The sequence below is a fragment of the Amblyomma maculatum genome, chromosome 11 (assembly GCF_055883805.1).
Source record: "Amblyomma maculatum isolate TAMU_Amacu chromosome 11, ASM5588380v1, whole genome shotgun sequence".
NCBI lineage: Eukaryota > Metazoa > Arthropoda > Arachnida > Ixodida > Ixodidae > Amblyomma > Amblyomma maculatum.
In genome coordinates this window covers 27,403,838-27,548,016 of record NC_139354.1, presented here as the reverse complement: position 1 = coordinate 27,548,016, position 144,179 = coordinate 27,403,838, and the positions used below count along the sequence as shown (strand labels likewise).

At 46.5% G+C, this 144,179-nt stretch overlaps 4 protein-coding genes and 1 pseudogene across 5 annotated transcripts; 4 read left to right on the top strand and 1 right to left on the bottom strand.

Moving 5' to 3' along the window:
• The first annotated feature begins 2,705 nt into the window (after positions 1-2,705).
• Positions 2,706-12,362, top strand: LOC146173233 (uncharacterized). The gene is made up of 3 exons (XM_084583466.1): positions 2,706-2,858; positions 10,364-11,150; positions 11,650-12,362. Exons 2-3 carry the CDS (start codon positions 10,366-10,368, stop codon positions 12,122-12,124), a joined length of 1,260 nt encoding a protein of 419 aa, XP_084439592.1. The 5' UTR covers positions 2,706-2,858; positions 10,364-10,365; the 3' UTR covers positions 12,125-12,362.
• A 14,798-nt stretch (positions 12,363-27,160) lies between these two features.
• Positions 27,161-31,039, top strand: LOC146173232 (uncharacterized). The gene is made up of 3 exons (XM_084585157.1): positions 27,161-27,522; positions 27,558-27,998; positions 30,478-31,039. The coding sequence occupies exons 1-3, from the start codon at positions 27,182-27,184 to the stop codon at positions 31,037-31,039; spliced, it is 1,344 nt and encodes a 447-aa protein (XP_084441283.1). The 5' UTR covers positions 27,161-27,181.
• A 3,323-nt stretch (positions 31,040-34,362) lies between these two features.
• Positions 34,363-36,343, top strand: LOC146173231 (uncharacterized; annotated as a pseudogene).
• A 4,291-nt stretch (positions 36,344-40,634) lies between these two features.
• LOC146173230 (uncharacterized) lies at positions 40,635-54,746 on the top strand. Of its 2 annotated transcripts, none has more exons than XM_084583135.1 (4): positions 40,635-40,737; positions 47,427-47,607; positions 49,080-49,893; positions 54,274-54,746. In XM_084583135.1, the coding sequence occupies exons 3-4, from the start codon at positions 49,082-49,084 to the stop codon at positions 54,692-54,694; spliced, it is 1,233 nt and encodes a 410-aa protein (XP_084439261.1). In that variant the 5' UTR covers positions 40,635-40,737; positions 47,427-47,607; positions 49,080-49,081; the 3' UTR covers positions 54,695-54,746. The 2 variants fall into 2 exon arrangements, with proteins under 2 accessions (XP_084439261.1, XP_084439260.1); XM_084583134.1 differs by lacking the exon at positions 40,635-40,737 and adding an exon at positions 40,936-41,042.
• Positions 54,747-73,001: 18,255 nt separating this feature from the next.
• On the bottom strand, positions 73,002-133,164 carry LOC146173229 (uncharacterized). The gene is made up of 7 exons (XM_084584688.1): positions 132,896-133,164; positions 132,413-132,852; positions 85,493-85,574; positions 82,722-82,845; positions 75,102-75,288; positions 73,891-74,181; positions 73,002-73,236 (listed from the first exon to the last, which is right to left on the bottom strand). Exons 1-7 carry the CDS (start codon positions 133,162-133,164, stop codon positions 73,097-73,099), a joined length of 1,533 nt encoding a protein of 510 aa, XP_084440814.1. The 3' UTR covers positions 73,002-73,096.
• Positions 133,165-144,179: the final 11,015 nt, after the last annotated feature.

The following is a 144,179-nucleotide window of genomic DNA, read 5'->3' as shown; positions in this document are numbered from 1 at the left end:
GTGTCCGCTGAGGTGAAAACAGGACGCGCGTCGGCTGGTTTTGGCAGTCCGAACTGTTTTTTCTCCCTTATAGGTGTGTTTTGTTTGTCTCACTTGTTTTAGTAGGGCGGAATCATTAAGAAGTTTTAACAGTTAAGAAAATATTGAGTTAGTGAAATGTGTGTAGAGAACTGTGATTGAGTATATATTAGTCATCATCAATATTTCATACGTGTACAGGATTCTAAAATTCAGGAAAGCATTGTCCCCTGTTCACTAACCGTCCGTCCTGCGGTGGAGTGTATGGCGTTTTATTGGTGGAATAAGCCGTATTGTAGCTTAAACGAAGCGCTAAATAAACTTTACCGCACTGTTTGTGCTTTGTCCATGTGTGACAAACTCCCGCCTTTACGGTGAACAGAGGCGCGGGATCCCCTTTACGGTTATCCGTCGTCCCTCTATGAGGTTTGAGAACACAGTTAAAAGTTAGGCCGGTCAACCCGTGAAGTTCGCGTGACGGTGTGAGATTGAGAAATAAGTTCAAGAAAGTCACTTTCTTTTACAACGAATTGAATATTAGTAAATAGTAGTCCAAGTTACACCGCATAAAAAATAAAATGCCACTACACGACAGTGATAAAAAAAAAACTCGGTAAATGACAGGAGGAAAACCCGACAATGAACAAAACACTGCTATAAAAGAAGACTATATATAAAAATAAGTATTCTAGATATAAGAAGGGCAAGAAGATAACACAGCGTAAAATACTAAGCCAGATCAAGGTTAAACAAAGACGAAAACAATGTTCTATTAATCGACAGACTGTGGCAAAAAATGCTCACAGCTTTTTTATTAGATGAGGCGTCGAAGTCGCAGATTTGATCGGTAGCGGCGGCCGTACAAGAGGAGAAACGATGAGTTGATCGCGGGCTCGGTGAAACATAAGACTCTTTCCCAGAGCGGCCGCGAGACAGGCCCGGAAGAAATCTTCCCAGAGCGCATGTCGCGGGCGTGCTGCGGTATGTCTTTTTATGCTCTCGGCTGGCTGCGCTGTGGCCATGCTGTGGCTACGTGAAGGACGTACGCGCGGTCGCTGCCCCGAACGTCATGTCGAAGCATGCGCGGAGGAGCGGGAAGATGCTTAAGTTCCGCTGTAAATGTGAGGAAGGAGATCCGTAACTCGCCCCGCCGCGGTGATGCAGTGGTAAGAAGCCCGACTACTCTGTTGGAGTACCTGGGTTCGATCCAGACCGCGGCGGCTGCATTTCGATGGAGGCGTAACGAAGAGGCGTCCGTGTGCTGTGCGATGTCAGCGCACGTTAAAGATCCCCAAGTGGTTTAGAGTGTTTACAAGGCACATGGTTCACATATGCTTCAAATTTTGTAGTAAAAAAAAAATATTAGAACAGGAACTTCTCATGTGACTGTATTATTTTATTTCCCTGCAATTTGGATCCGCGCAATGTCAGGTAAGAAAAACGGAAGCAAAGCCAAAAAAGAATTAAAAGTTTTAAGCTACAGCTCCGAAAACGAGGGTCCTTTTTTCACTGAAATTTGAAGCACCGACAATGTCCGCATTAGTGAGGCGCAATGAGCTCATGTTTCCTTTATATATATATATATATATATATATATATATATATATATATATATATATATATATATATATATATATATATATATATATAGGTCGGAATTCCGCCATGCTCGTGCAGGGCCTGGGATTGTATCAGAGAAACCAGGCCGAACTCAGGCGGGTATTGAAAAAGGCAGCCGGGCCTGGGCTGAGCACAGGACAATAATTACTCTCCGCGCTGCGCACGTTCAAAGGCATGGATGGTTGGATGGAATATAGGAGCGTCCCCTTTGAAGCGGAGTGGTAGCAGTAGCTATCATGCTCATTTTTCTCTATATATCTTAATTATTGTTTTATATGGGTTAACTATACCATCGTTCTATTTATAGAATTTTTGTTTCTACATTACTAACATTATGCCACTTTTTTGCTTTTACGCCACCAATCTTCCAGTAATTTTTTGATGGTTTCCACCGCAGGTTCATTCACCCGGCCACTGGTATCTCTAAACCCCAGAGCTTCAGGAAGAGTGACTGCGCCTGCATCGACTTCCCGATGGATACCATTACATTAGAGTATATTATGGTTTCACTGGAGTTACCACATACAGCACATGCATCATCTTCATTGTTAAATTTCCTTTTGTAGCTGCGTGCTTTAAGGCACCCTGATCTAGCTTCAAAACGTAGGACACTGCATCTTGAGTTATCAAAGAAAGCTTCCTTCCCGATCTGCCGTTTCCACTTTCGGTATAATTCCACACTCTGTTTCTTTTCCATCGAATTTATCCCATTTTTACCTTCCGTGTTTTTCACCTGTTGCTTAACGCTCTCTGTTTCTTCGTCCTTGTGACCAGCATACTTACTGGTTAGTTTCCTAGTTCTTTTCCTCCATTGTGAGTCAGCTCTTTTTAGGTATAGGTATTTAAATACTTTAACTGTCCATCTGTTACTGTCCAATTTCTGGCGCTGCAGTGCCCATCTGGAACTGCAGCGTCAAAAGCGCCATCTACCTTATCGAAACAAAACGTCGGCGGCATCAATGTTACTAGGCGGAATGGCCTCCAAGCGCGCGCGAGGTAATCTCGGATTCTATGTCGGCGGTCCAATGCTATTGTGAGGTTCATTCGGCCGTCGCTGTGGCGCTTTGGCAGCTTCGGCTGGTTTCGGCTTAGTTTCGGCATCCTTCGTCCACGTCCAGCCTCTTCAGTTGGCTTTTGTGTGTTGCCTCACTTTGGCGCGCTCGCAGAACTTCGCACAAAGCTTGACCACCTCTTTGCGTTTGGGAGTCTGCATCCACCTGGTAAGTGCCCGCTTACCTACCGCATAGCTGTGCTCTCGAATACACGCTCTGACAGCCTCATTGCTTTGCCTTCGAAACAGGGGATGCCGAAGTAACGAGTGCCCAACGGCATTGCGATGCTATAGTTTCAGAGTGTCATTAATTTTCTTTTTTTTTCCTCCTCGCGACAGGATGTCCTTGGCATGAGTTGCGATTACTCATTAATATAGAATAAACGCTGGATTCTCAAAAGAATTCGAGCAAGGTTCAGTTGTGGAGCCCTAATTATAGATCCGATCTTTACGTTCAGCGGTAGCCCATTACTAGAAGATGCCGAAATTCCTCGACGCCTACGCGGCCATTAAATGAGGAATGAACCTTCAGCAGTCATCGAAAGGCCGATCTGCATCAGAGCAGGCGTTTGTGTCGTGTTGAATGCTGAGGTGCACGTCCAGAGCAGGGCTACGATGTCACTGATGTTACTTTCAGTGCTTTCTAAGGGAAAGAATGCGTTCATAGCCGTAACAGCGATTCTCGCGGCCATTAAAGGTGGATTCACACGGCGGACCAAATCGCGAATCGCTCTCACGATTCGCTGTGACGTGGCCCTACGTCAGTGATTTCCGCTGCTTCGCTTCAGTCCGCGAGCAGCAATTCGCGACAAGGTCGAGAGTCCTTTTCACAATTCGGATCCTTCACGGACAAGACATTTTTTTATTTATTTATTTCTCTCGCGGAACGCTTTTCAGCTATGCTCCCGGTGCCCAAGCATAGACAACATAACATACATTGCACTAAAACGCTGTAGGAAAGCGAGAAGCGGCTTCTGACGACTGACGGCAGTCGTTTCTATTTTGGAGTCGAACTAGCCTGTTTTTGCCTTCATTCGCAGTACATGGTTTTCACAGAATTTACAGTGACAGGCTCTTGCACTGCGCGATACCGAATGCGTGAGTTTTGTGACTGCACAGAGCAGTCGCTTGAATGTATTCATCGCTTTCCTCAAGCGTTTTGGCATTTGGCACGTACCGGGAGCATAGGGGCAGTCCGAATGGTCGTCTTCCAAGGGTTGAAAGCAGTATTTTCATGCAGCTCTCATAGAGTAAGCGCGATCGTTTGCACTGCAGAGAACTGCCTGCGTAGTATACCACATCGAGCGAAACAGTCACCACAATACTTTGGCAAAACGGCGCAGCAGCAGTAGCTGTAGGCCGCCGCAACCCGCGCATTCACCCACCGTCCATGCATCGTCCATGGCAGGCTACCCTCGATAACAGCGCGCCAGAACAAGGCTCTCCTCTCGCGCAGTGCCTGGGAGAAAGAGTAAGTCCGCTCTGTCGTCTGCTATTCTCTCCCACCGTGTGAATGCTCGCCGCGGACGGACGGACCTCGGATCAGAGGTCACGTGACCGATCGCTTCGCTATTCGGTCCGTCGTGTGAATCCACCTTAAACGAAGAATGAACCTTCAGCAGTCATCGAAAGGCCGATCTGCATCAGAGCAGGCGTTTGTGTCGTGTTGAATGCTGAGGCGCACGTCCAGAGCAGGGCAACGATGTCACTGATGTTAGTTTCCATTCTTTCTAAGGGAAAGAATGCGTTAATGGCCGTAACAACGATTCTTTGTAAACGTTTTACCAATCCAATAGGCGAAATCATGAACATTTTCTCCTAACGCCGGTTGCAAAGTACGTGTTCGGTAACGTTAGCCTTCGGGGGTGCACATATTTACAACATAATATTTGTTTATTTATTTTTCAGGGCATGGGCGTTTACTAGATGCAAGTGCGTACGGGGTTTTTCATTGAATGCTCATTAAAGGCTGAGTGTTATTGTGAGGAATGTCTCAAAGAAGGGCGGTCCCGTCGGCGAGCTTGGAACACACCTCCGCACTTCTCCTATGCCCAGACAGAGACAACTAGGTGCGGTTATAAACAGTTGCATGCTTTGCAGCCGCTCTGCCACCCGAGTCCACGCCGGTACCGATGCGCGGGCATATCGGATATCGCATTCGCGCGCCGCTTCGCTTTTTCGTGGGAGCGCTCGACCTGCGCTCAAGGACAGGAGGGTTGCGGAGCGGCTAAGCTCAGCTCGAGTTTGCTCTCCGGCGGGTGTAGCTGATGGATAGAGCGCTCGGCTACGCTGTCCGAGGAGGCGGACTCAATCCCGGCCGCTCACTTTTGGACTCAACTAGCTACCAAGAAGCTTAGTTTAGCTACGAGTAGCTGTTTTAGCTCCTTGCTTCAAATCTAGCTACAAATCTAGCTATTTTGGTGAAATCTAGCTTAAATCTGGCTAAATTTCGGAAAATTATTATTCTGACGTGAAAAATCTTCCCATAGACGCTAGACATGATGAAACTGACGTCAGGCACACAGCGCCACCTGGTAGTTTTTAAACAAGACGCAGACCAGACAAATATATCTTGAGAGAAAGAAGGAAACACTTGAAAAGAGAGAGGAGGGTGCAATACAAGGCGCCAAGGGTGTTGACTGTTGAGACTCGCCGCCTCTGCCTCCATGGAGCCCAGTGCTGCCATGGAGCTTCCTCCATGTCTGCCTCAGCGGGGAAAACAAAAAGCTCAAAAGTAAAGAGGCTAGGCGATGCGGCTGATGCGCCGGCGCAGCTTCTGACTGGTGTCGCCTATCGCGCAGCGCGGGGGCTCCGACGAGCATCGAAGTCGCATGTGTGTACGCATTCCTATTAAACTCTTAACGTTCCCTGCGTGGCGAACATACGGCGCCTGGAATCGACTGTCTGATTCGACTCTCTTTGCGGATCATGCGCGGTCGGCGCCGAGCGGATGAAAGAGGCCCACCGGTCCGAGTTACGCCGAGTCGCGGACTGAATATATCGCCTGGACAGTCATTAAACCTTTCATAACTCTCCGTTCATAAGCCTCTGTGTACGCGCAAAAAGTAGATAAAAGTCCAGTCTTTGCGTGTTTACAGAGGAGTGATGCATTCGCAGCTCGTCTTTTCTAAGCGCGCAAGCCTTAACGCTTTGTGAAAACTAGGTCTGCCTAAATTATCAGAATCGAAACCTGAGCACATTTATCATTCGTTATTCGTTAGTTAACACTTGTCGTGCGTAGCCGCCTGCAGGAAACCATGTCTTGAAAGCTGTGTTTAATTTTTACAATAATAGGGCTACCAATAAATGTGTTATATATCCAAAATATAAAATAAAAATTCTTGGGAAAAAATCTAGCTACTTTTAGCTCCTTGCTAGATTTTTTAGCTACTTTTAGCTACTTTCACGTTGCCATCTAGCTACTTTTGCTCACCGACATTTGGCAACACTGGCTGCGGCCGCCAGTAGATGGTATCTACACGCCAGAGATGCCCGTGTGCTGTGTGATGTCCGTTCTCGGGGTCGAAATCTGACTGCCTCTTCTTCACTACTGCAATTTTAAGAGCGTTAGCTCTTATTACTTAAATTGGCCGGTTTCTAGCCTATTTCTCTATCGCTCTCAAAATCAGGATGGCGGCCAAGTCACGCGATCATAGCTACAGCATGAAACAATGCCACCCCGTAACCATCGCCCATACAATGCAGTCCACCACGTGGTTCACCGTGTGTGACGTCATGGTCATGATTTTCCAAAACCGCTTGTGCCTGCGGCGGTCGAGCTCTTTTTGTTTTCTTTCTCTCCATTTCACCTTGCCCGCAGAGCGACTGGGACGTCCATCGACGAATGAGAATGCGACTGCGCCGTTTTGTTTGCTTAAAAGAAGGTTTTCATTTTCTCATCGCCTGCATTTGACTGAAAGGGGGCATCGCTAAGTCACGCACAACTCAGAAGCATTAAACAGGCACTGCGCTCACCTCCTTGTTCCTTTTTTTTTTTTATTTGAAACCCGTTCCAATGTGATATGTAATGTGAGCTTCTATAGCTGATTTTGTGAGACAATGAGTGAAGTGATTGGATCTATACTACCAGGGTCCATCAGTGTTTTTACTCTGGCTGTTCTCCCAACGGGGGCACAGAATGACGGCGAGGTTACGGGAGGAGAGAACAACAGTGACCGCGAGTGGTATTGGTGGAATTGCAATCACGAGTGTTGTGAGCATTATGTCTAGCACTGGCCCGGCGGGAGAGACGGACGGAGGCACCGTCCCATGATGGGTTCAGACAACGGAACCAGATCACAGATATCGTCCGCGCGCATCATCGCGTTTCACGTTACTCAAACTTCACCACTTTTAGTGACCTTGAATGGACGTCGCGACTCCCCCCCCCCCCCCCCCCTCCGACTAGATGGAAAAAGATGGCGCCTTGCGCTTGGCTGCGAACCGGGCTTCTTTTAGCATTGCGCGCTGCCGCTGTTCCAGTCTGAGCTTGGCTCAGTCAGCATGGGCTCGCGCTCATACGGCTAACTATCCGGGATGAAGTCGTCTTTTATCCATGTGGGAGACTGTCATTTTGGCGTGGTTTGCGCCGCGTTCTCATTTGGAACGTAGGTTTGTGTATCGTCCCTTTCGCTTGTTCTGCACAAAACTTGCTCCGTTCTTGCTCCGCTACGTCGTTGCGGGTGTTGCGTGCTTACGCTCTCTTGAGTGCCTGCTCGGTTTCTTTTCTTTTTGTTTGTTATGGGTGAATTGAAAAAGAAAAGCGCACGGTGACCAGGTGACTGAGTTTTTAGCTCTCGTTCTTAGCGCACATTCAGAGTCGCCAACCGGTACATACTATGCATTCAGCACGCTGACCACTTCAACGTGGCGCTGATCGGTTGTACCGCGGGAATCGAGCAACGGCAACGCCGTTCTTTTCTTTTTTTTTTTCTTTTTATGTGAAAACATAGAGTGAACGTTGAAGCGCCTTGGTGGCATGTCGCTATCGCACTCGGTTAGTACTTGGGTGTGTTGCGTGTTTGCGGTAGTCTTTTTATGTGAAAACATAGAGTGAACGTTGAAGCGCCTTGGTGGCATGTCGCTATCGCACTCGGTTAGTACTTGGGTGTGTTGCGTGTTTGCGGTAGCATTAGTTACGCGGGGTTGCACAAAGCTGGCGTTAATTCGGAGCTAACTTGGCCGAACATTGCAGATTGGGATCGGAATTTTCTTCATAGTTGCAATGCAGCGCAGCTGAACTGGGCCGAAGAAAACGCGCTGATTGTCCGCTACGTTCGTCTGAAGTATTCGCCTCCGGTCCAGTTCTTGGATGTGTGGCCATGTGGGACGAAGATTGCACTGACGCGCGCGGATAATACGCGAACAGGTCCGCCCGTCTGAACCTAACTTGACTGGGCGGTGGAAGATGACACCATGATTGCTATTGTTTTCTTTATAGTTACTTAACCAATTTGTCGGCAATTTCAAGTAGTCTTGTGTACCGCATGCATTCATGGGCATTAGATTCGACCAAATTTTAATCCTTACCTGTTACCTTTACGCCATTTTCTATTTGTAAGTGCAGTCTTCCAATCGTATCCTGCTGCTAACGTCGACAGCTGATTCATTCACCTTTCTTTTTTTTTTTTTTTTTTTTTTGCTGTATTAGCCTGAGAATCTAGGAAGAGCACGCAGCCTGCATTGACATGTGGACTTGTGCTGGCGCATTGTAGTGAAGGATTTTAATTTTTTTCGGCAGAATTTCCTCACCGTGCACGCATGTCATATTCTTGCATAAATTTGTTTTCGTGGCTTCGAATTCTAAGACACACTGATCTCGCATGAAATACTGCAGGCACTGTATCTTGTAAGCTGTACGGAGCACAATTCTACTAGAAAAAATAAGCCTGTCCTGTACCTCTATAGGTGGAATTGGGGCAAAGAAGCGCGGGTTTATTCTCATCTGTGCAGCAAAAGGGGGCATTTAAAACAGCAAGACTGTCTAAGAATGTAAAGACTTCGGTGAGTGTCGACCGACGGACCGGCGCACGCGTTTATATTCTTGCGATTAACACTTTTAAAGATTGCGAAGAGTAATTGCTGGCCGGATAGGAAAGGTGCTGGCTTCTTCACGGAGATACTTTTTCAAAGCAATGAAGGTTCGACCGAAAGCCCGGAGGTGTGAAATTTTTTTTTAGTGAAGGCATCGATACCCGGCAACGCAGGTTTCAATGAGTAGCCTGGGATATCTTCAGCAACACTAAATTATTAATTAAAATATCCAAGCAAGCAAATAAACTTGAGCAAGGTCATTACAGGCCGTGACCTGCAGAAGTAAGGGTCAGCAAAACTATCCTGCAGCGGGGAAAAGCATCCTCCTGATGCTCGATGGGGAGTTATAGCAGTCAACGCGCACGAATTCGCAGCGCGTAACTGGTGTCTGCAGGTTTGCAGTAGATTTCCTCGCGTCTTCCCCACTGTCCAAGTTGACTACATATACAAGGAAGCAGGGGAACAGTCCCACTTCTGCCGGCATTGTACGAAGGCGTTCTGTATCTGTCAGGCACTTAAGGAATCAGCTCCTCTCAAAGAAAGATCTTATTACAGAGATTCGATGATCGCTTACCTTTTACTGGTTGCGTGGTAGCCTCAGTAATTTCCATAACAGTAAGAACAAAGCTGGATGTTTTGCATCGCCGTCAATTGGGTCAAAATTTTCCTGGCTACGCTTCGACAGATCGCTGACTCGGTGAAATGCTTTCTTGCCGGATCAGTGGGCCTATATCCTCAGACTATACTTGCAAGGAGTGCAAACAATAGAGAGATTTAGCTTACCGTGATCCGCGATCCGCCACCGTGGCTCTCTACCGCGCGTGGGCGGGGCGGTCAAGCCGATTGGTCTCGACGCGGCAGGTCTATGTGCCGACATCCAGTATGTGGCGCCATCTATCAGCGTCAAGGGGGGTCTGGGCATGCGCAGTGAAACGCTCGGTGGCGGATCACGGTAGCGGATCGCGGATCACGGTAAGCTAAAACTCTAATAGTCTGATAACGTAAAGAGATAAAGGGGACACTTAAGCTCCGCCTCGAAGGGTATGACGCGATAGCGTTTGAGACCACCAGACATATATATCCCCGCATTAATCAAGCCGCGTGAACGTTCTTGTGCGTCCTATAGGAGTATCGAGTCTAACACGGCATTCCAAGAACACTGAAAGGTTGATTGCTATCCCACTCTCCCACTCAAATGAACAACCGGAGTTGGCAGCTCGTCCCACCTTTCCTAGCGAGCAATACCCCTGCACCCGACGAGGTTCGGCACAAATAGTCCACCTGCCTCATCATTCTCCGTCGCTAAATACGGAGTTGCATTATTCATATTCAGTAGAAATGGCGATGAGGAAAATATTTTATGAAAGGCAGGTACAAGAGGTCGTACACTTGTTAAATGATTCCGTGGTTCGATCGTGTGGCGATTATAACTTTCGCCGGTTGTTTTCCTTGCCCAATTGCACGAGTCTACTGCACGGTATTTTAAGCCACTAAACAGTTCGAGAGGAGAGTGCTGGAGGCCCACTTACTCTACCCGGGCTTCCTGAATATTTTATATACAGAACTTCTAGATTCTGCTATCTGAGTGGACACACTCCTTATTGTCAAGGGTAACATCACATTTTGTCGACTGTTTTGCAGGTATGGCAACATTCTTTCTCGACTGCACCGTGGAAGAGTTTGCCCGGCTCAGGCTTTCTGCTCCACCGGGCACTCATTGTTTTATACACTATCGCAACGACTGGAGCGACATCGTGGCCATGAAGGGCGCCCGGGAAGTCTTGAAGGGCGTCAACTACCCGGACAACGCCACTCGCCGCTCTTTGTACGCTTCGTGGCTCCGGGTGTTAGACTCCAACCAATGGCACGACTCATTTGATCATCTAATGCTGGATTGCATCGCGGCCACTCCGTCTCCGACGACGCCGGAACAGCCTCTGTTCGCCAACATCTACAATGCAAGAGACACTGTCATTGACAGACCTTATCCCGGCGTCTTGACACCAGTACTGAACCTGAACACGATTCCTGCTTTCTTTGCACGCCAACGGGAGCCGGTAGAGCCTCTGCCCTCATCTCCAGGCATCGTCGACTACTTGGCAGATCTGATCCGAAAGAGTCACTCAAGCCGAGCGGCCCTGGACGAAGCTGGCTTGATCATTGGGTTCTGCAGCCTGGCGATGGCCGTGGTCGCAGCCAAACCGGTCGGGGACGTGCTGGATTTCTTGCGGACCCGAATGAAGAGAGCACTGGCGGCTGCCGTGCCTACGACTTATGATGGGGACGACATGTTCTGCCCCAGCGGGAGGTTCTTGACCCAACTCGCCCGCAAAACGCACTCGGAGTCCGGCGTCGTTAAGCCTTTCCTCGTTATTCTGGTCCTCGGACAGTACGCTTACTACGCCAACGCCAAGGAAGCTGCTTGCAGGTAACATAGGATGACGCGACTGAATTTAGTTCGTGAGACATTTAGCGATACAACAACAAAAAAAGAAATGTAAAAATTACTGAGACACTTGTCATCCAGAGTATAGCCCTCCGTCGGAACACACCGCACTTAATTGTTTAATGAGTGTGTTGAAAGGCGCTGAAAAGTTTTCTTCTTCACGCCGTGGCGCTGGAGTTATTGGAGTTGCAGGAAAAGGAACGTCCGGCTAGTGCGGTCGCCATTTTGTCGCGCGCCATTAGTGTTAATATAGGCGCATAGCGTAGTTGACGTCATGCGAATAAGCACTATACACTTGGAAAGCCCTATCATGAGGCCATGGTACCACTCGCTGATTACAGTTTGTTCGAGTTCAGTGTGCGAAATGCAGCATTTGAACATTTGATAGCTTCTCCTGTTTTGCGTCCGTTTAGTAAGGTAGCGCCTCCCATAGGAATTATTACAGTTTGTATCATTCACGTGCGCTGTTATTGCTTTGCAGTGCTGACATCAAGTTCTTGGAGGAAAGCTTCTTGAAGCAAGCGAAGTTCGGCCAACTGGAGGTTGTCGAACTCCTGTACAGTGTCGAAGAAAAGACGGGCCTCACTGTTGCCGCGGTCAACCAGATTCTTCGGGACTGTAGTGCTGAGTCTATGAAGAACTCGAGTTGCTACGTCTCCGAGTTCCTGGAAGGTGCTGCAAAGCCGAAGCAGGAGACACGACCGTGGTGCCGCACGGCCAACAAGGACTTCTTTATGACCCTGGGCCTGAGCGAAAACCTAGACTACGCCATGAGGCTCACTGCTCTGCTGGCACCTGACCCCAACGACCAGCTGTGGCAGAGGCCAGAGTTCAGCAATATCCCCGCGCCGCGTTTGAAAGAGGCTAGACTCTGGGCGAGAGACTTCAAGCGTGATCTTCGCAGCGGAAAGTACGGCGAAACTGCCAAGTCTAAGGCCTGTGAGTCGATGGGCTGAATGCTTTGGACGTCCCCAAGCAATGCATAACTATGGGTTTGTCACCCAGCGGCACTTCTATGAAAGGCCGATGTAGGGACCATGCTGCGTGTACTCTTCATTTAACCGCGCCTTTTTTGTCGCAAGTACGACATCCAGCGGATGCTGCCTTTTTATCTACTAACAGTTGTTTGCAATTCAGATGTAACCAAGCAACCTTAATACGATCGTTTTCGAATAATAAACACTGTTCAGAACCTCTGCTATCGGTCTTTCATTTCCACTAAACATGGCGATAAGCACAATTTAATGTGGCATTAAATAAAAGCCAGATAAGTGCCTCCCAACCGAAAAAAAACCTATGAGTCATAATAACCTCATACAGATTTCTCATATTAAACTCATACAAATCTCATACAATCTCGTATATTTTTCATGCGCTGAATGATATTTATATGAGATTTATAAGAGTTTAGTATGAGAAATATGTATGAGGTTATTGTGACCCAGGGATTTTTCGCTATCTCATACAATCTCGTATATTTTTCATACGCTGAATGATATTTGTATGAGATTATATGAGATTTATTCGAGTTTAATATTAGTTTAGTATGAGAAATCTGTATGAGGTTATTGAGACTCAGGGTTTTTTCGCTAGGGTTGCCGAAACGCTTTCCAGTCGATGGCGTTTTTTTTTTTCTTTGTAGTTTAAGCTTCAACAATCCATGTTAGGCCTTGGAACTTTGGTGTAGAAACAATATACTTCCAAAAAAAAAATAAATGGTTGCAGTGGACGCAAATATAAATAAAGCGGTAGCGTCACTGACAATCAATTGCTGCGACATCTTTGCCTTTGTGAGCAAATGTTAACTATGAAGATGAGTAGACACCTAAATGCACTTCGCCAGAGACGCGGGCGCCCTGCGGCGGCGGCGCCTCGGACTTAGTCCAGTCAGAAGGTCCAAACATCTATCGGCTGTGCGCAACATATGCGCATCAATTTCTAGCGTCGCGTAGCGGAGCCATTTCTCCGTGAGCTGGAACGTGAGAAACAGCGACCGAGAACAGTCAAGAAGGAAGAAAGAAAAAACAACGCTACCGCTTGCCATGACGGCCAAGTTATCATGATGCTCTCCATTATAGTTTTACGCTTCAACAATACTTCGCAGCGCTCCGTCAAATTTGTTCCCTTCCTAACAAAGTTTTCACCTCCGCCACCACCCCTTCTAAAGTGTATCCTGCACGCTCTCTCTATTTTTCTCTCTCTTTCGCTCTCTCTCTCTCTCTCAGTGTAGTTTCGTTTTCGCGCGCTTAGTTTCTTACGTTCCGGTCCCTTCCGCAATGAGGTTCCATCAGCTCCTCGAATTTTCCTAAGATAAAGATCCATAACAACCAAAGCTAGAGGCTGAGATCGCTCAAACGTTAATTTGTTTAGAGGAAAGTATACTGCAACCAAATTTATTCCCTCTTTATCGTTCAAACGAGGCAACGTTTGAATGTCAATCGTGGGACTGAGCATCGGAGAACCGACATACAAGGGCGCGCCATTTCTTGCCGTGAAGGTGGCATTTTGGAAGAATTCCTCTTATAGCGCGTCTCTATACAGGCATTATAACTTGGTCTGCTACTTTTCATACATTTGTAAGCTCTTTCCTTGCATTTCGCCAGCAATGCATGACTTCGTTTCCCTTCAGAAACGAAAGAAAAACACCACCTGGGAGCTTTATAATTTCAACGATTCTTACATTTTGCGCAGATGTCTTCTTTCACGGGTGTCGTGCTTTATTACCGTTAATTTAAATTCATTTTTCAGCTTATTCTATTTACTTACGTAAGTGTTTAAAAAACTGTATAATGATAAAATTTGGACTAAGGGCTTATGATGTTTTTTGCTACTGTGCTTCCTGTGAAAATTAAATTTAAATAGCGAAAAGCGAAATTTTTGTACTACTCCCTTTTCACATGCTGCCAGAGGAAAAGTTTTTCTGGGTACCGCAATCTATCAAACACGGATCCTCTGCTGGAAACAATCATTTTTCCTGCTACAAAACCTGAAATTTCTGCTACAAAGTAATTTCTTCCGCTGCTCTCTTGTCAGTTCCACCACTGCTGATGTGAGCAGTGTACGAGGAGAAAGAGATAATTAAATGGAATAGTTTTAAAGTAGCTTGACCAACTTGACTTGCAGAGCCCAACCGAATGAAGCAACATTGCCTCAAGGTTTATCCTTTTTTTTACCATGTTTGTTTTCCTATTATGATGTTTAACCTATGATGGGTGCGGTAATGGAGAGCTCCAAGCACTTTCGACCACGTAGGGTTATTAAACGTGTACTGTCCACTGGCGTTCCGCCTTAGGATGTCTGGGATCTATTTGACACCTCCCGGCGCAGTAGTCGAACGCCCTAACCACCACTGGGGCAACGCAAAAGCACAGCTACTGTAACCCGCCTCGGAATGTGGCATCAATGTGAAGTGGAACGTCGTGCACCTCGGTAAATTTAGGGCGACAAAGATCAACAGGCCATGCACCCCTAAATAATTCTCTGCCGGCGGCGTTCGCCACAAAATTATTTGCAGGAATCAAATTGGTATATTTTTTATCATTGCTCTTGTTCATTACAGCTGTTTCCTGTTCTCGTTTGTTTATTTGTACTGCCATTGTGTTTGTCCTTTTAGCGCATTTGTCATTCTCCCCCGCATCGGTGGTGCAGTGGTTAAGACTTGATGAATTCTGGTGCTGCATATATTCACTCACTCACTCACTCACTCACTCACTCACTCACTCACTCACTCACTCACTCACTCACTCACTCTCTCTCTCTCTCTTTCACACATACACACACACACACGCACGAGAGATGCAGCAAGACGTTCACCGAACCAACTAGCCCGCACGCAACTCCTACTGAGTGGTTATGGCACTTGTCTACTGTGCCCAAGGATGCGGGTTTGAATCCCGGCCCCGACGGCCGCTTTTCGATGGAGGCGAGAAGCAAGGCACCCGTGTGCTGTGCGATGTCAGTGCATGTTAAAGAACCCTAAATTTCCGGAGCCCTCCCCTAAGCCTGAGTTCCTTTGGGACGTTAAACCCAATAAACAATAACCATAACCTCAAACCATATTTGTCATTCTTCTTGGGTGTAAATTTTCATGCATGCTTGGCCTTGATATAGCTGCTCTGCTAACTTGCGAAGAGTCTTGGCATGGTCAGGCCGCTTCAGCTTTTAGTCGGACGTGCCTCCTTTTGCAAATAAAGGCCGAACTTCCTCGACACCGAGACACTTAGAACAAAATGGAACAAATCCGATATCGGAAGCAGAATAGTTTTTGTTATATTTTTTGGTCGTTTAGTTTTTCTTCGTTTGCTTTTTTCTTTTTTACTGTTTCCACTTTTTATTCTCTTGTTTTTTTTTTTCTCTCTCTCTCTCTCTTCTTAATGATTTTACTCCTTTTTCTCCTTTACTACTTTTTTTCCTCTTTTGCTCTTGACTGTTTTCGATATTGTAACGCAATGACGAGGGTGACAATCTAGCTTAAAACGTTTTCGTACGTTTTTTGCACGATGTTGAAATATTTTGCCTAATTTCGACGTCCGTTGCTGTTTTGACGGCTGCACACTACATCGACGTCTATGGCCATTTCGACGTTTAAGGCAGTTTAGGGAGTTTTTGTATTAGCTGTATGGTTTAGGGTGCGTCCCAATTCTTAGACGTCGAGCAAGACGGCTTCGTAGACGTCTACACGTTCGTGTAATGGAACGAGTCGACCTCTCTACGTCTGGCGTCACCTCGCGGCATAAAGGTTGAACAAAAACGTTTGAATAACTATTATAACATTGCTTTCTCTGAAAATTTACGTCAATTACAGATGAAAATAACGTTTTTAAAGGTTCACCGATTTTTTTTTTTCTTAGCAATAATATTGCGTGTTTAATCGCCACAACGCAGATGGACTTGGCGACTTCAACTGCTTCTTGGTCGTCCATTAGCCTTCGAGCCACTTCTTAGGCTCCACCCACTACGTGATTCATCGACATCCTCCCACACCATTGGTGTAGAGTGCACACCTGTCCATGAGTTGCACGTTCGACCCGGTCAATGCTCACGAAGAGGATATTATGGCTTCTAACAGTCACGGGCCGCAATTCAGACTTTGCTCCGACTGGGCGTATCGGATTCAGTCCCAGGCCTCGACCGTGAGAACGCGAGTCCGCCAGAACACCACCTTGGTGTACGACACACACGAGTGGAATTCCTCGATCGGACGTCGAGTCGGCGTTCTCACCGCACAAACATATACAGCTCAACCTTCGATGAGCCGATCACGCCATACGTGTTCATCGTCAGCCTCCGGCCTTGATCCAAGCCGCGCGAACCAAGGCACCGACTGGCAGTCGCGTAGAAGTGGTTGTCTGGCGCGCGGCGTAATACCGAAGTATTGTCTTACACCGCCGCGTTTTACCGACAATGGAGCGACCCGTGCACGGAGCCGCCGCTGCCGCCGCTTCGTCGCCTCTCGAGTGATCCGGCCGCGGGAAAGGGAGCTGAGCTGGTTGAGCCTTCGATCTCAACACGACTTCTCACGCAATGGGTCCGCTCATGGCTGGACGGAAGAGAATGTTAGTCCGTTCTTACATTTTTATTACTGATGCTCGGATGTCTCATACACACAGCTGTAAGCATGGAAACATGTCAAAAGACTGTCAAATTGAGAGGATTACGGACGAAAGCTGATAACGGCTACAGCAAACGAAAAACGTTGTGCTGTTAAACGTACCTGTCGTCAGCAGTCACTAGGTGAGGAAACCAAAGACAGCAACTCGTTTTATTAATATACAGGCACAATAAAATCAGTGTGCAACAAGCCGGCATCGTCAGGCAAGTTCGTTCTTCCGAGATTAACTGAAAATACACGGAAGAGTTTGCCACGCGTTTACAGCGAGAGAAACACATGAGAGCCGTACAACAGCCGCCCTGACTCCCGGCGAAGGGCCCAGAAAGCGACATGTTCATCGATAACATCAAGACTCAAGAAACTCGCCGTCGAGTTAAAAAAGAAAGAAGACCAACAGCATCCAACTCAAGCAAAAATCTCAACTACACGTTTTCTCTTAGAGCACGATTCAAGAATCTGCAGTGCTATGAATCTCACGACCATCAAGGCAGCTAAATTAGTCTCTATAGCTAGAGCACACATTGACGTAACCACGCACGTTTGAAAGATCGTTCATATGCATACTCCGGCGTCCGCAAAGAGAACGACCGCAAGCACGACTCGCTCAGCGCGAACCACGCAGTGTCCGCCATGTTGTTCAGATAGCAAAGCAGCCTGCATCGGTGTTCACTTCGGCGAAGCAATCTTCGAGAGACTGCTTCGCGAGAATTGGAACGCGTCCCAAAATGGCGGCTGCTCGGCTAGCCGTCTAGTAGACGTTTACTAGGGGGTATTGGAACGTACCCTCAATTGACTTTTTGGATCTAGTTACCTAATATTCCGCATCAACGGAATTTTGTACGTAGAGACGTTTTCCTCCCTCTACCTCCTATAACCGTTCTTTCACTCATAAATCATGCCATTCTTCGGCAGGGACGATGTGACACCCTCTGCAGACGGACACTTTCTGACCACACCCATGAGCCTAAAAAGCTTTCGTCTTAAAATTTACAACAGGCACTGAGCTCCGAACATGGTATGTGTTAACGGTACAGGATGAAGTGACGACGCTTCGGGCCAAGGCCGAAAAAATGGAAGTAGTATAGCAGTATAGTATATGACATTTATTTGGTAAAATGGGTTATGGGTAAGGGCGGGGTTGGTCGGGCCTTAGTCCTGCACTGCGTTGGCTGATGCTGCTGCCCGAACTCTCACAAGCAAGGTGCAGTATAAAACCACACCTGTGCAGAACCATTCACCAGTTGAAGAAAAAAATGATGTCACTTTTCAAGCAGGACCCGCCACCCTGTCAAAGGAAAGAAAATGCGAGCAAAATAAAGAACCGGATGCATGAGCAGGCCCGTGGATAAAATTGGGAACAAAAAGGAACAAAACAAAAGTAGCCCACCAGCACCCCCTTTCAATCAAAGACCTAAACAAAAGCCCATCAACCAGTCAGTACAGCAAGCCAACTGCAGTCCTCCCCAAAAACGCCGCCTAACAGAAGTTTTCGGTAATTCAAATGCTCGCCCATTAAAACGCACTTATATGAAAAAGTCAACAAACGGATGCTCCGCTTAACCATTAAGCCAGAAGCAACTCTGCAAGAAACACGGCTTCGAGCTGAAGGAGTAATCTCGAGAGCAGGCTCCACAAACATACAGCTATAGCAATCCATGTAGGTACCGCCAATGCAAGCATGCACAGAAGCTGAGGGGTTAGCGGAGCACCTCAAAGAGAAACCGGCATCCTGGAGCATAAATGCACCTCAACACTGATATGTGATCAGTTCCACATGGCATCAAGTAGAATAAGCCTGCTGTAAACTCGACTCCATATGTGCTTCGCTTGGCCCCAGTGTGGATTTCCTCGCTACAGCGGTGGACCTTCCCAAGGACAGCTTCAATGACATCCAGTACACAGCAATAGCTGGACAGCAGGTGGCTCCCAACTAGAGAAAAAAAAGCATCTTCAGGACAGGAAAACCTCCAGCACACAACCACGACACAAAACCGGAGACACCCTATGGGTACAGATCAGCGGCAGGGAAGGCACTGCTGAAAGCCATGTCGAGTGCACCCTGTTAGGCCAAACAAGGCGCCACTAGTAAAATGTACGCAAGAAAATGCCTAACCATGGCCCCCAAAGAACCCACAAATCCTTGAAAAAAATGAAAAAAAAAAAAATCCGAAGAAGCCTCATGATATTCCTGCATAAAACGAGCGAGCGATCAAAACGAACTAAACCCAACAAGTAAATCTCTCTCTAAACGTAACTAGCCGAAACGTCCACCATTAACCTCATTGGTGGAGAAATGAAAGGAGAAAACAGAACCGAATCAAAGAGCACCTAAATACGATGACAGAATTTGTGTCCAAGCATGGGCAAGTCTGCAAACCATACATAAGAGGAGCAAATTACCCACTTAACACACACAATCTGAAATGCCTAAAGAGTTCCGAACTTCTCCAACCCCATAAAGAAACGCAAAAAAAAAAAAAAAAAAAAACAGGGAACAAACAGAAAACCTACTCATCTGCCTATATTGAACATGCAAGATGGCAGCAAACTGGCATATCCTGAAGTTCCTGACAGCTGGATGCCGCTTTTTTCTTGACCAAATAACGCAGAATATTTATATATATATATATATTCTCAATTCTACCTTGAAGGACGGTCCACCGTCCGAAACTGTTGGAATAAAATAGATAATCGGGAAAGTTGTGTGACATCCTGTTTGAATTTAACTCTGGCCCATTAGTAACAAGCAATCCATGTCAATATCTATATCTATATATATATATATATATATATATATATATATATATATATATATATATATATATATATATATATGTTGTGCTGGGTTTAATGGCGCATAGGCGACTGAGGCCATCATGCACCAAACGCAAGGTATGACCTATATATATATATATATATATATATATATATATATATATATATATATATATATATATATGAGCAAAAGTACACTGGGCATCCAATTCTGCTTCTGGACGACTTTGCTTTATATTGGAGCTAGAAGGCAAAGCAAAAAGATGCAACGGGCTTCTGCTGGTTAGCTGAAGAATACCAGCTCTCAATAACAAATATTTATTCCAAGGAACCTACATGTGGACACGCTGCACTTAAAATTCATTCATCGACTACGTCCTTTGCCGCGAAGAACTCACCAACCAGCACATCCAAATAATTTCCTGTCACACTGACGAAAACGGAGTTTGGTAGCGACCATATTAGAATTAAAATACTTTTAAACACGCAAAAACAAGGATAAAATAAGAGCACGACCAAACACTAGAAGGCGAGAGAGAGAGAGAGAGAGAGAGAATAAACTTTATTGATACAAAGTGATTACGCGGGTGGTTCGCCCAGGTCCGGGAAACCATTGGCGAATACGGCCCTCCAGGCCGGACCGATCAGCTGGCGCTGAAAGGGGAGTTCTGTGTGAGCCAGCTTCACCTCCCACTGCTGATGGCTAACTTTCTGTAAACCGTGTGATTTAAGTTGTTCGAGAGACTAGTACAAACTTGAAGCATTTGCATCACAACTTGAAGAAAAAATAGAAAGCACAAAACATTTGAAAAATTCACAGAAAAATGCCTACAGGTGGCAGACAGAACCCTTGGTAAGACAAATGGGATGACTGAACATGACTAGCATCATGGTTCGAGAAAAAAGATCATGGAAAAGATATCCAAATGCAGAAACCTAAACAGAAAATTGATTTCGCATTTTTTGTGCAGCCGCCACCTTTGGGTAATTTTGCCTTACAGATAACCAGGAGCTTATTGGGGGGCTTTAACGCATCATGGAGCAAGGTTCTCTGCTGCTTGAAGAAATCTCCTAACATTTAAACGCAATGTGATTTAATAAAAGTGCTATGATGGATGCATTATTTTGCTCGAACCAAGATCCTCTTGCATAAAGACTTTAGCCAAGATTACACGTCATCTGAGCGAAGCTTCCTTTTCATTGTTAGATTTTAAGCCCTTAATAATTCCACTTTCTCCTCTCTTCCACTGTGAGATCTTGAGTCGAACACTTACGTCTAGGACGTGGGAAAAAAAGGTATTTTTGTGAGTGGCTCAAGGAGAAAGATTGCAGAATCCTTAGGTCGGTCAATAATATGCGACTGTTTCTTCATCTGTGATTAAAGGTTCCATGTACTCCAAAGTGGGCAAGCACCACTTGGAAATGCTTTGCGGGGGAAAATAGCTCAAAGTGCCTACGAACCGGGAAATCTCCGTACCTGGTCTGGAAAACTCGAAAAATGTATGGTTATATGATGAAATTATATTAGCTGTAGCTTTGTTTGAAATGAGCGAAAGTCGTGTTTGTGCTGGCTCGAGTAACCAAGCGGCAGAACGCGCTGCCGAAAAGCCAGTCAGAAGAGTGCACTTCGTGGTCAACAGTGATGGAAGACAGGAATGTTCCGACGCGTATAATTTCCGATGGAAGTTCCAAATGAACCCTTATTATTCAACTATCGAACGTCGCTCGTTTGAAGCCATGTCACTCTCGGGGTACAACATATAAACTCTCCAGTCACGCTTCGGCTACGCATGGGAAAATGTCAGGGACGAGCGAAGACGACGTGGTAGGAAGACAGAGGTTTTGTTTAGAGACTGTGAAGTTGGACCCGCTCACCGCAATCTGAAGCTGACTTTGCACGCCTGGCACGAATCGGTCTTCAATTGAAAGGCGTTTCGCCAATAAAAATATCGTAAAATATTGAAAGCAATATATATAGATATTAAGAAGAGATACCTATGTAGTGTACTTCTCGCTGGCAGTTAAGTGGAATTTAATGACAGGTCCTATCATTCAGCTGATATAGGCTTAAAATCAGTGCAAAATGATTATATATGAATAATCGCATATAATCCCCATTTGGAGTCCCCATCAAGGATACTTAACGACGAACTTGAAGCCATCCAAAATCGCGCAGCCCGTTTCATTCACTCGCAGTATTCATTCGAAGTCAGTGTATCATCCTTGAAATCGCAGTCTAAATTACGAAGTTTTTCTTGCTGTCGCCGCACCACCACCCTATCTCTTTTACATAAATTCTATTACAGCTCACTCCGCCAAGAACCATACATCTGCTCACCTCTGCCACGCATATCCCATCGCACCGGCCACCCACTAAGTCGCTCGTCCACGCGGCCTTGCCGTAACCTTTTCCTCTTCTTTCTTTCCACGAGCTGCGTCAGACTGGAACGACCTATCGCACTCCGTCGCTGCCATCACCTGCCCATCACCCTTCAACGCGAACAAAGCGTATATCAGGTGAAAATCAGTGAAAGAAGTGTAACATTTAATGATTATCTACCCCACTCCTTATGTAGTACCCCGAAAGGGGCCTAAGGTTAATAAATGAAATGAAATGAATCGCGTTCTCACGTAACCGTTAATTAGAAGCATGAGTTACGGAAAACATACCACTCCAGATTTATTATTAAATAACCAAGTGCACAAAAACGGTTGTACAAATAAAAAATTCGTTTGTCTTTTTTTTCTTCTTTTTTTAAATCAGTCACTAAGATTCCCATTGAATGGTGTAGTCTTGAACAAAGTCGCATGTGGTGCTTGATCCTGGCATGGTGATGCTTACGGCCACGGTGTAAGAAATGTCTTACGGCAGTCGCCCGCCACAACCCTGTTTATTTCCTGGCGGGACTGCAGCGTAGACGAGCATGCAACGTGCCGATACAAAAGCCGACGCGTTTGGCGCTCGAGACTGAGTGTTCGTTGTGCGCTGAGAAGCGCGGGGCCTCTGGCACACGGTATCGTCTTTCGGGGGATGTTGGCATCGCCAAGCGCAGGTGCCCCGCATCGGTCCGGCGTGCGGCTCTCATTTCCACTATCCGAATTCCATTCGTGTCTCTTTCCTTCTCTGCGTCGGCATTCAGTCGGTTCGGACGAGAATGTGTATTCAGCATGGCATGGCCGATCTTGGCCTTTCGTTAGGACCAGATGTCTCCGTTAAGAAAGGGGAACATGTTGTGTCTTGATTGATACAATATACCTGTGGGCCATGTACCTCATTTGAGCCTGCTGCACAAGCCTTGCTATGCTTCCAAGGGACTCCATACATTAATCTGTAGTTTTGAGGCAGCTGTGAGTCTCTGATATTATTTCCTCTCTTCAGGGTTAGATCACATTGCGGCATGCTTTCTGCAGGCAAGAAAAAGCATATTGATATGCTTGGCTACTGAAATCGGTAATCAGACATGTATTCTTCCAGTGCCTTTTGCATTTTCTAGTGTCGGCCCATGTGGTAATGTAAAGCAATTTTTGCGTGCGTTATTATCACTGAATGGCGTATTACCATGCCAGTACGATGACAATTCGCTATAGCCGAATGTATTAAGTTCGCACGAGTGTCATGTCGCAATACAGTTGGGCCACGAGATGTGTGCTGTTAATCCGTGATTCCGCAGAACTATGAGGCGCTGCCGTTTCTGTTTTAATTCATACATTTATTCATAAAAAAAATCGCTTCCAGATTAATATAAATGTCGTACTGCGAGATTCCGTCCATTTGAGACAAATTTGAGGATATAGGCTTGTTGCTGAAAAATGTCAACACCCCAACATTAGAAATTTCGAACAGAATTAGAAATATACGCGCCGAATTTCCGAGGAGACCGATTCGAGTGACCTCCATGGAGCGACCCAAGCACGGGCCGCCGCCAATGGCTGCCGTACGTTCCACAGTGTAGCCGCAGCGGGCGAGGAGAAGTTGGCTGAAAAATTGAGGGGAACGTAATCCGAGTTGTCAGGACTGGTCATGTGACGTGGAAAGAGTTGGAGGTTGACCCGCGGAGGCAGCTTCATGACAGCAGGAGCCTAAGTAATGCTCTATCCAGAGATGCTTTTTGAAGCCATCACTGAGGTCGTTGCGTCATCTATTAGGACATGACCGAAGTGAAACGAGTAAGCGGACCAATAGCATCACGAGATTCTTCTCTCCACTAGTCGCTGGCGCTGCCCCGTCTTCAAAGCTATTCAAAGCCCCTCGAGCTGCTTGTGACTAACGGCGCACGTGTGTTTGGCGAGCGTTAGAGCAGTCCGTCGATTTGAATATTGCTGCCCTCCTAGGTCATTTCTGCTGTATCTGGTAAGTGCCTCGTATGCAGCTACCACATAATTGTGTTCATCTACGTGAGCGCTCACAAACGTCTTGCTTTTCTATTTCGAACCGTGCGATTGGTGTTGTTAGTGAAAGAAAGAGACGCATTGATGCTATAGTTTCAGAATCTGTCACTTGTATGCCATTGTATCTCTTGTTCTACGAGGAGCAGTACCTAGTCGCAAGTACAGCGTTCGAAAAATGCAGACCGAACTTTGCTTTGTTCAAGGAGCAGAAATTTTAGCAAAATGCTCGCCAGAGCAATTACCGAAATGTTCACAAGCGTATTTAATGCAATAAATGAAATGACCGCACGCTATGCAAGGATCTTTACACGCTCTTCACAATACGCCTATTATGTGTTGCTACTCGAGTTCCGGCTTCGAAATAAAATCATCTAACGTATCATTTAATTGCTGTTAACCGCGATGATGGTGGGGAAGAAACAAATTCTGAACTGTTTATGATAATGACCCGAATCAGCGCTATGAGTAGTCGAATATTAAATTATCCATTCCTCGTGAGATTATTCGTAACATCCGACTTCGCGTTCCAAAATGGATGTTTCATTCCAATCATAGTTCCTGTAGTCGGCGCGCCGTGGACGACCTTGACTCCAGAACGGAGACGAGAATAAATGAACTTTCGTTATAGCGAAGCTGTAGGGCTGCGGCCGGAGAAGTGCATGCGTTCACAAAATGGGCCTGTTGTGGTGAATTCTGCGCGGGCGCATCTACTGTGGGACACAAAAATCGTTCATTTTTTTATTCCGAATTTTTCGATTCTCTTCCACGCTTTTGGGACTTCAAATACCAGGATTAGTTGTATTATAACGGTAATTCTTCCTATCGGGCATCACGTATCATATTTGCCTGCCCGCTGGGTCAGGTTTTCACTTAAAGTTGCTCACAAATACGCAACTTCGAAATTGTCACGAAAAAGAGCAGTTTATCCACGCCTACGGCTTGCATTTCCAGACCGAGAAGTTGCCTCCGGTGTGCGTGTGAAATGACTTCATAAGACTTAGCTAGTAAGTTCGTGCATTCAATTTTCGAGTGCCCGGGTCGCCCTTCGTTTTATGCGCAACGTCCATAAAATGCCTGACTGCTGCTTTGAGCTCGTTGTGGCGGTGCTGCCGGCGATCGTCTTCAGAAGCGTCGCTAGGCGAAACGGCAGCAGGTGGGGTGGCTTGTGAAGTCATCCCCATCATATCCTTGTTGCTACGCCGCTACCCTTACCAGCAGCACTGCTCTTTGAGCGGTCTTCTGAAGAGGCAGGCGCGTAATAGACGAAATGATGCGGTATTATGTATGTACGTTGAGCGACTTGCGCTGCCGGTGTCGATGTGCCACGTGACCGCGATGAAAACAGTCCAGGTGCATCCTTCTGCGTACGCTGCGATCACTTTCGATTTCAAGTGACGAGGCCGCTTCGACACCTGATCCCTCTCGTTGTTCGGGCGCCTGGATGGGAACTACACGTGTTGGTCAATGCTTTGTTAACCTCGGTGCGTCGTAGATCCTACGAATAGTGCACCAGGACCACTTTGGGCTCATTTTTAGTTCTTCATCGGAAGGAAAGGTTGCAAAGCCGCATGAAACTGAGCAAAAAGAAAAAAAAAAAAAAGGTTTTGACAATCAAGCTGGCGGGTGTATTTCTCTGGCCGCGGAATCAAATTTGAAAGTATAATGAAAACTGAAGGAGACTCTGTGAAGGCCGGTAACAGGTATAAGTAGTATAAACACTCATTGTGGAGCTATTTACATAGTCGTCAACACATATAATAATTAAGAAAATATCACTCTTCAGTACTCGCTGAAAAATACCTCTAGAAATTAAAAAAAAAAAAGGGGGCCTGAATGTCCAACTAAAGCTCCGCAGAAAACCTATTTCGGAATATAGAAGAGTGCTAAATTGTCTCCTTTATTAATTGTACAAACTTGGGCGCCTACTCTTTTTAGTGATTTTTCGTTTAGAGGTCACAGCTCTCAGAGGTCACAGTTATGGAAGCCTCACGCTTACATTGTCCCAAATGTACTAACAGTTAACGCAGTGAAGCTGACCCACCAAGGAGCAAAACGTTATGTAGTGAAGAGCATTCTGAAGGTGTGTCATATCCACGAAAACATTACAAATACATAATGGCATTCTTTTTTATTTCGGTCTTTTTCTGCTCGTTGCATAGCTTCGAGTTTTTGGGGTTTTAAAACTTTTCTTGGTCTGTGGTTCGTACATTTTTCAGACGGCGGTAAAGTGTAATTTATTTTGCCATCAAAACTAAAAATCTACTCTAGGTGCTGTTCTCTGAGAGCTAGGAGCTCAAACCCCCTACGACGCTGCAGAAAGAGCTTCGAGCTGTCCTTTCTGAATTTCCTTCTTGCTGAAATCCTAGCATAGGTTGGTGACAAACTAGCGAAATGAAGTAAAGCAGCTGGTACGTGCTATATTTTAACGTACGCTTTAATTGGGCCCGTCGTTAAAGTTACAGTAGGGTATTTGCCTGATTTATGATCCGAGCTGAACATGGGCTTCAGAAAGTCGTCTTCTGACACTGATTCTGCTGTCAAAAACATCCACGGCAGAAACAGCGGAATCACATAAAGCCTGCCAAATTCGTAGCATCTACTTGCGCTAACTCACATAATATCAGTTAACATCTGAGGCCACTCCGCTCCAAATAGTTATTTCTGCGTCGCAAGACCACATGTCGAAAAAAAAAATGGGGAAAGCGAAACTATACAGCTTTCATAATTTCTGCTTGGATGCAGCTACGTATTTTATCAAAGGCAAATTTGCCTTTTGCAACGCTTGAAAATCCATCCGTCATATATGACCCATATGCAATGAGGCGCTCCCGAAATAGTTAATTACGTTAACTTATTGACGGTGTAAGAGATGCTTTTATCAACAGTGTAAATTGAAGTGTCAGTTGAATTGTACGAGTACGTCTAAGCTACTGGCAAACTTTACCAGCAGATTTTCTGTGGAGCATCATAGCAAACTGTCGTTCCCTAGATCTTCTTTACCAGATACTTTTTCCTCATTCATCTCTTATTAAAGTTTGTTAATTGGTTTGAAATTTTCTCCAATGCGAGCTTGGACCACCTGCAGCTGCGCTTCCGAATTGGTCAGTTTGACATTGCAGACAGAATTCTACATGCATAGTGCATAGCTAGATGTAGGGTGTTGCTGCTTGAGTTGACTCGTTCCACATTACTAACTCACTTTTGACCCTTTGCAGCTGCAGAGCTTCCCGAATCGGCAATGGCTGAAAGTTCTGTCTCGGACGTCCAGGACTGGATACAAAAAATGGTGAAGGCACTTGAGGGCATTGAGGGAACTCCAATTTGCGACGAGGTATGTGCGCTTTTTGAGCACCGCACCAAGTGGAGCGACATCTTCGCCATCAAAGGCGCTCTAAAAATCCTTGGGGATGTCGAGTATCCGGATGAGGCCACCCGCCGCTCGCTGTACGCTTCCTGGCTCAGGGTATTCGCTGCAAGTGAGTGGGACGACACTTTCGACGGCCTCATGCTGGACTGTGTTGCGGCCACGCCGTCACCGACGACCTCGGAGCAGCCTCTGTTCTTCAGCATATATAGGGAGTTGGACCCGGCGGGCTTCATCTGAACGCTCAAAGTCCGTACGATCTAAGTAGTCTACTGAGCGTGGACAAGCTGCCTTATTTCTTCGTAAGCAAGAACAAGCCAATAGAGCCCCTGCCATCACCTCCCGGCATTGTCAACTACCTGGCGGATCTGATCCGAAAGAGTCGCGCCAGCCGAGAGGCCCTGGACGAAGCCGGCCTCATCATCGGGTTCTGCAGCCTAGCTCTAGCTGTGGTTGCAGCCAAGCCGGTCGGGGAGGTGCAGGAGTTCTTCCAGACACGAATGAAAATGGCGCTGACTGAAGTGGTGCCCACGTCTTTTGAAGGGGGCAACGTGTTCTGCCCCAGTGAGGCCTTCCTGACTGCACTCGCCAGCAAAACTCTATCGACCGCCGGTGTGGTGAAGCCTTTTCTCGTGCTTCTGGTCCTCGGTCAATACGCCTATCACGTCAGCAGTGAGGAGGCCGGCACCAGGTATGACCGTAAGATGTTACCTGTTTGCGATGGGGAATGTATATGTATTGTATATTTATTATTCACACTATGGTATGAAATGCCATCATAGTGCAGAAACACCGGCGTTTTGAGCGAAAATTCGTGGGCGTGGCTCCTCCGCTTCTTTGAGTTGACGAGACCACGTACTGTCACGATCAAAGGGTCGGAACAACTGCCTACTCAGTTTACGCGTTTGAGGTGTGTGTGTGTGTGTGTGTGTGTGTGTGTGTGTGTGTGTGTGTGTGTGTGTGTGTGTGTGTGTGTGTGTGTGTGTGTGTGTGTGTGTGTGTGTGTGTGTGTGTGTGTGAGAGAGAGAGAGAGAGAGAGAGAGAGAGAGAGAGAGAGAGAGAGAGAGAGAGAAAGAGTCGGTGGGGTTAGGAACCAACCTTACTTGATTGCCACGATGGCAAGTTCGTACTGGCTGTCTGGGGATTTTATACTGACATCAGGTGGTCTTTCATGACCAGTAGGCGTATTTGCCTACCCTGGCCAATACAAGCAAGCCTCGTACCCTGGTATTCAAGAGTTGTCATATAACTTCCGGTACGGGCTCATCTAAATTCAAATGCTAACTCAATACAATGCTTAAACGTTGAATACAATTATCAATTGCACACATTATCTAAACGGCGGAAAGCTTCAAGCATATTTTCATGTTGTCTATGACGATACTCGCGCGCATGAATGGTACAGAAACCAACATGGCGGCGTCCATACAGTAGAAGATGGCAGCTGTGCCTACAGGGGGTTTACAAGTTTCATTCGCGCTAATTACCTATAATACTGACTACAGTACGAGTGCGGAAAGCTGAGCACTTGAAGAAACTGACAGTATGCTAATTGGACTTACAGCAGCAAACGAAATCCCAGTAGCGGACCGTACGCTGCCACAAGTCTCTAGACAACTTGCAGTGCATGAAATATATTCTGTATCTCCACTTTCACCTTGCTGAGCGCACACATTTATGTCCGTCCCTCCGTCTTGGCAGAATCACTACTCACCCGGATATCAATTAACAGCGCAAATGTACTTCGTATGCTGGAGTGCCCTTACGTTCGAAACGGGTGGATCCGCTCTCGTCTGCATTGTGTTTACCCTCATATCTCAAAGGATAAACCGAGCCGAACAGCCACGGCGACAAATGCCACTAACGCGAGCACTGGAGAACGCTGTTCGACCACCCAAGCGTGTGGGCCGAAGTCGTTGCATGCCTATATGGTTAATCAACGCCGACAGAAAAAAAAAAAGGAAAAATATTGGACAGCAAGCGCGCATTGCTCACTACAGGCTGCTGCGGACGTAGCATTATTTAGTCTGATAGTTTGTGCATCTCTATCGCTATTTCCTAAATTGGCCTTCCCTTAATTACCAAGTCCGCCAAAATATCTAACTTGCTGTACAATAAGAATACAAAAGTAAAGATCTTCAACTTGAAATTGCAAATTACTGCGCATTTGTATGTTAGGCCACCTATGATGAGGTCCATCAGAAGAGCTCGACATTATTCAGTTTTCCACTTGTTGACATTTATACATAGCTCTTGCATGGTGCTCTTAAGCCACATACATTTGAGAAACATTATTTCTATCAGCCTTCACATGTTGCATCGCCATTATGATAAAAGCGCCCCACTGACTTCTCAGTTCAGTATGCATTGCACTTACCTGCTCTAGGTTTAATAATAGTCGGGGAAACATCATCATCAGCCATATCATGCCCACTGCACGGTGAAGGCCTCTCCCATATTATTCCAACTACCCGAGTCCTGTGCTAGTTTTAACTGTCTAGGTCATCTGTCATTCTTTGCGATTCATCCTGTGAGTTACTCAGCAAGGCAAGGTCATCCGCAAAGCGTAGATTACTGAGGTATTCTCTGTCAACCCTTTTCTCTAACTGCTCCCTTTCCAAGTCTCTGAACACTTCCTGTAAGCAAGCTGTGAACTGTACTGGGGAGATTGTGTCTCCTTGCCTATCGCCTTTCCTTATAGGGATTTTATTACTTTCTTTATGCAGAACTATAGCTGCTGTAGATATCTTCCAGTACTTTCACATATGGCTCAGCTACACCCTGGTTTTGTAACACCTCCATAACTATAGTGGCTGGTTATACCCTCTTTTTTTTTTTTCGAAAAGTTTGCCACAAGGCATAAGTTGAGAAAGGGGGAATGGGATGCAGGAGACAGAAAGTTAAAAGAAGGAGTGAAGTCCATTCGAACCCAAAGCCGCCTGAATGCGAGAGGCATGATCCCGGTACCGCCAGAACGTGACATGCGCAGCATGCTGCTGAAATATTCGTCTAAATTGTGAAACGTAGTCATCACTCATCACGATGATAGCTCCGTCTAGCTATACACCTGCTGCCATAAGCTGCAGTAAAACGAAGCGACCGAAACGCTATCGCTTTCGCCTATAATCACTCTTTTCGAATCATTGACACACGCTATCTTTGCTTTGCAGCGCGGGCACCAGGTTCCTTGAAGAAGGATATCTGAAGCCAGCAAAGTACGGTCAACTGGAGGTAATCGATCTCCTCTGCCGTGTGCAAGAGATGACGGGATTAAGTGCGAATACTATCAACAACATTCTTCGAAAGGAACGCAGCGCAGAGTCCATGGAAGAGTCTTGCTCCAATGTCCAGGAGTACCTTGCAGAGGCCGAAAAGCCGATCCATAAGACAAGACCGTGGTGCCGCACGGCCAGCGAGAGCTTCCTTTGGGGTTTACGCCTCTGTACAAACCTGGAGTATGCCGCCAGGCTGACCGCTTTTCTTGCTCCTGACCCCAACGACCAACTCTGGCAGAGGCCGGAATTCAGCGAGCTTCCCGCTGAGCGTGTCGCAGCAGCTCAGTCTTGGGCGGCGCGCTTTAAGCAGGATCTATGCCGTGGAAAATATTTCTACGCGCTTGAACGAAGGCCCGCTAAAAAAACTGAACGCATAACAACGCGGTTTCGGTTTTCAGGCAGCAGGCTTTCATGTAGCATACCGCTGTTGGGCCTTCATTCTTCAAGTTATCTTTGAGCGTGGTGTTAATGTGGCTGGCGCTACCTATGTATCAGAGGGGCATACTGTTGTACCGGCACTGTTCTTTAGTTAACTTTAAACGAACTTCGAACGAGCTCTTAACCAGAGCGTTTGTTTTCACGTTTGTCTGTATACTTTCGTAACGAGCTTACTGTTGTTCTGGCTTCTTCAGTTACCTTTGATCGAGGTTGTAACTAACGCGGTTTTTATGATGCAGTCGCTACTTATGTACAGTCTTTGTCAAAAATATGCAGCCCAAGGGGCTCGCTTCTAAGCCCTGTAACGAGGCTCCTGGAAGCAGTACTGGAATTTATTTGTAAACTAGAGAAGAGCGAAGATGAAATTTGTCATCTACGTGGTTTCGAGTGCTGCAGAGACTCAACGAGCTCTGTTACGGTGCTTAGAAGCAAAACCCTTGGGCTGTATATTTTTGACAAAGGCTGTACATAAAAATCAGACTGTAGTTCCGGCATTTTTATTTGATAAACTTTGTAACGGGGTTGTAATCAACGCGGTTCTATAGCAGGCGTTATGTATATGCAGGCGGAGCATGCTGCTGTTCCTGCACCTTTCTTTTATTTGGGGATTTCCAGTATCAAGTGCAGCATCGAGTAGATGTGGCCTTTCGTAAAGCTATTGTGATTCACTCCTGTATAATGTAAACAATAGTGTGCTTTTTTTTTTATATGTTCAAGGCTTTGTCTGGTAATAAACGATTTGCAGAGTTTGCTCAATCGCTTTCTCAATTCCTGCTGAACTCAAGGACGCCGGATCTAATCCGGGCCATTGCGGCCGCATTTCGATAGAGACTAAAAGCAAGGCACACGTGTACTCTGCGATGTTATCCACATAACGTACACCGCGACTGATAATTTATCAAAACGTCACAAAATGATAATAACTCCATATTTCTTTCATAAGCAACAAACCGGAAAGAAAAGGAGTGTCGTAGTCCCCCCCCCCCCCCCCCCCCCCCCCCCACTCCTTTTTTTTTTCTTTTCAAAAGAAAGGTGCACTTTTGCAGAAAGGGCGAGTGGTTGTGGACGAATGAATTTCCACAACGCGACGAGGAGGAGACACATTTTTTTAATATTAAGCGTCTAGAATGTTCGGCCAGAGGTGCACCAAAGCCAAGTGGTCTTTCCAGCTGGTCAAAGGTTAACAAAGTGAGGTGATTGAATTGCAACAGGGCAGGAAAACATGCAGTATTCTACGTTAGCATCGTGTTCAGGACAATTCGAGCATGCGGGAGGATGTCTGATCCGGTAGAGAAAAGGTCTGGCAGGAGTAAGGAGTGTATTTAGGCGTATGCGTAGAAAAATGCGCATTTGCGTGGTAGCGAGGGATTTAACCGGAAGATGAAGTGTACGGAAAGTAATGTTGTCATAGTGAAGTTTGATTTTTTTTTTTTTTTTGTAGTGATGAGTAGCGTCCCACGTGGGTGGTATCGTGTATCACGGGTAGCGTGGTGTCGAAGTGGGACCAGCAATGAAGCGGACGATACGAGACGTAGTTGGGAAGAGCAAAGAAAAAATAATTTTTCTGTACGGGTTTCGGTAAATCCGCTAAGGACCTATGATAAGCACTGTTTATCTAGATATAGCGGCTAAAATTAAAAAAAAAAAAGCATTAACACGCAAGCATCACAAAGAACTCGGAGAGCAGAACGGCAGCCTGCTTCCGTTGAGAGCCAATCTCTGTCGCTCCACAGCACATTCGAGTCCGAAAACTCTCTCGCGTCTTCCTCTCGTCCGGCCCCGCCCACGCAGTCACAAATCATCAGGCAGCAGGCGGTCGAATAGCAGCTGCTGGTCCCAAGTTCGCAGGAACGGGGCCACAGGTCCCGGGACCCATCTCGGAGCCGATGGCAACAAGCGTCCGATGGTCGGTAGCGCATCCCGGCCTGCGAATACTGGAACAGCACGCTGGTTCCTTCTCTCCCACTTGCCGAGGTCGTGTTCCTCCTGAAACCACAAACGCAGGGGGAGCAGAGCGACGTCCATTTGGCGACACGGCGGCGCCACACAACCGGGTGTCGCGGTGAAGCTTGGCCGGCCTTTGAGTCACTGGCCTTTGGGAGCCTACATGTTGGTATTGCTACAATGTAGGTGCTGCTGGAAAATTACAATTTATTGCACCCATCCATATCGTTCACCCACAGCTTTTCTAAATCCTTAATTAACTTCTTGGACGTTACAATACAGAGAAAAGGCAACGTGCTTAAGACTACCCTATACCGGAAATCTACCGACCGCCAGCAGTACCTACATTTCAAAAGCAGCCACCCACACCACAACACACCCACGCGAATTGGCAATAGTGTATGTGTCGACGCCAGCCCCGACCTCGTATTCAGCCGCTGTTTAACAAAGGTGACATGGGACAGAACTCAACATACATTAGGCAGCGACCACTACACCATTCTCGCCTCCATCCCCTTTCAACAAAAGCGCAAAGCCTACACCACACACAAAGTCATCAACTGGGACCATTTCAGGGCTACCCGGCAATCACGTGAGTCAGAGCCCATCACTGACATAGAGGCCTGGATGAACTCGCTCACACAGGATCTCCAGACCCACATCCGACACATTGAGACAAAACGGGAGATTCCTACCCTTGACAGCCGCCTCGCTCACCTCTGGGAAGCTCACCATAGCCTCTTAGAGCGATGAAAAAGCCAAAAACTGAACAGGACGCTAAAGAAGCGTCTCTCAACACTTCAAGCACAAATCCAACAGCACTCGGAAGACCTCTGCCGCTCCAATTGGAACCAGATCTGTGACAGCATGTCTGGCAAACTATCCTCTAAAAAAGCCTGGCAACTCCTTCGCCACCTCATAGATCCAACACAAACAAAATCTGCCACGCAACACCATGTTACTCGCCTCATTCATAAAAACATAGATGACACAGATACCCTAATCGACACCCTCAAAATCACATACACGTCTTCGGGCACTTCTACCGCTCTCCCATGTTACAGCGGATGCCCGAACCCAACATTAGACGAAGAAATCACGGTGGCAGAAGTCCGAGCGGCACTTCTTGCGCTACGAAGAAATTCTGCTCCAGGCGCAGATCAAATCACAAATTCCCTTCTCAGTAACTTGGACGATAATTCTATCGTGCAGATTACGGATTACTTCAGCAAATGCTGGAATGAAGGCACTCTGCCCCAATCATGGCGGCATGCCAAAATCATCTTCATTCCCAAGCTAAACAAACCACTTACGCTACAGAACCTTCGCCCCATTTCCCTGACATCATGCCTCGGAAAGCTCTTGGAGCATGCTATTCAAAACAGACTTGCCCGCCTTATGGCTGACAACGACTTGTATCCGCACAGCATGGTCGGCTTTCGTCCGCACCTGTCGGCTCAGGACGCCATGCTGCAGTTAACGAACGACATTTACAACCCCCTCACACCAAGACACACCAAAGCAGTTCTCGCTTTAGATCTCTCCAAAGCCTTCGATCGCATCCACCACTTAGCGATCGTTAGTGCACACTCCTCCTTCAATGTTGGCGAACGCACGTACTCATACATTAAGGCCTTCTTATCAGATCGAACAGCTGAAATCCATTTTGGCCCCCTAACCTCAGAGAAATTCACCCTCAAAAGTGTAGGCACCCCGCAGGGGTCTGTACTATCGCCTCTCCTCTTCAATATCACGCTCATACCCCTTGCTAGCAAATTGAACACCATCCCACACCTACGCCACACACTATATGCTGACGACATAACCATATGGACCACACATGGCAACGACGGAGAAATAGAGGAAGCCCTACAAGCAGCAGCTACCACCACCCAAACTCACGCAAGCAGTATAGGGTTATCATGCTCTGCGGAGAAGTCAGAGCTCCTCATCATCCATCCACGAAACTCTCCGTGTGCCCCGATTTCAGTCGCCATTGAAGACCGGCCCGTCCCTGAGGTTCCCAACCTCAGGATACTAGGACTCCACATCCAATCCAATGGGAAAAACACCATCACACTCAAGAAACTCCAGCAGATTACTGGTACCATATCGCACCTCATTAGGAGAGTAACAGTACGTAAGGCATAGGGGAATGAAAGAACGCGACATATGTCGTCTCGTTCAAGCCTTGGTCCTTAGTCGGGTGCTCTACACAACTCGCTACCTCTTACTTGCAAAACACGACATCAACGCTCTAAATATACTCATTCGCAAAGCCTATAAGACCGCACTCAAACTACCCTGCAACACGCCTAACGAACGCCTAGCAGCCCTAGGCATACACAATAGCATTGAGGAGCTCATTGAAGCCCACAGGCATGCCCAATACATACGACTCACACGCACATCAACGGGTCGCCACATACTCTCTCATCTTGGAGTCAGAATACCCGCAAATGACCCAGACCTCTTTCCTATCCCCTAGCATATCCACAAGGAGCTTATTATTAAGCCCCTTCCCCGAAATATGCATCCCCATCTCCACGAACAGCGCCGTATAGCCCGTGCAAAGGCACTCCACCGACGGTACGGCTCCGACTCCGAAACCGCATGGGTGGATGCAGCATGCACAGGCATAAGCGCCGTGGCTGCCGCAGTAAACTCCTCTCTCACCCCACTTTTTAAGCTGCCACTTCTACCAAACCTCACCTCCGAAGAAGCCGAGGAAGCTGCAATAGCTGCCGCCATAACGTATACGAAAGCAAATTACATTCTCAGCGACTCCAAAACTGCCATTCAAAATTTTGCGCGAGGCAGAGTCCATAGCCCAGCCTTTGACATTCTAAGCTCGTCTGCTGCGCAAAATCCGTCCCGCCAAGTGGAGCTGATTTGGGTGCCGGCGCACTCCAGGAACCCTAGCAACGAGGCTGCCAACTTTGTAGCCCGAGGTACCATACACCGGGCACAGGAAGCCTCCGACCTGGGATTCACGAGGGAGCGCATGCACACTTTCAGCGAGCTGACCGAGGCCTACAGAGCCACTCGGCAGCTATGCTCTCCGCCTCACTCATCTCTAGACAATAGACGTGCCACTCTTTGGAGACGTCTCCAAACGCGCACCTTCCCATCCCCTAAATCTCTTTCTTACTATCATCCCCTCTATCCTACACCCGCATGCAACCTCTGTCCCGAATCACGCGCTAACGCCCTTCACATCTTAACGCTCTGCCCGGCGGACCCTCCCTCGCGGGGCCTGGAGCACCTTATCACCTGGGAGGACTGGGAGGCCCTACTGCGCTCTACGGACCCGGCTGACCAGGAAACTGTCACAAGCCGGGCTACCAGCGTAATGGACCTTCGGGGCATGAACGCTTGAGTACAGTGGGGCCGTACGGGGGCCCAGGGATCTGCGAGTCCCAAACTCCTTTGCTTAATAAAGTTTTATCCATCCATCCACCACTGTAAAACCAGCATACCCTACTCATAGGTCCATAGATTCTGGCGGATTTGCTCTGAGCTAGAGGACTTTGACCGCCATGCGGAGCAACTGAAAACAAATCTTCTGCAAAAGCAATACCCCCCTTCATTGTTGATGATGCTATTGGGAAAGCTCGAGGCTTAGATAGAAATGAAATATTCAATTTTGAAAGATCACAACAGAACGACAGGCCAACAAACCTCGTTCTTACACATTCCTCAAACATGCCCAGGGTTAATAATATCCTATCGAAACATTTCAATATAATCCAGCAAAGCAGTCACTTATCTTCCATTTTCAAATAGCCACCGAGAGCAGTGTATCTGCGCTCTAGAAACCTAAAGGGCCTGTTAGTTAAATCTAAAACGACCGCCAATACTAACCCTAACCCCGGATGTAAACTGTGCGGAAAACCACGCTGTAAAGTTTGCAATCATGTGCAGGCGACAAATATTGTAAAATACAACTTCTCTGATTTCTCCTTTAAGATCAAAGAATCCTTGAACTGCGATAGGGCCAATGTGGTATACATGCTAAGCTGCGGTGTGTGCGGCATGGAATACGTCGGCCAGACCGAAACATCATTCAGGTTTCGTTTCAATAACCTCAAGGCCCACGTCCGCACACTGCCAAATCTCCCTTTTTCTAAGCACCTGTGCCTTCCAAACCATACTTTAAAAAACATTCGGGTCATTCTCCTTCAATATGGCTTCCAAACAAGTCGACAAAGACAACAAAGAGAATCGTACTTCATACACAAATTTCAGACTCTAACCCATGGAATTAATGAAACTTTGGGCAACTTTGCCTTTCTCAAGAGCCTACATAACTAATAGACGAGATATTTATCTCCATTTGCCCACTCCTAAGAATTTTCTCCTTTTCACGCAAACTATACTGTTCGTTATTTAGCTCCTTGGCCTCCCCCCTCTGGCCGATTTTCAATCCCGCAACAAACGCCTTCACTTAGGACACGCTCACGGGAACGACTTGACGCGAATGCCCGGCTGCGGCATCGGGTTTCGGGAGAGCGCGTCTGGCCGACGATCGTCGCTGCGGCGGCGCGCTGCTCTTGCGCCGATCGCTGCCGCGTCGCGGGGTGGAACAACTTTGTCTAGAACACATAACTCTTATTGCAACGGTTTTTTGAACACCTGCACCCCAGCCGTCCTGGTATGCATGCTCACGTTTTGAGTCTTTTTTTTCATGTTATTCTGAACCTTTGCTCAATTTCTGGCTTTCTTCGAGGGAGACTTGCCTTGCTTTTAGTGTCGTCTTCGTGGAAGCACGGCGCGTATGCTGTCCACTTTCTCTTTTCGCCCCCTCTGCCCTTTTTCTTTTTTTTTTTACTTTCTCTTTCTCTCTCCGTCTTTGTTGCATTACCAGCCATTAATCAACGGGAGCTTTCGCCCTTTCTATCTATTCATTAATGTTTGTTTCTCCAAAGACAGAGAGCGAGAATTCCTTCTCCTTCTCTTAACAGTGGCGTAATGTGCGGACTTATTCTCCATTCTACTTTGAAGAAGGACGGTCCACCGTCCGAAACTGTTGGAATAAAATAGATAATCGGGAAAGTTGTGTGACATCCTGTTTGAATTTAACTCTGGCCCATTAGTAACAAGCAAACCATGTCTATATATATATATATATATATATATATATATATATATATATATATATATTCTTTCTTCTTCCTTTTCTTCTTCTTCCACGGACACGGCTCGCTCGCTCACTCACTCTGACTGAGTGAGTGAGCCGCGCTGTAAGGGAAGGGAGGAAGGTGGGAGTGAAAGAGGAAAGAGTTTTTCTTCCCTTTTCATCACCCGCCCCATTCTCCTCCTCTCGCGCCGATATATATATATATACATATAGACATGGTTTGCTTGTTACTAATGGGCCAGAGTTAAATTCAAACAAGATGTCACACAACTTTCCCGATTATCTATTTTATTCCAACATTTTCGGACGGTGGACCGTCCTTCTTCAAAGTAGAATTGAGAATGGAGAATAAGTCCGCACATTCCGCCACTGTTAAGAGAGCGAGAATTTCTTCTCGCTCTCTGTCTTTGGAGAAACAAACATATATATATATATATATATATATATATATATATATATATATATATATATATATATATATATATATATAGCATGCCCAGCAAGCGGTGCCGTCGATGCTGTCGCAGCGAGGCGATGCGTCGTGGCGCCAGCGGCCTGCACCGGTGGCCGCGGAGGCCACACCATTCGTCGGTGTTGCGTGCTCCTTCAACACAACCACAGCGCCATCCGAGACGGATATCCAAGGCCGGGCGATGCGTGCCGCCGCAGTGGAAGAGGTATTCCCCCCTTTCATTCGTCTGGGCCCGGCGCCGTCACCTGATCGAGCTGTTGTGTACCTCCGGACGGCAGTCCTGCTGGAGAATTCAAGATTGCTGAGCACTCTGGTCTGGGTTCGTGTGTGAAAGATAAACCCAACAAAAATCCCCCCCCCCCCCCCCCCCCCCCAGCAACGAGGTTGGACCTATCCGCCTCTTCGATTCTTCTCACAACGCCAGCGCCGAAGGGAAGGCTACGCTCATTGGTCGAAGAGGGTAGGATGTTAATGACCGGACTCTATTTATTAGAACACCCGGCCATATTGTTACTGTCATTCATCTACATTGCTTTGACGATGTGACGTCTTTCTGTACTCCTTTTATGTGTTAAGAATGAGAACACATTTCTCTTAATGCTTCTTCGTGCCTGAGCCCACGTCTAATCGTTGCTGCTGATGGCAAGCCCCTCTGCAAACCCGAGCCACAGCTGCTATAATGTCACGCGAAGCCTTTCACTGGTCACAAATAGTGGTTGACTGACACAGACAGGGGAAATGCTTTTATTCGCATTCTCTGAATTTTTGAATTTTGACAACTGAATTTTTGACAACTCTACTCCGCTAACATGGTTTAGGTGTTATCTTGTATCCAGACCGAGACATTGTCAACGCGTGCTCCCGTCCTGTGTCCCGCGCTGTTATCCTCAAGAAGCGTGCTGATGTCATAACAGAATATATGTTAAGCCGTCAGGCGGACATTTGGAGCTGGGTGACTGAAGGCGTCCTCAGGCTTCATTTCATGGTTAACTCAGCTGTGTTTCTGATTTTAACTAAACTTGTTGAGAGGGAGAGACCCACAAAAGCAGTGCGTAAATCATCTCGCATATGTTTGCGCGTAACTACACATCCTAAAGAAACTATAGGCTTTTTGTTAAATGTCACTACCTACTCATTTCTCTTTGTGTTCTACGTTTTCTTATAATTGGTGCGAAATGATCACAGAAAGAGAGAGAGAAAGAGTGACCAGAGAACGACGGGCATCAAGCGCATTTTCATCTTATCACAGAGCTGTCATTTCTCCGCGGACCTCTCCTTACTCATGCTGTCTTCCACGCGACGCATCAAACTCGCTCCAGGTCAACTCGCAAAACTAACCCGGGAATATCCACTGCGATCTCGCGTAATGAGGGTTGTATCAAGTGAACGCATGGAGTGGCTGTGCGTCCGTCAGTGTGCGATCATGCCTCGATTAGCGTACACAACAACAGAGGTTTATTTAGAAACTCTACAGGCGCAGATTGCCTCTTCGAGGTCGATAAGAGCACTCGCTTCCACGTGGTGTTCGTGCCCGGTGTAGTTAGAATTTTTCGCCGGACAAAAACGGCGTCCGAACGGCATCGACTTGCCGCAAGCGCACATGCCAAAAAGCTGACGGAGAGTGTGAAATAAACCGCCTTGAGCGAGGCATTCGATGCGCGCACACCTAAGGGCAGATGGCCGCTTACCAGGCGGGAGGGGAGCTTGCACCGAGATGAAATGACAATCACTAACAGATTTAAATTGCTCGCCGTTCGCGCCGACACCGACACGACGATGATGATGATGATGCTCAGGGCCATGCTCTTTGAAACGGGGCGGCAACTGGTGCGCAGATGGAGTGCGCAGGCCAAAAGTGAAAGGAGGAAAGAAGAAAAAGAACAAACAAACAAAAGACAGGGAGTAGCAAAGCACAAAAAGAATGATGCCATCTTCGTGGCTGTTGCGCCATCTATCCTACGTTACGCGAAATAAAAGCGTAAGCGGACCAATCACATCACGAGATTGTTCTCTCCGCTTCTGACTGCCGTCTGCCGTCCCGTGTACAGCGTGGTTACGCTAGTAGTTCTGCTTCGGATTCACAGCTAGCCTGCGTGGGAAGATTTAAGCAAACATTCGATTCGACTATTGCTACCCTCCTGGGTCATATTTGTGCAAACTGGTGAGTCCCCGTTTAACTATCACATTGATCTGTTGGTCTGCATGAGTGCACAAAAACTACTTGCATTTTCTTCAAGTCACGCAAATGCTGTTGTGGCTGAAACAAAACTATGCAGCGCGATTTGAGACATCTCACTTCCTTGCTAACGTATTTCTTGTTGTACGAGAAGCAGTACCTAATCGCTGCTACGGTTCTCTAGGTAAATCTTGAAATAAGCAAGAGGACCGCGGGGAATATTCGGATCGAAACTGCGTTCTGGAGCGCGCTGCCGCCGGTTACGAAGTCTACTTGTTCGAAACATACAGGCTCGTGTGTGAGCAGTCGACATTCCTGCGGTTAGAAGGTTTATTTATGCAAACCCTCGCCGCAGCGATTAATGAAATGGTGCGAACTCATGTGCGACTTCAATGCACGCTTTGCAAAGTGATTAGGAGTATAGTGTTACATTCTCCATTCCCAGTCGGATGTTCCCTACGTCTGGCGTAGATATTACGGTGTCCCTAGGTGAGTAGGCGCGATGACCGGCCGGCAAGGCACAAAGCTTAGTTGTACACGGTTTCTTGGTGCGGAACGAGTTCGCGTTAATCGTGATCATAAGTCACTATGAGCCACATTGGCTAATTGACTTCAATGCAGACTTCACTGCAGAGTGTGCTGTGGAGAAATGCAAAGTTTGAGCGTTGCTGCTGCGCACGGTACATCGTCCGCCCCTTGATGTGGTGCGTTCCATTGAACGCATAAGTTTATGGGCCTTCTATAATTTCTTTACAGGAAAGGAAAGGGACTGTATTTATCACTCGCAGAATCCCGCTACTTTCATCCTGACTGGAGAATTATGACTTGCATTTCAAGATCTCGGGCGTGCCCCGCCGGGGTGGTGCAGTAGTAAGACGCCCGACTACTGTGTCGGAGCACCCGGGTTCGAACCCGACCTCGGCGGCTGCGTTTCGATGGAGGCGAAACGAGAGGCGTCCGTGTGCTGTGCGATGTCAGCGCACGTTAAAGATCCCCAGGTGGTCGAAATTACTCCGGAGCCATCCACTACGGCTCCTCTTTCTCTCTTTCAACTTTCACTCCCACCTTCCTCCCTTCCCTCACGGCGCGGTTGAGGTGTCCACAGAAAACAAGTGAAAGTTACCGCGCCTTTCCCTTCCTATAAATCAATCAAGATCCCGGGCGTGGCGTAATTAAAGCGCTTGACGATCCCAGGAATAAAGGTTTCTTGGTCGAGACAGGATTTTTGTTTTCTGATGATGTCATCAGGATCATGAACAAGTTAATTCCGCGGAATCTTGCGAAAAAGTGGGACACTTCTCGTGGACGCACGGACACGCTGACCAGTCATGAGCCATAGAAGGCTTTCGCCTTAAAATGTAAAATTGTTTTACAAGAAAGGAAATATGCGGTATCTGTCACACCTGTCCGCGGACACCGTACGCCTCCGCCCCATGACAACAAAACTGGCGCAGCTGTGCTGTGTCCGGCACTCCTCAGAGGATCGTGTCCAGACATGCATTAATTGAATTATATTAATGAAGTTACTGTAATTTGTAATGTAATGAATTACTTTTTGACACTAATTTCGCAGCAAAAGTAAATCATTCCTTTCAAAGTTACTTTTACTAACTCGGACAACAATGACGTGAGCCACTGAGCAATGACGTGAGCAATGACGTGAGTCCATGACGTGACCCACTGTGGCATGAACATTACTGAGGGCAAGGTGTCGACGTCGATTCTTGGGACTGCGGAAGCAATAAATAATCTCGCTTCTTCGGGCCCTTCAAATGGCGAAGGCAGCTACGGACCAGCAAGACGCTATACTGGGGGCAACTTTCTGTGGCAACGGAGCCAAAGCTACGGGGGCGGGGCTTTCCTAATTGTGTTACACCGCCATGTAGTTCCGAGTACCTGGCCACGGTGATCAACAGCGTGCACGACGTACGCTGTCAAAAACAGACGTGCGTTACGAACGCGCGTCTGTCAAAAATAGACGCAAGTTTCGAACGCGCGGCGGGGAGAAGTGGTAGACGCATCCCACCCGGCCCCGCGTACGCTGCTTGTGCTTTGCGAGATTGTCGACAGGTCGCGCAGCAATCGCCATTAACGCTGAGTATTAAACTCCCGCTGTATTGCCTAGTACTGTAGTGTAAGCCTGATACAATAATAAGGTTGATATTTTCGCAATGTTATACCATTCGAGAGCATCATCTGCGAAATTTCTGGCGGCACTATATTCTTGCGCGGAGCGAGCTGGTGCGTTTCGGCTCCGTAGCCTCCACCACATTGCCACAGAAAGTTGTCCCCGAGTATAGGTTCGCCGTTCATTTCACGACCGTTCAACCGTGCTCCTGCTTTTGTTGTTGTTTTGTTCTTTTTTTTTTTTTTGTCGTCTTATTTTTTGTAATGGCAAGCGCTATAGGAAAGAGGAAGGAATAGCTTTCCGAGACGAAATTTCGCGGGAAGATGAATGTGTGTGCTTCGCGTCTGGAGAACAGGTTGGTTTTAGTTCACTAGCTTTACTCAGTTTTTGCATGGATGGAAACTAGAAAGTAATTTAAAAGTAATTAAATTACTCAGCATAAGTACTTGTAATGTAAATTTATTAATTTTTGGGAACACTAATGAGTGATTTAATTTAATTACTTTTCAGCGATTTTCAGCAAAGTAATTAGTAATGTAATTTAATTCCTTTTCAAAAGTAATTTTGTCATGTATGATCGTGTCGCAGTTGCGTCGCGGATTTCGTCAAGTTTAATTTTATTTACAAACATTTTGCATTCGAGACGTTATCACTGCAATTGTAGTTAAAACTCTCATTTCTGCGCTTAGGAATTGAAACAATGGACAGATTTCACAACAGTTACCTTTCCATAGTGGTTTCACCGCGCTTACACATGGAACGAAAATAAGGACAACACCACAGAGCGCGACGTGGTGTTGTCCTTATTTTCGTTCTATGTGTTAGAGCGGTGAAACCACTATGAATAACCAACTAGGCCCAATTCTCACCATTTTAGCAGTTACCTTTCCGTCTGTAGAAGTTCACATGCAAGCGCCGTAGCGAAGCAGGGGCTGCTCTTTGTGTGTTTGTGTGAGAAGTGATCGGAATGGACACAAAAATAAAAGGTGCGACCTGTTTTTGGTACATATCCAACTACAAGTCAACCAGAAAGGGAACGAAAGTTTTCTGCTGTTTTATACGCCGCCGGACACCGAAATATTCAAAAGGTGGTAAATTGCTCTTCATCGTGCCGATCAGATGCAGTAGCCATACTATTTTGTACAGGCATTTCGACGAGCAGTCTACCGCTTGGTACCAATAAAAAAAAATCGAGGACACTTTAGTGGCTAAAAAGATGAAAGGTGAAAGCCTGAGTGCTGCATTCTGCTACGCGACTATTGCGCATGTAGCAATGAATGCTGCTACGAGTAAAGCGAGCGACTACTTTTTCACATTCTGCGAGTGCATTTATTCAGTGAATTCTGCTTGGCAGCGACGAGATCGCGCTCCTTGTATCTTCGCACTTGTGCTACGTTTACTGTTGTGCTTGATTTTACCGGGTGCGCGGTATTAATTAGTAGTTGATTAATTATTTACACAGTTGTCAGCAAAGAGTAATTATTGTGTATTTATCGATTATACATTAATTGCAAACTATTAATTAGTGGTTACCTAATTACTAATCAGTGATTATTTATTTATGAGTCATTGATTAGTAATTTATCATTGATTGGCATGCGGCCATATAAAGCACGCATTCGCGCATTCTGTGGTGGTGCTCTGTGATTGGTCGAGACCTCCATGACGTCACCCCGTCTCGACCAATCAGAGCCGCCGCAAAAGCGTGACACTTTTGCTGACGACAACGATGAGGCAATAAAGGCTTTCGCCTTAATTGCCCATCAAGTGCGGACATAATTTGATCAATGCCTGCCGTAAACAAGAGACTGCTAGCCCCCTCTTGATCAACTTCATATGACCAGAGTCGTAAGCAAGAAGACCTTTTGCCCCTCTTCTCCTATAAAATCAACACGTATGGTCGTCGTAAAGCACAAGTCTGATATCCAAGTACTGGATCTGTGCATTATCTGGAAGCTCAAACGTGAACTCAAGCCCCGGATGTGCATTAGGGAAGTGTGTAACTATGCAGCGCCAGAGGTCTTCAGTCACATTCGGATCATTATCTGAGTCGTGAGTGAGTCTGGACTAACTCTCAGATCGGGATCTGAGTCGTGAGTCCAGACTCACATGTAGATCGTGATTTGAGTCGTGAGTGAGTCCGGACTCGCATTCAGATTATGATCTTAGTCGTGCTGAGTCCGACCTAGAAAGTTCCTATGAAATCAGATAAATTCTTGCTCAGAGGTTGAAGATGGTTTGGTTTGGTTTGTGGGGTTTAACGTCCCAAAGCGACTCAGGCTATGAGAGTCGCCGTAGTAGAGGACTCCGGAAATTTCGACCACCTGGGGTTCTTTAACGTGCACTGACATCGCACAGCACACGGGCGCCCTGCTTTTCGCCTCCATCGAAAAGTGGCCGCCGAGGCCGGGATTCGATCCCGCGCCCTTGGTAACAGTAGTCGAGCGCCGTAACCACTGCGCCACCCCGGCGAGTAGAGGTTGAAGAATAATGATATGAAGTGATCGAGTGAGTAATGGGCACAAGTCGCTAATTAGATCCCAGCGGACTCGAATTGCCTGTGTAATTCAAATAATGAATAAGCTTTTTGGTGAGCTGATGATGTAGAGCAATTTCATTGTTTTTTGTTACGCAATTATTTTGACTATGGCGAATAATGCAGGTTAATCGAACGTTTGTTCTCGTTGGCGTGTTGTATTGCGGTGGATATATAGTTCTCTATTTTCTATTTGTTTATTTAGAAATATCTCGCAAATGATTTCACGGGTTAGCTGCTCGTTGCTGCACAGCGATGCGAAGCCAGGCTAGCCATGCATAGCTCAGTTCAGTTCAGTTCAGTCGTTCAGTCGTGTCCGACTCTTCGTGACCCTATTGACCATGTCACGCCACGCTTTCCACTTGTCGTGGCGGAGGGGCTTGCGAAACTCGATGAAGTCGTGAGCTCTGCTGTGTAGGGCCACCCAAGATAGACAGGTCACGGCAGAGAGTTCTGACAAAATGTGATTCACTGGAGAAGGTAATGGCAACCCACTCCAGTATTTCCTGCCAAGAAAACCCTATGGCCAGTCATGCATAGCTAATATCAGGCTAATGAACTTCGAAGAGAGCATTGTGTAACCGCATTTTTTAGCGTTCTAATTCTTATTGCGAAATAATTCATAGGCTCACCACCACAGACCAAGAATCTTGTCCGATATTTCTTTTTTGTGGGCCATTGCTCTAATTGGTTAGGCTGTTTGAGGAGGTCACAAATACATGGCTACGTACGTGGGTAATTTAAACGCATTCTGGTATAGCTGAAATTTTGCTTCGGTCGATTTGGTCCAAAAACTGTTCAACATAATTTGCCTACGGCGACCACGATGGTGACCTCCAGGGACGCCTTAAATTTGCCCACCCACCGCCGAAATTTGACTTCGTCTGACTTGGGCAAAAATCTGTCCAATTTAATGTGACTATGGCTAACAAGATGGTGACCTCCACATTTGACCGGGCCCACCCTCAAATTTGGTCCCTTCACCCCAGTAGATTGACCTGAGCCGATTTCGGAACAAAATGAACGGAGAACATATTCGATTACGGCAAACACGATGGTGACCTCCAAATTTTGTTTCAGGTCACACACGGTTTACCAACGCTCGAAATTTGATTTTGGTCAATTTGCATCAAAAAGCGATCAGTTCCTAATTGTATTGACCATCCTCGACACTATGGTTACCATCCTCGACACTATGGTATTTGAGTCGTGAGTCGAAGTTAGTGAGTCAGGAGACCACTCATACGCTGAAATTACACAGCCCGACTAGCTTGGCTCGAAAGGCTACGACCACCGGTGAATTTTCATGAAAAGAGGGGACTTCTATAGCGAGCGAAGTCAGCCAACCATGTTGAGCCGCGATGAAAACAGCAATTAACGCGTAATGCTGTATGAGTCGCGAGTCAAAAATGAGTGAGTCGAGATGAGTGAGTTCGAATGAGTCGCGAGTTGAAATGAGTGAGTTCAAATGAGTCGTGAGTTGAAAGGAGTGAGTGAGTCCAGATTAGTTTTGAATCTGAGTGAGCCCTAGTGAGTCGTCATCATGCGTGAGTTTGAGTTCATGAGTCTGAGTGAGCCCGAGTGAGTCGCCAGCTTGCGTGAATTCGATTTAATGAGTGTGAGTGAGTCCGGGCCTTGTGAGTCTGAGTGAGAGTGAGCCCGCAGATGGACCAAAATTATATGAGTGAGCACACGTGATTTTGCCGACCTATGCTGTAGAATCATTCCCATCCTTGCTCTGGACCAGCGCCCTTATAAGCACTGCGCCTTGTGCGGTCTTGAAACCCCTGCTGACGTCACTGACCGTACTGTAATCGGCAACACCTGTCACATCCCTGTCGCCATAAAGAATGCGTCGCTGTTAGTAGACGTGTTAGTATACGTCATATGAATCGACTGTGAGGGGTGATATGTCAGAGGAAAGTATGTAGGCGGCAGGAGGCTGCTGGTGTGGTACGTACACAATAAAATTGGGGGATGTAACTTCGTGTTTCTTTTTCTCGCATATAGAGCACGCGGACTTTATCCCACTGCGGAAGGAAGAGGGGCCAAAAGAAGCATTGGCAATTCGGAGCAATCGACGCCACGCCGCAGGAGCAACGTTAAGAATCGTCAAGAAGAACGCGAAAGCTGGTTTGCTGACTTGCCGTCGCGCCCGACTTGTCAACGTGGACATCGCTGTCAAGGATAGGTGAGTTTTCTTTATTGGATTCGGACAAGGGTGCGGAAAAGATGAATATCAAGCATGTTACTCCGCTCTGAAGATGGGGACATGTAAGAAAAGAGGGAAACAGACGAACGGAAAGACAGAGAGGTTAACTAGATCATGTCCAGTAGGCCACCCTACACGTGAAGGGAGGAAGAAAGAGAGAAAAGGGTTATGAGAGCGGCAATAATGATAATTGGTTCACAGGAAAGGAATTCATGCGCACGTATGCTCTGTGGACACCTGAGTCGCGCCGTAAGGGAAGGGAGGAGTGTGGGAGTGAGAGCGGAAAGAGAGCAAGGGGTGACATAGTAGAGGGCTTCGGAGTAAGTTCGACCACCTTGGGATTTTTAACATGCACTGACATTGCAATAGCACACGGACGCTTCGTTTCGCCTCCATCGAAGCGCAGCAGTCGGCGGTCGGGATCGAACCGTGTACTCCGGCACAGTGGTCGGGCATCTTAACAACTGCAACACCGCAGCGGCGATTTATGATATCGGCAACGAAATGAATTTTTCACGCATCCATAAGCTACTAATTAATAAGGCGACAGAGTACTAACCGATCTAGCGTCATATTTCGAAATCTTTGTTTAGTTATACAGAAACAACTCCCAGAGAAATAAACCATAGACCAACCAAACTTTGATTTTAGCTCGTTTTATCCGCGGGCAATTTTTGGTTGACTTTCTTGATAATTACGGTGCTTATTACGGCTATAGTGTCATGGCCTCTGAAGATATGCTCACCACGAAATTTCAACCTTTGCGCGATTGTGCCGACGTTGAGCACGAAAAGGTACTTCGTAGCTACGCCATATTGGACCAATTGAGGCGGCCTCTTGACGCCATGTTCCCAGTTTTCATCGTAGCGCTTTTAAACTGCAGCTTGGGGAAATTCGGATTTGTGCATGAGTCATTTCGGTCCGCGCTGCTGAGGCCAGCAGTACGGACGGCACCCTGAAAACTTCCAACGTGGTGCCCTCAAATCTCATATGTTGTAAGAAAGCTCGAACTCAATTAGAACCGGGCTGCCAGGTTTGTTTCGGCAATTTTGGCTTCCGCAGAGTGTGACATTTTAGAGAGGTTTAGCACACCGTGATCCGCCACCGCGCGTTCCACTGCGCATGCCCAGATCAATTTGGTGCCGATAGATGGCGCCACATACTGGATGTCGGCACATATACCTGCCGCATTGGAACCAATCAGCTTGTACGCCCCGCCCACGAGCGGTAGAGGGTCACGGTGGCGGATGGCGGATCACGTGTGGACATCGTTTGTTTCGACAAAGAAGAGGCGGTCCTGTGAACGCCGGCGTATTGGATCAGTTTGAACACCATTTTCATATCGCAGAAATCGCCTGTAGCAGGCGGTTTACCTAGACTCTTTCTACCCGTCTTCAGTGTATAGATAGCTGACTGAGTCGTTTTACTAACCCTTTGTAAACACTTTGCAGCTATGGAGGCTCCGGAATCCGAGGAAATGTCTGTCTCGTACATGTACGACTACATACGCTCCGTGACGTATTTGGCCGAGCGGCAACGACCTGTGCTTTCTGAGGGTCATATAGAGCACCGCGTCGACTGGAGCGACACCCTCGCCATGAAAGGTGCCCGGGCAGTTCTCAGTGGTATCAAGTACCCAGATAAGGAGACCCGTCTCTCGCTGTACGCATCCTGGCTCAGGATATTCTCTTCAAGTGTCTGGGACGACTCTTTCGACGGCCTCATGCTGGACTGTGTGGCTGCGACGCCGTCGCCGACGGCCCCGGAAAAACCTCTCTTCGCCAGCATGTACAAGATCTGGAACCCCATTATCGATAGGATTCAACCAGACGTCGAAGGTCCTTTATTGGACCCGCACAATATACCACGCTGCTTCGCACGCAAGAGCGAGCCAATAGAGCCCCTGCCATCGTCTCCCGGCATCGTCAACTACCTGGCTGATCTGATCCGAAAGGGTTGCGCCAGCCAACAGGCCCTGGACGAAGCAGGCCTCATCATCGGGTTCTGCAGCATAGCTCTAGCTGTGGTTGCAGCCAAACCGGTCTGGGAGGTGCAGGATTTCTTCCAGACACGAATGAAAATGGCGCTGACTGCGACGGTGACCACGTCCTATGAAGGTGACAGCGTGTTCTGCCCCAGTGAGGCCTTCCTGACGGCACTCGCCAGCAAAGCTCGCTCGACTTCCGGTGTGGTGAAGCCTTTTCTTCTGATTCTCGTCCTCGGCCAATACGCCTACAACGTCGGCGTCGAGAAGGATGTGCCCAGGTAACACCGTAAGATATAATTAAGCGGATTGAGTCTTTGAGACTTCCTGGTCCACAGTAATAGTAAAAAAATTGGACAGTTTGACGCTGTCGAAGTTGGATATCGAGCATTTAGCTCGGGGTACTTTAGCGCTGGCACGACCATGCGTCCTCTATTCGTCTTTGTAATAACCAAGGTTTCGCGTTCGTTGCAGCCGAAATCACGTGCCATGCATGCACCTTCGTTATATCTGAGATCACGTTGTACGCATATATCTTCATTATATAGTTGCTTGTTCGGTATATCCGAAGTCATTTGGTTTGCATGATGCCTCGTTAAAACCGAGGTCACGTGTTCGCTATATCCGGGATTGCGTGGTATGCATGCATCTCCGTTCGTAGGGCTCATAAGCTCCCATTAAGGGTATGACGCGATAGCGCACGCTAGCACGCCATACAAGAAGGCCCGTGAATGCACTGAATACGCGGTGAATAACGTTGTTTTAGATAAAGTGACGGAGTCTGAATATTTAGGGGTATATTTGACGGCAGACCTACAGTGGACCAGACTCGTAAATTACATCACAAATGAATGTATGAATTACATTGCAAATGAATTACATCGAATGTATGTATGTATGTATGTATGTATGTATGTATGTATGTATGTATGTATGTATGTATGTATGTATGTATGTATGTATGTATGTATGTATGATGTATGTGTGTATGTATGTATGCATGTATGTATGTGTGTGTGTGTTTTTTTGTTTATCATATTAATTTTACTTTCAAGTGTTTTAGTGTTTACCCCCTTGCTTTAATACCACGAAGGCGATGCAGGTATTCAATAAATAAAAAATAACAAACAATAAAATAAAACAACCTCCCCCCAACCCCAAAAGCCTACTGGAAGGTTGATTCTTATTCTATCTTCCCACCGAGTTGACAGCTCCTCCCAATTTTCTGATATCATGTGGTTTTTGTTGAGCTGCATAGCCCAGTTTGCGGCCATGTAAGATGCCACATGCATGCGTGCCTGCAGATATAACGAATATGTGACCTCGGTTATAACGAAGATCCATCTTTGTCCTAACCGAGACCAACTAAAGCTAATATTCACGTTCGGAAGCATCGAATTACTTAATTTCGTATGTTGTAGTGTGTGTGCTCTTGATATCATTTTTCTTACCACTCATAGTGAAGCGGTTTACAGTGAATGTATAACTGTCTAAGCGCAGTGCTTTGATACGGTGTCATTTATGGTCCGATACATGCTTTCTGTCTGACGCGCGTATTATGCCGACAGCACTAATGCAATAAGCTCTACGGAGTTACGAAGCACACCATTAAAGCTGTCCCATCACTTGCACTCTCCAATAACTTTTGGAGGCGACAGCAAAAATAACCTTTTCAGGATAAAATCAGGCTTCGAATTTGTGGAATAAAAACAACAAGCAAGTGTTAATTGGCTGCAGACATAAACAGATGCTGATACTGATGAGATACTGATGCCACGCTATCACATGAGAGGGTCAAGTTAGCTGGAGCTGCCAATTCGGGTTTCTCCTATATGAAGGCGTTAGGAGAATTCATCCCGTAACCAGTAGATCCCGAGTTGATGCGGGGCTTAATATTAGAGCACAAGCTCTCCTATTCTGGATGCAACTTCCAATTTCGCCTCGATGGGTCTGACTCACGTTAACCTACTTGAGTGTAGGTGTTTACCGAGAAGTCGGAAAAATACTGCGCCTTCCTTTCCCCAAAAAGTTAAACCAAGTGTAAGGCGATAGCTGAATTCGGTCATTGTTGTTGCTGTCGGTGTCGCCGCCGCCACCACCACAGAGCAAAACAGCGCAAACTTCACAACGGACAGAGAAGGGCAAACGAGACACAGGCGCTGACTAACAACTGAAGGTTTATTGTTCTGACACCTCGGAATATATACAGCAAGCATCAAAAATAAGATGAACAACAAAGCCTGATAGACACTCATCTCAGCCAGACATCAAGCAGGAGCACCATGATCATCCAACACCCGATAGGAAAAGCAACTCCTTATCTAGAAGGGCTATGGAGGGAATGTTTACACAGCTGTCTTTTAGTTTTGCAATGTTTTCGGCCTCGATTATTTCTCGCGTGGTTTTGTCACCGCACCTGCGCAGCACGCTCGTGTTACGCAATTCAGGAGTGCATTTACAATCTCGGCAGTGTACACCCAGATGGCCCGAGATCTGCTCTGTCACATTGTAGTTGTGCTCCAATAATCTTTTATTAAGACATCTGCCGGTTTGGCCTATATACGCATGGCCACAAGACAAAGGGATCGAATAAACGACGCCTTCCGCACACGAGACGAATCGGTCGCGATGGTTTGTGGTGCAACCTATGTGTTTCCGACCCATCCCATTCACTCGCTTGCAAAGACTTGACAAGCGGTCCGGAGCCGAAAAAACAACATCTACTCCAACCTATCTTTCTCAAGTTGTGTGAAATCCCGTGCGCGTAGGGAATGACTGCGATCTTCTTATCCCTGTCTCTACTGACTGTTTCTTTAGTTTTTAACATAGCCTCAGCTACTGAGGATAATAGCGCCGGTGGATAACCAGCCTGCACTAGTCGGCGCGTCTGGTTTAAAAAGCTATCTTCCAGCTTGTGGTTGCACGATTTCTTGACTGAATTGTAGAAGCAAGAATTGATGATGCTGCGCTTAACCAACTTCGAGTGCGCTGAAGTAAATGGCAGAAGGGGTTTGTTGGCACGAGGCTCAAAGGCCCAGCACACATGATTGGGGTTGAAATATAGTCCTAGTTATAAAAACCGTATGAATACATTAGTTGACAGTTCGTGCGTGACAATCAAAGGGCTCAGAATGCTTGAAAAACTACGAACAACATTGGAAGCTTCGGACGGGAGGGCGTCTTGTTCGCACTCTAGGAACACAAGATAATCGTCGACAAATCGAAATATCTGCTTCACAGTGCTGCAATCAAGAAACCTGCGTAACGCCCGGTCTTGCATGGCTAAGTATAGATCACTGAGGACCGGTGCAATGGACGAGCCTATACAGATACCATTTTTTTGAATGAAAACCGAACCGTTCCATTCCGCGAAGGTCGATCTCAAAAAAAGTGGACAGTAGCTCGAGAAAGCCGTCAGTAGAAATGCTAGTCGCGTTCTGGAAGTTTACAGCTCCATGCTGGTCTATGCAGTCCTTGATGCAATTGATCAAGTCGTCATGAGGTATAGGTCTTTTATGTGAATGGAAAAACCTAATAACGCTCTTTCGGAGTTTCCTTTTAAAAACGTGACCACAGGTTCTGCATTCTTTACCAAAAAAGGGTCGTCAATAGTTAGTAGCTTAAGTTGCCTTTGTAAGAACGATGCAACAGATGTAAGAATGATGCCACCTTTGTAAGAATGATGCCACCACCATCACCACCACCACTTGAACCGCCCTGTAAGGGAAGGGAGGAGAGGCTGGAGTGAAAGCGGAAAGAGAAACGGGAGCCGTAGTGGAGGGCTCCGGAGTATAATTTAGACCATCTGAGGATCTTTAGCGTGCATTTACATCGCACAGCGCACGGACGCCACTTCGTTTCGCCTCCATCAAAACGCAGCCGCCGGCGGTCTAGATCGAACCCGGGTACTCCCGCACAGCAGTCGGGCGTCTTAACCAATGCACCACCGCGGCGGGGCGGAAGCCTTGGAAACTAAAACTGGTAACAACTCGGCGCTGCAGGCATATGAACACAGCGCCGCATGCATGCGAGGGCTTAGATCCAGGCACCGCCAGAGCGTGGTTGCGGCGTGCTGGTGCAGTGCTTTAACTCTACAAATTGCAGCCTTCATGTGGAAGCCGCCGCATGTGGTAAGATACCCGACCACTGTGCCGGAGTAGAGTACCTGGGTTCGATCCTGACCGTGGCTGCTGCGTCGAAACGAAGAGGCCTCCCTCCTCCTCCGTGTGTGATATCGGCGTATATATATATATATATATATATGGTTCACAGGAAGGGAAAGGCTCAGTATCGGTCACACTTTCTTTGTGGACACATGAACTGCGCCGTAAGTGAAGGGAGGAAGATGGGAAAGTGGAAAGAGAGAAAAGGGAGTCGTAGTGGAGGGCTACAGAGCCAGTAGCAGGCCCGTGCATTTTCTTTACAGCCAAAACAACAACAACACTTGCCGGAGAAAGTGTGATAGATACTGCGCCTTTCCTTTCCTGTAAACCAATTATATGTAGCACAGCAACAAATACCGACAAGAAGCTAACGATGGGAGGCAAATTATTGGGTAGGAAGGGTAGGCTTTTGCCATTCTCCTCTTAAGAGACACCTGAGAAACCCTCTAATTTTTTTTTTTTTAAGTAGCATTCTCTCACTCAATCTTTTCTTTGCAGCGCGGACGTCAGGTTCCTTGAAGAAGGACATCTGAAGCCAGCAAAGTACGGTCAACTCGAGGTAGTCGAGCTCCTGTACCGTGCGAGAGATATCACGGGATTCAGCGTGGACGAAATCAACGAGATTCTTAGAGAGAACGCCAGCTCAACCTGCATGGCGATGTCTTGCTCCAACATCCAAGCCTACCTTCAAATGGCAGAAATGCCCGATCAGAAGACAAGACCGTGGTGCCGTACGGTCAACAAGAGTTTCTTCTGGGCACTCCGTCTTTGCGAGAACCTGGACTATGCGATCAGGCTGACCGCCCTGCTGGCTCCCGACCCCAGTGACCAGCTCTGGCAAAGGCCAGAATTCAGGGACGTCTCCGATCAGTGTCTTTCAGAAGCTCGGTCTTGGGCGAGGCGCTTGAAGTTTTTCTGATCAGCGGAAAGAATGGCGAAGTTGCCAAAATAAAGACTTGTCTTGTAACCAACGCGGTATCATGTAGCGCGTGTTACCTATATACTTGCTGTTGTTTCGGTGCATTTCTTTACTTGGACCATTTCTGACTACTTTCAGCATGGAGTGAATGCAGGCTTTCGTAAAGAGATACAGTTTTCACTGCTGTAGAATTTAAACTAGTGTGCTTTTTTTTTTCTTCAGCGAGTTCAAGTTTCTTCCTGGTTATAAAACTATTTTCGGAGCTTACACAAGCGTGCAATTTGTACTGAAAGAAAAGAAATATGTCCTGCAAGCGTAATTAACTGTTGCGGAACTGCTACGACATTCATCAGATCCGAGTTTTGACTCAAGTTGCGCCACGCTGGCGCCAAAACATTTTTGAAAAAATGGGAGCAAAATTGAAGTCGGCCCTTTTAATGTTGGCTGCGCGCTGCTTCTACGACTGCGTCACGCCAAGTATAGGCTACAAAGATATCCGAAATTACCAAGTTAATGGACAATGTTTTGCTCGAATTGAGTAGAACTGCGTATTTTTGTCCGAAACCCGGAACTAATATCCGAAAATCACAAACCTTCATGCACCCCATAACTAGCGGTTAAAAACTGTAGCATTTCTAATCAGCCCTCCCTAGATTAACATGCTCGATTAACAGAACGTGGCAAAAGAACGCGGTGGCGGCAGGTGAGCATATCAGTTGGGTATTCGCAGCATTCATTTGCACCCCGTACATCTTTCGTCACTTAGAATGCTGATAATGTTGGTTGTTTTAAAGAAAGGGAAACGCGCTGTGTCTGTCGCAGTTGACCGCTTCGTCAGAGAAAGGAGAGAGGTGAACGTGAAAGAATAGAGAAACTGTCGTAGCGTCGAGCTACAGAATCATTTTGACGACCTGGGGATCTTTATCCTGCACTCAATGTAGACTGTGCAGATAAGTTGTCTGCACAGCATCATCTGTTCAGTGTCCTAGACATGGCAAGGGTGCTCACTTACAAAATAAAGTCATAGTTTTATGGAGACACACAAGAAAAATTGCGTAGATATTTCAGCATACAATGGGATTTTTAACGATATATTTATGCGTTTACCCCTGAAATATATTTCTACGAAGGGGTGTAAAATACAATAATCAGCAAGCACTTATTTAGGGAGATTGTTTATGTAGGCAGTCACTATATAGCCATGGAAAAATTTGAGCTGGCTAGGAAGAAAACAATAGGCAAAGCGTGTGCGACATTCCAATGAATGATTCAGGATTGCATATTTTGACTAGTGACAAGTGCGGCTGGCCTAGTCTCAATAATCTATGCGGCCTTTGCACAGACAAAAGTTTCCACTTGCCTTACAATAATTTTAAATGTAAGGCACTTTATCACCTGTCAGTGTCAGATTATAAGAGCCGCACTGCTTATGTAAATATAGTGGCTGCAGATATCCTCATGAGGAAGTTGTAAGTGTACTGTTCCACTGCTACAAAACATGAATAATCGTTTTGCAAAAAAAAAAAAAAAAAAAAAAAAAAAAAAAACAGTTCCTCCTGCGAACATATCGACGAAGTACCACTACGCAAGTAAAGTTAACCCACTCCTCTACACGTGGCTGCGTATAACACATCCATCTTTTCACAAGAATGCTGCTTCTTATACATTACACTACACTGTGTACAGGATGGCAGTGCAAAGCACACATGGGTTATATGCGCCAAGCAATACAGTATTTGTTGTACACTTGAAGCACTTACCTTATTCTTTACGACAGGGAATTTCTATGGCTGAGTGCTTTGGATGCATGGCGTGCCGCAGAAAAGGGAAATGCACTTGTGCTGGCTACAGGCAAACGTGTTGCATCTTTCTTTCCAACACTGTTTCATTATTATTAGGCGTCGTGTGAAACCTTACAAGGAGCCAACAGCAAGACCAATAGTTAGCACTGTAAATCTCGGCATCTAGAAGACGACTAGCGACAAGGTGAACAGCTATATGATGGTTTTACGAGCGAAAGAAAATGGTTTGGTTTGGTTTGTGGGGTTTAACGTCCCAAAGCGACTCAGGCTATGAGAGACGCCGTAGTGGAGGACTCCGGGGTCGTAAGAAAATGTTAACTGAATATTGCTCCAACGACAATGCAGTCAGTGGGGCATAGCTGGCAGAATGTTTTTCCTGGTCACCATTGAGAACAGAAACACCCATTGGCATTGGCCTCAGGTCGATATATTTTCTTTCGCTTCTCCTGTGAAAAACTGTATACGTTTTGTCCTGCATTTTTACAGTCGCTCGTTTTAGAAATTCTCCCGCATGATCCGCTATGTCATCTGCGGTGAAACTGCGCATTTACCTTGCATAATGAGGTAAATTTATCTCGTAGTCAGTAACACAGCGGTAAACTTGTCCGTTGCGACAGTGTTTACTGCAATCTAAATCTGCGCTCAGATCAAGTGACCAAAAGGAGGCGATACCGGGTTCGCACGTACTATGCGCGGCTGAGCCATGCTGATATATCTGACTTACTTATTCAATGGTCATTCATTCATGGAGGTAACTTCAGCGTGGTTGGAATAGGCTTCATCTATTTTGCCTTATGTTTTCAACCTTCGGCTGATATTAGCGAGCACACTTTGGTATAACTTATTTTGAAGCAGTTTATTTTTCTCGGCTCCGCTCGTCTTGAAAGAATCACTGCAGCCATGATTATTAAACGAATAAAAGTGATCTGAAGAGACTTTCGAAAACTCGCTGCAGGTATGGACCAGCTGAGAAATAAAAATTCGCTCATAGGGCCACGATCAGAAGTCAGTTGGTTTAGCCACGTCAGCGGAAGGAACGTGTTGAAACAATGGGAAAAAAAGGCACGTTGGTACTAAACCGCGTGGGCACTTAAATCGAAACTAACCATCTGGTAATAAGGAACGTAACGGCTCATTGACACCCACCCAAGCGCAGGCAAACGGCTACAGAAAAGCTATACAGCTTTCTCGGAAACTTCGTAGTTAAAAATCATCCTGCTCCTGGGAGTGAACTGCCTTTACGAGGCGGTCGCTCTACCAACAGCTAACCAGGAGGGTTAGCAGGTCAGATGGTAGGGCGAGAGCGGACAGATCACTGAGTGGAAGAGGAAACGGTGTTGGTCGAATATTTAGGGGACCAACAACGTTCCCACTTCGAGTTATTATTTCGATCTCGTCCTACAATCTGACCTGCTGGCCTAGGACGGGAATTGGGAGAGCAGGCAGACAGCAGCGGTTACGAGACGCTGTACTTACGTCTACTGTCGAACAAACGCCACTCTTACTGAGCGCCAATTAAATTCTGTCCTAAGCTAGGTAAGGTTATACTGTAGCCTACAAATACAGCCTCATCCTCAGCTATCTTCAACTCAACTAAGCTGTCACTGGCCTGGCGGCGACGACGACTTTATAGCTGTTTCAATACCTCTAGGTCAGCATTCTGGACCGCGGCAGCTGGCCTAGGCTGTGATGCGCGAAGCTGATCAATAGTTGCCGTGTTCGCGCGTGTGATGCTTAGGGGTAATTGAGTTTGGGGACGCGACGATTGTGAATACTGTTCTGGTCATAAAGCTAGCTTTTACTGGACATTAATAAACCAAGTTATTTGCTACCTTAATTCACATAAAATTCGTAGTCCTGAATTTGGGTATCCCATATAAGCGCATTGCCTCATCCTGTCCTGTTTCTGCAAAGACACTATTCTGACGAAGGCACATTTTTACAATAGCTAATGTATCGCTATCAGCGCAAGACAAGAGGTTTTATATTGTCAGCGCACGATACTCGGGACATTGGCACCACAGTGCAGTACGTCCTGAGGTGCCGGTCACGTATGTACAACGCAATTACTATACATATATAAACAACAGCGAAGACCACCCAAATAACTACTTCACTTAGGAAGCAATGAAAGTCCTTTCTTTCCATCATTCGTTGGGCGTTTGAACTGTTTGAACCACGGCGGTCAGATTCATTGAACGTGGCACGGGCTGAACAGCTGCAAAATCGCGTAGATGAATGGATGGAATATAGGAGCGTCACCTTTGAAACGGGGTGGTAGCAGTTGCTATCATGCTCATTTTTTCCCACTATATCTTAATTATTATTTTAGATTGGTTAACTCTACCATCATTCTATTTACTGAATTTTTCTTTCTACATTACTAACATTATGTCACTTTTCTGCTTTTAAGCCACCAATCTTTCAATCGTTTTTCGCTAGCTTCCACCGCAGGCTTATTCACCCGGCCACTGGTATCTCTAAACCCCAGAGCTTCAGGAAGAGTTACGAGTTACTGCGCCTGCATCGACTTCCGGATGGATACCATTACATTCGAGTATAATATGGTTAATTGTTTCTATGGATTTACCGCATACTGCACATGTGTCATCTTCCTTGTGAAATTTCTTTTTGTAGCTGCGTGTTTTAAACCACCCTGATCTAGCTTCAAAAAGTAGGGCACTGCCTCTTGAGTTATCAAAGAAAGCTTCGTTCCTGATCTGCCCTTTCCACTTTGGAATAGTTCCACACGCTTGCTTCGGGACAACGCGCGCTCTCTGTCGATCGAACGGTAAAAGAAACGAAGAATTATATTCCTCCATGTGGCCGCTAGTCGTCGCTATATGCCGCGCTCCGTTACGCTCGAGTCGTTACGCTCTGCGAGAAGCTCGAATCGACGAAGCATGCCTACACTCGGTTTCACAACGAAGGATGACGCAGTGTTAATCGAAGTGACGTCAGGACGAGTGACATCATCCGGAAGCACGTGTAAGTGGATTAAAGCGGTTTTGTAACTTCCAGCTGTCTGGTCAAGCGTAGAAATCGGGCTTACTTTTTGTGTTTCTGTGGTAGCGGGAAGCAGCTCTCGGCATGGCCGTACTGTAAGCGCAAGATCTGCTCATAAAGCATGTTGAACCTTTCGTCCTGATAACTTATTATCTTTTATTTTTAATTGGGGCTCAACCTCAGTGTTCGCACGCGTGCTAGCCTAACCCAGCGGATGGTACAGCATATCGACAAATTTCACTAAAATAATCTCAAAACAAAGGCAATGGAATGATAGACGCTTGTACGTTCAGCGGCATCCGGATATTGTATGCTATTGCTGAATCACCTGGTACGATCGAGACAATCTTCAATCCCTTGTGGGATCACAATTTCCTGATTGGCATGAACAACTAGTTTTTACTTAACAGCACTGAATACGTGACTCAAAGCAGGAGTGGCCAAACAACACATAAACCGACCCACCAATACAATGCAAACTATCAAAACTCATACACGAATGATTTTCAGTCGCGCGTGCAGTGCTTTGGTGAGGTGCCTTCACAAGGGCACTGAGGAAGTCATCCAGCCTGTCCTCTTCTAGCGTCTCACAACCTTAACGTTTGGATGTAAATATAAACTAAGGTCCTGCGATGCTGATGCCCATTCTTGCACAGGCAGACCAGAGAATGGTGAGAGATGAGGTTGCCCTCTCAATTCCCTGATTTTCAGACAGGTCAATAATAATCCTACATTCTTACCCCTAGTGACATCTGGGGGAGTTGATAATCAGAAATAGTATTTGCGAACTGTGAATGTTTAAATGCACTGGGCAAAGCCCGCTATCCATGTATGACATTCTTGTGCATGGTTAAAGCAACTGTTTGCTCCTTATGCAAGGTTGATGTAGCGAGCCTTTATCAAGCTTGTCTTGTTATACACCAGCTGTTTAAGCGAACACTTACAAATATTTTTAGAAATAATGAGTCCAAAATAGAAAAAAAAAAAGGAGTTGAAGGAACAAACTCTCAGCCGCGCGGCGGACACAATATGCTGCAAAACTCTTCTGACTATGCAGTTGATTAACGATATAAGCTAATTAATGTTTAAATTATCGCATTTGGGTGGTTAGACCCACTGGAAAGTTTGAAGCCGTGAGAAAGACGATTCCTTATCAGTTTTTGGAACGAAGAAAAACTCAATTTTAAAGCCCTGAAGCGCGAGATAATTCGACGATTTTTTTTTTTTTTTTCGTGCGAAACAGCAACTGAGCTCTCAAGAGATACGCCGGAGGTTCGGCACAGATGCGACGTCAGTTGACGTACGTAGTGACCACGGCGCTCAGTTCGGACTGTAGAGGTTACTCCAAGCCGTTGCAGTTTTTTGCTTGGCAGGCTGGTGCAAGTGAAAGGCCAGTTATTATCAACTGCTTGGTGTTTACTTTTTGGCAGCCAGAGAGCGAAAAAAACATCGAGAGCATTGCAGAGACCTGCATTGGAGAAATGCGAAATTATGTGCGTTGGCTCTTTAGTAGCTCCTAGAGTGTCATGACACAGCACTTTTGAGAGTAATACCTAGACACTAGTCATGGTCATGACATAGGTTGACTTACACAAGACAACTTACACAAGTCATAGACTCCATTGTCATGCACATTGGATCTCCGATCTGATTAAACTCACTGCCAATGATCATGAGTCAAGACTAAACTATAATGACTCACGTAACATGGCTAAACATGACATGACATTTATATGTCACTTGCAATTACACACACACATTCATGACTACCAGTCTCGTTTTAATGCGACTTCATATCACACGTTACATTTGCTGCCATATTTTGCTTCCAGTTCTATGCTTCCACGTTTTTCGGACACAAACTTTCGCAAACATAGGTTAGAATGGGTTTCCTCTTAATAAAGTGCATGACACTTGGTTGTAAAGCAAGCAGTTCGAATTGGGAGATCACCAAAGGTGTTCTTCCACCGTCATATACACGTTGAGAAAGTAGCGCAGGTAAAACCAGAGGAGGTCGTCTCCGATTTGGCTAAACGGACTCAATAACAGAATCGTGTGTCCATGCGACCACTTGTGCAGGAGCGTTCAGTTACAGAAGAAACAAAACAACCCTTCGAACAGCATGGCAACGCGTCTTCTGTGTCACAAGCACGTCAGAAAGGAAAGCAAGTGCGCAGGAAAAAACAGCGGTGGAGACTATATACTCAGGGGGTCGGTGTGACAGCTGCCAGCGTAGAACTCACTGTCCTCTGCAGCTAAGGACATAATGGGAAGCTTCAACAGAAGTATCAGACCCACGTCGCAACTAAGGGTGAAGAGCGTTGGAAATTTGCGCGTGACATTAAAGCGCTAGGAGGAAGACGACGACTAGACGGGGGCACGTGAAGGGAACATTTATAGACCGTTCTATAAATGTTGAAAGGAACTGAGCGTCATACTGGTAGCCAGGGATAAGCGCAGTTAGACGCGATTGTTCATGGTATATATACCGCATATATGCTGCTGCATGGTGCAGAGGTTACCGTTGCTGTGGTTGAGAAACCATCCAGGCAGTAAAACCTGCGAAATAGTCCGGTCTGATATTTGTGCGATTAGCTACTGCAAAAAAAGAAAAAAAAAAACACTTCTCTCATCGGTTCGCTAAGACCGCAAAACTTAGCGGTGCCGGCAATGGCGGTTCCGAGGTTACGACCACGCAGTGCGACCAAGTTGTACTTTTAAACGCGACAGGGTTGAAGAAGGCCCCCGTTCTCCAGAAAATCTGATGTTGCTGGCCTTTAAAAGTCACGAGCATGCTGCTGGCAGGTGGTTTTTGGCAGGTATGATCATGAGCATGCCCTGATTGGTCGAATATATATGACGTCACGAGGCTACATCACATTGTCGAGCTTTGATACGAGAGGGAGTGATGAGAATGCAAACTTCCAGGACCCTTGCTTCCCAAATCAGACATACTACCCGTAGGCCAGGCTGGTACGTTCGTTCGACTCGGCTAAAGCAGTACTTTATAATTGTGTCCGGTGGTCTTTCACTTGATATGGTTGTGATTGGTAGAGTAAGATAATAGAGACTCACGTAAAAGGGGTTAAAGATTAAGCGGTTAGCAAAATGAATGCACACGAACGATCAACGACCCACAAGGGATGTCGCCAGACCATCATCATCAGCCGGAGTATGCTATACTGCAAGGCGAAGGCCTCTCCCATATATTCCTTCAATTCGCCATATGAGACCTGTTGAAGCTGTAACCTTAACGACGTAGCCTTTAAGGCGGACCCTAAGTTCCCCCAAACTTAGTTCTTTCTTATCGCCAGGTTCTTCTCGGCATTTTGTTTTTTATGGAATAACTGAAAGACGAACTGGAGCTTTTGCAGGACACGAGCAGTAAGAATATTAAATATATATATATATATATATATATATATATATATATATATATATATATATATATATATATATATATATATATATATATATATATATATATATATATATATAGTTTGTCGGCGCTTTCAGCTACTGCATTTTGCGGCGCCGCTACAAGTATACCCCCTGCAATTTCTATGCGGTATTATTTGCCGTTTGTCTCAGAAGCTTGACAGGCGCTGCTAACAAATTAGGGCTTCTACTTTTACAAGGGGGATGATATGAATGCTGCATAAATTTAACGTTTTTTTTTTTTTTTTTTTTTTTCAGACCAGCGCAGGATTAAACGACACACTCGAGGATGAAACAACACAACACGACAACGAGACACAACACCCAGGAAAACACGCTCGCGAAACCACTTGCAACAAAGTTGGTAGAATAGAAGCCGAAACAAGCTGGTAAAAGTTAATCACGTTTCAAAGAAAACAATTAACGCAGACTTTGTGCAAAAAAAAAAAACAACAACAAATGCCCTTGCTATTCCTGCGCATTGTTGCGCTTACGTAGGAACTGGGACACAATCGGAGACGACACAGAACAGACGACACAGTAGGAACTGGGACGACGATTGTGTCCCAGTTCCTACGTAAGCGCAACAATGCACAGGAATAACAACCACCAACTAGCCCAATTTGAAACTCTCCAAATGCCCTTGGTTTAGCAAATAACTTTAGTGAATAATTCATAGCGGCTAATTTAGTAAATAGATCAATAAATGGACGGTTTAGGAGAGTGTTAGTCTTGTCATCCTTATTCCAGTCCTGCTAGGTATCGCGATTTTATCCCAAACCAAATAGTCCAACTTACCCGCTATCAACCTTTTTATTATAAGCACCTGGCTACGTTTTCAATTTTGATATTTAAAGGCTACTTAAATTACGTATCCTAGAGCACAGATTGCCCTTTGTTATTCTTTGCTTCTGTATTTCGTCTTTTCGCATTGCTATTTCGTCTATGGCACAAATCCGCATTTCACATGGCGTCTCCTTCTACTTTGACCTCCGACGCGACCTGTGGACGCAGAGGCGACTGAAGGTATGCCTTCACGCTGGCTACGTCTTCTTCGCTGTTCCGGTTCAGCGTTTGGCTGCAGCCTCGTCCACTCGGCGGTCACTCGGAACGAAAAAAAAAAAAAGAAAAAAAAAAGCAAATCCAGTCGCCCCTGAAGCGAATTCGGCGGTGACGCCGTCGCTTTCGCTTTCCGGAACGCCCACTCGAGACTTTATTCACACAGCTCTCAAGACTCGCCACGAACGCGCGCGAGAAGCCGGTGCACTCAAGTGCATCGCTAAGTGAAGAACAAACACGCGGCCAATAATCGAATAACCGCCGCTCACCAAGGAGTACCGCACCTTTGTTTTCCCAAGAAAGGCACTTACGGTTCGAGAAGGCAGGAGAGCGATAAGCAAGACGTTAGGCCTAGCAGACTTGATGGCGCCATCTAGCGGAGGGAGGACACTGCGCTGTGAAGCTCACACGAGCGGAGGCCGCCAGGATGAGTGGCCATCTCAGCGGCACACCTTATTTGCACGCCAATCGTTTAGACACGCGGTCCACAAGGCACGGTAAGGCACCGTAGTCCCCTGACACGGCTTCTCAGAAACTGCTCGAATGCCGGTTCCGACTGCACGATTCTATAACCAACCGGTGGTTCGCTTTCTCGTACCACTTCCCTTGCACATCCGCTTCACATTTTTTTTCTTACGGCGGTGGCAACTACCATTGGTAACGCCTCGTGGTTGCGTGCCGATGCTCTGGAGTATAAATACAAGACGTGCTGATGTGGCAACTATTCTTTTCATATCATGTGCGTAGAATCGAAACCATGATAGGTACTATTCACGCGAAATCGACTAGGATCAGGGTGTTATTAAGCACGCTGATTTTAAATGCATTGACCTGCATTCGACGAGCGTTGAATTTGAAATTCAACGCGTTTTGAAGCTACCATCGATGAACTGAAGTTGTCATGTGTCACCTGCTTACACGTTTATTAATAGAGCGATGCTTACTGAATATAGGGCATTTCTAAGAAAAACCAGGAAGGGTGTAGAAATGAAATGAGGGTATCCCCGCCACGGGTCGTTTTTAGGGAGTTGACAGTGGTGACGTCAAAGCTTTCTGTTTGTTCGAAATCGCTTCAAATTCGCGATCATAGCCTTTTTAATATCACTGCCATAACCAGTCTTAACCTAAAGACGAAAAAAAAGGCTACATTTAAATTGAATGTTCAAGGTAGGTAATGATTTTTTTATTACAATCAATATATGGTTAAAAATAAACAATAGATGTCTAACGAAACTTGGGCTGGCATCGTTCCCAGCGTCTCTGGTGACCTCTTGAATAGCTCTCCAATTGGGGTTTTCTTCTCGAAACAATTAGTTGAGTCCAGCATGGTTGCCCTATGAAAATGTATCGCCTGCTGCATCTGTCAGGGAAGTGTTAAGTACGCGTAGAGCAGGTTCCCTCTTCAATTAACAAGTTCATCATTTCAGCGCAGGTGTGACAGATGATCGAGGACATAAGTCCGAAAACTTAAATCGATGAAGGCAATGGCAGACGAAATGGAACGAACATTCATACAGGAATTGCGCCAACTGAATATTAGCTGCAAAAAGATAAGAAAGGTCTCAGTAATGAAATGGAGCAGGATGCCTGAGCTCAAGGAAGAACTATAACATACTCTCCAATACATGTTTAGCAAAATAAGCAAGTATTTCTGTCCATAGATGCGAGATGAACTCGAGCATACGAGGTAGGGCACCCCCCCCCCCCACACACGCGCGCACACACACACACACACACACACACACACACACACGCACACACACACACACACACACACACACACACACACACGCACACGCACACGCACACGCGCACACACACACACACACACACACACACACACACACACACACACACACACACACACACACACACACACACACACACACACACACACACACACACACACACACACACACACACACACACACACACACACACACACACAGACAGAGGTTGCCCTAGAGAGAGTCGATCCGAATCTGGCAATAATTGCCGCATGCGGTTACCAACGAAATTGTGGCACTCTAACGTAGCTTCTACGCACACAAGGACACGCACCAGACATTTTAATGCGGCAAGAAACGTACGTCGATCGAACCGAAAAGGACAGGATGCATCACTTTGTGTGTGCAGAGCCAATCGCTAGCATATGGGAAATTAACGGCAACAGGCCACACGCTCAGCACCGAATGCATCCAAGCGTATACTCACAGAATTCGTTCTGCAGGCAGGAACGAGCCCAGTTTCTTTGGCCTGAACATCAATAGCGCTTCCGTGGCTATAGACCTGGCAGGTTCTCTTTCGACTTACTCTTCACGCATGCGCTAAAAGGAGCAAAGGAGCGATGAATTATGTCAGGGAACGTGGAGCTACGCGACAGAGTGTCCAAAAGGTCGACGACTGGCGTACGATAGCGAACCAAGGCTTGACCACCCTCGGCAGTGACCACGTTATCATAGAAGCCTGAATAACCACGTTGTGATAAAAAATCGAAGAACGCAATGTAGGAATAAGGAGTAAAATATCGCATCACCCCGACATAAATTGGTAGCATATGACCGGACCCTATACCGCCTTAGCCAGGCATGGAACGCTACAAATGTCATTCCTGTCCTCCCGACTCTTTTACGTATGTAACAATGAGCCATCCCCCTCGGCTCTTTCCACCACAGACGATCAGGAAAAGTTGACTGGCGTGCCGGATTGTTGCAACTAATTGGGCCTGGAAACTAAAGGCCCCACCTGCGGGACTTTACTAAACCGAAGAAGAAATACAGTTTTTTCAATCAATCAATCAATCAATCAATCAATCGATCGATCAATCAATCAATAAGTTAGTCAGTCATGCAACCAATTAATCAATCAATCGATTCCATATGATCCTTAGATCATCACATAAACTTCCGCCACATCGAAGGCATCGCTCAAGCTGTTTACCAAAATTGAGGGGACATTTAAGCTCCGGTATTTACAGTATAGACCAACACCGATCTGTGACGTAAGCACGGTGCGGTGGCGCTTCTCTCGCCAGCGTGGGCCCACTGGGGGTGAAAAATAGGCTTAGCGCCCATAGGAATACATGGAAGCGAAATATTCCGAAACAGTTTTCTAATTTCACGGGTCATCCGTGATGTCAGTATTCAGTACAGAGCAACCATGGACGCCCTGGAATAGATCGTGGAAGTGTGAAATCTCATTATCGAGACGAATTATTTTTAAAACACCGCGAAACGTATAGACCTTACAGGAAATACGGCAGTCAAGCATGTTGAGGTCGCACAACGTGACTACTACGCTGCGCCACATAACAGCCGAACAGGGGCGTTATCTTTGAGACTTGACATGCGCTTACGCGGTTGACTGTCAAAAAAAAAAAAAAAAAGAAAGAAAGCTCTCGTAGTCTGTGCTGCACGCGATATTTGAACCCGCTGGATGTTTACACTGTGCAAAGTGGAAGTCAGCGATAGCGGTTTGCGCTGGTGTATATAATATTGTTCGTTGATTATTGTTTAACTGCGGTGAAGTGCCCGTAATGTCACTCTCATCTGCCTCGTGAATTTGTGTTCGAATCATTCAAAGTGGGATTTACAGTGACCTCACGATGAGGTCACTGTCATGTTGACTAGTCATGTTGTCATGTTGACTTTGTTGACCGGTGTCATGTTGACTATTCAACATGCACGGTGTTAGGTCACATAGCAATGCATATATCTTTGCGAAACTATGAAACGCTACCTTAACAGCTGTATAAGTAAGAAAAATAACAAAAAAGAATTCACGTTATCTAGGGCTCTATTTCAAGTTCATTGCGCAAGTAGCCATTAATTTGTTAAGCCAGTGAGGGGAGTCGAGGACTAATAGAGATTATACTAGCGTAAAAATTCTCAAATGAAAACTTTAATCAAATTCATTCGTACCTTTTCTTGATTTCCTTCATGTGATGCCGTCACTAATTTCAAGCCACATGATTCTGGTTATTGATACCGGCTTGTCCTCTCATGTGTAGAAAAGCGCGCTGAACAGAGTGTGAACACAACTGGCTCACGAATGTTGACAACCATTAAAACACTCCACAAATGTGCTGTTCGTGAACGATTGACATGCGCACGTTTTGTACTGCTAGATACGGCCGGCATAGTTGCTTGAACACGACAGTAGGAAACAGGCATGCCTTATTTCATCTGGAAGTTAAATTCAGAAAGATCTTCACGGCGTCAGTTGACTACAGCGCTCCTAACAACGCCTCATGCAACACTTGAAGAAGCAGCTTAAACAAATGCATGCATACAAATTTCTGCTGCCTTGTGCGGGTTGCTTATATGTAAGAAGCGGAAGCGTTAGCTTTTTTATTGCACGTTAGGTGCAGCTGGAGAACTGTGTTAGTAAAACTTGTAGCAAAGCGACTCTTGCAACGACAACAGTTTCACTTTAAATGAAGTCAATAGTATATGATTGAGCCGTAGACTGGCTATAAACATCAAATAGAAACGCACTTGCTTTCAACAAGAAGCAGCCACTTTCCTTGCATATGTCGAAGCAATAAACGTTTAAAAAAAAAACTTGTATTATTATCATTATTACTATCGCGCTGTTAAATCACCATGAACCACGTAATGGTCAGTATTGGACTGTGCGATAGACGAAAATAGCGCTGTATTTTAATTTTTGTTCTGCAGGACAAAGGCTTCTATATAGTATGTCCCCCGTCTTATACACCAGCTGCGGTAACCTTATCCACAGAAAACTTATAACCTCTTCAGATCAGACTGTGCGATAGACAAAAATAGCGCTGTATATTTATTTTTGTTATTACTTAATATTTTTGTTATAACTTAAAACTACGTATATTCTGCAGGACAAAGGTCTCTAGTATATTCCCAATCTTAGTACCAGCATGCGGTAACCTCATCCACAGAAAACTTGTAACCACGTCAGCTCAAGCGACTCTGGCTGCCGATTTGCAGAATGTTCCCCTGCACTCTATACTGAATGTATAAGGACAACAGCTAACAGTGCCCGATGCACCCAGTGTCGACAACCGAACTTTGCCCAGAGCTAGACGTAAACGAGAAATGCGTTAGTGCTTTAATAACACTCTGCTGCCCAACGGAATCCGGAAAACAGGGTTACGCGTTTAATGCGCAGCCGAGTTTCTTGGTGTGCGCGCGCAATGCGAATTTTCTTGTGACCTTGTTGCCAGTGCCGTCAGTGACGACACAGTCATGTGGCGAACAAAAGTCGCAGCTTTTCCGTGTGCAGCTCCTCGGGCTGCGCTTACCTTTTCTCTGAACACGATGACACCGCCTTACCTTTGAGACCACCGGTTTCCAGTTCTCCTCCCAAGCACACTTCTTCCCCTCAGTTTCAGCTAAAATACCAGCGATTCGTTTGTCTTACTGTACATGTTGCGATTTTTATCTCGAAAGTTTTCAATGAAAAGAAAAAAAAAAGTACGAGTTTCTCGCGCAATATTTCGTCTTCGATGCCCAGAGCAACGTGGCGTTGGCAGAGAGGTCCAAAAAAAAAAAGACACTTGCCCTTCCCTCCCGCCCTTTCTAGCCTTTTCCCCCACTCGTTTCAAGCCTAAAATAGGCCCCATTCGCAGCGGCTCTTGTGACCGCTGCACAAAATCAGTGCAGGCTGAGCCAACCGCGAAGTAAAGAGACGCAGAGACAGGGCGGATCTTGCTCGTTTTCCTTCACGACCAACCCGACCCACCCATCCACTCAGGCACACACGCACGTACACACACCCACACACAAACACGCGAGACAACAGCTAGGGAATTGGGGTCGCCGCGTGCTTCACACGTGGCGGTGGCATTGACACCGGAGTCCTGTGAGCATCGATGTAGAGTGTGGCCAGTCGGCATATCCACGCAGTCCACCCGAAGTCCTTTCCAACACAGCCGAAGTCTATGCACAGCAGTTCACCGGGACGTCGCGTCTCGGCTCACAGTCACGGTGCCCCACAGGGCCGATGGCATCGTCTTGTTTCGTGCTTGTAAATCGGAGAGCCTGTTTACGCGACGGAAATGCAACATAGGCGTCCCCAACTGTAAAACCGGTCCTTCGAGAGGCCGTCGTCAAAGTGGAACACATACAGACGAGGGACGTTGAAGAAGACGGAAGGATCGCGCCAATAGTGTGTTAAACAACGTGGGCGCCCCTGAAATCGCGACGAACGGACGTTGCAACTGTTATCATCGGCTTAATTTTCCCTTTAAACCCTCTACTGCAAAACGAAACCGACTGGGCGACTACCGCACGACCAAGGTGAAAGTGCACGCATTGATCAATGGCAGAACACACACACCTTAGGCCTAGGCGTTCGATGACAGGTTGATTCAGCGCTTGTGTTGTCTGCTATCTTTCTGCATCCGTGTACCACTCCAGTGTAACGGCACCGACAGGCTCACTGAATCAGCGTGGGCTGCACTTCTTGAGCATCGCTGGAGCACGCAATAAAACACGATGTATATTTACAGTCTTCTCCGCAGAGACGGCGTATCAGTAATGTATATTTTCTACAGGCTTGAACGCAGGCTTCAACACGGATTGAATATGCCTCATGCAGGCAGTCACGTGGTGCACCACTGCTCCGAAGTTGCAGGAGGAAGGATAGTGGCCTCAACTGGAGCTGTAGCATGATGCCTATTTCCCGAATATATATCCTTAAATAATGCTACTAAAGAGAATATAACTTATATCTAACACCTTTTTTTCCCTTTTGAGTTCTTGTTTGACCCCTCCGCTGCAAATACGCGTCATCGGACGCCTCTTCCACCAAAGAGGTGTCGAAGTTCTCCTTTCACCGTACCATGCAGTGTTTTCCTATCCTTACTATCCATATCTGTATATTAACAGAATTAGGGAATACAGACATACTCACAGGTTGGACCGTTATATTTAGAGGCCCGTTTCTGGTGACGTTGACACATGAGAACCTCTTTAAGTAAGCACGCCTGACATCTTTCACGTCAGCACACGGAGCTTCAAACTCCAAAAACAAGTCGCCCCTGCGACACTTCCGCTGTTGACCCATGGGAGTAGTGATGGTCTGGAGTGCGATGGCGACAATTCTGGCTAATATCGGCTCTTACCAGCATGTCATCATCTCTGAGACTGTCCCCTGATTCGCTAAATGCGTACCTATTACTCAGTTCAAGTCAGTTGTGTGAAAAAGCAGGTGGTTGTGCCCGCAAACACAGCGTGACGTCACGGTGCGTTGGAACATCTCGAACACTAAGAGCGAATTTTTTCGTGTTAAATTATAGTTCTGATTGATAGTATTAGTACTCGTAGCGCTCTGCAGATGTTAGGTTCCCATAAAGGGATCAATAGGCGAATAGATTGCCATACAAGTAAGCGGAAAAAAAAAAGGGGGGGGGGGGGGATAGAGATATTTTCAGCCTGAGACAAAGCTTTATAGTGTTTGTTCGATATATCGCACAACGAAATAGCTGGCACGGCAACAACGGAATGAGGCTTAGCGACGTAATACGAAGCTCTTTACACCTCTTTTACACACACCTTATTTCTCACGTTTACACCTCTGCTGCTCTTGGAAAAGTGGTAGTCAGGGTGAGCACATTTTAAAGCGGGGGGTTAAAAGAAATCCCATCAAACTCATCTGCATTTCAAATCACGTTACAGAAATTCTATGCACCTAACAGCAGAGCAACCAGCAATTAACATCAGCACTGATTTTTATTGTGACTCGTAATTGTTATCAGTTCTTAAATGAGACATTTCCCTGCATGTATCCAGAAGTTGATAATGCGTCTAAAGATACGCAATTGGGATTTTGGAAGTTAAATGGCATATTCAATGTATATGAACAAAATCGAGGCAAACTTCGCACTCTGCATCTCGGCAGACCCTGTAGCGTTCAGACTATCACCTCTGTTTAGTTTTTTTGTTTGTTTGTTTAAGTGAAAACGAATGGGAAAATGACAGGCCTGAAGTGGAAGAAGAGGACAGTGTGCGCTCCTCCACAGCGCATGTCTCCTCCCGCGATCGCGTCGGGACGCCAGCCGAGCGTGCCTGGCACGATCCATCAGAGTTCGCGTTCATCGAGTGAAAACAACGTTTCTCGCTAATTGAAAGCCCGCGCGCACAGCCGGCAGCGCCCCGCGAGGCTAATGGCGCGAGGACTGCTACTCCCTCGGGACGTCCCGCCAGACGCCGCCGTCCCGACCACCCCACGGCATGCAGGGGGGGACCCACCAGCGCACCCTCGAATCCCCGGGTACCCTCGAGTCCATTTTACGCGGCGACGTCACAATACGCTGCAGTCCTGCAGGAGCCGCGTCTATACTCTCTTGGGACGAGGAAGAAGCGGAGATCAGTGGGACTCCTGTGTGGAGACGAAGTGACGAAGCCCGTAAGCGGAGTCGGGAGGCGTGGGAACGAAAAAAAAATATCAAGTCCAACAACTCCGAAAGGAAACAATATTAAATGAAGAGAGTGTTGTTACACACAGTGAGTTCTTCATCGCCGCATACTGTCACAGCCTGCTCACACAATGCGGAGAACGAAGGCGTCCCGGCACGGTATATATACACGAATCCGGCTGTCGTGCACACACGCCACCGGCACGCCGAGCTTCTCTTTCGGCAGAAACAAAAGCGAGCCGCTTCCTCCTCCTCCGTCGCGGCCAAGTGAAGCGCGACCGTCGGATGGACTCGGTGGCCGGCCGAGATCGTCCGTCATCGTTAGGCCTAACGCGATTTGGGCGCGCCGCGGATGGACTCTCCGTCGACGCGGCGTGGCGGTGGGGTGAGTGCGGCTGGCCACACGGGCCGCTCTGCGGCGGCCCCTAATCCAATCATCGGGCGGCCAGTACGGAGAGGGGAGAGAAGGGTATCATCTGTGTCTCTCTTCCCTGGTGGAAGAGGGAGTAGGGCCGAGAAGGAGAAGAAGGGAGGGTGTGGAAGTGAACCGCGGGCGCTGGTCGTGGCACCACGGCGCATCGTCGTCGTGGTGTTCGGCGGCGGCTGCGCTAATTCAATTGGCGCCTGACTCATGGCGCCAGGTGAGCGGGCTCTTTTCTTTCCCCCGGGGAGCGACGCCGCACAGGTGCTGCTGGGTCGTCACGCGAACAGGGCGTCAATGGAGTGCTGCAGGCGCGCGCTGTGTTCCCGCGCCCGGAGGCGGAGCGCCGCGATGCTGTGCGTCCGCAGGTCCTGGCTCACTCCGGTCCCGGCGCCGGCCGCCGAAGTCGCCGCGGACCCTGCGAGAGACACAACCAGTTTTCAAAAGAATCGTTCGTGGAAACGAAACCGCGAAATGATAAAAGCTAGAATTAAGTTTCTTTTCTCTCTTTAGTTTTGCATTTTCATTATTTTTGCAGCAATCAATCTATGCTTTATATGTTTAAGGTTAATCTACATCTCACTGATGCTATTAGTTTTTAATTGTGTACACTTTGTGAAAAGTTTGAAGCCCAATAAGTAAGCTCGGCGGAGGGGGACTTCCTTCTTGACTACGTCATGAGTTTCCTTATGCATCTCTTCCAAAATCTGGCTTTAAATTCATCCCTTCCTGAATTCCGTCTGTACCAGGTGCGCTTTATGGTAGCCAGATTTAGTTGCTATTTGAGTGAAAAATCCCTATGAGTCACAATAACCTCATACAAATTCTCATACTAATCTCATACATATCTCATATAATCTCATACTAAACTCATTCATCATATGAGAAATATGTGAGAATTAATTAGATCTGTGTGAGTTTAGTATGAGAAACCCGTACGAGGTTATTGTGACTCATACGGTGTTTTTCACTAAGGTTGTGATGAACATTGTATAATATCCTTAGCTCAGCGCCGAAGCATCGAGGAATACAGGTGCACGGAACATGCGAAGCCCTCTCATTCTATACTTACCTGTTGGCGAGAGGGCAGAGGGTGCCGGAGGACTCGGCCTCGTTGTCGAAGACGCCGTGGACACGACCGCCGGGGCAGCAGGAGGCGGAGAGGAGGGCGCCGAAGAGGGCGGCGTCGACGCTTGCGGACTGGCAGCCATGTCTGGCCTACCGGGGCCCCCTCCGCGGACGCTCATCGCCTTGGACGAGGGCGTGGGCGAGGAGGGCGCCGCAGCCACGCTTCCTCCGCTGTCGCTGCAGCAGTCCTGACCCTTGAGCTTCTCGGCCGCCTCGAGAGACTTGCGGTGCATGCCTGCGGCAACGAGGCGGCAGCACGAGGCTGGGCTCCGTCAGCGCCGCTGCTACTGCTGAGACTCTGCCCCGAGCCCGCGCATGCGCGTAAGTCGCCTCCCCCCGCACACTGTCGTTGCTGAACAGTGCTGGCAGCGTGAACAGAGGAAAAAGCTGGCGAGATGCAAATTGGACTATAGCGCAATGTGCGTACAGTTGACCTTCAGAACCGCCTGCTTTAGGCGCATACAAAGAAAGTTTAATGGGGAATAAAACAACATATCGAAAGCGTTCTAGAGGTGAGTGCGTGCATCCGAGTCTCAATGAAGGAAATATGTGCACGCTACGCTTGCATGCTTGGCTCGGCGTTTTCAGGTGCGATAGACCTTCACCTTACTCCATGAGAAGCGATTAATCAGCCCTGCCGTTTGTGTATAAGTCTCGTGCATGCTTGTTCTCACACTGCCAGTACTCTTCAGTGGTAAACAAACTGCACGGCCACAATACTTTGCCACTGATATCGTCCTGCCCTCCGTGAGGGTGCATTTTCTAATGCACCGTTGCTTAACAGAAAAGCCAGCTTATGAGGAGCCAATTGCGCAGTGAGAGAGGCTTTCTTGGTAAGGCTTTCCGCTCACTGTTAAGCATATTCATGAAAGGAAGCTTAAAGCTTAGCGTACGCCGACACTTGAAATCGCGACACTAATTTTGACAGCACTTGTCCTATAGGCAAAGCAAGCTCTACGGTTTAAGGGCCCAGGATTAGATCCAAGATCTGTGCCATGTTCGACAGGCTTACGACGGACATTGTGACCCGATATTAAAAGCAAGAAGTAATAAATACCGCAAGCTGCATGCGAAAACATTTTGGTTTCAGGGTATCAGGAGGAAAAGAAAGGGAGAGCGGGATGGATGAGGAAGGTGTGTTCCGGGAGCACGTACCGAGCAGCCAAGGCGCGCAGGTGGAGGAGTCGTCTCCGCTGTCCTTGGCACTGCGCAGTATGGACTCCGGCAGCGGCAGCGAGTGGCGCACCATGGCCCCGTACAGGCCGTACTCGGCCATGATGGTCGACTTGCCCCAGCACTTCTCCGTTTTGCGCCACTTGGCGCGACGGTTCTGGAACCACACCTGCGTCGCACGATCCACGTATGCTTGCGTGAACAGAGCCAAGACACATTCGCGAAAAAAATCCGCGAGTGTTTTTATAAGATAGCGTGGCGATTGCTGTTGGCAAATGACCAACCGGGAATAACACCAGCACCCGGAAAAAGCGGGGGCATTCCCTTTGTGAGTAATAGGTTCATTTCATTGATGTCTGTCCCTCCACTGCAGGTTAATAAAAAAAGAGTATGTTTCTATCGTTCCGTCCACGGGTACAAACTGCGATAAACTATAGAGCGTGACGCTGAGATAATCCTCATAGGAGCGCGTCTTCCAGCGTGAAGACTTTGGGAGTCTAACCTCGCGAAATTCAGCGCGAAAAAAAAAAAAAGACCTCAACCCAAAGGTCACAACTGTGCAACGCGAGGTCCAGTGATTGCTGTTATATTTGATAACTTTGTTCACTATTCTATTGCATTCGCAATACTGCGCCAGATTTCAGCCCGCCGCGTCGTCCCGAGAAGGGCCACGTTTGACCTTGAGAGACCCAAGTTGGCAGCTCCTGCCAGCCCACATATAAAGCCCCTCTTTAACCAAACCGTATGAACGTCCCTTAGTGGCCTATAGGGGTAACGTGAATGTCAGGGTACTGACAGGCTGATTCTGACATAACCGTCCCATGTGAAACGAGAGACCCAAGTTGGCAGCTCCTGCCAGGGGACCACGGACACGGACTAAAATAAAAAAAAAAAACAAAACTAAAGAAGGAGGTACACTACATGCCGAACCATAAGCGCAACAATGGAGGTATTGCTAACGCAATTCAACGCAATTCAATGCGGCTTAACCAGAGTTAAACCACAGCCAATTTTTTGTCTTCTCTGCTAGACTGTGCGTGACGTCATTATTTTCAGGCTACTCAGCACAGCACGTTGCAGTGACATCCAGCGTAACGTCACTGTATGCTGACCGATCACTGCAGCATGTCGAGATGCCACGCCAAGGTCGCACAGCCGGGAAATGTGACCTTAACCTTCTTTATAAAACAGTAACGTTTTCTGCCCTGCTGGAACGCATTCTAGTTCACTAGAAGCGTGGCATACAAAGTGGGGAACTGGATGCTTCATCCCACACACTGGCGTAGTCATTCATGCTGCACAGCCAAGAGGTTTGGACACCAGTCCATGGTTGACGTCCGGCCGACACTTGAAGAAGCGCTTGATATTTGAATAGCACTGAAAGGGGAAGCTCCATCCTTCCAATCGCATTCTCCACCGTCTGCCGGCAGGTCGGGCAGTTCATTAAAACTCTATTTCACTACGAAACAGATCATTCCAAAGCGTTTTGGAAAAAAAAATTATCTCACTATGAAACCAATTAACCTTTTTAATTACTCTTTAGCTTGACCTTGACTGCACTTACGTGGATGCTAACTACTTATTAACACCCCTAAATGATATATTCTCCACACTGGGTTTTTCTGACTTACCTTGGAGTGATACCGTTCCCGATACTGGTTTGCTACAAGCTGTTGATCAATAGCGCCTCTCTCTGACATCTGCTAGCTGGAAGAGCGATTGTCCGGGATAGGCGGTAGCTTTCAGGCTCCATACCTGAACTATGATAAATTTTCCTCTAACTAGCAACGCCTTTAACGATGTATATGGCCTTCCCGTGCTATCGTATGACTGTATTCGGATGGATAGCAAGGAATAATTACTCCCTAATACGAAGCATGTCTCCTCAAAAAGGTTGAAACACGTACTGATGTGCAATATTTCAAAGCGTGCACGCAGCTAATAAGATTAGGAGATTTACCCGTATCCTCAACAAAAGTATGATCTATCGTGCACAAGACCACCAGTACGACATATGTGTTGAACAAGGCACTAATTTCGATCAATATCCACGAAACGAGTGGGCGGTGTCGATCTTCAAGCTGCGCCAGATTGCTGCACATGCAATATTCCTTGACTTGTTCGTGCAAAACTATGAAACTACGAACCATCCTGAAGCCAGCATCCCTGATGTCGTTTAGAAAATGACAGGGTGACGTCCGTTGGTGCGCAGCGGATGTAAACAATGTGAGCAGTACATGTTTCCACGCGTCCGCTTACTGTTCTGAGTAAGTGCCCGAAAAGTAGTTCATCTCAATTCCAATGCTGAGCAGACGGAGGTGTAGGACGCGGGTTTCAAACTGAGAAGCTAAAATTAAAAAAAAAAAAAAAAAATCAGCTGTGATGAAGCTCAGTTAAAGAAGGCAACTTGCTGAAGGTAACTGAAGGCTCGAGGTAATCTTAAAGAGGAAAGCAGTCAGTTCAATGCAAGAAGAGAACCGATCAGGAGAGAGCAGAATGAATTGTTCCTTAGAAGTATTACGTTTAACGCACGGCTTTGTTGTACGCCCATATACGGGCAAGCAAGAAAACGACTTGTTCGATCTCCTCCAAACCACTCTTTTGTTTTTATCCGCATTTTTTTATCTCGCATCCGTTTAATTTTGTCCTTAACTTTTCTTTCTTTGTAACGCTTTTGTCTTTTTTTTTTTTGTTTGCTTACCAAGGTGGCAGCACAGCCCGCCGCCTCACGCTAGGAAACGAAAAGCGAAATCATACTACGTCAACCCCGAAAAACATTCGCCGCTCTCCAAGTGACGACCATGCCTCGCCAGCGCCTCCGCCTCGCCTACAGACACGCGCGCACACCGCATAGTTATGTGCGGCGCGGTTCGAGAGCTCTTAAACCCAAGAACCCGCCGCGCCGGTCTCTCTGCTCTCCTTTCTTTACCCCGTTCTTTGTTTCGTTGGTGTTCTCGCTCTCTTTAGTCTCCGTAGATGGCGCTGGCTGTACCGCCGTATCCCGCGCTTGCCGCGCAGTGCGCCGAGAGCGAGAGCCCCAAACAACGCCAAGTCGCTCTTGGCCGACGACGACGGGCGGCGCGACGCCCAATTAGGCTAATGGGGCGGCTCGTTAGTGCCTCGCTCACAGGATTCGGTTACGCCCCCTCCCCCCTTCCCCTTCACTCTTGCCCTCGCTATCCAAGAAGCGCTCTCCGGGCTCCCTCTATAATGAGGATAGTGTTTCCAGGCACGACACGCGGGCACGTTCTTTTGGACCGCTACTGAGGAAAAAACGCTCCGCGCGCCGCCTGTACAACTCGCCGCACAGGTGAGCAAGAAGTCGGAACGATGCGCGCTCATTGGGAACTCGACGCGCACTCCCTCCGAGATTGGAACACGTGCGGCTGGAAGAGCACGAAAAAGTCTTTGCCTAGATCGCTGTCATCTAATCCTCCGCTGCACCGCTCAGAATTAGAAAACAAAAACGAGTAAATGTTGCTACTCGCCGAATTTGAAACGTGCCATACGACTGCGTTTTAAACGCCGTTGCCAGTTTTACAAAGAGACCGTCGAACCATATACTATAGTCCCGGGACACATATCTCTAACGCAAAACTATGTGTATTGCAGGAAAAAAAAAAAAAAAAAGAAAGAGCTTACCTCGATGAGTGTCTGCGGTGTGAGAGCACTTTTTTGTTTTTTTAAGTAGTTTGGTAGAGTGCAGTTTTTAAGTTCTTTGTATTAAGAGTATTACGTTGTTGTTTTTTTTTTTTTGGTTATGTAACCTCCTAGTTGTTACTTATCGCGTGTCGTCTTGCTACACTCGCTCTATGTGAGGAAAGGCGCTAAACCTATATTGTGACTGATTCCTAATTTTCGGGTCTCTGAAGAAATAATTTCCATTATGTCCTATGATGTACTCAAATAACAAATTGTTCCGTTGATTGAGGATGCCCTTTTTTCGTACAAAGGAAAACGTCCCACTTGTAGCGACGATTTAATGCGCAACTAAACACAGCTACAAACGCACAGCCCCGCCGGGTTGGCGCAGTGGTTACGGCGCTCGACTACTGTTCCCAAGGGCACGGGATCGAATCCCGACCTCGGCTGCTGCTTTTCGGTGGAGGCGAAAAGCAAGGCGCCCGTGTGCTGTGCGATGTCAGTGCACGTTAAAGAACCCCAGGGGTCGACATTTCCGGAGTCCTCCACTACGGCGTCTCTCATAGCCTGAGTCGCTTTGGGACGTTAAACCCCACAAACCATCAACAAACGCACAATTACCAACACTGAGAATGCTACGCTCATAGCAGAAATGTTAGCAGTGAATGGATAACAAGACCAAAATAATTACAGTCACAATCGCGATAAGTAAAAATAAACAGAGAATGCGATTAGTGAAGAATGCACAATAAGCAAAGACATATAGCGACATAACAGTAAGGTCGAGCACATGTGAAGTAAATGTGCAAATTGGGTTTCAAGACAGCCAGTGCATTCATGAGTCATTAATGAAGCCCTACAAAACAAACACTGTTATGGTAACAGGGCATAGACAGTCAGTGGATCTAACACCTGAGAGTTCAACTAGAGTAAATTCTAAGGTTGCCGCTGTTCTCGATGTGTTAATTCAGCACCGCGATTGCTCGTTTTGGTACTACGCGCATTGAGGACATAATTCTTAACTTTTGAAGACTCCCTGCGCTTTTGTCAAGGGTGTGAAATGCTGCTGCCTCGTTTCGAGCCGTGCATGTCTGGCAAATTTTTGCTGTTGCGTTGTTTACTAAATTTAGTTTTTGCGAGTATTTGCATTTAATATCTTACACAACAAGTGAGGGCGATCTAAAAGTGAACTATGAAAACTCAAAGCACTCGATGTACATACAGCAGGAAAGCGCTCCGTGAGCCTGCTTTTCTTTATCTGCTTTTTCTTTAAATTCGCGTTTCTCCTTCAACCTCAGAGATCATGGAGCCACTAGACCGAACAGTAGTTTCAATTATTTGTGCTTATACCCTCTCCACTTTACTGCTATACCATGTTGTGAAGCTGCTGTTATTAAAGTTAACAAATAGTTACTTTGTCTTGGAAAGCTCTTCCCCAAACGGACTGCGCATTAAGCATTTAAGCATAAAATTGAGCGCTCTATTTCAGGTTAATAGTGTAGGAGATATTTGTTTCTAATAAAAAAAAAACAAATAAATTCTGAGGAGCCACAAACAACAACAACTGAACAACAATAAAAATGAAATATATTGAAAGCACCTTTAGACGCATGAAGATCGCGCGCGGAATCTCGGAAGACGGGGCACCTAACAGAGACGCCAAACATGGAAAGGCAAGTGAGAGACTGTGCTTCATTCTAGACGCGCGCTGTGGTCACCACTAGAAGACTCTGTTGCCCCCACTAGCATTAGCATTAGTAGGAAGAACCTTACGACCGCCGCGAAACTATACGGTGTCATCGCAGTTCGTTACTGTTGTACGCCGCCTCTGTGCACAAGACACCTGCACGAAGATATCCAGTATGCCAGCCACCACGTTGAAGGCAGGACAGCTGTCGTTGTGCGAGCACTTAGACACCCAGAAGGCTCAACGACCGGGAAGTGTTTGTAACCTTGTTCCGTTAACATTAGTCTTTAAGGGGTGCATTTGAGAAAGGGCGCATCTGAACAGGTTTTTCACGACTTTCGAGCTAAATGCTATTGTATGACGTCCCCGAGTTAAGCGTTACGTGGAAGACACAAAATGATCGTGACCGCTCCAGTGTAGTGCATTAAAATTATGTTGCGAAAGCTTTCGGTCGCAACAACCAGCCAGCCGATTAACCGGAAAGTACTGAGACATGACCGCCGCCGACTGGTCTATCGTCAGTGTAGTATAAAGACCACCAGCAACCTTGAGATCCGCAGCTGATCATCATAACCAGTGAGCTACCATGCAGGACAAGTAGACGGGGATCTTGTCCCGCCATCCGGCGAAGCGGAGGACGCGGGTCCGCTGGCGGGCCAGTCGAAGCTCGAGCGGCCGCCGCGCGGGACGTCACGTCGTCCGCGCTCGCGTCGTCGGACACCCGCGTGAGCGTTGAGAAAGCGCGCTCGTAGCGTGGGCGGCGCAAACTTAATTTGAGCCGACGTTTTGGGGCGCTAATCGAGTGAGCGGCAATCCAATTAGCGACGCGTCGACGGGACGGCTACTGCAGCGCACTGCAGGGTGAGTCAAGGGGGCGCTGCCTTGATCAAGGCTGCTGGGTAGCGGCAGAAACGCCGCTTGCTCCGTCGGAGCGGAGGGGAGAGAGAGGGAAGAAAGAACAAGGAGGATGATGTAAGAGGGGCATTATTGAGTCGGGGATATTTGTAGCCCGCACGTCAGAGCGCGTTTAAGGGAGTACCAGCGCTGGGCTGTTGACCAGCGAGTTGGGCGTAATTAGCGCTGAACGATGGGGCCAAACTGGCTTTCAAGGTTTCTTACAGTTCTGCGTTAGAAGAGTGATGTGCTCCATATTAGGCTACACTGCACTGCACTACAATAAATTAAATGTATACTTTAGGATACGCGGTATATACGGGGTCTATTTCTGGACTCATCATCATCATAGTATGCTGTGGTATACTATATATATTACACTACACTATAGTGCACCATAATATACAATATTGTATTGTTTTCTACTGTACTATATTGGACTATACTACAATATACTATACTGTTACGAGGTTTATTTAAAGGTTTAGGCCTGGATGTTAGCACACCACAATGGACAGAGTGAGCTTCCTCTTCCTCTTCTGCCTCTCCTCTTCTTCCTCCGATACTGGACAGTGGAAAGTGCGTGACTATACTATACTATACTATACTATACTATACTATACTATACTATACTATACTATACTATACTATACTATACTATACTATACTATACTGTACTGTACCATACTGTACTGTACTATATTATACTAGGTATACTATACTATAATGTACTGTACTGTACTATGCTATACTGTACTGTACTATATACTATACTATACTATACTATACTATACTATACTATACTATACTATACTATACTATACTGTACTGTACCATACTGTACTGTACTATATTATACTAGGTATACTATACTATAATGTACTGTACTGTACTCTGCTATACTGTGCTGTACTATATACTATACTATACTATACTGTATTATATTATACTATACTATACTATACTTATATGGCGTACACACCAGGTGCGATAAAACTGGATGTTATTTCTTTTCTTTTTTTTTTTCAGAATACGTTGGTAAACTCAGAAGAAAATAAGTAAAAAAAAAAGCTGCTCATGCAGGTTCACTCTCCGAGCTCAAAGCAGTAGAAGTCTCATCAAGTGTTATCTGATCTTTGTTATCTGTCTTCCACCTGCTGGACAAATGCATGAAATCTGCTTAATTCATCGGAATCTTCGCCTATTTCGTGAATGTAGTTTTCTGTCATCGAATGCGAGATGCTTTCTATAGAAACTTGTGCACACAAAATGCACTTTCATATAATCAGGTTTTCGGTGTGCCTTGTCCTTGTCCCACCTATGACTTTCGGCGTGCAAAGCGGTGCGAAGGCGAACAAAAAATGGGCAGGGGATCTCACCTGTATGCGGTCCTCCGGCAGGTCTGTTTTGAGCGACAGCATCTCTCGGGCGTACACGTCCGGGTAGTGCGCCTCCTTGAACGCCTTCTCCAGCTCCTCCAGCTGGAAGCTCGTGAAGATGGTCCTGTGGGGAGAGGGATGGATGGATGGATGGAATATAGGAGCGTCCCCTTTGAAACGGGGTGGTAGCAGTAGCTATCATGCTCATTTTTCTCCCTACATCCTAATTATTGATTTAGATTGGTTAACTAAACCATCATTCTATTTCTTAAATTTTTTTGTTTCTACATTACTAACATTATGTCACTTCTCTGCTTTTAACCCACCAATTTTCCAGTCGTTTTTTGATAGTTTCCACCGCCGGTTTATTCACCCGGCCACTGGCATCTCTAAACCCCAGAGCTTCAGGAAGAGTTACTGCGCCTGCATCAACTTCCCGATGGATACCATTACATTCGAGTATAATATGGGTAATTGTTTCACTGGAGTTACCACATACAGCGCATGCGTCATCTCCATTGTTAAATTTCTTTTTGTAGCTGCGTGTTCTAAGGCACCCTGATCTAGCTTCAAAAAGTAGGGCACTGCCTCTTCAGCTATCAAAGAAATCTTCCTTCCTGATCTGCATTTTCCACTTTCGGTATAATTCCACACTATGTTTCTTTTCCAATTAGCTTACTGAGTGAGGCGCCCTCTATAGAAGCTATCGTACCCTGGTACGACGCTCGCGGTGTTGCTGCCCAGCAATCCTCTTTACATGGTGCTTGTGGGCGATCATTATCACGCTTAACCCTTTCGTTCATATCGGCCGCACATCACTTCTATTCGAAACAAACATTTATCTGTGAAAGTCAATATTTTATATAGTTATCCAAAGCAATACATTACCAGTGTTTATTGCGAAAGCAATACTATACGACAGCCAAAGCGACACCTCGGGTGGCCGCATATACGCCGTGAAAAGGCGTATAGGTATACGGTCTCCTCATAGAAAAATCAGCCTGCCATGACATTTGAATTCACGTTAGCCCTATGCCACGGGCAGGAGCTACCATCTCGAGTACGTCCCTCCTTTCATATGGGAGGGTCATATTTGAAACAGCCTGCCAGAACCATTTGCATTCTCGTTACCCCTACGACACGCAGGCACGTCCATGTGGCTTGGTTGGAGTGTGACTTTATATGTGGGCTGGTAGCTTACTCTCTCGCGTCATACACTTAAATGATGAGCTTAAGTGTCCCCAATAATGTAGCACTTTACACTGATATGGCGAGATAGGGGAATAATGTAGCAGGCAAAGGAAGCTACCGCCGTTGCTTTCGCAATTCAACTGAGGGTTAACCACAGCTAAATCACAGCTAATTTATTCTTCTATTCTTTTATTTTCTTTTTTTGCATAAGCGTAAGATTTCTAAATGTGTGAAAATGGTTGGAAATGGTTATATTAAAATGTAAGAATTTATGAAATATGCGCCCGATAACTAGGGAGTCAATTCCTTTTCCTAAAATGCACGCGTTGGTATAAAAATGCGAAAATATATTAGTAGTTCATGATTCCGTGAAATATACACTTACCTCATGGGCTGCTTATAAATATGCCTTCTTTTTAACAAGGAGAATGTCTAATTCAGTTGGCACGCTCTCAGAGCAGGGGCCGACAGCTGTGTGTGTACGGCACTAATTAAGCGGGTTGAAAACACTTTCGTTTGGTTTATCTGGTTTAACTTCCCAAAGAACTTCAAGCTATATGTGAGGGGCGCCGCAGTGAATGGTTCTACAAATTCTTTAACGTACACTGACATCGCACAGCACAGCCTACAAAAGCACAGCCTCCATCGAAAAGCGCTCTCCGCGGCCGGGATTCGATCCCACGCGTCCTACAACAGTGGTCGGGCGCCCTAACCCTGTGCACCACTAGGGCGGGGTTAAAAATATAATGTCTAACAAAATGTTAAAAAAAAAACGCATGACTGACTCAGTTGTCATTAAACATTTATTAAGTCAACCGCACTATGGCTGCGCTGTAACTGTGTGGTCGCCTCATTGTGTTCGCTTAATTATAAATAATACATATACGTTCTAAACGTTGCAAATCGAACAGCAGACCACTCACGCTCACTCCTACAGCTTCAGGCGCTTATATAATTGTATAAATTAAGAATTTTCCGCATTTCTTTTTCCCAGAGAAAGAATGATTTCATTTTGGGGAACTTATATACTTTGAAAACAGTGACCTTTTTATGCCAGCGAACGCAGAAAAAATATTTCTCATCTGGATTTTTTGCGCCTTGCGTGCTTACTATCGAAACTCAGAATGATACCACAATAGCTAGAGTGTCCATTTTATTAACCCGTTGATTTGATATCATTTTCAAATATTTTGACAGTTGGTAATGACTTTTGTACGTGCTTCCAAAAACTAGGTATTCTTGTTTACAAACGGGAAACGAACGAATCGACTTTCTTGCAGCTTGCATATTCTGTTCGGCAGAAAAATATTTGTTTTGTAACAAAATAACTGATGGCACTTGAAATGGTTAGACGGAGTCGCGCGCCAAACAGTTTAGTTTCGCGTGCTGACGCAGGGGCCCTTGGTTTTGAATAAAGACCGCTGGAAGAACGCTTCGCACCCGTGTTTTTCTGGCTCATCTGCGTAGCGTACTTCACCTTGCTTTTTCATTTGTTGTTCTGTCTAGTACACATGGCCTAACAGCTTGTCGCTCCCTCTATCGTCGCAGATACATATCACACGAAAGGCGTTCACACTCACCGGTGCCTGCGCTTCTTCTTCTTCTTCCTGGCCAGAGAGGAGCCCTCTTCGCAAAGGTCGGCTGCACCAGTGCCATGGTAACCTGTAGCGAGAAACAGCTAAGATTCATTTTTGAACACTCACTCACCATACACATAACATGCAACACTTTAAGCGCGCGGGCGTGCCGTGGACACAGGAATTAGGCTACGGACACAGTGCTGAGACCTGGTCATGTGACCAGTCTCGCCACTCGTCATAGATAAATAACGTCGACGGTTAAAATTACTTTCCGTACTGATCACCCCCCCCCCTTCCTCCCCCTTTTTTGGGTGTGTGTGTGTGATTAGAGATGGCGACAAGCCACCGGCTGTGTTTTCTAAGGACAGTAATTTTGCATCTCATTTCCGTTTCCTTCGTTGATGACTGGCAGAGTGTCTCAGAATCTCCCAGAGGGGAAAGAGAAAAAAATGGCACTTTGTGCAGTTGATCGTCTGCAAGCGTGGGAATGACGCAATGCGTACTTCTTGAAATTTGCCTTGTTTATTTCGGGGGTTGTCTGAAAACGCGGATTCCGCGTAGAAATACGGTTCTCGTCCACGCAAGCCCCAAATAATTGTTTTGATTGTTTACATACGAGTCTAAGACAGTACCTTCATTTATTTCCTAAAGAAGTTAAAAACGCACTAATAAAAAAAAAAACAATTGGTGCGTAGCAAACAGCACCTCGCTGCAGCTTCGATCACCCGAATACACGCCTCCTGCCCGATATATATAGTGGCCATGCCAGTCTCGAAATCACATCTTCCAGTAAGTCCTGCAGTGCATGACTCTAAGTGATCCTGGAGGAACTCCCGCTGGCACAGTCATATATGTTTTCCCTTCAGGCAATTTTGATTAACTTTGTGCATTAACAGTGCAGGGAGCGAGTGAAAGATTATCAGCTAAATATCGTATGTGACGTCACAAAAAGTACCAGCCGGACAAAAAGTGAACCTAGCAAATCGTTACAAGATGCGACCTCCGATTTCGACCCGCGAGCGACCGCACGCTGCATGTTCAAAGGCATCTGCCGCGATTCCTGCAAACCGGCGGCACCGCACAGACACACAGCATGCTCGTATACGACGAAGCAGCGAGCAATGGTTGTGAAACGCGATATCGGCTTCCCCAAACGCGCTCCATCCTGCCTCGCGCACTCGTGACCGAGCGGTGGCACGTGCCCGTGGCGGGGTTGGATTTCGCGCCGCTCTCGTCACTCAAGTGCGCGCAGCCGGGTTATCCTGCCTGCATTACACGCGCACTAGCCACACGAGCAAAGAAGGGGGTGTTCCGAGAGGGTTGAGGCGGGGTCGTCGTACGCGCGGGCGAACGACGCACGGGGTGCTCTCGATTCCGCACGGGGTGCTCTCGATTCCGCACGGGGGAGCCACTATGCGAGTTACGCGCGGGGCCGAGAATACAACGGATCGCGAAAGCGCTGGGTTCCCCCCGTGACCGCCTACCCCGTTACTTGCTTGCCGTAAAACGCGGTGAACCTCGTTATTCACGGCCACTAGATCCAAAGAGTGGATGCGGCCACGGGCTATGTAGCGTAGTTACTCTCGCGTCTGACCTCCGGTACGTTAATGCGCACTGCGCGTGCGCGTGGAAGTGGCTTCGTTAGCGAGCGTTCACGTATACACGGGTGGCCTGTCTCAACGGGAGTCACTCCAGCTGAAAATTAGCGCAGAAATTGTGTGTTGAAAGAAATTAATGCACTGCTGAAGGGAGTTCTAAGAAAGATTGAAGTTGGCCTGACCTGAAAGATGACCGCTTGCTAACGACAGAACCCAAAAGGTTGCGGGGGTTACGGGAATATGCACGTGAGGGCGAAAACATGCATTTTACGATCATGGGTTATGTTTTTCTTTCTTTCTCTTTTTTTATGGCTCTCCCCATCACAACTATATTGATTTGCACTAGATTCACATTTCTTCAACTTAGACTAACGAGCATTCGTAGCCTGAAAGGAAAACGAAGACGGTGTTCCGTGCGGTCGCTTTATGAATTTTCTCCGACGGTCCTGCGCCGAAGTGAGGCGATGGTGTCAACCATTAACATGTACCGTATAGTCATTACCCGTCTACCTGCGAGTAACCGGGTTTCAGTGCTGTGTGTCTGCATGCGAAAATTATTAATCGATAGCATAGCAGCAGCCGGCGGTCGGATTGACTCACCCGCAGTCAGCTTATACGCAGCCCCACTACTGCGGTGCCACCGAACTCAAACGTACCTTTATATGTTTAAGAAGTAATACTGTCGACAATAAGGCAGTGCCATGAGTAAATTATCTGCTAGTGTGCTGGCCAATTCTAAAGTGCCGTCCATCGTGGCTTCGATGCAAAACAAACAAGGCTTAGCGACGACCAGGGACCAGCGCACGGCCTGAGCGCCGTCGCCGTCGTTCCGAACTTGTGAACTTTCAAAAAGCAACAGTCACGTGTAAAAAAAAAAAAAAGTTTTTTATAGTTGGTTTCACCGCAGACACGCGCGTACAAGGAGAAGCACGCTTTACAGAAAGCCGCCAAGATGGGAGAGCTGCGCTCCCCGCGGATACGAAATTGCGAAGTAGAAAACAAAAATAAGAAACTCGTGGCAAGCGCAGTTGTGAAGCTTCGTGTGGCACCAAATAATTTGGGTTAAAATGTCGGCGCTGCAAAACACGTACTAGAGTGCAAAAGTTTGACCGCGCAAACATGAAACGGCAAGCCGAAGGCTCGCTTGTTACACCGTTGAATCGGTGGCGCCGTACAGAAGCAAAAATATATAATCACCAAGGATGCACTAATATTCATTAAAAGCTGAACAGACAATGCTCTGAGTTGGTCACATTTCTCCACCGTGGGAGCTGGCGACAGTCGTCGTCGTCTGGACAGCCGCAAGGAGACGCTGCGGTGGACAGTGATGCGACACGGCGGGATGAGAGGGCTGTGGCTGTGGAGACAACCAAACGACCGCTTGAGAACTGGATAAGGCATACTAGGTAAATACTGTTGGTAGCGTTGCGCCAGGGCGGGACAGACTCCGTCACAGTAGGGAATTGACTTGGCTAGGACGTGTCTGCTCCACCTGGTAACAAAGAGAAGCCTCAGAACCAATCCAATCCAATCCAATCCAATCCAGGAGCACTTGATGGCACTGCGCCGTCACCGAAAGTTCGGTCAGTGCCACTGTTGCCCCATAATTTGGCGATATTCGTCGGAAACCTTGCGCAATATAGTATCTGGAGAATAAAGTGAATGAATATGTGTAAGATCGCAGTGCTTATGTTTCACTGGTTATTTACAGCACATGCGATGAGATGTTGAAATTTGTTCGACGAGAGGGCTAGAGGTGTTGTGGTCGGTTCATCTCGATGGAAACGACGATAAAGCGCTAACAGAAACTACGAAAGAGAAGCAGAAACACATTATGCATGTCACTTCCTATCTCGTCCAGTGTTTTTAGCGCTGCTCTGTCGTTTCCGTCAATTTGAGACGTCCTTGTGGTGCGAGCGTTGAGCGACCAATGTTATAGCAGCATTCAAATGGAACTTTCTGCAGAGCTAGTTCGTGCATGCTTACATGAAAAAGTAGTACAAACGTAAACAAACGGGAGGGGGAGACAATGAAAAGCCTTGTTTTTGTCGCTTTATCCTGTTGGTCTGGGCTGACATTAGTTCTTTCAGTTTGATATCCCAGCATGCGTAGAAACAAATGTCAATCATCTGTATACCGAAGCGCCCTCTCTAAGAAAAATAAATCACCTGCACAGTTGGAAAGAAAAAAAGAAATATATATATATATATATATATATATATATATATATATATATATATATATATATATATATATATATATATATATATATATATATATATATATATATATATATATATATATATATATATATATATATATATATATATATATATATATATATATATATATATATATGGCTTCATTACAATACGGAGCTTTGAAATCAAAAGGTTGTGGCCGGCGACAGCTGGAATATTCAGGTACGCCCGACATAGATCCTCCTGGCACGTCTGCAGTTTGCAAAGTAATCCTACTGATCATTTTGACTGGCTGTCACTACATGCCAATTGAAGATAACCGATGATCGTTAAGGGTAAAGAAGTGGATTCCAACAGACCACAAGCATACCGAGGGGTGCTGCGAAGTCAGTAGAGAGTTTAAGATTAGAAGATTCGCCGATATCTGCAAGGATATGGGAAGAGGCATCTGTCCTACTGAGAGCGTTTTAGGCTGATGTCGATGCCGATAATCATATATGTTGAGGCAGCACTGAGAAAACTGACCAGTTAAATTCCTCAGCCCGTACCGTTACTGTATTACCGGCTTGATTGCCGCGAGGATCGAAATACAGTATACATCGTTTTCGCACATGCCTATTTTCATGCCTGGTCGCCCCGTACAGTGGACCCCTGAGTATCTGCTTTGACTGCCATATAACGCTCGTCGCAGCCTTCCCATCCTGCATCGAAGCCTAAAGTGGCTGTGCAGCTCTTAGAACTTTAAGTGAGCGTTGCAGCGCATTCCAATTGTGCACGCGACCGACACGAGTGACTTCGTACAGCCTGCACTCCGCAATGCAGCTTCTCTTCGGCGTCCCAAGAAGAGAGCAACCAGAGACGACGCGCGCCGCAGCTGGCCTCGTGGCGAACTGGCGTACCGGGCCCGTGACGTGTCCCGTAGTGCGTTCGGAGCGCGCGGCACGCATGGCGTGCACGGCGTTCCTGAGGCTGCCGGGGCGCTTTTGTGGCGGCCCCGGGGAGGAGGCGCCCATAACGCCGCCGGCTTATTGACCCCGACTTGGCCGAGCGTGGCGAGCCGATTAGCGGGGGCGGGCGGCGCGGATTAACCCCGAGCGAGCGGCTTTATTAAAAGGCGGCGCGCCGCCACCGCCGCAGCCGCCGCTTCGAGCGAGGATCCATTTCACTGATGGAGATTAGTGTCGCTCGGCTGCCGACGGCTTCCTCCTCCTTCTCTTTTCCTGGTGGGTAGGAAGAGAAGGGGCGACGTCTGTCGAGGTACCAGATTCTGCGCCGCCGAACTCTCCAGCGCAAGGAACGAAGGAGGACGGGGGGTGGAGGAAAGAGAAAGAGAGATGGTGGAGGAGCGGAGAGGAAGAGAAGCATGGACAGCATCGACAGTCGGGAGGTTTCTGCGCGGACTTTCCAATTTCAAGGCGGCCATCCCCCTCCCCGCTTCTTCTTCCTCCGCCGCGGCTGTCTCTACTGTTCTCTTCTTCCCCACCTCGCCTTAGGCCGCATCTCATTAAGCGCCGCAAATTGGACTCTAATCTGCGTGGTCCGCGAGCGCGCGCGCGGGCGGACAGGTCGCGTATATAGTATATCGATCGGTCACGAACACACACGCCACACGCACACGCGCGCAGCGGGTGAGGAGCGAACAAGCGCTCGCTTCGCCGCCTGGCGGCTGGTGGCTGCAGCTGCAGAAGCGGGCCGACGGACGTCGTCGCGCTGCTTCGGGACGCTTGTTTCGCACGCGGCGAGAGGAGACCTGCTTCTCCTTGCTCGTCGATGCTGCGTGCCCTGCTGCGCGTTCCTGGGATGCCACCGCGGGTGGGGAAGGCGTTATCCTCTCTCGTTCGCATAGTCTTCTTCATCCAAGGTGCGCCACCGAGCGCACGGAACGGGGGACTCCCGGACAAGGGGGATGCGAGAGGGGTCGGCAATCCAATTTCGAGGCGACGGCGACGCGTCAGGAGGGTCCGGCTCTGCGACGACGAAAGGAGGGTGAGAGATTGAGAAGTCTGGAAAACAAACAGATGGGAGGACGCTGCTGGTGCCGCCGGCGCGCGCCAAATTAAAAACGGGGCCTCCTCCATCGCTACACCCCCCGTTGTCCTCGCTTCCCTGGGATGGGGAGAACGGGAGAAGCGCTGTAGGGAAGAGGGAGAGGATGCGGGCGACTCCACGTTGCCGGCAGGCGTGAATCGATAATTGCGGGATAATCGGATAATGACCACTTTCAGCGCGTCATCTCGGGCGTTTCCCTGCGGCAGTGGCGGCGCTGCTGACCCGGAGCGCGACGCGCACCTGGAAATTAAAGATGGCCGCCGCAGCGGCTGTAGAGAGTGCCCCCCACCCCCGCGTCGTCATCTTCAGTTTGGCATCCCTGCCAGCTAGCGCGTTCGGGTTTCCCGGGCTCTCCCAACTCTTGCATGGACGGGCCGTCATGCGACCTCCATCAAGTGAGGGGGGGGCTCACTGGTGCCTGAGAGCGAAGCACGCGTGTTATGTAGTGCGTTGGGCCCGTTCGGAACCCCGGAACGAAGGAGGAATCCTGAGCCACTCGTGCTTTATAAAACAACCATGGATTCACAGGACCATAGAATGCAGTAATTATGTAAAATGTTTGAGAAAGTAACTCATTATTTGCGCAGGAGTTGGCTGTGAGTACCAGCACCCTAACTATTACATACTTCGAAAAGCCATTTGCAGCAGACCCCTCAACGAATTTGTCTTCTGGTGGCTTCTGACGACGGCCACAACTGCATGGCTGTCGCCGGTAAAATGTCTAACAAATTTCAGTACAGAATATTCGACGTCTTTTTTATTTGTAAACTATAACGTCAATAATTTATAGACCTCGTGACACTGTCTAATATCGATATGTTTAAGCTGGCACCTTGTACTTAATCTCGTTCCCTTGCTAACATTTAAGATGATGCTTGAATCATGTAATGTCATAAGGCTATGCGCAAAAAAGACGACACAAAAAACAGAGGCAACGACAGGACGAGCGCAATCCTGTCGTTGCGCTCGTCCTGTCGTTGTCTCTGTTTTTTGTGTCCTCTTTTTTGCGCATAGCCTTATGGCATTACATGATTCAAGCCAACTAGCCCGACAACAACTCTTGTTGAAGATGATGCTGTATTGCGTAAGTGATTTGCGTATACTTATTTAGTTAACTAATTAGTCAAAATAAATCCCACGAAATGTCGATTGACACAAGAGCAATGAAGGGTCTTCTTAATGGAGAGGAGCAGCGCGAGGAAACAATGACACAAGAACACACGAAAAAATAAGACTATCACATTCCGCAGAACTGCGTGGCATTTTGGATGACTGTGGAGAGCGAAGGCTGGTTCTTTGGCAAGGTGTCCCGCAAAGATGCCGAGAAGATACTAATGCTTTCTTCCAACCCCAGGGGCACAGCCTTCATCCACAACTGTGAGCAGACAAGAGGGCCACATAATACATCTTTTGCCGCGCGAGGCGGACTTATTATTGTCCGATGGCGGAACGGATCACTGTCCCATCGGCGCAGCTATTTGGGACCTATGAACCCTTTCCCAAGCATTTCACCCGAAAGAGCCGAGCACCAGACCGGGGGAAAGATTGTACTCATTGTAAACTGATAAGCTCCCGGCGGCATCATGCATGGATCGAAATTGCATATGGTACCTGCGAGGCGGATGCTCTACCACAAGGCCACCGCTTCCTGTTTTTCCGTGTGTTCTTGTGTCCTCTTTTCCTTGCGCTGCTCCTCTCCATGATGTCTCACCGACTGACCCATACGAAGGTGTTAATTGAAGGGTCTGCCTTCTTACACAGCTCAGATTGTATGCCAAGTTCTTATGATAATGACCAGTGAGTTGACTGTAAATTATTGTTACCTAAATATTAAAGGTTATCTCGTGTCGTGAAATTCTGCACAAAAGCATTTGTCACCATTAAATCGTTTAAGAAATAATGCTTCTTAATATGGTAAAACTCACCTACTGATAACCAATATACGCGGACATCTTCCTTCCAAAAGGCTCGTAGCTTTTGCTACCTTTTACTAATGTCAAAACTGTTCCCCGTTGGTCACAGTTTAAAAGAGCGATTTTTCTGTGCACCGGGATATCATACCGATCTCTTCAATATCTCCATAACATCATCTTGAAGTAGCCTACATTTGTCTTGAAATTAAAAATGATATCCAAAAAAGTTGGGCTGGGGCATGGAAAACACAAAGACGGCACAGACGTCCATAAGAATCTCATAGGTGTTGCATGTCTTCTCGTTAATTTAAGAAAGATTATACCAATACGTAACTAGCAAGCCCTGAATAGATGCGCTTAGATATCGTACGCGCTGTTTCTTCAACTACTACTATATATTTAAAAGTAAAATAAAATGATTTTGTTGATAGCGTTTTCCGTCTCAAAGTTGCTCAGGCTATGATGAGGGATGCCGTATAGTGGAAATTTGCAGAAACTTCCACCTTAACGTGCACTGGAATCGCGCAGTGCTTGGGAGCTTTGCTTTTCGCCGCCGCGGCCTCGGGGTCGAACTCGCACTCTAACAGCTCAGTCCCCGCGGTGAGGTGCAGAATAAATAGGGCCTTGAAAGTAAATACTGTCCTCTACACGCCCGTGAAAAAATGCCTAGGAGTGTATTCCATGGAGCCGGTTTGTCTTCGTTTAGGACCTATTCGTGTAAAATGCTGCGTTAATTTTTATGCAGTTTATTGTGTTTTTAATGCTTTAATGTAGGAATGAATTCCACCGCTTCATTGCCGCATTTCTTTGTCCATTCGCCCGTCCACACCATTTTAATGATAAAATAAATTCAACGACTATCTCGACTAATGGGCCACTATGACAGCTGCGTGCAGATAGGAGGGAGTTGGAACAAATAGATGCGAAACAAAACATTTACTGAACTAATGGGTGAGTCCCATAGCAAAAACATCCGCGCAAGCAATTGCGGCAGTCACAAATGCGTCCAATTACTCCAAGGAAAAAGAAAGAAATAAAACAATAGATTCGCATTAGCAATCCCTTCCCTCGAATCCAAGCATTAATTGGAAGCTTATGTAAATCGCTATTGCTAATGTAATATGGTTAGTTTGAAGTGCGTGACACACCATCAACATCGCAGTTGATAGCGAAATTTTTCAGAGCAAAACTCAAGGACCAAAAAAAAAATTATATAAAAAGTTAAGGAGAAAGTTTCGAAGCTTACAAATACACATATCCTGACACGCGAACCAAAACCAGACTCCTCAAAAAAGCAGCGTTAGGAGCATTGACCCCAAAGCTCTGGGCACCGCCGCGGTGGCGCAGTTGTTACGACGCGCGGCTACTGTACCTGAGTACCCGGGTTCGAACCTGACCGCCGGCGGCTGCGCTTTGAATGATGCAAAACTGAGTGGCGTCAGTCTGCTGTGCGATATCAGTGCACCTTAGAGAACCCTAGCTGGTCGAAATTACCGGAGTCCCCCGGCGTTTCTCTATAGCATTAGATCGCTTTGGGATGTTAACCTTACGAAACCAAACCGATTAAACCAGATCAACCCAACGCTCTCTCTAGATAACGTCCGATAATCCTGTCCAAGAGCAGCCTCGCTTTCGGAAAGCGGTTCATATGCGGGGAAGCCTGAACCTCTGAAGCGCGAACGCATATGAGCAGGGTCTGGGACGCCGAGGACAGATGTTAAATTCAAGAAACCATGTTGTACACTGCACGTCATCGCAGCATTCACAAGCGACGCGAAGAAGAGAACTTTCCTTCTGTTCAACAGACCGACATCCCCGGGAACATGACACATTTGGAAAGTAAATGAAATTAAAAACAAATGCTTGCTTTGGAACGCCGGTAACAGGCACGTTTCTTCAAGCATGTTTCCAGTTAGCGGCGCGGGCACATAACTGGACGACCGCATGCACGGGCTGTCGACCGCAGTGAAGTGTCAGGTGCTCTCTGTGAGCAGACGCGCGTGCTGGCAGCTGACATTAGGTCTGTTTTGAAGACTGTTATTCATCCTGCAGAGTCTTCGTGGTCGGTGGTGCGTGCGATGTTGCTTTACAATCCACAGGTATGAAGGGGAGTGAGAAACACTGGCATCACTTTTTGCGAATTAAAAGGCCCCGAGCTGCTATCACCTATTCTCTATAGTTTATCGCATTTACTTTCACGTGTGGAGAAGATGGGGGATATTTTCTTATTCAGTCTATACCGTACTTCTATTGAGTCGCCTACTTATATAGTTCTATAGGTGGGCAACCCCACGCTCCGATGAGAGGGTCCGGGGAGCCGAAACGATCGGGCATTGCAAATCGTTCTTAATACCTTGTACACATTCTCTGCTATAAATATTTTATCTTTGATTTGTCTCGAGTTTCCCTAAAACACGTACGTTCGAAAAAGGCAATCGGAAGAAGAACCTATCTCCACTGGCACGTTGACCTATATGCCACACTTGTGTAAATTCTTCGTTACTTGTACGTTTTGGAGTACTATGCGTGTTGTTATTGCATATAAAAACAATTGATGCTTCTCGAAAGTGCATGCACATGCATGCACTGCTGCCGAGCATCGCTGAAAAAGCACACCTGTGGCTTTGGCGAACCCGCTCTTCCATCTGCCTTTAATAATTCAGTTAAATGAAGGGTGTTATATACTTCCTTTATCTATAAGCACCTCTGCCTCAAACGTTTAGTAAACTCCTGCACGTGCAGCATAAGCTTTCGGTCGCACATCAGCCCTCAAGTTACCGACGCACGCACGCACGCACGCACGCACGCACGCACGCACGCACGCACGCACGCACGCACACACACACACACACACACACACACACACACACACACACACACACACACACACACACACACACACACACACACACACACACACACACACACACACACACACACACACACACACACACACACACACACACACACACACACGCGCGCGCGCGCGCGCGCGCACACACACACATTCGTGTTCAGAGGCAAAGTGTTACTCGTATTCGGCCCGCGTCCGACCAGGTCAGCCGCACTCGACTCCACGACGGCACGCGGTCTGTATACGTGGCCTGACGTGCATAATTTGTTCGGCACGGCCGGTCACCGGGTGGCGACTGGCGGCGTCGGCAGGTGGGGCGTTGGCGCTACGCGCGCGCGGCCATTCGTAATTAGGCGGCAATTAGCGCCACGCTGCGTCATGTATGTATAGAGTAGACGCACTGGGAGCGTAAATGGCGGCCCATGGAAGGACCAAGCCCTCAGCCGCATGTAGATAACAGTCCCGCTGTTACGCTCCCCTGCTGTATCCCATTCCTTTTTTTTTTTTTTTTTTTTTTTTGCTTCCGTTCGACGCGTTGCGTATGACAAGTCTTTCGGCGTCGATGACGTAAGCGCTCCGCGGCTGGCCTTTGTTCTATTCCCGAACTGTATAGTTTAGTTGTTCAGAGGAGAGCCATATGGTCACTGCGTTCACAGCATATCCCCATCGAATGCAAAACCGATCATTTCGCCCTCTATTACATTTAATTAAATGGGCTAACAAGGTCCTCAGCCGAGGTATATGCCGTATCCTACACAATCTGGTCCAAATGGTGTCAATGGATGAAAAATTTCTTTGTGAACACTTGTGTTAATGGGTGTAACGTTAAGAGAAGCGCGCAGAGTGGGTCAGTGAGGTAACTCAAGTTGCTGACATTATATATAGTGGAAATCAAGAAGACGAAAGGGGCATAGGCAGGACATGTATACATTGAAGACAGGATAACCGATGGTCGCTTAGGATAACAAATTGTATTCCATAGAAAAGAAAGCGTATACCAGTGGGCGGTAGAAAGTTGGGTGAGCGGATGAGTTTAGGAAGTTCGCAGGGGTCAAGTGGATGCAGCACAGTACCGGGTTAACTGGAGGAATATGGGAGAGGCCTTCGTCCTGGAGTCGGTATAGTCCGTCTGATCATGATGACGACAATCTTAAACAACCCTAAATTCCTCGTTAACGAAGCTGTTAATATGTACCAGAGACTCTCTTAGCACAATGCTAAAAAAAAACAGACCTAAAGTACTGCCGGTAACTCTCACAACTGCAGGTCTGTCATTGTGAGTGGACTTTAAAAAGAATATCTATGACATTATAATGCACGCTTTGTAGTAATTTCTTGCCGACATTTCGTACAAAACAACCTATTCTTCCTTATACCGCTGCAGTTTTCAGTAACGGGCATTCACCCGTTCATGGGCGGTAACGGACTGCGGTGCTCTGACGTTTTACATGGACACCGGCTGTTCTAGCGCTCTGCGACAATGACCACTCCTTAGCCGTATTTCCTGGAATAAGCAGGACCTTCCTGTGACACAACCAGGAAGTAGAGTTATTCAACTGGCTGGTAATGAAACGAGGGGCATCCGCCTGAAAACTCGCTTATAACAAAACCAAAAAAAAAGTGATCGATTTGAGCACGCTCAATGTATACCTCTCGTCTTAGTCACTGCATGCATTAACAATTCCAACTCTTATTTAACTCAAACTAGTGCAGCATCGCAGTTTCGTTTTCGGATACAGGCGGAAAAAGATTGTTGCCTTTATCGTATACCTCAACAGTACATCATGGCACGCCACGCGTGCACATTGAGTAAAACAAACACTCAAAAAAAAAAAAAAAAACGGTGCACTTCATTTGTTTCCGTAATCCGACAATTTCTATACCGAATGCTTTCGTTTACCATAGAAAGGTGTCTTGCTAAGCTTTGTAAAAATTTCTCTTCCGCTGCAATTAACAAGAAATACTCTTTGTTTATACATGAAATCCCGCACATTGCTATCTACCAGCTCGTATTATACTTTGGTTCTTCCCATATGCTGATAGCGTATGCCGGTGGCGTTGACCTCGGACACCATTCATAGGACCTTCAAACCAAACCCTAGCTTTCGCTGCGCATATCCTGGCCTAGCTGAGCTAAGCCACTGCAATATTTTTTTTTTTCTAACTATGGAAAGTCGAAAGCCTTTCCATAGTTTTGTGATGACGTTCGTGTTGCTTCCGCTGGATGTGTCTCCCGGATGTCTTCGCCGCATGAAATTAAGACTGTCTCTACCGAGAATCGAACCACTATCCCTCCGATTCCCAACCGAGCGCGCTAACCACTCCTCCACGGCGGGCTCGTGAGAAATAGATCGTAAGTCTTCTTTTCTACCGGCGATGCGGCTGAAAAAAAAAATGGAAAAAAAAGAATACTACTGAGGGATGCGTAGGCAGCATTCAAGAAGACGGCAGCGTGACCTGCGCCTTCTCCACCACACGAAAGAAGCACGCATAGACGGCTCTTTTCAATCTGTAATCGCAAGCTGTCGTTTCGGCCGTGTGCGACGCACGAGAAGCGAGGGAATCGGGGGTGGCAATCTTGTTCGTTCTAGCTGGACGTAGACCGCGATGTCCGCTACGAACAGTACTACGACGAGACTGCCACGGAAGCGGAGGAGGTGAACAACGCCCGCCTGTCGATCGAGGACGTAGAGGCAGAACGGGAGAGCGGAAAGAGGTGACTGTGAGCAAAATAGAGAGAAAGAGAGAGGAACGGAGTGACAGGCCGGCGGTGGTGCCCTGGAGAAGACGCGCGTGCTCCCGCCCTGCGCAAACAGCGCGCGCGCGCAGTTCCCGGAACGCGAGCAGCGCTCGCAGCCTCCACCAGCAGCAGCGCACGGTGCGACGGCAGCGACCCCCGGCGGCAAACACGCGCGTGCGCACTCCAGTGTGCGCGCCTGTCTGTCACGCTGTCCATTTGGCGCGACAGCTCCACGAGCGTTCTCGCGCGCGCGCGCCCGTTTTTCGGAACCCCCATGCAAATCGCAGACATTCCGGAGAGCGCTTCGTCAGCGCTGCCGGCAGCGTAGAGCTAGCCGTTCTTCCCGCCCTGACGACGGCACAGTTTATGGAGAAGCGAACGTCGTCATATTGCGCTGCGAACTCCCCCTCTCCACTTGCCCCGGTCGACCCCGAGCTCGGGTCCCGCCATTGTGGGCTCCTCATACTACCGCCTCCCCCCCTGGCCCTAAAGAACAATGGTCGCGCCCGGCCCTTCTTTTTCGCTCAATGGATTTCCCGGGGAGAGGGAATAGCAGCGCTACGACTGAGCGACGGTGCAGCGCGCTTAGCAAGAGCAACTGAACTCGCGACTCGCGCGCCTTCTTGCGGAGGCTGCTCTCTGCTTCTTCTGTCGGGATGACATCTCGACAATGGGCTTTGCGGCGGCCCGGACAAGTTGTTGTCGCGTCGTAACAAAGCGCCTGTTAAAGCTGTCAGCCCCCGCTGCGCGAACACTGGGGAGCGCAAGAAGGGTGGTGGGGACTCGAGGCCCCCACCAGCAAGAGCGGGATAGCACGCAGGGTGGTGAGGAAGAGAGCGGCCAACGGACCGCACCTCTCTTCCCACGCCGATGGCAGCTGGCCGCGCGCTGTCGTTTCGCTTTGAGCAGTTTATTTGCCGTTACTTCGCAGAAAAGCGCGCTTTTCGACGCGAGTAAGCCTACTATATACGGAGCACTCTTGTTATACGCACCTCTGACGCCCTCCGCGCCCCCCTGCGACGCCTTCGGGCAGCATCTTTAGTCTTGTCGAAGAAAGCCGCACGCGCGAGCTGAAGGTTTGGTTGCTTCTGCTGAGCTTAGGGCTGTCTTCCTTTGTGTCCCCTTTCTTCGAAAGGAAAATGTGCTCCACAATCACAGAAGAAAGACTTGTTAAAAGTGTCTCAGGCCACGCGAGGCCAAGAACCCCGATCGACAAGTCCCCTCCTATTTATTGTTATTTTATTGCTCTCCATGCTAGTGAGGGATCAAGTATTTTTATAAAAACCTGTCAAAAGCTAGTGAAGGGCGTGCATCTTTTCGAACCCCGAGCGATAACACGCGCGAACAGGGTGAATGCAGTGTGCGGAGCCAATAAAAGAAATTGACAACTAATTCAAATGGCCCTTGAGAAATAAACGTTCAAGTTAGGCGTGAAAAACCCCAACGCTCTTCGCCCACAGTATTGTCAAGGGTCAGAATAGGCTGTCCTCTGTAACAGTGTTCAGTACATTTAAAGCTATATACCGCACCCATTCCCCCCTCCCTCTCCCGCTGAAGCGTCATTCATTCAGAAAGCTTTTACAGTGTCAGTGGAAGCGTTCTCATTCCAAGGGTCGTTTCCTATACATTCTTCAAGCACAAAAAAAAAAAAAAAGTCCAAATTAAGAGTGGCGCGCAAATGAAAAAAACAAGAAGCAAGTGCTTACGTGTGGCTGTATTATAACGAACTAAGCCATTATTTCCTTGTCGCCTGTCAATTTCAATTTCTTTAATGACAGTTCAAGCTGCATTCATAAGCGTTGTTCAGGACTAGCAGAGGACACTGTAAAATGAGTGTCGGTCACGGCTAAAAACAAAAAATGGCACACTTATAAGCTCTGTTTTGGGTAGGTGAATAGGTTTCAGATTTTGACATTCTTAAAACGGACAAATGTACGAAACTTGAAGGTAAAAAATGCGAAGTATTTTTGCGCTATCATTTAAATTACCGGTGTAATCTTCGTATAAAGTGACGCAGGCTTTCAGACTTCTCCGGACTTCTCCAGCACCGCGTCGGGCTGGGTCCGCAGTTAAAGCGAAGAAACGGTTGCTGAAGGGAGGAAATCAAAGTCACCATATGTATAACTCATGAAGAGTTGTTCTTCGGCAGCATCGGACGACCCACAATAGCACGTGGGTGAAGCGAGGGAAACTCTTAAAAATGTCGTCATTACGAGTTTCTCTGCACGCCTTTGGAGCATTGAGGAGAAGAGTCAATTTTTATTCTGTTGATTACGTCCTAATTCTAAATGCTTGCGCAAAACCAGTTCACACGCTTTAACAGCAAACTTTGTGCATACGAATCGTTTTATATCGTCCAAATATAAAAAGAAAAAATTAGAAGGGTTCAACGCTACTGAACAGAATGTGGAGCGAAAGCATTAGCTGCGGGTGACCGAGCGTTCTTCTTCCTCTTCTTCTTTGCCTTCTTCTTCTTGTTCTTTTATGTCTTCTTCGTCTTCTTCTTCTCGTAGCTGCGCCTCTTCATGGCGTAGCTGCAGCCACCCGAGGGCGCGCTTTGGTTGTGATAGTGTTGTTTTCGCAACAAAACACTTCAGCTTCCCTTAATTAATGATTTCCGTTTGCTGATCCTCTTGCGCGTACAAGCACACTGCTACTAGTTTAGTCACGAATATCTTAATTTATTCCTCTATTACATAACTTATACTCGTCAGCATACACATGAGCTATACCACATCGAATGTAGAAGGGCCTAGCATAGATATAAAGCCTCGCTTTAACCAAGCTCATGAGCGTGGATGCGTGTTCTATAGGTCTATAGCATTTTTGAGTCGGGCCCATCTAAGAGTTCCGATGGGCTTGTTTCCATTTTACGTTCCTATGTCAAAGGAGCCACCTGAGTTGGCAGGTCCTGCCAGTTCGATACGTCAGACAACTCGTAGACCAATCAATCAGTGCCACCTACTACCACCTGCCACAGGCATGCTGGCAATTTTTTTTTTAGCTCAGAACGCCGACAAGGCCGGATTTTCTGGGCAACAGAGTCTATAACATTATCGAGTTGATAATTAATTGATCCCATAAGGCACGGTAACATCAGAATCTGGAAGGACAGTCCGAACTTCATTCATTTCAAAACAACCAGGAAAAAGATGAGCTATTTCGACAACGAAACTATAAGTTGGATGGGTAAATATAAGCTGCCCTTGTTTCAAAGCCATTAAGTATATAAATAGCAGCTTAGAAACGACAATGTTTCCGGAACTGTTGGTAGATAGTATTGCTAAACTTGTTTCAAAGTCATTGAGTATAACTGGCGGCTTAGAAAAGACATTGCTCCTGGAGCTGCTGGTAGATTATCATCAAATATCACCATGCATCATCTAGTTAAATTACCGGGGTGTGGCGGGTTAGAATAACATCATGCAGTTGCATCAACTCGCGCAGGGCACCCACTCACTCCTTTCTACTATAGTTGAAACTGGCATGATTGTGTTTAGGAACGGACGTGAATTCGTTTTAAATCTATGTTCGGGCGTCATATAGAACACTAAAGTTTTTCGTAACAGACACCTCTTCTGAGACAAGTGAAGTCGATGTAGTGCATGGTGGTAATTTATACCGGCTATACGCTATACCGGCGTGATCTCACAACAGTCAAACGTGCCCGATCCCCTCCTCTCCTCTGTTGGCAAATATGCGAACTTCGTGAGAGACAAGAAACTTTTCCTGCTCGTTTCTTCATGAAGAGACCAAATTGCTGCGAGAAATATCAGGGAATTATTGTCATAGTGCACTGCAACACGGTGTGCTTCTTCATCTTGATCTTTTGAAATATTATTGCTCTCTTGTCTCCTTTCTCTATTCCTTCTTTCATATTTGTTGTAGTTATTCCTTCCTGTCTTATACCTTTCTCTCTTCCCTCCCTATAGCTCATTCTATCTTGACTTAATTTCTTTATTTCTTCCTTCCTTTTTCTTGATTCCTGTTTTTTAGACTTTTTCCCTTTCTTTGTTGCCTTTAACATCTCTTCTCTCATTTCGGGTACGTATTTGTCTGTAGCTTTCTTGTCAACCATATATGGCCAGAAATACGATTAGACCTATGTTCACTATGTAAGGAAAGGGGATCTCTAGATCAGTTAATACGGGAATGTGCAAAGTCACCAGGCAGGGCTAAAAATATAACTAAAGACGCCTGGGAGACCCTTCTGCGAAGCTCAGACCCAAGAGCCCAAAGAGAAATTGTTCGACTGGCCGAAGATGCCGCCGGAGTACAAGAACTACCGGCCTGCAACTAAGGCGACTGTCCCACCTTCCGGGTCTAACCCCCGAAGAGCGGGATAGTCACTCTGTTGGACGAATAAAATTTCTCTCTCTCTCTCTCTGGCCGAAGATGCCGCCGGAGTACAAGAACTACGGGCCTGCAACTAAGGCGACTGTCCCACCTTCCGGGTCTAACCCGCGAAGAGCGGGATAGTCACTCTGTTGGACGAATAAAATCTCTCTCTCTCTCTCTCTCTCTCTCTCTCTCTCTCTCTCTCTCTCTCTCTCTCTCTCTCTTTCTCTCTCTCATTTCTTCCTTTCTTTCTTAAAGGGATGACGAGGCTGCACAAATAATCGAGTTATGCGAAAGTACCAATTTGCGCTAATCTAGTCGTAATAATTTATTTTAGATACAAAAGCAATAATCTCACAGTAGCTGTCGATGCTCTCTTTCATCATGCCTCCTCCTCCTTCTCCTTATTTCTCTCCTTCTTCTTGTCTAGAATGAGCATGGCTCGCCTGGCACACCACTCCAGTGGTGTTCCGTTGCTCGAAAGTGGAGAGAGTTAAAGATATGATGCTACCTTTAATATTGGCTTTATCCCCAAGTCTTCAAAACGACCTTCAACATAAATTCAAACCTTACTTCTTAAACGACTGAGTCATCAGTCACCAAACGACTATAGTAAGAGGAAGCATGATGTTTGCACATGTGGCTATGGGGACTTCAGTTTAAATTGGGATGCCGATGCAAGTCATGGTGACTAATGACTGTAAGTACGGACACCGATGTTTGTGACGTTTATACCGTTATATACACACACTAGCATCGGTGCTGCGGGTAAGCTCCAGATTCTTGCTTGAGACGTCACAAATGGCATAATTGCGTTGATCAAACAATGATTAAAATTGAGATAAATCAGCTTGGAATATTAGCGTGTCAGGTAACCTACGTCCAATCAGTGCGCGATCATGCATCAGCTGCCAGTTACCCCCTGCCAGCGCCATGCTCGTAAAGTTTCGCTCCAAACGACGCCGACGACGACAACGCCGAAGCCACTTATCAATCATCCTGATAACGTCATCAGAAAAAACAAAACTCATTTCTCCACCGGGAATCAAACCCCCATCCTCTTGATCCCCAGTAGCGAGCGCTTCAACTTACTACGACGCCCGGGATCGTGAAACGCACATCATAATTCTCCTTGCCCCGCCGGGGTGGTGCAGTGGTAAGACGCCCGACTACTGTGCCGGAGTACCCGGGTTCGAACCCGACCTCGGCGGCTGCGTTTCGATGGAGGCGAAACGAAGAGGCGTCCGTGTGCTGTGCGATGTCAGCGCACGTTAAAGGTCCCCAGGTGGTCGAAATTACTCCATAGCCCTCCCCTACGGCTCCTCTTTCTCTCTCTTTCCACTTTCACTACCACCTTCCTTCCTTCCCTTACGGCGCGGTTGCGGTGTCCACCGAAAACAAGTGAGACAGTTACCGTGCCTTTCCTTTCCTATAAATAAATCAGTTTTTTAATTCTCCTTGTCTATCGTGAGGATGATGGTAACGATATTCCGCGTGTGACAGATACTGCGCCTTTACTTTCCTGTGAACCAATTAGAGGACGCCATTGAACTTGGATGCGTTCAACGGAATGCTGGGTGTATTCGATAAAGGGTGCGCGATGTACCGTTTGCAGCAACAACGGTCAGGTTTTCGCATTTCTGCACTGCACATTCTGCAGTGATCTCGTAATTTTTCTGCACGGTGAAGGGGGCCTTTAGCGCTAATAGCGTTAAACAGCGGCCTTCATTGCAGAACAGCATATGTTGACGTCATTTCAGTGGCGATGTATTAATTAACCCAACCGCAATAAAGAGCGAAATATCCTACGTCGGCGCTGTGAGCGGAAAAAACACGAGAATGCATCTGGCAGGTGCACGGTATAGTTGGCAGGTGACACCACCGGGCCCTAATTGGCCGGCGAGTTTCACGAGACCGCATGACGACGCCGAGATGGCTGCCAACTCGGGCAGCACCTGTGAGGTGGGAAGGTAAAACAATATTGGAAACCGACACCAAGTTAAGGCGGAAGCATTTAATGGCTCATACTGTCGTGGACAAAGTGTGTCTCGCTTTTGCGGCGGCTGTCGCGTGGCGTTCGCTGGCGTGCGTTCAAGTAGGGATTGCAGATGGCATGAAACGCTAGAAAAGATGAGACTTCTGTAGGAAAGGCGCAGTATCTGTCACACTTTCTCCGACAAGTGTGCGTTTGGATGGTTTGCGCCATCGCTCCTGTCGTGCGCTAAAGTCCCTCGTATTTTTGAAGCGATAAACTTGACTAGGCCAGTCAACACCGGGTCTGATGTGCGTGTGACCACTTTTGGCCACAGCTGCGCAAGCGAGAACTCGCCGAGTGACGTCACTAGAAGAGGCGCAGGTGTCTGAAGCGAAAAGCTTCATTACGAGGGTCAAAGCTGAGCTTCGCGTATGTCGTATGCCGTGTGCAGTGACGTCAGTCACGTCACAGCCAAGGCCAAATGCGCAACTCCCTCACCAAGCTCGGCCGGCGTTGCCTAGCAACGCTTAAAATGTGTGCGACTCCTCCTCATTAAAAATAATTAGTATCCTTCCGGGAATCAAACCTCCATTCCTTAGATCCCCCGCCGATCGAGCGTTACTGTCCGAAATTCCCGGGTTCGAACCCGACCATGGCGGCAGCGTTTCGATGGAGGCGAAACAAAGTGGCGTTCGTGTGCTGTGCGATGTCAGCGCACGTTAAAGATCCCCAGGTGGTCGAAATTACTCCGTAGCCTTCCACTACGGCTCCTCTTTCCACTTTAACTCCCACCTTCCTCCTTTCCCTCACGGTGCGGTTCAGGTGTCCACAGAAAACGAGTGAGACAGTTACCGCGCCTTTCCTTTCCAATGAACCAATTAAGATCGAGCGCTTTACCGCTGTGCGCCGCGGGTCGTGAAGCGCTGCTCATAATTCCACTTGTGTACCGTGAGGATGATAGCGGGATTCCGCGAGTGACAGATACTGCGATTGGCGCGCAATTTGAAAGTACCAAAGACTAAAATAGTTACTTTACAAAAGTTAGCGCCATCTAGTGAATGAAACAGAAACTGTGCGCGGCGGCCATGTTTTGCTCAGTCCGCCTGCGCCTCCCATCGAGTACGCTGTCAACGTGCGCCTTCGTAGAACCCGTGCATGCACCGAAAGGTGCATTGGAATGCTCACAAGCGGTTGTTTCATTTTTTAACATCACAGCAGTCGCTGTTAGCTCCAAGCTCTATTCGGAATGATGCCAACATGTTGTTGCGTGCCCTTCTGCAGCCAGCGCACCGTCATAGACGCGCACGGAATCAAGGTATACGCGTGTATGCGACCGCTCGTTTGCAGTCCTAATCGGCTTTACAAGGGTCACTTGCATCATGTAAAGCATTACTGCACGTCCCTGTGACTGGGAGCTAGCTCACAGAATGTGCTATCACCTAAAACAGCAAGGTTACTTGTTTTGCGTGCTATGGAGCCTTGTGAACTTGAAGGATAAACTTATGCTGCGATGGAGGACACGGGAGAAGGAGCAATGCATGTGTAACGAATGCTATTGTGCAAATACGTTCTTTGAAACATTTTGTACGTAGGTTACATTTACCATTGTGTATTTGATTTAAGACACAGGCATGATTACCGAAACTACTTTTTTCAGTCGTACGAAATGGTAGTGCTTGGTGCACAGAGCAATACGGTTGTCTAGTGCGCCCGAGGTACGTGTTTCACGCTGCAAAAGCAAGCGGCTGCCAAACCCGCGGCGTCTAGAAAATCAGGAAAAGATGACATCCCACTAGTGTGTTGTAACATGCTCACGTACAGCCCGTTTCGACCGGTCCACGTCCAGAGCGCGCAGCTGAGGTTTTATACCTGCCAGCGCGGCCGATAAAATAACGAAGCGTGCGCTTCACTTTTGTGTTTTTTCGAGTCACCCGATGGTTCGCTAATTCGCAGCTACCTGAAATTCACTGGAATTTTTAAATATGTCGATTTCTTGTTTATTCCCTCTGTCAGAAAGTAAACATTTGAAGCCGTAATCTCATATGAAAGCGCTGACATTGGAATCTTCGAGAGGAACTCGGGGGAGGAAGAACTCGGCTGAAACTAAAAGTAATTTGAAAAGTCAACTCACATTACTGCGAAGTGTTTGTGCTTTGTGCAACTGGCTGTGTTCATAAAACCAGATTTATGTTATATCATATCGTTATAGAAAAATTAGGGGGTCGCTTAAGCTCCGCCGTTAAAGGTATAACGCGATAGTGTCTCTCTCTCATACACATACACGCACGATGTTTTCTTTCTTCACGTGTTATATTTTAGCTGTTTTGTTTATTTATTTTATTTACCAAATACTGCAAGCCCTAACTGGGCCCTAGCAGGAGGGGCGAAAAGAATACAATGCAGTGAAATATGAATTCATCAAAAGTAACATACTACGCACAAGTGTAGTATGCTATACGTTGTTATGTATGTTATATTGCTATGTTATGTATGTTATGTTATATTTCTATCATTTCTTTCTTTATTTTTATTTTATTTGACGTTTTATATTTTTATACACCAATACGCATGCGTCAGCAGCAATCGGCTTTCCATTCTGAGCAATTTGACACTTTTGAACACATTCTTCAATTATTTCAATTAATCAACTACACATTCTAAATTTTCTTCCTTAGCATCACCAAGCACTGGTTTTTCATTCTGATACGTTTAAACCCTTACCTTCCAATTTTTCCTTTTTTTCGTTTCTTTATTTCATCAATTGATCAATTAATTACAAAGACTTTATTAACTCGTCATCGCCTATCGCACACCAATCAATATTCAATCACTAGAAGCACAAATTACCATGCCACTTTTTTTTTTTTTACGCAGCCCCCAATTATTTCCGAGACTAATGCCAACTACTGCGTCGACGGCATGGGAAGGAAAGTGCTAAGCTCCAGTCCAACTTACGCCAAATTACGCATGATCCTTTTTATCATAAAATAAAATGCATCCTCGCTCATTTCACCAACCAAGTATCTTCCAGTGGGATGAGCGATGGTGATTGCGCAAACCAAGCAAGCAAACTCGCGATGATCTCTCATAGGCATTTAAGTAAACAGCAAAGGCTCACAGACAAAAAAAAATCCACATTACAGAACTCTGGATACTGTACCTGGATAGGGATGACGCTGCGGATAGCCGAGGGGGGGGGGGGGGGGGGCATGCACGACTCGTAGAGCAATTTGTAACTGCGCTCGGCAGCGCAGCCGGTGTGCCCCGCCACGTCTCGGCTGTCAAAATACGCGTCTAGGCGTCTCTAACAGAAACCGCCAGGGACCGAACAGAGGTCCAAGCACAGCACACTAGGTTAAAACGTGAAAAGCGCGAACGGGACGGCGAGCGCTGACGGAGGGACATGAAGCGAACGGATGGAGGGAACAAAATATGGCGGCCACGCGGGATCAGGGTACCGCTCACGGTTGCCAGACGTACTTTTGTAAACCCTCTATTAGGGTGATGTCAAGGGTGTTACGTCACCCGCCTATCGTCAGGTATGAGGACCAAGCGGGAACGAGTGCGCTCCAACGCCGCCGGGCGGCGCTTCTTGCCTTCCGCGAGTGACAGATGCTGTGCTTTTCATTTCCTGTAAAACGAATTATGGAACGCCGATGAACTTAGACGCGCTCGACATGGAAGCCAAGGAGAGCTTAGCTGCTGACGAACGGCGCAGAAGACTGGAGAAATTAACTTCTGATCTCGAGGTAGTCACTGCTTTTCCCTACGTATATCCAGGCATAGCAGAGCTAAGCCATGTTTTTTTTTTGGATCTTTCACAAAATATGGCATAGAGATTATTTATGACTGTATCGTAATTAATATGCGTGAAATAATGGAAGCGTAAATTAAACAATAAGTGATTGAGAGAACAGCAAAATGTACATGCGCGAACAAGGATCCAGAAGCGGAGCTGCACGGACGGGAGGTATCAACGCAGTTGCGTCGCACAATTATATGTATCCCATTTCTTTTTTTCACATGCATATATAAATACCGCGATGTGTGCCAACTGAAGGTGTACACTTCCGTTGGGTATGTCGGGCGGTATCGCGGCCTACGTGGAGACAGGCAAGCAGAAAGTTGTCCCAAATTAACTTCTCTTTTTCCCACTGCACGTATACCGGGTGATTTGTTTTAGCGTTTCCAGATTTTTATTTCAAAATTTTCAAACATTTCTTCACTGCGTTCTGTGCAGGTGAACTGAATAGCGAAAAGGCGGGCATTGTGCTTGAAAGGTTTGGTTTGGTTTGGTTTGTGGGGTTTAACGCCCCATGCAAAGCGACTCAGGCTATAAGAGACGCCGTAGTGGAGGGCTATGGAGTAATTTCGACCACCTGCGGTTCTTTAACTTGCACTTACATCGCACAGCACTTGAAATAGCACAGTTATGAGATGATTTAACGAAAAATAAATTTAACGAATCCACGTTTCATTTTTATTTTCAGTGTCACTCTTGTGTTGCTAAACTGAAGGCGGTAAACGTCGACAGCGAGTGAGCTATTTTAAATTTGCAGAATCGGCAATGTATATACCTCAAAATATTGACTGTAAAAAACGAGCGTTTGAATGTTCGTTGTACTGACTTTTACGCATTAATTGTAGTTTTGCAACTACGCCACTCGCCATTTTTTATCCATCAAGTACAGATGATGAGTATGTGCTTGACAATGCATAGAAACTACCATTACTTCGGCGCCGGTACAGCATGCACAAGCCGAGGTGTCATACCTATATATAACCCGCACAGGATCACAGGATGGGGTTGCTAGCTATTGCAGTTCGTAAAGTAACTTCGGAAATATGCTGCGGACCCTCGTTGGGACCCAGAGCAGGGAGGAACTTTTCCTCAAATACGAAGTTTCTGTGAAAGCCTTTCCGACTAGTCATTGTCTACTCTTGGCTGGGTGCTAAGGAGTAATTACTGAATATTACAAATCTGCACCACTTTGGTTGGTTGGTTGGTTGGTTTGTGGGGTTTAACGTCCCAAAGCGACTCAGGCTACGAGAAACGCCGTAGTGGAGGACTCCGGAAATTTCGACCACCTGGGGTTCTTTAACGTGCACTGACATCGCACAGCACACGGGCGCCTTGCTTTTCGCCTCCATCGAAAAGCTGCCGCCGAGGCCGGGATTCGATCCCGCGTCCTTGGGAACAGTAGTCGAGCGCCGTAACCACTGCGCCACCAAGATTCTGCTATATACAGACACGTCAGTTTATAGTTATTTAGAATAAAGTTGCATTTGCGCTTCTCACTGGCAGCTGTCTCGATCATTCAATTTGAGTTGCTTTTTAATTACGATATCAAATTATTTTCCAAGCGCACGCAGTTCCATACCGTTCGTTTGCGTTAGCTACGAGTAAATAAACATTTTGTGCTGACAAAAACGCTGAGATTAACTCTAGATGTCTTTTAACCACCAATAATTGCAACATTAAATAGCCGAGCAAAACCAGCAAACCATTCGCCGAAAGCTACGTCCGCAAAAAAAAAAAAAAAAAAAAAAAAAGAGTAAGAAACGAAAGTTGCGTAGAAAGGGGGGGGGGGGGGGGGGGGGGGGGGGAGGTGACGTTAGCACCGCGTTAATGGCTCCCCGTCTTCAGCTCCCTTTTCGGATCCTCGTTCGTGTATGCATACATCTTGCTACTCGCTTATCGTTAATCCCGTAATGTGTGCCTAATTACTTCACACGTCAGCCCGCAGTCCTAATTAAGTTCCTCATTAAGTGACACGACGTAGACATAAATCCCTGCATTAATCAAGGCGTATGAACGTGCTTGCGTATACACTTTTATATATAGTGTACCTAACTCGGGATTTAAAACAACTTGCAGTCGGGCTAGAGGGTTTTGAGCTCTCAAGCTCAAAACCCTCTAGCCCGACTGCAAGTTGTTTTTAGCGCTAACCAAAACACGTACACAGTAGACAAAGAAGGACAAGAGACTGGCGCTAAGTACATCTACTTTATTGCTAAGGAGCGAAGAACGCACATTCGCAGACCGAACAAACAACGCCTCCTTCAAGGAAACCGCCCCAGACAAGACAATCCATCTCTGCCTCCAACAGAGCCACGGACTGACACACTCCGTCCCCCTCTTATATAATACGCTTCAAGCAGTTCGCATGCCTTCTTATCAACGCTTCTGCCCATAATCCGTATCTCGCTTAGCTACGGCTCAGATCCACATTGCCACATGTCAACGGGATCTCATAAATCACCACATTGCTGCACTCCACAAAGCGCTTTATGTTTAACACTGCAGGCCGCTTTTCTGTCCTTGCGCATCTTACGCATGATGCCCGGACAGAGTCAACAGCGCGTTATCGTGTCCTTATTTGTCTCCTGTGTACGCGTTTGGTTACCGCTAGAGAAATACCGTCTGAAGCTATTTCGGGATCCAAGGGTAGTGTAATGCTAGAATCCGGTCTCACCCTTCCGCCATCTCAAAGGCGAACAGCTCCGACCAACCAGTGCCGCGGACATGCATCTGCAACTACCACCTGGCAAAGGTATACGTCCGTGATTGTTTGTGTATATAACATATATAAGGATTACTTAATTAATATAAATTACTTTCTAATTTTCATCTATGCAAAAACTGAGCAAAGCGAGTGAACAAAACAACTTCTTTTTGCGACACACATTTTTTCGTCTCCGCCAAATTCTCTCGACTCGGGCAACTATTCCCTCCCTCTTCCCTACAGCACGTGCCATTACAAAAACAAGACAACGGCAAGAAAACAACAAGAACAGAAGCATGGTCGAACGTCGCTGGCCCAGATCTGTCTCCTCCGTTTGAAGTCCTCGAAGAAGCTAGGTTATTTAGTGGTTACGTGGTCCCAAGAAGCAACACATTGGCACCTTGAGCTCAGTTATACTCACGCCATAAACCCATCTGCTAGACTACCCCCCCCCCCCCCCCCCCCCCCCCTTCTCCTTTCTCGTTCTGTGGTGACGAGTGTAACCTGGTGTAACTAGGCATCACTGGGCCTTGCCGACGCCACAGGAAGTGCCACTGTGCGCTCCCAACTAGTTTTTAGCTCCGGCCGTCTTGTACCATGGGTCCCTTTGGCAGCCTTTTGACGCCTTACAAGTTACCTCCTGCTACTAGGGGAATGGTTGCAACTGCCCATAGGATAGCCGCACTAAGTGGACCGGCTACACAGGACGCAGGAGGTCTCGCAGAGTTCTGCGCCTCCCTTCTCATTCCTGTCTCCTTTCTTTGTTATGTCTCCTTTTTCCTAACCATTACGCTGGCCCAGGCTTGCCACACGTCGTTCCTACTTTCGCGCCACTGTATACAGTGTCTACTGAAAGAGAAGTGGTGCACTTTAGTAAAAGTATACTTTCAAAAGAAATTAGTTACTTTTCCTGAGAAATTAATGCTAAAAGTAATTCATTACGTTACTAAATTACCAGACTAGAAAGGTAATACATTACAATACAAATTATCAAAGAGGAAATTAAATTACAGTAATTTCATTTGTGTAATTCAATTACTGCCATGTATGATCACAGGTGATATGCAATTCGCTACAAGGTTAGGAACAATGTCAGGAAAAGCTGCAGCACTATGGCGAGCGAGTTCAACTGCGTGTTAAGGAGGCAGAATTCTACGACACGTTTACAGAAAATGCAATAGAACTGCAAGGGGCAAACCACTGGCAATCCGATGCCTTGCGCTCCCACTGAGAGTCCGCTGCATCAGCGAACACAGCCCGCGGACAAACACGGGGGCAGACCTGACCCTCAGTGGGAGGCGGGGGAGTGCATGCTGTTATCTAAAGGTCACATCAGGCCGCCTCCTTTCGCTGGTCCCGCGTTCACCGCGGGCGTTCGGAGACGCCGCGCGGTCCGTCTTCGTACCTACATGCCAGAGCGAGCGAGCTGTCGACAGCTTGCACAGTACCGACGATTGCGGAACGGCGCACCACCAGACCGCGTCTTCACTCCGCCGGCTGTCAGCAGCGGGCGCACCCACACACCCGCCTGTGCTTAAGACGTCAGTTCGAGCATCGCGTCGTTGCACTCTGCGAAGTTACACGTCGCTGATGAATAGAAATAACCGGCAAAGAAGCGAAGCACCGAACCCACGTACTCCGGTTCTTTTCGAGACGCGCGGGCAGGCTGCAATTGCGGGACTTGTAGGTGGCGCGGAGCTAGGCCACTTAGAGCGTCAGGTCAATCGTTCACGAGAAGGACCCCGGAGCGAGCAATTTGGCGAGGCGACTCAAAACCGCGCGCGCTTTGTTTAAGGTGGGTGAGAAAGAAAGGTGTGAAAGCGGAACTAGCGCGCGGCGCCTTCACGCTCGAATACGGACGACCACGGTGAGTAAATGTTGGCCCGATTAGGAGACCGGTAAGGCGCCGGTTCTCGCCTCATGCGTGGACGTGAATGGAAGAGAGAAGCTGGACGTAGAGTGGCCTCGCAGGGCATTCATGTATGGGTTCCTGTGAGTAGCATAGCCAGAACCAAAGGTACATCTCGATATATTATTGTACATGTAGTATATAATTAATGACCGTACCTATAAAAAAAATCTTGGTCACCGCTTCCTGAGGGCGTTGAAGAAGCGTATCCCTTTTGGAACAGCTAGAAATCGAAGTGCAAGGTCAAAGTTCCAGGACCATGCCTGTATGGTAGATATATACAAGCTGTTCAAGCTGCACCTCGATAGGGAACAATTACATGATTGCACTTAGCCTTTTCTCCTTCTCCCTCTTTTGTCTACCTTTTCACTTCTTCATCTGTCTTGCGTCTATATGTGCCGGTTATAATTTGATTACTTTCTTTTCTTTGGGTTCGTCATCAGAACCTATCGCGATATCCTTAGCGAGAAAATAATGCTGACATCATAACCTACTGCGACGTCTCGCCAGCACTTTTCGCGGAACCTCGCAGAGTCTCGCTGCCACATCTCGCAGATGCGAGATATATTCACCATGAGCCTTGAAAGGCTTTCGCCTTCTTTCTAAATTATTTATTCATTATCTTAATTACCAATTAGTTAATTGCAAAATAAAAAATTCCCTCTGCTGCCCCAGATGGCTGGTAGCTATATAAAAGTGGTTTCTCTGGCCTACCTCAATGTTTATTTTTCAACCCTTTGCTAAATTTAGCTTGAACATCCTGTATATTCCTCCTCTCGCACAGTGGTGGAAACTTTAAAAGGACACTTAAAATGAATTGAAGCCGATACGTAGTACGTATGTGCGTACAGCGTTACAATACCAAGTACATATGCCCACTGGAGACAGCTCTCAAAATCCAGAAGAAAAAAAAAAAAACTGGAAGTTAAAATACCGGTTTCGACCCCACTAGCGTCTTCAGGCAAAAAAATAAGACCGTCAACAAAGTTTTTCCTTTTTTCGAGCGAATCCTCCAGGTCAGTGTATACGCCAGCCAGCTCAGAAAATTGATCACGGAGTCCATTTCAGCCATGACATCGCGAATTTTAATTGATTGGCATGCCTGGTTATTTTATAGTACAATTTTCTCCGCAACGGCGCAACTCATTATTTTGCCACCGGGATAAATATCCACGTATGCCCCTTAAAGATGCACCAGCTTTTGTTTGCACTAGAAATAAGCATTAAGTGCAGTTGTCCATAGCGGTTCTATAGAAACGTGGGTGCGCGTTTCGTCGCGTTCCTGCTACCGACGTCTGGCTGATCAGAAAGGAACCGTAAAGTGAGAGCCAAGTAGGACTGACTCAAGACAGCAATGAAGGCGTCGAATGAGAACAGAAAACGAAGTATGTCGGGTCCGCGACGAAACGGCGCCAACATCCGAGCCAACGCGGCGGCGCGATCCGAGAGCAGGGGGTGAGGTCTCCGGCGTGACGAGCGGGGCAACGCCCGCTAATGACGCCATTAGCGCCGACGGCCCCCCGCCGAAGGTGCGCGCGCCAAGCTCGTTATCGAACGCCTCCTCGCACGCACAACGCCCTTTCTTCCTGCTGCTGATGTCACGTGACCGCCGAGCGCAGCGCGTCACGGCCCGCGCGATGGCGACACTGGGAAGCCCGGTTAGAAGCCCGGTCTGCCGCGAGGTTGAGGGCCTTGAGTGGGAGAACACTACAGTGGAAAGTTTTATTTTTCAGCGTTCGTCTTCGGTGTTCCGTCGGCCTAAACACGGCACCGAAATGAGGCGAACCGAAAGGAGAACATGAAGGCGAACCTAAACAAAGTTTCGTGGTTCACCTCCTGGTGCCTACACTTGCTGCGCGGCTGAGCACTGGAAGTAGTAGGCGAATATGTCTATTTAGGACAGGTAGTGACCGCAGATCAGGACCATGAAAGGGAAATAACAAGGAGAATAAGACTGGGATAGAGCGCATTTGGCAAGCACTCCCAGATTATGACTAGCAGCTGACCGGTATCGCTCAAGAGGAAAGTATACAAGAGTTGCATCTTGCCTGCACCTATGGGGCTGAAACGTGGAAGCTAACAAAGAGGGTTCTACTTAAGTTGAGGACAACGCAGAGGGCTATGGAAAGAAAAATGGTAGGGATAACGTTAAGAGATAGGAAATTAACGTGCAGAGTGTGTCAGAGAAATAACTCGTCACTGACATTCGAGTGGAAATTAAGAAGAAATGGACATGGGCAGGACATGTAGTGCGAAGAGAGGATAACCGATGGTCGCTTAGGGTAACAAAACTGGATTCCAAGGGAAGGAAAGCGTAGCAGGGGTCGGCAGAAAATTAGGTGGGCGGATGAGGTTAAGAAGTTCGCAGGTGTCAAGTGGATGCAACTCGCACAGGACCGGGTTAATTGGAGGAATATGGGAGAGGCCTTCGCCCTGCAGTGGGTATAGTCAGGCTGATGATGATGATAGTTGGAAACATGTAAAATTCGGAAATGCGATGCGTCGATGTAAACATACAGAAGTTACGTTACGTATATTGCAGCGATGACGTCAATTACAAGCGGTGTTCGTCTAGCCTCATCAGCGTGACCACGTGCATCATTCGTGTAAATTAAGACGCGGAAGAGACCGCGTTGCCAGAGGTTTCCTGAACAATTCAGGATGGCTCCCACATCTCCGCAGACTACAGATGCCGTGTATATGCATGAGACCAAAACGCCGAGATAAAGGTTGCGTAACAATGGTGCGAATGACACTGGCGCGCGATGACCATGCAGCAAAGGCTTGCTTATATATGTCTGTGCCGAGATATCTGGGGAACACTCAAGATTCGCCTTTAGGGATATGACGCCCAGCGTCTGCGGATCCTCATTCGCGTACACTTTGCCATTCGCTCAACATCACAGACCCCTTAAGTTTTTCCTCTGTTGTCTCGCGCACACTCATAAGTGCATACACAGTCGCAAGCTGCATGATACATTACGTGAAAGACCACCCATAAGAGACATATGCGTGCTCACAGGAATATAAATGGCTTTAACAGATCTGACTCGGAACCCATGGGGGGTGGTGGGTTTTTGATTCTCATCTCAAACGAGGTAACCAATTAGGGAAGCTCCTACCATGCGGCCTAATGACGTCACACAGTCCGTCGTCCAATCAGCGCCCCGCCCATCATGCATGCTGCCCGTCAATTACCCCCTGCCAGAGTCGTGATCGCAATTTTTCGCTCACAATGAGAGAATTTCTAGAAAATGGGGCCCTTAACGATGTGAGTTAAAAATATGCAGTCTTGATGCCCTTACTGATTCTCTTGATACACGAGGGATGCGTAGACTGTCACCCGGACAAATACAGCGAGTTCGTATCGGGAGTGCAGGGTATACCCTCGGCTGCCGACGAAGTTTGCTTACAGCATGCATATCGACGCCATCTTGAGGTGAGCCCGCCAACGTTGCGTTCTCATGCGGCCCACATTTACGGTTGAAAGACGCTCATCGTACACGGGCTTGAAAAAATGTGCATACGTTTTGCTTGTTCATATTATAAAAGTGCCCCAACACGCTGCTGTCTACAACATCGATGACGCCTGAAATAAATTCCATGAAACTTTAACTGATCAAGAGAAACACGTGCAATCTAACAAACCACTTCCGACAAAGTGCGGCGACAGAGAGATGTGCCTCTTTCACTCTGTCGAGTATACTTTCTATCCTCCCGTTGTCTTTGTTGTTCTTCGCAGCTAATTAGGAGAACTGGCCTGCTTTCTTCGTTTGTCACTGGAATATGTGCATACATCTGAAATGAGGCGAACAGCCGACGAAGGAGCGCATGGAGGGAGGTTTACTGGGCCGTAACGGCAAATTTAGGTGGATCTGCGTGACTATAACCCATTATATTGCATTCTCAACTACACCCCCTCCCCTCCTCCCGCGCCATCTGAAGACTGCAGTGAACCCTATCGCATAAGACGCACAGTTTCCTCGACTTCCTCATTATTTTTTTCCGAGGTTTCGAAGATGGCCTAATCATTTTTCGCGACCAATGATGCCGAGAAAACGGCAACGCCGAAGCAATATACACCATGGATCAATGCCAACGCGGCTTGGCCCCGCGGAATTCTGCATGTCAAAGAATGGCTAAGCTTGCTGTGCATCCTTTGCCATGCCATCAAATCATGCTGGTCTACAGGGGCATGCACGAAGTCACATCCGGCTGCAAAGAAATGCGGCTTTTCACCGACCAAGTGGTTGGCAAAAGTCGCGACACCGCCTTGCATGTAGCTATGAATAAATGTTGTACACAAGGAAAGGACCTGTACCTTTCAGAAAAAAAGGCATACAGTGCATTTTCATGGGCCTAATTACACTCCAGGCTCTCCGAAGGAGCATTTTATCTTCAGAGCTTGGGGCAGCGCATACTGCATGCGACCCGGGTGTTTCTGTGCGGCGGCGACAATTTCGGCAAGGCCGCTGCTGTGCTTCACGTACAATTGAGAAGATGGCTGGCCGTTACAGTATACGCTCGCGCTCAACAAAGCGTCTTGAATTCAAAATAAGGATCGACGGCCATCTTTTAGGATGTTGTGCAGAACTGTCAGACGCGTAACTTCCTTGCGGAGTTGTGAACAGCAACGTTTTGTAAATAAATATTAGGTATTTAAAAGTATGCGTGCATCATGCATACACAGCGCGTGTGCTTCAAACCAATGGGAAGTCGGCGCCTTCACCCCTGGCTCGTCCGATTCGACTGAGCCCCATGCTCGCCTTGTTTAGATTTACTCCTAACATATTTGTTTTCCGAACGTGGTATATTTTATTTTCTGATCGTGATTACACGTGACTCTGCTTCACCACGATGGTGTCACCTAACCCACTTCAATAACTCTCGTTATGCATTAAATCGAATCCGGAGACTTGGGTAAATCATACTGTGGCAACTCAACTAAATAAAAAAAAATAAACGACATGACGGTGGTGACTCGCTTTACCACGGGACTCCACCACAACAATGCATTGGACTGCACTTTATCCATGACTCCTTCCAGCCAGCCGAAGGAAGTATTCTTGAGAGTGCATGTGACTCCGCGAGTGCACTCGAGAATTCCACGGGTCGTCGACTTCGTCCCGCCGCGTGACTCGGCAGAGTGCGTTGTGCAGATGAAAGCTCGAAAGTTGGGGGCGCGACGCTTTTAGCAATTAGGCCTAATCGCGACATTGTACCAGAAGTACTAATTATTTATCGCAACACATTTATAGCACTTAAATCCTCGTACTCCGTAGCCTCCATCCTCTCTCTCGATTGCTACTGTTGGCACCGGACCAATGGAGTGAAAGGTGCGCCGCCAATACTATACAGATGTCGCGACCATGCATATATATAATTCCGGGGGTAATGATAAATGGGTCGGATGCAGCCTCTTGACGTCTGTATGCAACGAGCTTTTTAAAGACTGCAGCTTCAAACTTTTCACGTAGACTGGCTGTCTGAAAAACGCGATATTATACCGCCACATACCGTATCAAGCACGCGCAGTAGTAGCGAGCTAAATTGCTAAAGCTATGCCAGGCTAAGGCTTGGTCGTGCACTTGTTCAGAAAGTTCTGCATTGAATGCACTTGTTACGGGAAGAAGTGCACTGTATGAGCAAGACAGTGGCAAAGATTCTATGCAGTGATGACGACAGGATGCAGGTATGTGACAAATAAATACATTTGCGCTTTGTACTTGGTGTTGTTCTTAATTTTCTTTGTCTATAGTATTTTTAGGGGAATCTCCTAAGTTAGCTTGTAATAAAGGAGTAATTATTCATTGGCATTCGCTGCCAATTAGCCACAAGTAAAGCCTATGCAGCTTTCTCGGAATTATATTCCGTATAGTCAAAGAAAACTCACCCTGGTGCGAGGTTCGAACCCGGGACCACCGCTAGTCCGGGCAGTCAATCTATACCATTTTAGCTAACCAGGACGGCCAGAAAACTAGATGTTAAGGCAAGAGAGAATTGATCGTTATCTAGTTCGATCTTGTTTCGGTCGGCTTGCAATCGAGAAAAGTGTTTGAATTTTTTTTTTTCTGCGGTCGTTAGCTTTGGGGCATCGGGTTAGCAGAGGCCGGCTTGGGTTCGGGTAAGCACGGTACTGGCAATGCGCAGAGCGCTCCCGAATCGCTGGCTGTTCCTTGCACCGTGTGCACCGGGCGCTCTGACGAGCACTAACGGCGCATCGATGAGAGTCCCTCAGGTCGCTATGTTCGCACTGCGTTCCACGGGCCATATAAACAGACGCGTGGAATAGGTCGTCAGCTGGAGACATGTAGACGCCAGCCACCGCAGTCTCGATATCTTTATTCTCTCCCTCTCTCTTGCTATGTTGGTATGGATCCTCAGGAATCTAGGGTTCGCTGATGCACTGCCTTGCTAAGTAACACAAGTGATGAATTGTAAACGATGATTAATCTATAGATACTGGCGGAGCGAAGGTGTATCTCTAAATATTAGTTTAAAGGAGATTAGTGTTTAGCCGCCCCGGAATGACAAGAGAACAGTAGTTTGCGATAAGTGGTAGGGAAATACATATGTAGTTAGGGCAGGTATGTTACTGCCGATCGGGACCACGAAAGAAATAACTAGAAAAGTAAGATTGGAATTAATCGCATTTGGCAAGCACTCACTACAGATCATGTGTGGCAACTTAAAGTATATATAGAACAGCCTTCGGCATAACTCAAAATTCACGTCGAAAAATGTGCCGAAAAAAATACGCAGCACAAACAATCAGCCAATATTGGTTGGCATTGGACTGGTCCTGTGATAGACCGACATTGATAATACCAATATTGTGCCAATGGATTGTCCTGCCTGAGCGCACGTGATTTCTTACTAAAACTGTGATGCAATCGGTCTTTTTACAGCTCTGAATTAAGGTGACGTCATATCATTTCGCTTTTCACTTAGCATCCATCTGCTGTGGATAGGACATATCGATCTTTAAATGTAATGTCTTGTATGCTGTTTATTGCAAATGTAGGCACCCATCGAGAAGCATGAGATATACTGAGTCTTCTTTTCCTCAAAATCCGAACCAACCAACTAAAGGCGCCCTTAAATTTGTCACCTCTGTGGCGTCTTTCAAAGCGAAGAGTTCGAGTAATGAAAAACTAAAATAAAAAACTAAACAGTGTTAAAGGCGTTATCGCGTCTACCTTAAGGTGAAGCTGAAGCATCCTCTTAATTTTTACAGGTACTAATCCCCGGGTCAAATACGTGTAGGCGAACGAATAGATGAAAAGAGGTGAACCTAAACTGAGGACAAAGCAGACGAGCTATATGGAACGAAACAGTGCACGTGATATACGTAATGAAGAGACAGGAAGCGCACTTGATTTGCTGGTATTCTCGTATAAATCAAGAAATTGGAAGACAGATCACGTAAAATGTGAAGGCAATTGGCTAACCGTTGTGTTTCTAAGGGTGACATTCTGGTGGATTGCAACGGTGTCTAGGCATACGGAACCGCGTGTTTATGGAGGAACACACACACACACACACACACACACACACACACACACACACACACACACACACACACACACACACACACACACACACACACACACACACACACACACACACACACACACACACACACACACACACACACACACACACACACACACACACACACACACACACACACACACACACACACACACACACACACACACACACACACACACACACACTCGAACGCGCGTGCACAGACAAGGCAAACCTGCAGTCATAACGAAATGCGAAATAAAGGAAACAGTACATGGCTTAAAAATATATATATAGCGCCTACAACCTACAGAAAACCATGCCGGTGTCGTATACACATGCGTCGCGAAGTTATGTACGCGTTGCAGACAAAAATAAACAGCTCCGCAGCGCGCTTATGTATGGCGACAAGACATACTCGCGACGGCCCCTAGTTAGGCAGGTGTGTATACGCTTAACCGGCCATAACTGGCCATAACCAGGCCCTGCAGTGCCCACAGAATCAGTTAGCTACTCTCGGGACAGCAGAGTAAAAAATGAACGATGTGGGCGAAAGGGGCTATCAGACGCCCCGAGAAGGTGCATGGGCGAGCGAGGCGCATGTGCGTCGTTACGCGGCGTGCATAAGCGATTTCGGGGCCTCATTGAGCTGCGACGTGGCGCCCGGGACTGATTGATTTCGAGCGGCCACGCCTGCGGAGAGGAGCCGAGCACGTGCGCCGGCTGCACGCGATGAAGCGTGCACAGCATCGCGCGTTTATATACTGCATTTTTGGGATACGCGGTGTGTATGTTTAAGTGCGAACCACATTTAAGCTTCTTGTTTCGTGGTACGTATATGCTGGTATGTATGTATACAATGCCTGCTCATATAAAAAAGCCCACGGGTGAAGAAAGGAAATCGCGAAAATTAATATGCTGTACTGTAGTGTTGCTTTATTTATATATGGCACATAGACATGTTCTTCAAGTTTATTGTTTTCTTTCATTTTCTTAAACTTATCTCGGATTCTTTTGTTTGTCTGTTTGTTCAATTGCACTCTCCGTGACTGTGAGTGCGTTAATTTTTATTTTTAAGTTCCATATTTCACTCTTGTATTGCCTGAAAAGACTGACAGTATTAATACAGTAAAGTTTTTGGTTCAGTGTTGTTGCGTGACCGGATGGTGGAGCAAGCCAGTAAGTTGGTTGGTTTGGTTTGGTTTGGCTTGTGGGGTTTAACGTCCCAAAGTTACTCAAGCTATGAGAGACGCCGTAGTGGAGGACTCCGGAAATTTCGACCACCTGGGGTTCTTTAACGTGTACTGACACCGCACAGCACACGGGCGTCTTGCCTTTCACCTCCATCGAAAAGCAAGGCGCCCATGTGCTGTGCGATGTCGGTGTAAGCCAGTAAGTTGTAGGAGCAACTTGATAAACAATCGGAGAGTTTTATACAGACTATATACAAGAAGTGGCACAAGAGTCAAGACGAGTTGCAACTGGCCGTGGTCAACGACCGCTAAATCAGAGAAACAAGGAACTCCGAGTCCCAGTCGAGCTGGCGCCTCTTGCTCCAGTTTCAAAGCAACCGCTACTCCCAGCTCTCGGCCAGCGCGAGCGCCCTATCGCAAGGAGTAAAGCTCCCGCAAAAGACACTCGGGAGCCGTCCCGCGCTCCTGAGGTGAGCCGAGGGCGCACCCCTTTCAACACATAAAGAAACAAGAACACAGTAACTCGTCGCAGCCTGTGCGATAGTTTCGCTTACTCACGTTGGTGTACTTGTATCTATCTACACGTTATGAAGTGGGACGAAAGCCTGACCATTCTCGCGGGATTTGTGGCCTCCGGCCGTTCTCATTCGAGCGACGGGACCGCTGGGGGCCGCGTTTCGCTCGAGGGTCCATTCTAGGGAAGCGAAGTGTCTCTCTCGTCTCCCGTAGCAGCAGAAAGCGTGTGGCGGGAGTACGAAAGAAGAGCCTGTTTTTTCGAACGATGGTCTCCTTTTAGAAAACGAGTGTCCGAAAAGAGACCAGGTGTGACGCGCAGTTCGCAATACGGCACTCCACCGGGACATTCCTTCACAGCCAAGCATGCCAAAAACACGAACGGCAACGCGCCGGACCTTACAAATACCTCAAATTGATTACTACCGCAAATTTAGGCATATAAGCGCGCGCGGGTATATATATTGTCAATGTATGAAGTAGGAATTTTGAAATTTTCTTACTATTTATAGGCGGGGACTACGTCGCTTCATTTTTCAATATTCCCTGAATTACCACGAAATTCCAACGGGATTATGTGCGCAGGCAAAGGAAGAGATTAGGTTAAAAAAAAAAAAAATCTCCAGTAAAAACGGAGCACTGCGTTGTATACAGCGGGAACTATGCAATTGCGGACTCTATACCGGAAATTTCGGTCGCTCAAAAACTTTTTCTCAGGCATGAAAATAGCATGTGTATGCGTAAAGAAACCATTCAGACTTTTTGACAGATGACACGTGATCGGGACATTGAAGGGCAGTAAATGCAAGCTTGAGAGCGATGTGCCGGCATCACGCCTCCCGTGTGACATATGTGATCCTCAGATTACTATATACTGTGGTTGAAACGATATGATTCAAACATTCTGACATTTTCTTTGCATATATACTGCGTCCACGCGAATGCGTATCTGCTGGTAGTTTTGCCGTGCATTAAGAAATCACCAGACTTAGCTATAGAGTCAATTTTGCTGCAGTTATCCTTTTATTGTAGTTTATCGAGTTTTTTTTCGTTTTTTTCCTGCAATAAAGAAGCGGCACAGTGATGAAAAGATTTGGGGAGCCTCGAGCACCGCCTCTTCAAGGGTATATGACGATGTAACGTTACAAGATCCCATCTGCAATTCTCCTGCGTCCCAGCTTTTGCGTATCATGAACTTTAACTGACTTTAGTCACGCAATAGTCCCTTCATTTGTGCTATAGTGTTGTGTCACACATACTATTATTTGGTCGTAAGCAACCACGTTATGTCAGACGTTACACTTGAGAGATAGATGAAGTAAGCGCGTTCGATCCCCATTTCATATACTCAAATAGGGGAGAAACTCCTACTGAATATGTCTGCTCAAAATCAAAAGCTTTAGTGCTTCCGTCAATTTGCACGCATTTTGAATTTTTCGTTTAATGGGAATGAATTCCGCGGAGAAAATGATAAACAGAAAACTTTGTGCTTTCCAAATTTAGTATGTATACAACATACAACCTCACCGGGGTGACTCGACTGATATATAAATACAAGAATGAAAGATGAAATGCCGGCAACGGTGGACACTTTTCGATGGAAGCGAAAAGCGAGGCGCCTGTGTGCTGTACCAGCTATGCTTTGATGTTTCGCCCCTTTGTACTGAAGCGCTGCGGAAAAACAACCGGGGTGGGTTAGCGGCGCTGTTCAGTTATTTATTTCCCGAGTCCCCAGGTGCGGCTTCCTTGCAAGCTCGCACGTGTATACGGTTGATCATCAAACGCATTATGCGATTACAGGTTGTCAAAATTTTGAATGCAGTAACCGGGAAAGGGTGTTATTTGGGAACGTATTAACCGAGACTATACATAGCGTAACCATGCGAGATTTTTAGTGACCGAGGAATTGGAGCGTATGAAACGGGGAATCCTATATGAAACGAGAACTCATCAAGGAGGCTGTACTGTATTCGAAATGCTTTGCTTTGGATCGATTATAAAAATGAGAGGCGCCTGCTAAATACGTATAACTCCGGTAGCTTACACTGGAACTAATGGGAACCACAATTAGATATTAAAGTGATAGTATAATTGTGGAACGAGACAAAAAAAATTAACTTATTCTTTTTAGTTAGCTCAGAAAGCAGAACATTTCTACTGTGCGAAATGAATGAATAAAATATAAACTTTTAGTCAAGAAAGGCAAAGAGGAATGGTGATTAATCATTATGGCACCCGATCAAGACGGTAGGCTCTTCTATACATGTGCTATACATAAGATGAAATATAAAGTTTTGGTGAGTATGACGCCCTGGTGAGTATGACGCCCAGGAATGATTAGTAACCACTCGATGGGATATATTGTATACCTTGCAATCTAAACCGGGTAATGGAAGTTATGCGGCGTTGGGGAGAGATAAATAAAATAGTCCTTACTTTACCCGAGTTTATGTTAACCGGCTTGATGATTGTTATACAAGTTTGAAGAATTTAAGGGTCATATAAGCTTCAAGATGAGACAGTATAAATGGCGGCATCAGAATGAAATGTGGTTTCGTCGTCGGCATATTGTTTACATTTAGTAAATTAAATGCAGTTAGTAGATATGAATAATATTTGAAGTAACATAAGCCCAAGGATGTATATATACCTCAGAGCCGGGGCACCTGCTAGCAAGTTTAGTTTCAGGTTACGATGCAAGAAGCACTGACGATTATAGGAAGGCGTAATCAGCAGGCGTCCAAGGTGTGTAGGTATAGCTCACTGAGCTCTTGTGTTATAGGAAAAGGATATCGCAGAAAATCAATGAAAGCATTCAGCCAACAAGAAAGATAAGAAAGTTCGATCATCAGACCGTATGAGAATTTCTATTTACTTCAATTGGGCCGTCCAGTAAGGAACAATAATTTTGAAAAAAAGAGCAACTTTTCGTCTTTCTCTACTGAAGCTCAAAAATACCTTTGAACGCACTGCGCCAATTTCAAAACTATAGCAGGGCCAAAGGAAAAGTGTATACTTCTCCACACAAATATGGTAAATATCCAAAACAGTGCTGCTACATTGTTGGCTCACAAATATTAGAGGGACAATGTACATCAGATTGCAAGCCGATTAAAAGAGGTGGGATAGCCGTTGTTCTCAACGGCTGAGATAGTCTCTGAAAAATAGTAAATTCGAGTGTCAACTAAACTGATGAATGGTTGAAAAAAGCATCCGTTTAGTTTCGTTCCGAAAAAATGTTGTGTTCACAATTGCCTTGTGGCAACGGCAACTTCATTCAGACGATCAGCGAGATCAGTGCGATATTAATGGACATAAATATATATGTGCAGCCACAACATCACAAGTGTATAAAGGCAATTCCTAAAGGCAGGTTGATGTACACAGCATAATGACTAACGTGAGTCAAAGTATGGAGAGTAAATTGTGAAAAAAGAACCTTGACAAGGTGACACCAGATATATATCGGCAGGCATGCATGAGTAATCATTAGAGCGTATCCATTCTTGCGATCCCTCTAATTCTCTGGGCGGTATACCTTTACCCTGTCGGGCCTGTGCCATCATTTTAAAAACTGCAGTATTATGACCATTCAGGCTTTTTGACGGTACTGGCGGCCGATGGCACTTGATGTTGCTTTATAAGAAGTACTCACTTAATTCCACATCTTCCATGTTTGTGGACGCCAATATTAAAAACAACAGTTTCAGCTCTGAGCGAAATTTGAGCTCTCTGTTTGTGTCATTCCCTGCACCAACTCTCCCAATCAGTTGGCATGGGTGTATATATATATCGGCAACGACAGGAGTCAATAAAAACGGATTGAGGATACGAACTATACATATGTGCACCTGAACACGTATTCTCTCTGTCAGCGCTACGCCGACTACAGCGCCAATATAGGCATCGTTTACTTCGACCGTCCAACGCTAGCGCCGCTATCCTACACCGCGCCCAGCCAAGACTAAAACAAACGTTTCCCACGGACGTCGCCGCAGCGAACGAAACCGCAGAACAACGTCACGTGAGGAGAGAGAGCGAGCCGTCTCTGACGTATACAGCTCTGAGTGCGAGTGACTGCTGTACGCGTCGGTACCAGGGATTCGACCGTGGGAGAAACGGAAGCGATGGTGGTGAAATGTGAACGCCTGAGATAGTCGAAGCTGGACCGAGCGACAGAACGGAACACGCGTCGCAATAGCGGAGTGCGCACAGACGCTTTCTTCTTCTTGCGGACTGATATTCTGCCTAAATTCCCAATGCGACCTCAATAAATAGGCCCTCTTATTTCTTTGAGTGTCTGCTAACACCCCTATTACATCAGATGGGAAAGAGGAGGGTGGGGGCAAGAAGTTGGCGATCAAACGAGAACATCTGTACCTTAATTGCGCCAGAACTGTCCAATTCGTGACGTGAAGCAAGACGTCACAAAATCAAACGCTATGACTGTCTCTCCTCGTTTTCACCTTTTCAATGACTCATGTAGCGCAAATTGTCGCCATTTAGTTCGCATGGTTATATACCTGTTACACACTTTTGAGTCCCGCACGCAATGTATACTTGAAGTTCGCGCTGTTTTCGGTCAGAACGCGAAGTCATAGAATCCTCCGCAGTTTTACTGCTCACTGCAGATGATCTGCCCAGTCTGCGCGGAAGCGCCGACAGTTTAAGAAAGCTCCTAATTTTCTAAAAAAGTTAGCATATTTAAAACCCTTTAAGACTCTATATATGCATTTGTGTATACATATACGTTTTGTAAAGCACTCATCATATACTTTTTTTCTTTTAAAGAGGTTTATAGTTTCTGCGCAGTTCATCGCCGTCACCCGGCCAAGCGACGAAATTTAATTATATTGAGTATTTATTATTCGACGAGCTTCACTGCTAAGCAGCATATCTTGCAGGGAAGCAAAAGGAAGACGGGTGTGGGTATACAGGACTGCATATCCACTGTTGTAAATAGAGCACACTTATATATAAACGCGATTTGTTAAAATCCCCACCACAAATTAATTTCATAACGCACCTTCTAACTTTCCGGTTGAACGTTATCCTGAAACTTATACATAGTATGAAGCCAGAGGTTAGGAAAAAAAGTGACGTTTCCTGCTGTATATTTCATTACTATACTCGCATAAACAACCGTCCATTCTGTAAAAATGCTTCCAGCCACTATCGAAGCCAACAAGGCATACAGACGCATTTTATTCGCCGCATGTGTGCCATTCAGTACTGCATTTCATCTTGGGGAAACACGTACCCTTCGCATTTATCTTCCCTGCAAATTATTCAAAATCAATCTATACGCATTATTACTTGGGCGGATGAGATTAAGCAGTTCGCGGGGGTCAAGTGGATGCAGCTAGCACAGAACCGGGTTAAGTGGAGAAATATGGGAGAGGCCTTCGCCCTGCAGTGGGTATAATCAGGCTGATGATGTATGTATGTATGTATGTATGTATGTATGTATGTATGTATGTATGTATGTATGTATGTATGTATGTATGTATGTATGTATGTATGTATGTATGTATGTATGTATGTATGTATGTATGTATGTATGTATGTATGTATGTATGTATGTATGTATGTATGTATGTATGTATGTATGTATGTATGTATGTATGTATGTACTTGTATAGTCACCGCTCAGAAAATGCCCTTCGTTTGCTCCAATCACACAGTATTCTTTCTGTGAACAAAATAATCGACTACAGTTTATGTATCTTAATGTACAAACCTGTTAGAGAGCTACTTCCATTTTCTCTAACCACCAATGATCAAATACCGCGTCGTACCGACGCACGTTTCGCCAACAAAAATAATTTTTTGCTGCCTAAACCAAACACTAATTACGGGTAGCAAACAGTCCGATTCTCTGGTACCACTCTTTGGAATTGTTTACCAGTATCTAACAAACAATCATTAACTATTTATGCCTTTAAATCCGCTATTCGTCAGTTTTTGTTATCACACTAATCGTATATTTTTCAAGGTAAACTGTTCCAGTGTTATCCTTTATATCTTTTTGTGAATTGTTTCTTAGGTTTTCATTATGTGACTAGGTGTGTAACCGTTTTCATTACAACAATATTGCCTGTAATAAATTCAAGTTTCGTTCACCCCATCCCACTGATACGAAATATTGTATAAATTTTGCAACTGCTCAATATATATTTCTTTACAATATTCATTATAGGAGGCCCCGTCCACAGTCCTTGACTTTGGGACCTCCTTCTGTATTCGTGTTTTGTTAACATTTTATGTACAATAAAACTTCAAACTCTTCGCTAGAATCTTTCCAAGAAATAACGGGCGGACTATGGGCCCTCTCTTTAAAATATATCGCTACATGTGTGACAGAAGGGCAATGAGTTTATAGCGGAGGGAATGCGACGTTTACTGACGCTGCCGGGTCCTTAATTTCGGCTGTAGAGTTTAGTGCACAAGTTTGCTTTCCCATTTCATTTGTGCCGGATCGAACCTGAAACCGAATGAGCTCTGAGCATGCACAGACAAAGCTAGTGGTGAGGCATTGAAGTTGATTGAAGTCGATTCGAAGCCGAAGCCCGTTGAAGTCGATTCGAGAGGCGAAGTGGCAGGCCATGGTGTGACGATGCCATATAAAGGTGTGAATTAGCTTGCAAGCGTTTTTTTTTTTTTTTTTTGTTATCGGCCGCAAATACAAAGAACTCATCGTAGCTTGCCTCAACTGTTCAAAATTTTACCATTGCGTCATGATAAAGTGGTAACTTGTCATAGTTTGTAATTTATAACAGTGCTAACTAGGCTCAATTGTGTGCGAAGTTCTCGTCCACTTCGGGCGTTTTTTTTTTTTCTTCTTCTTTCGTGCCCCCCTCTAGCTGTATCGATTGCCGCCGCATCTCTAAATCTCAAGAGCACTGTATACAAAATATATAAGCAACATTAAAACACGTGCTGCTCAAAGCGTTAGTGGGAAATTTTCTTGTTTTCGACCTTAAGTTTGACTCAGAAACTCAACAGGAAAATTTATTTTAGCAACTGTCGAACGTGAAGTTTTAAAATGTAAAATGGTAAACGTATAAGCTATAATGAATTTTATGAAATCATCGTTGACGAAGTTGGACTTCATCATTTCGCAAACAGTTAGCGATGCTCTTATCATATTTAAAATTACGACATGATTCACTGTATTATACTTAAAACCTTATCCTATAAGTTATATCAGTGTCTTTTTGTGTCAAAATCTTTGTCGCTCTTTTTTCTTTGACTACCGGTAAGTCCCCATCTTCTGCGTCCAATTCTTCTGATTTCATTTCTATTAACTGAATCCAGTACATTTCATCAAGTTATTGTTGTTATACCAACAGCATTTGTGCCACCCTACTAAAGTCATCATGCGCTGACTGCCGTACATTTATACGATGAATACAGTAAATAAATTCTCATGAAGGTAATTAATTGCCTTCTGCAGGAATGAGTTGTTGCGCACAAAGACCAAACAGGGAAATGTATTTATCGGCGCTGCGGACTATAATAAACTATACCTATCAGTCTGGTTTATTGCTTCAAGAACAGCCTTCTATCAGCAACTCATCCATTCCAGAGGAAGTAGCAAGATTCTTGCGACCAAAGTCATAATCGAGCACGGCGTACGATATAGTGCGCAGGAAACTTTTCATTTATCCGGTTAATGCCATACTTTGTTCATAGTTTTTCCTATCAAATATGCGTCGTGTACGCTTTTAAGGTATGCAGGTCGGCAACACATGCAGGTCCATTTCAAGTACAAGGCGCTCGAACATGGCGGAGTCGTTGCCTACCTAAGCCTGTAAGACGTCATCTGCAAATACTTCCGGTGCCAAACACATGATGTGCACGGCTTTCTCGTTACTATTATGTGCTTATCGGGTTCTTTTAAACGATATATATCCCAAGCAGCACAAACCATGGGCTCAATATTGCGATGTGTTGGCAGTGTATTGGCCCTATGTAGGGAATGGCATTGCCAATATAGAACCGATATTGGGCCGATGAATTATGCTGTTTTGGACAACTTATTCAGCTCGTTCGGCTGAGAAGCCGTCGTAGAAGGGAGTTGTCGGTACCGCGTATCGGAAACAATCGGGGGCTGCATGCGTAAAAAAAAAAAAAACAACAACAACCGAATCATGGTAAATCGTATTTCTAGCGATGAAATCATTGTAATTACTGATGAATTAAAGAGACGACAAATTGCGAAAAAGGGGTTCAAAAGTGTCAAAATGCTCACGAGTAAAACATCAATGCTTGATGCTGCTAATTAAGAAAATTTTAGTGTGGAATCTTTATTTATTTTTCTACGATACTGAAGGCTGTAAAAAAGCCCAAGTAGGAGGAGTGAAATAACTCGGACGCAGATGACCAGCATGACAGATGCCAAATGCAGGTTTTCCACAAGCAATGAAGAAAACACAAAGCATGGGATGAAAAGTTGCGACAGCACTCTTTCAATATATCTTAATTGATTAATACCAGTAATTAAATTAATAGAATGATTAGATTCGGATGTCAAAATGAAAAACCCAATGCTCGATGATGCTAATTACGAAAATTTATAGCGTGTAATTGACCAACTCACCAATTTAAATATGAAATGTTCGAAAAAAGGAGGGTTCACGTGTGCCCAAATGCTCAGAATAGAAATCCACTGCTTGATTATCGGCATATAAAAATAAAATAACGTCGTCCTTCTGTGTAAAAAGCTATCGAGTCATTCCCTTAACGGCGGAGCTTAAGTGTCCGCCTTTATTTTTCTTTAATAAGCAAGGGTGCCGTACAATTAAAGGGTTTGCTCATTGATATTCCAGGGGAGTCTGTTCTTCTGCGCGCAGTAAACACGAGGAACCTGACCACTCGTGCATCCTTATCAAGTCGCAAAAGCATCTCACACCTGTACACCTTCATGGCTTTTGGTTGCTGTCTGGCGCGTCTATATACTGCCACAGTTGTCACTTTCGTTAGGTGGCGTCGTTCTGCGCTCATACACTTCTTGCTTAACATATATTATGTCGGGGCCAACCGAGTCATGGACAGGTATGTTAGGACCTTCATGTAAACTTCTCTTTCACAACGTCGCGATGAATGTGCATGACATTAATTACGAAGCCTCCTTCTTGTCAAGCAAGGATCCAGGTTTGCTTTCGTGGTGGACGTTTGTGTAATACGGATCCTTTGGGAAAACAGAAATTTCTGACTGACGCCTGCTCAGAGCCAGAACTCGATAATGTCCCTCACTTTGCCTTCGTGCATAAGTTCGGACGAAATTCGCAGAACTTATGTTTGCGCCGGCAGGCATCGGTATTCATTGCCCAATAAGATGTAGCCCTGGGTCAGATGGTTGTTGTTATGTTTGGTTATTGTCGTTAGGATTGAGGCGGCCGCGTAGAGATGGCGCGACAGGATGAGAAGCCGAGTTGCTGTTGTGCGTATACATAACGGATGTGAAGTGTAGCGAATAGCGCTACACGTTGAGGGGTGAGAGGTGGGAAGGCGACCGGAAATCAACCGGTACCGGACAGAAGACCTACAAGGCGAACTCCACGGGGCCGCAAATCGCTAATCGCGCGCGACTTACCGGCGACGTCCGGCGGCATGCCGTGGGGCCCGTCGAAACCGTGCAGGAACGGAGCACACGGCACGAACGCGTGACCGAGATACACGCCGGCCCTGTCGCCGGGGAAGCCGCAGTGCGGTGGGGGAGCATGGTGCATCGGGGGTGGCTGAGGCACCAGCGACCCCGCCGAAGGTCCCAGCACAGACGGATGGTGCAGTCCCGGCGGCCCCGCCGCGTGCGACGACACTTGACTGTTGCTCCCGTGGTGGTGGTGGGGGGACGACGAAGAAGAAGGCAGTCCGGCATCGCTCAATCCCAGCAGTTCCTGGATGGCGAACGGCGAGCGCTGGTGCTGAGCCGCCGAGGCCCGCTGCATGGCGCGGCTGCGCCCGCACCGACGTCGGACCCGTCGCGACGGACGCCGTGTATTCCGCGCGTGACAAACAACTCCGTGCCCGCCGCTCCCGGCTCCAACGACATCCAGAAAAGCGGCGGAGTCGAAACCCCTTCTCCTCCTTCCGGTTCCTCTTCCCCGCGCTCCGCTTGCACTCGGCGGAGGAGGAGAAGCGGCGAAGCGGAGAGGAGGAGCTTTGACACGGCCAATCAGGCCCGCGACGCGACGCCATTGGGCCGTTCGTAACACGACGCCGTCGGCCGCATTTTGGCCGCAGCCAATGGAGGGCGTCGCGCAGGGTCCCTAATTGGCCGACGCTGGCGCCCTTCGGCCAATTACGACGCGGCCAGACCACCGTTCCGCCGAAGTGAACCGCCATCTTGAAGACGCGCGCGCGTTATCACGAGAAAGAAAGGTTGGTGGCGGAACTGCACGGCTGCTTGAAAGGAGGAGGAGAGTCGGGCGGGCGGCATCGTGTTTATGTACTCGCACCATTATAAAGCGGCTGGCCACGGTTAGCCGGCGCACATCACCCAATCATCGGTTGTTGTTTTTCGATGCTTTTGCGCATGCTTCTGTTCTGCCCATTTGTTTTGTTATTTTTCAACTCGACGAGCGGGAAGAAAACAAAACCCGGGGCTCAACGCATCACGAGGGCCCAAGGAAAGAAGCCTCGAGTACAATAAGCGAATCCGCTATAGGAACAGGCAGGCTCCTTATTTACGGGTGATGTGTCGCGGCTTCCTCTGGGTTCGCCTTACGTTGCGGCAAGACGACATCAGGCGCCGAGAACCGACTTCCGCTGGCTTGGCCGTTTGGGTGGTTGCTTCCTTCCTTCCGCTATTCGGTACTTCCTTTTTTCTTTTTTTTTTCTTTTTGTACGCCTGGTAGCCGAGGCTAGCAATCTTCTGGGCTGCCCTCTGACAAGCTGACCTGCGCCTCTGCTCGACGAAGTGAATGTGTCTTGCCTCGAGAGGCAGGGAATTTCGATACGGCGATGTGCAATTTCCACTTGCCAGACAAAAAAGAAAAATAAAAGTGGAGAGCTTTTTCAGGATCAGCAAACTGTTTCTGTTATTTTTGGTGCTGTGCTACGTGTACGCTTGCGGTAACTCACGGTACGTCACGAAGGCACTATTCGCCGAAGGACGCCATTTAGCGAAAGGTTGTGAGAAATCAGCGCAGTTGAATATATATTTGTAGTCACTTTGGATACAGCATGTCTGCCATAACAGCTCTGCCTCGAATGCACATCTCCGGCTTTCATAGCGACGTTGCCGGCAGGGCGCCATTGCATAATTAATAAGAGACAACGTTAACCATATATCGGGAGGAAGTGGATTGAATGCGATAACCGAAATTAGGCACTCTACCTTTATCAGTATTCTCGTTAACATACAACACGTGCCACCACAGGAACCCTCCCTCTTGCACGCATGCACACACATATACACACAAACACCACACATCTACATTTTGGGCTCCGCGAATGAATTTGGCAGTGCTGAGATTCAGCGAAATAATATGCTGGTAAGCCTACAAACATAAGAGGACGGAACTGCTGCCTCTGAAATGGGGTCAGTGCGCTTAGCATATGCGCAGCATTGCGAAGCTCTATATGCGGGACGCTTCTCGTCAAAATCTGAAGCGCGTTTGCAATGCTTTCCTCGGGGGTCAAGGGAGAGTGGGCTGGCTCATTTATTTTTCAAACCTTTGCGGGGACTATACACATAACTCTATAGGCGAATTTCAGGGAGCTTCAGTATGGCCGTAAATCTGCCGTTTTATCATGGCATGTAGATTATGATCCTCTTTATTTAGTCCGTGCACTGGCATCTAGTTATAGGTATTCTAATTAGTATAGTTTGGGTGTTAAATCGAAGATTTACTATAAAAACTTCCAAACGCTGTGGGCTGTCAGTGTATGCAGTATGCAGATTAAAAGAAAAACAAACTAAACTTCGCAAAAAAAAAACAAACAGCAGTTGAGGATCCAGGTCCGTGGAATCGTGAACTGACCCTTTCTTGAACACTGAACCGTAATTATATATAAAAAGAAAGACAATAAGAAACGGCACTGGCACAACTGGTAAGGTGGCTTCACTGCGAGATACCAATGTAGTTAGGAGAATGCATACGTCGAACAACTACCGGCTTAACGGACGTGTGCCTTTATCGATAGATTTCCGCATTCTAGCGGCACTTCGTTCACTACATTAGGTTTTTTTTATATATATAAATAGGAAAAAGGTTAAAAAGAGAGAATTGCAAGTGTAACACCTGAACGTTTCCGCATGTAATATACGCTTGTGACTAATACAGTTTTCGACGCGCAATGTCGATTTCCACACTTAGCATGGAGTCTAATTCAACCGTGACGTCACGGATTTTAATCCAGCAGCTGAAAATGTTTGAAATTTTGATTTCCAAAGCATGAGAATGCGTATTCAGTAGCGGGAAAATGTCAGAACACCCCGTAGTATGCACAGAATCGATTTTAGCATTGAACACTAACTTGGCAAATACAATACACTTTTTAATTTGGTGAGGCTGATAAGCTGCTTCACCCATACCCTGAGACTTGAGGCAATTGAGCGAATTGAATATTAGGGCATACGTGAATGTGTGCTGCAAATAAACAAAACCGGAAAACAAATGTTATTTATTTTCCTTGCGGTACCGTTACAGCTGATGCATCGCTTTAGCCCTATCTCGTATTCGTCCTCCAGTTGAAGGCTGGAGAGAGGGAGAAAGAGAACCTGCTTCCCACAAACTTCGGTTTCCCCCTTCAACTCTACATATTACTGTCTACAGCGCCACTGTAAATGCAGAAGCAGATTTTCATTCCCAGAAACGTTTCTTTTTGACACATCTATGTTTTGAACAAATTTACACGGCTAACCGTATATACTGCGTCGAAAGACGTGTCATTGCGCTATAGGTATTTTGGCCTATATAAATTACGGATTAATCTTTAGCTGGTTTATGAGCCGAAGTACACGGATCCGAATTGCTCTTCCACGCCGTACAAGCTAGAATCACAACTGTAATATAGGCGCGAGATTCTGCATCAGTGCCGGCTGTTTATTAACCTTCACGTTTCCGAAAGACAGCGACACGCGCCACACCCCCACCGCACGCGCACACCGCGGCGATGCGGGAGAGAAAGCTAGTCGCGCGCTCCACAAGCACACGAACGCGTGTCAAATGCGCGGACACGCGCGCAGTTTCTCCGTAATGACGAGGTGCCGAACGTGCCCGTGTCCAGAGGAGAGCGCGAGAACGACGTGAAAGCGCAGAGAACCAACTTTGCTCCCGCCACACCACCGCAGTTGCGAACAGCGCTGTCGCAACTGAAGAAGAACGTGCTGCTAGGATGTGTTAATCCGCGCTTCATCGTCTGCTATGGAGTTGGCCTGTCGTCTGCACGCCGAACTTGTTGCTACGGGTTGTGCGTATTACGTCACCGGCAAGATTCATTTTTATCATATTTTGTCTCTGAAATTAATTAAAATGTGGTCAAGCGCCATTGGATAACGTTTTCACTAATTCTTCAATAGTTTAGTGCATTGTAGAGAAAGAAGTGAAGTGAAATTCATGCGACACAGGGAAATTATATTTAGGAGTAACCAGATACGTCACAGCTGCCATCATTTGTTGTTATCCGCACATATCTAAAGGCGGATAGCGTCTCTAAAAGATTTATCGTTTTCTAACCTTATACGCATCGCTGATTTTACACGTTCGACAACAAAATGACGCCAGTGATGCCAGGCCGTCCTTTGCCTGTGAAGAATGCTTTCTTGCACTGTTGGCGAGGGCTGCCAAGAAGCCATTGGCATAGGGTGCGTGCGTCGGGAGTGAACGGCCGTGTTTCTATAGGATGTTCTAGGGCTGTCACGAGGTGAGATTTTAAAACGTCTGCCCTAGAATGCCTGCGCAGAATAAGCGGAACGATAATGCACAGACGCGAGCTGTACTCAGTTCGTATCCATATCGTTTGCTGTATTCGACCAAGACGACGAGATGCGAGGTATGTGGGAGCCGCTTTAAAAAAAAAAAAAAAAAAAAGAACTAGTAAAAAGGGGTTAAGAAGAGTTTCGGGCTAAATTCGGCTTGCTTTGTAACTGCTAGTTTATTTCGCCCTATAACTGGTTCGCTGCGTAAACTAAACTGTAACAGAAAATGAAAAGTAGAGACGCAGACGATGCAGCGTTCGTGTTGTCTGCTTTCGAGAGCCCACTTTCGGTAATTTTGTACATGTGTTTATAATGAAAAAGCGAAATGCAGTCATTATGAGTGCTAGGTACTAGAGCATCTACTTAACTGTTTATTACACATACTTACCCGGGCAATCGTCGCCGAAGACCATTATTAACGAATATACGTTTTAGCAACCAACATGAAGCGTATATCGCGAAGTTTCTGCGGCTGAACGAAATTAGTCAAGCCGGTTTCTAGCACTCTAACCAAATTTACCTGGGTCACCCGAGATGAATGGAAGAATTTGAGTAAGCCTCTATACAGACGCACGCTAACAGTGTGCGCGCGCATTGTTTTCCATCGCGGATGTCACAATGTGACAAGAGTCGTGCGCACAGCGAGCGGAGCTACATTTCGCCACGCACTTTTCCGGCGCTGCACCGCGCTGCTGCCACTCGTCGGCGTCGAGGAGCAGCGCCGTTGGCAGGCTGCTAATTGGCGACCCCGCGAGTGGCTTTGTCGGCCTCTGCGCCGGTGAGCCGCCATTAGCGCCCCCAGCGCGCCGAAAGACGGCGGCGAGCAAGCGCCCCCGTTCGCGCGCTTCGCCTAACGAAGCCACTTGCTGCGAAGCAGCCCAACGCTCTTTCTCGTTAGAGCTGCCCCTGGGCGCGGCGCTCAATTAGGGCACGACTACGACGACGTGCCGCTCTCCGCTTTCCGCTCCAACGCCTCTCTTTCTCCGGCCCTCTTCTTTCTCTCTCTTTATTTCCTCGCTGCCTCTCTGCTCAGTCGTGAGCAGAAGCCGGTAGGAAGGAGGAGCTCTCGCCCTCGCGCGCTGGTCCTGTCGTGTCGTATGCGTTCCGTGCTTCCAGGCGCAGACCCCGGCGCGCATATCGAGTGCGAGAGAAAGCCCGTTGTATAACGAAAGTCAAGCCGGCAGCCCGGGATTCTTTCATTAAAACCTCGTTAATTCGCTGCTGCCCAGCTTGTTTGTGGCGGCGAAGGGGCGGTGCGCGAAGCTGCAGCGCCAGGCGCACGTAACGTAGAAAGGAAATACGGGAATAAAAAAGTTCAGGCAAGAATAACAGAGGCGAGAAGGACGATAGAGTAGTGGCATTTTTCGCTAGCAAGCAAGAAAACAAAACTTCTAAGCGTGCCGAAGGAATATTAAAAAAAAAAAAGAAAATCCTTTTCGCATGCTGTTTGCCGACGCAACTCGGTGCTTCAGATGTGTGATTATGTGTTAACACAGCGCCCCCCCCCCCATCCCCCCCCCCCCCCCCTGCGCAATCATGTACAGTGCAATGCTTTGCAAGCTTTTGCAGGGCATACATCATAAGCGGCCCCGCCGTGGTGGTGCAGTGTTTAGGGCGCTCGACTACTGTGCCCAAGGATGTGGGATCGAATTCCGGCTGCGGCGACCGCTTTTCGATGGAGGCGAAAAGCAAGACGCCCGTGTACTGTGCGATGTCAGTGCACGTTAAAGAACACCAGGTGATCAAAATTTCTAGAGCCCTCCACTACGACGTTTCTTATAGCCTGGGTCGCTTTGGGATGTTACACCCCCTGAAACCAAAACAGGATAAGTGCATCAGATGTAAGGTCGGTTGAATGAACATCATATCAATTACAAGCATAAACTAAGTGTCAAAGCCAGGTAACACAGAGCGAAATAAAAGCGACAGTTTCAAACTATTATACATGACGGAAAGTGACACATGTTTTAATTTACAAAGGAGAAAAGACTGCATTTAGAACAAAATAAAGCAAAAGGCTAATGGTTAGCGAACATTATACACTCAGCACTAAAACCCTTATAAGCTAAGCACATGCCTAAGTATACAATACAAAAAGTAGTATAAATAATGGAAGTTTTTTCTAATACGCGTTACACAGTACAAAAAAGAAGTTAATAATCATGACAACTGTGATCCTAGTAATTCATTTTTTACAAGCATTATGAAGTTGCTTAGTGAATTATTGCTTGTAATTGAAGGATTGAGTTCGTTCCATTCTCTAGTTACTTGTGAAAAATATGAATATGAGTATTCACAGAGCGTGTGCTGATGCCTATGACGCGTTTGTCTAGTGTCTGTAAAGGAGATGTATTTTGAAGAGTCAATTTTTATTTGTCCGTGGATCAGTTGATACAAAAATTTCAATCCCGCTAGCTTGGCTCGGTTTTGTAGAGTTAGCATTCCGGCATCATTAAGCATTTTTGAAGGTGACTCAGTTATTCTGTATTTGTTAAATATAAACCTGACAGCCCTACGCTGCATAGCCTCAATTTGTTGTATGGGTGGTTTAGTATGGGGGAACCAAACAATATTACTATATTATAGTATTGATCTTATGAGTGTATTATAAGCCAGAAGTATTGTTGCAGGGGGTGCGAGTTGCAAGTGTCTGTTAAGAAAGAATAGTCGTTTCAGAGCTTTTGGAGTAATGTTTCTAATAGGAGCATTCCATCCAGAGGTCGCGAGGTATCATTATAGGCCGAGATAATTATACTCAGAAACGCGAGTTATAGGTGTATCAAGGACGCGTAGTAGGCAAAGTTAGATATTTGTTTTTTCTTCGGTATAGTCAATATTGCGCATTTGCTAATATTAAGAACCATCTGCTAATCCTCGCACCAACTGGAAATCGACTGTAATGAGGCATTTAGTGTATCGTGATCTTTAGGGGAGTTAATTTCGTGGTATAGAACACAATCGTCGGCAAAAAGCCGAATATTGACAGGATAATTGATGTGCACGTCATTTATGAATATCAAGAATAAGATGGGCCCTAAGACACTCCCCTGCGGCATCCCGGAGGTGACAAATGCAGATGTATCGTGGTTAATGTGGACAAATTGTGATCGGTCGATAAGACAGTTAGTAATCCAGCTAATGAAATGACTATCACCTAATGACGATTGAAGTTTTTAATAAGTTCGGGATGTGATATACGGTCAAAGGCCGAGATCTAGAAATATCATGTCTGTCTTTTTTGCGGTTATCCATGCTGAATGATATGTAACGTGTTATCTCAAGACGCTGAGTAATAGTTGATAACCCTCTTTGGAAGCCATGTTGAATGGATGATATGGCATTTTCTTTTTTTCAGGTGAACTGTTAAGTATTTAAAGATTATGTGTTCAATGAGTTTGCAAGCAGTACAGATTAATGAAATGAGCCTATAGTTTGAGGGTTGAGATTTACCTCCAGCTTTGTAGGATTATGTGTTCAAGGAGTTTGCAAGCAGTACAGGCTAATGAAATGGGCCTATAGTTTGAGGGTTGAGATTTACTGCCAGCTTTGTAAATAGGAATGATTTTAGCTATTTTTCACTCTGCTGGAACTATGCGTGTTGCTAAAGATTTTTTTAAAAATCAGGCAGAAGTACTTCGCAGTACACTCAGCATATATCTTAAGAAAAGCATTGGGGATGTTATCTGGTCCAGCGTTCTTTCTTGAATCAATATTTAACAAAATATTAAATACGCCAAGTTTGGTTACAGAATTTGCTCCAATGTGCTGGACGTGCATGCATCGATGTCAGGTAGTTTTCCTTCATCGATAGTATAAACTGACTGGAAATATTTATTGAAAAAATTAGCGGTTGTTATGTTCTCGTCGATGCGAAGTACCTGTTCGTTTTGATTTTTTAAGATTGATATACTTCCAAAATTTTCTAGGTGCAGTTTTGATAAAAGTGGGAAGTTTTTTTAGTGTAATAGTTATTTTTTTGCCGCCTTGATTTTAGATTTCATGCTATTAATAGAATCGTGCCTTTGTTATGCTGGGTCTAAGCATAAGTTCTCTACGTACTCTTTTGGTTTTTCGTTTTAGCATGAATAATTTCTCGCGTTATCGGCTTACTTTTCAGATTAGTCTTTTTAGTTTTAGTTGTCACATATTTATGGATACAAAAAAAAAAAAACATACAATTTCCTTGAACCTATCCTACAACATGTTGACATCAGTAGAAGCGCTATTGAACAATTCCTGATATGAAGCATACTCGAAAAAAAGATAGCCAAGAATACTCGTATCATCTGCACTGTTAAATTATAGAAGCAACAACAGTAATGCGCATATTTTTAGCTCGTAAAGCTGCCTTCCCATAACGCACGTTTCGAAGCGAAAGCTTCACTAGGTAGTTTGAGCCGTCGGGTATGCATGGTTTTCACTTTGAAGGAGAGTTAAAGGTCAAACTTTGTTAGGCCTGGTGGTCACCACGTGACTTTGGGGCATAATCACGTGGGCCAACAAGTGGCCTGTGACCACTGTTAAGGTCAAGGTCACGTGAGGTGACGGCAGTGTGACGTAGTAGAGGGTGCTAGAGGGGCGATGCGTGTATGCGATGTTACAACACTGCGCGAGATGGAGGAAATGAGCCCTGCTTCAGTATCGCGTCGGAACGTGAAGAAGGCACTTCGGAATGAGTCCCTGAAAAGGCGGCGTGCCGAAGAGACCGATGAAGAACGGGTTTTACGTTCGGAGAAACGCACAATATGTTTGATCGAAGCTTGGCAATGAGCGTATAGCCATGTACATGAACATGCTTTCGTTAAACCACCAGCTATTTTTTTTTTTCAGAATGGCGTCGCTTTGTCTATTTTATGCCGTCGAAGCAGAGAGCGTTATTTCCGGGACAATACCACTCTCAGCGACGAAGCTTTAAAAATGTGCATTGCGGCAAGCCAACTTAACGATGCTAGATATGCGTATTGTTGACGATAAATGTCGAACTGCATTGTCGATAAAGTACATTTAAAGACTCAGCTCAGCTTTTCTTTTGAGGGCCTCCATTTTCTTACTATAATGTTGGTCTCTAAAGTCAAATAGTTCATTAGTTATTTCTTAGTAAATTATTGCTTGATAATGTCCGCCTTGCGGTACAATCCCCTTCACTAAGGTTTCTCTCACTAGGTTTAAAAACACATCTTCTAAAGAATTAAAAAAGACACCCTATATAGCGGCCACTTTCACCTCCCAATTAAGACGGCTACTTATGTATTCAATAGAGGCTCTTCCGTTGCATATAAGCATACCGACGCAAAACTCTACTAAAAAGAACCCCCAGCCCCTTGCACTATGAACGCCACCCGCGTATTGGACAAACACTCTCGCTTGCCCATTTGATCATAGAAGTCAACTATACATCACTACTTCTACTAAGCGGCATTTATATTACCATGCATCGTCAGCATATAGACCACTTGATGCCTGCCAGCGTTCTACATAGCTCAAAAACCCAACGATAACATAACCCAGCTTTCAGAATTCAGCTTTAATGCACCTTTTTTTTTTTTTTTTTTTTTTTTTTACTGTTCCATTACCTACAGCGTCCGCTATTCCTGTAATGGCGGCAGTATTGTTTTCTGCAGTACATCTCAAAGTCAGACCATTTTTTACATTAATTACTGGTAACCCATATATTGTGCTTGGGCTGATAGAAGGGTCAAGAGAAACTTTTGCGCGAGGCCTGGGCGACCGAGAATGCCGCCAATAAATTAGCGGTAAAAAGCGGTAATCCATCCGTAGTAAATAATATAATAATAATAATAAGGAAAAAGTACGCCAAATCTTCAAAAATACTTTCCTGTTTTCGTTGGTTTTTGGAAAAAGTAGGGTGTATTATCTGTCCCACTTGTTGATGGACATCGGTACCCTTTATTAAAGGCATATGCAATCGGAGGCACGTATGTTGTTGGTTCAAATCGATCCCTATCACAAACTACCCTCCAACTTGACTATGGTTCATGAATGATATATGTATATATATGATATATGTATAAGAATTGACGCGTTTGAATTGTGGTGCTGGCGAAGACTCTTAAGGGTTCCTTGGACTGCCAGAAGATCAAATCAGTCGATATTGTCGACCATAAACCCTGACTGCTCATTGGAGGGTCAAATTCTAAAGTTAAAGCTCAGCTACTTTGGTCATCTGATGAGAAGAGAGGAGTCGCTGGAGAAAGATTTGATGTTGGGAAAGGTTGAGGGTCGCCGGAGAAGGGGTAGGCAGCGAACGCGATGGTTAGATGGCATTCTCGAGGCATTGCAGATGAAGCTATATGTGATGTTAAGAAGATAGTGAGAGACCGGAAAGCGTGGCGTGACATGGTCCATAGGGTCACGAAGAGTCGGACACGACTGAACGCCTGAACTGAACTGACTGAACTGATATATATGGGAAGCTAAATGGTATGACGTCACCCTGAACGCTGCACAAAAAACGATTGCGTCACAGTTCTGATACGAAATGAAGTGCGTGTAACCGTGTTCGATTCCGTGGGTCTGAGAGACTTTGTATTTCTTTGCTTCTCGCCGATTTTTGCATCATATACGCACAACGCCGACCGTCGGCTTTTCTGCGACACGGGTTCCTTACGCGATCACGTAAGAAAGAAAGAAAGAAAGAAAGAAAGAAAGAAAGAAAGAAAGAAAGAAAGAAAGAAAGAAAGAAAGAAAGAAAGAAAGAAAGAAAGAAAGAAAGAAAGAAAGAAAGAAAGAAAGAAAGAAAGAAAGAAAGAAAGAAAGAAAGAAAGAAAGAAAGAAAGAAAGAAAGAAAGAAAGAAAGAAAGAAAGTAAGAAAGAAAGAGAATAAAAGATTGGTGAGGTGTGCAGAACTGTTTAGTGAAGGAAGTTGTAACAGACAAAACAAAGCCGGAGGCTAACTTGAGAAATAATTTTAAACCGGTTGTAATAGTTAAAGAAACAACTGTTAGATAATAATTTACTGGTCATATATTCGAAATGCAACAGCAATAGAAAGGGCTTAATTTTTCTTAGTTCCCTTTAAATGTAAATGTACCCACTTTCGATATCTAAGATCAGCTGTCCGCGTTTCTTGTTTAGTTAGAATCACTCATATTGGGAAATTTTCATTTTTTTTTCTTTTGTCAGTGTTTTTTCTGTTTTGCTGTCCTATTCGATTTTTGTTTCCTCTCCTGGTTGTCCATTCCTCAACGTTGGGTCTCTCATGCAAAATTTGCAAGACATATCATTTGCATGTCGTTTGATCACCGTACCAAATATAGTTTTAAAGTTGAGAGCCCAACTGCTCAATTAATTTTTCCTCTCATGAGCTACAAACCAGGTTTCCCATATCTGGGGGACAATTGTTGAGAGCGCTGTAAACGTCTTACATATATATCGATCAATCTATATTTGAGTTCCTGAGTAGCCGACTTGATGA

Coding starts and splice junctions, on each gene's coding strand:
- LOC146173230 (XM_084583135.1), top strand. CDS start 49,082: ATGGAGGCTCCGGAATCCGAGGAAATGTCTGTCTCGTACATGTACGAC. Junction 49,894..54,273: donor GTCGAGAAGGATGTGCCCAG/GTAACACCGTAA, acceptor TTTTCTTTGCAG/CGCGGACGTCAGGTTCCTTG.
- LOC146173233 (XM_084583466.1), top strand. CDS start 10,366: ATGGCAACATTCTTTCTCGACTGCACCGTGGAAGAGTTTGCCCGGCTC. Junction 11,151..11,649: donor GCCAAGGAAGCTGCTTGCAG/GTAACATAGGAT, acceptor ATTGCTTTGCAG/TGCTGACATCAAGTTCTTGG.
- LOC146173229 (XM_084584688.1), bottom strand. CDS start 133,164: ATGGCGGTTCACTTCGGCGGAACGGTGGTCTGGCCGCGTCGTAATTGG. Junction 132,853..132,895: donor AACCGGAAGGAGGAGAAGGG/GTTTCGACTCCG, acceptor TGGAGCCGGGAG/CGGCGGGCACGGAGTTGTTT. Junction 74,182..75,101: donor CTGCGCGCCTTGGCTGCTCG/GTACGTGCTCCC, acceptor TCGTTGCCGCAG/GCATGCACCGCAAGTCTCTC.
- LOC146173232 (XM_084585157.1), top strand. CDS start 27,182: ATGGCTGAAAGTTCTGTCTCGGACGTCCAGGACTGGATACAAAAAATG. Junction 27,523..27,557: donor TTCTTCAGCATATATAGGGA/GTTGGACCCGGC, acceptor GAACGCTCAAAG/TCCGTACGATCTAAGTAGTC. Junction 27,999..30,477: donor AGTGAGGAGGCCGGCACCAG/GTATGACCGTAA, acceptor TTTGCTTTGCAG/CGCGGGCACCAGGTTCCTTG.